At 35.4% G+C, this 144,179-nt stretch overlaps 1 protein-coding gene and 1 long non-coding RNA gene across 6 annotated transcripts; one reads left to right on the top strand and one right to left on the bottom strand.

Moving 5' to 3' along the window:
• The first annotated feature begins 29,450 nt into the window (after positions 1 to 29,450).
• On the top strand, positions 29,451 to 130,495 carry PCDH17 (protocadherin 17). Of its 4 annotated transcripts, XM_040487412.1 has the most exons (6): positions 29,451 to 30,028; positions 30,149 to 34,605; positions 66,481 to 66,539; positions 66,673 to 66,845; positions 109,546 to 109,629; positions 125,771 to 130,495. In XM_040487412.1, exons 2-6 carry the CDS (start codon positions 32,008 to 32,010, stop codon positions 126,451 to 126,453), a joined length of 3,597 nt encoding a protein of 1,198 aa, XP_040343346.1. In that variant the 5' UTR covers positions 29,451 to 30,028; positions 30,149 to 32,007; the 3' UTR covers positions 126,454 to 130,495. The 4 variants fall into 4 exon arrangements, with proteins under 4 accessions (XP_040343346.1, XP_040343347.1, XP_040343345.1 ...); XM_040487413.1 differs by having other exon boundaries at positions 29,451 to 34,605; positions 66,676 to 66,845; XM_040487411.1 differs by having other exon boundaries at positions 29,451 to 34,605.
• LOC121037884 (uncharacterized) lies at positions 46,047 to 65,569 on the bottom strand. 2 transcript variants are annotated; one of them, XR_005794047.1, is made up of 5 exons: positions 65,481 to 65,569; positions 60,344 to 60,393; positions 57,242 to 57,342; positions 46,898 to 46,961; positions 46,047 to 46,537 (listed from the first exon to the last, which is right to left on the bottom strand). It is a non-coding gene; the product is annotated as an uncharacterized LOC121037884 (long non-coding RNA). The 2 variants fall into 2 exon arrangements; XR_005794046.1 differs by lacking the exons at positions 60,344 to 60,393; positions 65,481 to 65,569 and adding an exon at positions 58,314 to 58,503.
• Positions 130,496 to 144,179: the final 13,684 nt, after the last annotated feature.

Below are 144,179 nucleotides of genomic sequence, written 5' to 3'. Positions count from 1 at the left end.
TCAAATGTTCTTTACCAGTGTTTAATTATTTATTTATTTTTTAAGTAGGCTCCAAGCCCATCATGGAGCTCAATGCGGGGCTTGAACTTGTGACCCTGAGACCAAGCCGTGAGCTAAGATCAAGAGGCAGATGCTTAATGGACTGAGCCACCCAAGCGCCCCAGGGGCTAATTGTCTTCACATTGACATGTTTTGTGTGACTTTGTGCTGGATTCCAGCCACTGCAATTCACTATCTTCCATTGCTTTCCAGGAAACCGTGCATCTTTCTTTGGCATTTCAATTGTTATTATTAAAAATATACATATCAGTTTACATTATGTTATGGGATATTTGAAATGTAGGACTGTGAAGGAGAAAATAGCTAACAAAATTTTGATGCAGGAAGACAAAGAACAGTTGGCATTAAATGGGACAAAATATTTGGCATCATATTATGAGCAGTTTTTTGGTTATGACAACTTTGCTTCCATACGCAGCCTCCCCGGGTCTCCGCCAATGAAGACTCTGGAAGAGCACCTGTGTGTATATTTCATCAATTCAATAGAATGAAAGAGCTTTTAAAAATTCTTTTGTTCCCTTTATTTTTAGTTTCAAAATTTGGGATATTTTCCTCTTTCTTACAAACCGTTTTCTGTGTTCCATAAAAATCAGTGATCTCAAATAGTTGCTAATTAAGTAGTTATTTAAATCTTGTTGAATATTTTTTCTTACAGTCCTTTTTATAATGCTATTTCAAGTTACACAAATGATAAGTTTTCAATATAAAAATTCAGAAATAAACTCTTAACAGTTGTCCCTAATTTTAATGTGTTAATTAATCATCAATATTCACCATCACTTCTTATAAATGCACATATTCTTTAATAACACTTAATTTAAAGCACCCTCACTTTTAGGAAGATACACGCTAAGATGTTGTTTTATTAAAAAGATTTCCCAAACATTTATTCATCATAAATTCTTTTTGATAAGACCAAATGATTGTTGCTTTCTTTGTAGAAGTCTCTTATCCATAAGACTTTCTAATTCTTGCCTACCTACGATTCACAAAAGGTCCCATACTTTGTTAGTCTGATACTTTATATATGTTAATTGCTTGGGCACTTTTGGAGGCCTGAGAGGTAACAGCACACCATCTCTTTTTGTCAAAATCTTCTTAGTTCTTACTTGATTAAAGTACATCTTGTCACTATCAACAAGTATTCTCTGCTTACGTATTTGCAAGAGTGAAGTAAAAATCTTGGTGTACCTTCCCTGTTTTCATAACCTACTCTGACACAGATGAATTTGTTCTATATTTTATCCAGGGTCTTTCCTTAGTATAAGACCATAATCGAGTGGTAACAAAGACTATTCTTTCTCCTTAGTATAAACCCATAATCAAGTGGTAACAAAGATTATTCTTTCATGGTGTGAAACACAGTAAAATTTCTCTGCTACTTACAATGTTTGTAAAAATCAGTAAGTTACTTGTTAGTCACCAGTGGAACCTGCCATGTTCATAAAATACATTAACAGTTTCAATCCTTATTACCAAAGACTGACTAAAGCTAAAATAATTTTTATAAGCTTGATCTTCATTAATCTATTTAATATTATTTCCAAGTAAGTCTAACCTATCATATGCATATGTAAATATGGAGTATAAATGTTAATTCACCTCATTTTCTACAAAATTCCAATTTGATTATGTTCATCCTTTCAGCAGAAAAGAAACAACTGAAGTAATAGTCTTATTCATTAACTAGGATGAGAGCATGATTGATTGATTGCTTAATATTTAAACTATTCTTCCATGTGCATTGAATTAACTCCTCTGTTGATAGGGTAGCTGTCATGCATAATGCTTAGATGGCTTAAATAACGAATTATTTCATTAAAAGAACTGCAGTATCATCATTGTTATTTGTTATTCATACAAATTATGCTAATGATTACCATGTCATATTTTAAGAAGCTTAAATGAAGTCCCTTAAAATTAAGCAATAATTTTAGGACAATAAAGTAATACACTAGGACATTCCACTTGCAAAATAGGGGTTATGTGAGCTATGACTTTAGAAAATGGATTTCAATGGTCACTGTATATCTTATTTGTTTATGTATCCTGGAGATTATATAGATATAAGAATATAAATAAATAAAATATTTATATAATTAAATAAATTTACTTATGCATCCTGGACATATTTATATTTATTCCATGCCATGTGTTTATGATGATTTATAAGTGATAAGTTTTGCATACACTTTTTCTTTCTTAATTCATAGGCTCAGATTTTACACACAACAGTTATTAAGCATTTCCTCTGATGTTAACTCAGCTGTATTAAGTGATGTTCAGACTTGGTATCAGACAAGCTGAAGCCAATTGAGAGCAGTAATTACATACTCTTCTCTTGTATTTATTATGTCCTAAGATAAGTGAAGTGCCATATTCCTGAAATTTCAGATATTCAACAAAGTATTCTATTCAAAGTAGCAAAACACAGATATAGGTACTACCAGGAAAGGATAACTTGATAAAGGATACAAGGATAAAACTTATTTCAATTTTTATTGAGGGGACGCTATCTGCAAAACGTATTAGACACTGTGTGGTACACAGAGATGGATAAACCATTTTTCGCCTCTAGGTGTTTACAATTTTCAGATGGAGAGGAACAATACAACAGTTTAACAGAAATGACAGTACAAGACAATATAGGGCACAGTGTAGGTCATAAAAATTATAAATAGTTACAATGGTCTAAAAAAAGAGAAATCACATCCAATTGCAAGGACTCAAAAGAGGATTTACATAGATGTGGGCTTTTTAAGTGGGTCTTAAAGGATATTAATGGATGACTTTATGGGATGTGAATATAAAGAACTGATATGATTTCAACAGGTAGAGATGAGGTGCTAAAGACCTTCTAATAAAGATGAAAATATTTAGGAAAACATAAGGCATGTTTAAGGAATGACAAATAGTTCAGAGTCAGAAATGCATGTAAGCACAATATGTATTATCCAATCACTGCCTTATTTCACCATTTGATTATTTATCACTGTTACTTTAAAAGAAGCAAAATTGCATCTGAGAAGCAAAACCTGCTGAAGATGGGCCACATATATAATCCTTTCTCAATTCTATGACTACAGTCCTCCAGGGTTTGTGTGTGTGTGTGTGTGTGTGTGTGTGTGTGTGTGTGCATGTGTGTAAGGAAACACTTCCCTTATGTTGCCAGCCCTAACTGCGAGATCCTCATCTCTGAGGTATATAAATATATACTCAGTATTCTGGTAAGGTTTTCATGCTCAATAGTAATGTGATACAGCTATTTGTCTACACTTCTCACAAATGCTCCAAAAAATAAACAATAAAATATATAAATGGAGGAGTAACAATTACTTGCCCATGACTGTTACCCTAGAACAACATGGGTTGGACTGCATGGGTCCACTTATATGCAGATTTTTTAAATATATAAATATAGTATATGTATATGCACATTATAGTGAATACTGTAAATGTATTTTCATTTCCTTAATGATTTTCTTAATACCTTTCCCCCCAGCTGTATTGTAAGAATACAGTATATTTTATATGATATACATATATATATTGGGGCACCTGGATAGCTCAGTTGGTTGAGTGTCCAACTTCGGCTCAGATCATGATCTCATGGCTCATCAGTTTGAGCCCTGCCTCGGGCTCTGTGCTGACAGCTTGGAGCTTGGATCCTGCTTTGGGTTCTGTGTCTCCTTCTCTCTCTCACTCTCTCTCTGCCCTTCCCCACTTGTGCTGTCTCTGTCTCTCTTTAAAAAAATAAACATTAAAATTTTCTTATATAATATACATATATATACATATATATGTACATGTATATATACGTATACTTCCATATGTAAAATATGTGTTTATGTTTTCAGTAAGGCTTCCAGTCAACAGTAGGCTTTTAGTAGTCACGTTTGGGGGGAGTCAAAAGTTATATATTTTTTTACCACCATGTGGGGAGTAGACACCCATAACCCCCTTGTCATTCAAAGGTCAACTGTACTTTCTAGAAACTTCCATGAGTGCCTACTGGATACAGTGAATGAGGGGAACAGTCCTTGCCACTCTATCACCCTGCTTGAGAGAGAAACTTGGCTGATAATTAAGGGAAGATACTTAGAACCCTACTATTATTCCTAGTCCTGATAAAGTAATGGCAGTGTTAAATGCAGAGTTATTCAGACATCATTAAGGTGTTCAAATTCTGAGGCTCTGCTATTTCTGCAGGTTCCAAAAATTTGGTCACATCAAAGAGGTTTTAAGTGGCCCCTGTACTTGCCTTTTGCATGCAGTCATATCCAGAAAGGACAGTGGCAAAGCATGGTGAGTGAAGGGAGAAAGCTTTGTCTGCTCTTACTTACTAACCATTTCATTTGTCCACTACTCAATTACTGAAGACCACTGAATTTTCAAAGTGGTCTTACTTTCAGTGATTTACTCTGAAAGACCTGAGAGAAATGTTTGAATCAAAATTAAATGTTACTCGAATATGAATACAATCCCTTGCTAAGCTAACGTTTATATACATGGAGGAAGAGATCCACTGAAGAATTTATACTCACTTGTAAAATGAATAAACACAATTCAGCAATAACAAAGAGGAAAAAAATCATTCTGTTTTCAAATCCTGGTTTTGCTACTTACTAATTACTAACCAGAAATTTACAATTTTGTACCAGTTATTTGATTTTAGCTAATCTGTGAATTTGCTATCAACTGTGTGAGATTTGGCTTCCTGCCTTATAAACTGGGTAACAAAAATTGCTATTTACATATTTTTAATATCCACATTTTACAGATGAGGATTCAAGCCATGGAGAGATTAAGTAACTTCTCCAAGATCACATAGCTAACAAGTGGGTAGAACCAGATTTTGACCCAGGTAGTATTCCCCCGGAGTCCATGTGCCTATCTCTATGCCAAGATAAATCAGCAAAGGAAACTGGGAAGCAGCATTGTCACCGCAGACTGTAAGTTGGAATATTGAAAATTTCTAATTCACTTTCATAGCCTAAAATTTACATCATCAAACTGTTAATAGAACAATAGCATGAATTAGTCTGTTATTACTATAGTAAGGTTATGGAAGTGATTTTGAAGAAGATATTAATATATTTAGCATAATTTTGTATCACTAAACATTAGAAACTATCAGATCATACAACTGAGGGATCATGACGCGAAGAGGTTGAAGATGTTTTCTCCTTATTCCTCAATGACAACCTCCTTAGATCGGAAGGAACTAGAAAAAGTCATGTTTCTATGTATATCATGTACCATGTTCCATGGGTCTACATACATGAGGTAACTATTCTGAGGCAACCATTTGAGTAGTGGTTCTTTCTATTAGATGAGTCAACATCTTCTAAGCAACATGTTTCAGCATCTGTCACTGTAAAGAGAGTCAAGGTGTTGTTCTTAAATTATAGCTTATTGTGCACATTTTCAGATAATTAACATTCAGACCATTGTGATTTAACTAATTATTTCTGAAAATAGCACATTTTGATGTATACCATAATCCTGCACTTACTTGAAGTCACAGAACACAGAAAAATCATATTTCTGACTTTTCTGAGTAGTTTTGAGAACAGTTAGTTTGAAAAGAAAAAAAAGCCTCAGAGTAAAAGAATATTTTATACAGGCCATTTTTGATCCATTAGTATTCTAGCTCTTTTTCCTACTATTCTTAGATGTCATGACCTTTTTATTTCCTATTCACCACATGCATTGTATTTAATATAATATATTATGACTTAATTTGAATTCATTAAACTATACAATTAGCTGCATATATTAATATTTTTTTGCCTGCCTTTTTTCCCAAAATGATTCTCAGAAATTTACACATTAAAAGCAAATGAAATGTCCTTGACGAAGGTTCAATAACTGGGCCTTAGTAAATATTATAAAAACAATAACTTCTTCATCAGTATGGGGAACCAGTTTCAAAAGCCTGAAGAATATGAATTAAATGTTCTCTGGGAGAAATGGAAAAGGTTAAAATTCATCATTTTAACTGATAGGCTTTCTATGGGAAAATAAGCAATGCAAAGAATACCAAATATAGTTTTAATTTTACAGTCTTCCCAAAAACATTTTCTAGGGGAAAAATAATTTTATTATTTCAATTGTAAATAAGCTTCTTATGATAATTATTGATTCTATATTTAGTTCTAATTAGATATATTTTTGAGTTTAAAAAACATTGAATGAAAAAAATAGCACCTTTCTTCTTCTAAATTCAGTGCAACCATGAATGGTAATTTTAACTCCTTCATGTTTGATGTGCTAAGTCTCATTGTTTAAGTTTGAGTCTGTCTTTCATGAGTACAAGGAATAGAATTAACTTCAGCTATAAATTTATAACATCAATATCTTCTTAGGAATATGAATCCGATTCTTTAAAAACTTCCATAATTCTTACATAATTTTTAGCTTTAGTAAATTTGTTGGGGAGTAAAGTAAGAAAAAGTTTAAGATCATTAACATTCTCCTGATTTCATCAGAATAAAAGGCAATTAGTAGTGTAAACTATGGAGACCAAGATAAAGAATTTTTCTTAAGTTCCAACCTTGGTCTGATTCATGCTAGGCCAAAGATTGTTCCTGTCATAGAGAGGTTCTGGTATCATTCATTCCCTTTACTTAGAACAGAAATGAGAAAGGTCCTCAACCCCAAGAGTAAATATCAAATTATAGATTAGCTATAGACAGCATGAGTTAGAGAATTGGCATATTGCATAGGCATTTTTGTTGAGATTACTCCTCTTGTCTCCTAGTTTCTTTCTTTCTTTCTTTCTTTCTTTCTTTCTTTCTTTCTTTCTTTCTTTCTTTCTTTTCTTTCTTTTTTTGTTTATTAATTTTGAGAGAAAGAGAGCATAAGTGGGGAAGAGGCAGAGAGGATCTGAAGTGGGCTCTGTGCTGACAGCAGGGCTCAAACTCAAGACCCCTGAGATCATGACCTGAGCTGAGGTCTGAAATCCAAGGCTCAACAGACTGAGTCATCCAGGTGCCCCATTGTCTCTTACTTTCTTCATCTAGGGCCAAAGAGCCTGTGGGGAGGCCCACAAACTGTGTTTCTTGCACAAAAGAAAAACACAAATTTCCTGAAAATAGTTATTGAAAGGCATGTGACCTTAAGTGTTATTAATACAACAGCTTTGGTTTTGTTTAAGGAAAGAGGAACTTGTGCAAATAATTGCAAAGGGAGCTTGTGAGACCTGGAAGAGTCTAGGAACAGGATAGAAATGAATCCCCAAGGACACAGAATTCCTTTCATATCAGGGTCTATATTGAACTAAATTAAGTTGTGGGGTTCTTTTGTTAAGGGTTAAAAAAGAATTGGCAGAGTGATTTTTCCAGAAGCATCTTTGTTTCTGTGAAAGAGAGAGAGAAAGAAAGATTTGAAAGAGTATATCCTTGATTCTATTACCAGACCAAAAACTAAAATGGAGTCCAAGGGCTAAGGTTGGCCAGGAAGTACTGAGGCACAGGTTAGAATGGACCGACTGTGATTAAATACAGAGAAAAATACTGAGGAGAGGTATTCTTGGTCAGTATTTGTAGAACTTCAATGTAAAAACACATTCCCAATGTCCATTTTCACTCATATGATTTTTCTTATTGCCCAACATCTAGTTTTCCATAGTTTCTGTGATACCTCAGCTTTTAAGAGAAATGGAATTTGCCTATTAAAATGGCATATGGAGCATTTAAGGTTAATCTTTTTGTAATCTTACTTTTTAACCTTAGATTTGTTTTCCAAATATGACCATGATTTAAATGTTATTAACCAGGTCATTACTAGCTCTGTCATCTTGAAAAGTTTTCTAACCTCTCTGAATCTCTCAATTGTAAAATGAAGATAATTATGCAACCACATGTTTTGGGAGGATTAAATAGCATGAGACATGTGATTTTCTGGTAGTCAGCAATAATACATATTTATTACCATTAAATGTACAGTTCTGTCTAGTTTCTTAATTTTATACTTCTTTAATTCTTCAACTTGCTAGGAAAACCCAAAGTGTAAGATTGGTTTTAGTGATATTTTGGGCATTTCATAATGACACAGCCCATTTTCCTAGTTGTCTTGGCAAATTTGGCATTGTACTATCCTCTACTGTGGGGCCAGTTTGCTTTATCCCAGTGCTGGCGAAGAGAAGGGTGAGGTCAATAAAGTCTCCTTAGCACCCTGAAGCAATTCACCATAATGAGCAATTAATTTTCACTCTTGATGTTTTCATAATAAGTCTCCACTGGACATAAAAAGAACATAAACTATAAATTTGACATGTTAGCTAATAAAAAGTCTAAATAAATATACATCTACAGACAAAATAGATTATCTTCTCTTATAAATCTGTGTTTATAATTTTTATTTTAATAGAGATTGAAGTAGCCTTAATTATTGATATTTTTAAGTAGTTTTTACTGTTGTGAGAGATTATTATCTTTACGATTCTTAAGTACAATTATTTCAACCACAATTTAGCTGACTAGATTTTACACATGGTCTAATAAAAGCAAAATTAATCATAACATGTTCCCTTCTCAGTTCTGTATCTCCTTTGTTCATACAACCATGTATTTTTAAAGTTCTGTTTTATTACTACCATTTCTATTTAACTCCGTTGGTTAGCTCATGCTGCTAATGAAGCCAAGGGCCTGGGTGATATCCGTTTTCAGGCCAATTAGTTTTACTCTGTCCACAGACTGTAACCCTAACCTAAGGCAAATTGTACAAAAATTGAACGCCCTCTATTATAAAGCAGCCAGCACAGGGAAATGTGTGATTCCTTTGTTCCATCTGAAAAAACAATTTAGCATCTATGTCTGTATAAGTCAAATCACTGTAGTCTTACATAAACACAGCGCATTATTATTTTTTTTTAATTACCTTTTCATGCACAAGTTTTTACTTTTTTTTTTCTCAGATTCTTTTGAAACAAATTCATTGATTTTCAAAACATTTTATTTTGATTAACCTTTGCACATAAACTCCAAATCACAAACAAGTAAATGGTAATTCTTACTATGGGTATTCTATCTGGATTTAGAGTCATCATCTTACAAAAATAGTTTAACTTTCATTTCTTTCTTCATGAGTCCACAAATAAAAATGTTATTTTAAATGTGAGGCCAGTTTCTGTTTTAGCGTTAAGTCGGAATGATGACTTCTCTTTGTAGTAGTGGTGCGAGTTAGGCTTACGATTCCTATGGAGGTGTTGGCTTTTAGAACTACACATATACTTCTTACCATTAGTAAGTCCTAAAAGTGTGGCTGAACATTTCAAAACACTTTATAAATCATTACAATTAACAACTTTTAAACTGCCCATCCAAAGCAACTGGCTTGACGTGCCATCTGTTATTTTTCCTTTAAAACCCTCTAGTCTGTTTATCTAAGGCAGCCATTTAACATTTAAAATGATGTTTCTTTTTAAGGTATGTGACGGGCTGATGAAGACAAGCTTTTGTTTTAATTATCAACAATTTCTGTGATGCGATATAATTTTTGCAGTGCTCAGGGCCCTTTACAAATCAAAAGGAATCCAACTAAAACAGTAATTAATGTCAAATGACTAGTCACAAAAGGCCCTATTTAATTAAAAAGTTCTAATCTTTGATTAAACCTCATCACACATTCTCCTGATTGCAAACTGTTGTCTCAAAAAGGGATGTAATTGGGTACATAGTATATTGTCTATCTAAAATGACACCTGCAAATTATATCAAATCACTATGGTTTGCTTAAAAGTTGAAAATCACTTGTAAGTTATATTTTTATATTGTTTTTCTCTTTCTGCTAATAAGGATATTTTGGACGAACTGTATATTCTGAAGTTGAAATAAAAGAGAGTAGGCTCATTTTTATAAAATCAAGCTCTGAGAAAAATGCCAATTTGGGTCAAATCATTATGACATATCATGTGCTTATATTCGGAAATATTTCAAAATATAATATTTTTTAAAATTCCCACATTATTTCTTATACTTCTTAGGTTTGAAGGCATATTGTCTTTTATTGTACATTGAAATCACTGATTATAAATTCAGTTTTCTTTTAGATATTGCTTTCCACTGCACTTATCTTATTTTGTGATCATAGTGTTAGACTTAGTTATAGTTCTCCTAAATTTGGATACAGATAATGGTTATTCTAACTGGGTCTTTAAAAAATAGGTATAATCCTAACTGGACACAAAGACAAAGACTTGTTGGCTTATTCGGGGAAGTTCTTATTGCCATGTTTTTCCTCCATTGTAATCATTAGTATCTAAACCATATGCAATCCAATAACACAATGCTCATTCAAGATTTGATATCACTGATTGACAAACTAATCTTTAATACAGTGTTTTATTATTATAGTTCAACCCATATTGTCATTGTTTTTATCCATATCCAACCAACTTTATGCTAATTTAATGTACCACTCCAACCTAACCTGTGTCATTCCAATCATTTCTATTCTTCTCAATGCTTGAATAAGGGAAAGATTTAAGAAAAGCTGAGATCAAAGTCATTCCCTCTGTGTCTACTGTTTACTAGACAGTATTACTGTGTCTACTAAATGCCTTATGTGTGGCATTTAATGTATATCCTTTCATTTAACCTATCAAATCATTCACCATACTGTAAATGAAAAAACTCATTTTATATATTTATCACATGGAATATATATAAAAGTAGAATATGTGCATATTTTTTCATTATATAAATTAAAACCATAGAAATGTAACAAACTTTAACAGCAAGCTGTTGTGTTTTTGACAATTAGTGTCTCATAATTTTTTTTTTTTTTTGGCTCTAAGATCAAGCTAATAACTAAAGAAATAGAAATGCTTTATTGAGTCTTTAGCTTAAGGTAGAATTAAGTCCTTGATTAATTATCATAACAGATCTTATACTATAACATCAAATCATTTATATGTATGACTTATATGAGTAAAGTAGTTTGCTAAAATTTGTGGATCTGACACTTCAGTAAAGAATGAAATTAATTTCATAAAGATAATTGAAACAATAAAGCAAGTTAAAAGACATATTGTAAAATGATTCCAAAATTAATCCTGTCATGTACTTAACATATGATGTCAAAATTGATAACTATCTACCTAAAATGAAAATATAAATAAAAATTCTTACTGAATTTTGATGAGTCTCTTCTTTGAAAATTTAACAGACCGCTATAATTTTTTTTACACACAAAACGGTAATAAATTCTCTACTTCTGGAGACAACTTCTGTGATCAGATGTATAAAAGAAAAATTCTACCATACTAGTTAAATAGGAAATGATAACTTCATAAAGATTATTACAATAGGGGAGAAACATTGAACTCAACCTCACTGGAACAAAAGACAGGAGAGTTTGTAAATGCCAATGTGATTTAGTGCAAAATTACTAGAGGACATTCATGGGGTAGTTTGGTCAATGTGATTTATCTGTATTTGTTAATTGTCACTTATGGAAGTTAGGCTCTACACTAGCACAGAAATTGGGAGATGGGGGTCCTTATCCCTCTAGACGGTTTCATTTCAAAGAGATGACTCAAAATTTTGAGAAAGATATTCTTTGGTCGTAGAAAATAAATATCTCATAGGAGCAGATAAAGAAATTACAACTTCAAGTTTTCTAAAGTTTTAAAAAGTTCTAAGAAAAAAGAGGTCAGGGGCCTGGAGTCAGTAAGAAGCCTGTTGAAGTCTAGTCAAGCTGAGGGGAATGTAAGGCCATCTTGGTCAGATGATCTGTTTCACCTTTACTTAAAATGAACTTTCTGTGAAGAGGTAGGGAATGACACTAATAATAGTTTGTCATTTTTTTTACTGTTCACTTCAAATTCCAATGAGTCTGTCTCAATTATGAAGCCATCTTGAATACCAGAATTTTAAAAAATATTAGGCTTCTTCCAGTTGTGATTCTTAGGACACCAGAACTGAACTAGACCATGTGTTATAATCACTTGACACAAACTCACTGAATCTTTATAACACCACCTTGAAGTAGATATTTCTGTTGTCTGCAATTAACAGTTGAGGAAATAGGAGTATAGAAACGTTTAAGTAACTTGCCCAAAGACACACATCTAGCATTTGCCTGAGCCTATGTACAAACCAGGGTAGTGCACAAAAAACAAACACATTTCTCGGCTTAATAGTAAAAGCATCATTCCAATGACAAAATTAACATCAACTATGAAAGGAATTGGGGTTTTGTTTTTTGTTTTTGTCTTGGAAAACAGAAAGCAGAAAAAAGATCTAAATAGCACTCTGTATGTATACATTTTTCCTTTGTATTGATTGGGCATATCATATACCTTTTCCTTAAAAGATTATAACAGATCATGATAAAGATGATGATGATGATGATGATGATGACAAAAACTGAACTTATTATGGGTTCTGAGCTAGGAGATTTACATTCAATAGCTGATGTAACATTGAAATATCATGAGCTACTTTTTCTTCCCAATGGTGTTGATTTGATTGATTTCATTAGATCAATGCCATTTATTCTAAATCATAGCAATAGTAATAATAAAAAACATTTATTTGGTACTTATTACTTCTCAAGACTTGGATCAAGGCTTTTACATCTATTAGCTCATTAACTGCATAAATAACACACAGGCACAGACGGAATTTTTTAACTGGTATAGAGTAACACAGCAAGTCGATGCTGGAACCAGGATTTGAACTGAGGAAATCTGACTTTGTAACCTTCACTCTGAAATGCAAAGCTCAGCTGTCTTGTCAGATAGTCCTGGTTTTACATTATTAATGCAGAGTAAGATAAAATAGATTCAAAAGACCATGGATCCTTTGGTGATATGAACTTAGTCGTACTTACTGAATAGGGTTTTAACTCTGCATTTAATAGCCCTGTAACCCTGAGAAAGTCATTTGATCTCTCTGATCCTCAGGTTCCTCTTTAAGAAATGAGAAAGATGACTTCTGGCATATCTATTTCAGAAGGGTATTGCATAATTAGAATAAAAGAACTATAAAAGTGTTTTATAAACTGCCAGGTAGAATAGAAGTTCTAGTTAGCATTGCTTTTGTCATTTTCTTGGCCTCTAAATATAAATATAAATAAAAATAAAAACTAGGCCACTAGACCCAGATAATTGCAACTTAACCCCAATTTCCTTCTTTTTTAAAAAAGTTTATTTTTTAGTAATCTCTACACTCGACCTGGGGCTCGAACTCACCACCCCAAGATCAAGAGTTGCATACTCTTCCTACTGAGCCAGCCAGGTGCCCCAACCCCAAATTTCTATTGGGGAAAAATAGTTCATTTTGGCTTTAAGAAGTAAGTAATTGTATTTAAACATATATTTAAGTCAAATTTAACAAACTATTTTTGAATGCTTTTAAAGTTTTCCTATTTCATGTCTTTAAACTCAATACATATATGTATTTAGTTCAATAAATGTATTGGTGTATAAGCAAAGCACTTGATTTAGGCTATGTTTTTCTGCTTTATCAAGGTATTGTGTCTTACATAGACAAACATTTGACTAAACAAAAACAAGCTTCCTAAAAATGAAGTGTATGCTTGATTTTTAGAAATGCATGCCATTTATATGTAAAAATATAATTTGCTAATAATCAAATTATAATTTTTCACTTGTCAGTTTGGCAACGAAGAAAAATATTTTGTAATATCTACCAATGGGAAAATATGCAGAAATAGACAGTCAATACCCAGTGAGGTTATAATTTGGCCCTGCTTTATTTCTCTTAATTTTTATTTTGACAGTCAAAGGTAAAGAGTCATTGCAAGAATAGCACAAAGAACCACCATGTACTTTTACCCAGTAAGCCCAGGTTTCTTGGTAAAGTTCTCTGTAGTCAAAGATCCAATCCAGAATTACCAATGCACCCCATGTGTTGCTGTCATTCAACTGGGAACAGTCTGTCAGTTTCTTTGATTTTTCCAAATTCAGCATGTTTGTGTATTATATGTCAGTCATTTTTTAGAATGCCCTTATGTAAGTTTCTTGCTGCTGTTGCAAATTACCACAGGCTTAGCGGCTTAAAGCAATATAAATTTTACAGTTCTGGAGGTCAGAACAAATGAGTCTCACTAGGTAAAACCAAAGTGCCAACCTGACTGTGGCTTCCTAGAGTCCCAAGGAAAGAGTCTGTTTCCTTTCTTTTTTGAGCTAGAAGCTACTCTCATTCTTTGGCTTGTGTTCCATACCTCCATCTTTGAAATCAGCAACCTTGCACTAAGCCTTCTCATACTGCCACCTTTCTGGTACTCTCTCTTCTGACTCCTTTCTTTCACTTATAAAGGACACATGATTATATTGGTACCACTGAAATAATCCGGGGTCATCTCTCCATGTGAGTTGATTAACAGGCTTAATTCCATTTGTTAATTTAATTTTCCTTTGCCATGTAACCATGCCTATCAACAGATTCTGGGATTAGGATGTGGTCATCTTTGGGGAGGCCATTATTCTGATGACTACAGCCTCTCATTTGGGGTTTCCCTGATGTTTCTTTAATTATTTTCGACAGGAATACTCTGACACTGTTTCTTTTTATTGCATACCAATGAGTAGCACCCAATATCTATTTGTCCCTTTATGGTGGCAATTTTAACATTTGATGATTATAAATCAGTCAGGTTTTTCCACTGTAGTGTAACTTCTTCCCATTTTGCATTTAATACTTATTTTTGTGGTGAGATTCTTGAAATTATGTAAATATTCCATCCTCTTCGCTTTCATTCACTCCTTTTAGTATCCATTTCTGGGTCTTGAATGAATGATCATTCAGACAATTGCCAAATGATGATCTTCAACACCATCACTTCCTCCACATTTATTATTTGGTTTTCTAAGTAGCACTTTTGCTCTCCCTTGTTTATATATTTGTATCAGTGAGCACTTGTAGTTTCCTATATCATCCGATTGGTTATAATCTACCAGTGCCATTTTGATAGTCTAATGTGTCAATTTGGCCAGTGGAAACCTTTTATAGGATGTCTTTTTTTAATAATATCCCTATTATTTCTTGAACATCTTTTAACTTTTTTACAAAACAAGATTTTTCAGGCTCGTTTTACTCATTTCTCTACCTTAGCCCTAGACGCAATGATTTCTTCAAGGATACCTGCTTCCTTAATTGGAGAGTGATATATGAAAAGCAAGTGGGCACGAGATGAGCTCACTGCTACTGGTTTGTCACTTGTCCTGGGCTCTTTCAGTGGAAACAGCCAGAAAATACATGTATGTGCATGTATACACACACATTCCCATGTATTTCTTTATCTATGCATGTATGTTGATAGCCAAGTATATATACCAGTACTTCCAATTCCACTGCTAAACTACAGAGTTCACACTGCCTCTACCAACTTCCAAGTTTGGGCCTCCCTTGGTGGAGTGTGAAATACTGCTCTCATCACCTCCACCCTCTTGATTGTAGCCAATTTCCCATCGCTGCCAGGCTGTGGCACTCCCACACAGGGGCCCCCTACACTGACTTACACCTCCCCTACCCTGGGGGCTGCTTCTCTCTTTTGAGTTTGCCAGATGGACTTTTGCCAGTAGAAGGAAGGAAAAAAAGGAGAGCAGAACATAGATGGAGAAAAGCTGTAAGCACTGTTAAAAGGGAAGGGTAAAAGAAAGAGGAACAAGAATAGTTAGGTCTGTTTTTGTGAGAGCAATTTGTGAATATCTATTGATTTTTGCAAGTTTTTACCTGGAAATAATTTCAGACTTGCCGAAAAGTTGCAACTATAACAGTAGTGCAAAGAACACCTATAAATCCTTTACTAGGCTTACCTTTTATAAACACTTTACCACTTTGCTTTCTCTTTCTCTCATCTTCTCTGTGTTCTCTATATGGCTTGTATCTGTATAAATATGCATCTATGTAAGCACATATGCATACACATACGGATCTGTGTATACACACGCTTTTTTCCAGAATCATTTGAAAGTAAGTTTCTTATGCCATGGTCATTTACTACTAAATAGTGTTGTGTATATTTCCTTAAGATAAGAGTATTGTCTTGAATAACACCAGTACAGTTACTGGCATTAAAAAGTAACATTGAGGGGCGCCTGGGTGGCTCAGTCGGTTGAGCCTCCGACTTCGGCTCAGGTCATGGTCTCACAGTCTGTGAGTTCAAGCCCCGCATCAGGCTCTGTGCTGACGGCTCAGAGCCTGGAGACTGCTTCGGATTCTGTGTCTCCCTCTCTCTCTCTGCCCCTTCCCCGCTCATGCTCTGTCTCTCTCTGTCTCAAAAATAAATAAAAAAACATTAAGAAAAAAAAACTAAAAAAACAAAGTAACATTGATACTTTTTTGTCTAATCACCTATATGTATTTCAATTTAGTCATTCTATCCAATAATGTCCTTTATAGCATTTTAAAAATTAGGTACAGAATTCTGTCCAGGATCAGGTATTACAATAAATTGTCATGCCTCGTCAGTCTCCTTTAATCTGAAATATTTTATTTCCAAAGCTTTCCTTTGTGACATTGACATTTATGAAGAATACAGTTCCTTTAACATTTTAGTAGAACACATCGATTTGTTATTAAAATATATATTTCTTTTGACATAGCTAATTACTTTCTCGTAAGTTAATTTCATGTGAAAGAGGTTTCCACACATATATAAAAATACGCTAATAATTGTGTCAATGTCAGTATTTTGTAAAAGCATCAGAAGTAATCTATATACCTATTGAGAGGAAATTAGTTACCTACATGATTATGTGTCTACACAATAAAATTCTACATATTTTTTCAAAAGCATAATGTTCTGGTGTAGAAAGATGTGCTTGATTTATCCTTACTGAGAAAAAAATAAATTATATAAAGGTGTGATTAGTACTTTTATCACATACATACTCTATTTAAGTGGCATGGAGTGTATTGTTACTTTTATAAATACTACAACTGATCCACATTTGAAAACATTATATTAATATTACTTTGTCCTAAATACTATTTCATATAAAACACAAATTTAGAATAATATCCAAATTATATTTCAATATGAATCTAAATAATTAAATGCTCTCCTATTCGAATATTTTAGTATTTTATAATATTTTATAAATGCTTTGTTGAATATCAGATTTCTGACGTTAGATATCTATTAGAATTTCAGTAACATCTAAAACTATTATCATAATTTCTAGAATTTTATTCAGGATAGGACTTCCAATAGCAAATTCTCTTTATATATTCAGAAAAACAATATCTAATAGTGTTTTGGAATATGTAAAAGTATTATTAATTAACTTAGCGGATAATATTTTATAATATACCTAGTATAAAGTCAAATTACACATTGAGGCTAAATGTATATGCATCAAATAATCTATCTAAACAAAGCGTATAAGTTATCTATTGAATAAACTTAAAGACATTTAACAGAAAAAGCCCCATGTAGAAATGCCTTCCATAAAATCAACAAGCATGTCAATTTCCCCCCTTCCCAGATCATGCAATAGGCAGCAGAATATTGCTGCTAATTGGTATATGTTTTTCTTCTGGACGTGAAAATTCTAACCTTTTACTTGACAGATGTTTGGGTAAAATGCCATGTAACATTTTGAGAGCTTATCTGTGCTCTTTACAGTTATGTTTATACTGCCACACATTCAGAAGCAAACAAATGAAATAGTAAACAAAAGTGAAAATATGACCTAGTTAGCTATTTACAGATAAACATATAAATCAAAAGCAAGTTAATTTCAAATATGTAAAATATTTGGTAGAGTAATCAAATAAGATATCAACCTTTTTGGAACATTTGAGAACAAATGACATATATGATGGTCAGGTGATGAGTAATTATAAATACAAAACTCACAATTCGTAAAATTTTCATTATACCCATTTTTGTCATATTTTAGCTGCAAAATGGACTAGTACCATAATAACAGTGAACTGGTTTTTAGAGTTAGCAAAATCTTTTCCAAATGTCCTCTGGTCCCTATAAATTTGGGAGAGAGGAACATCAAATACTTTATTAGTATTTTTGAGATGATAAAATGTAGTCTCTGGGAGGTTGACCAACTTGTCTACTGGATGAGATGAAACCAAATCTTCCGATAACATTTTCAGCATCATGAATGACATACGTTACCCTGAACAAACCACCCATGCCCCATGCCAAGACTGTCAGAAAATTTTAGGTGTAATTAAGACTGCCAATGATCCTATGCTCTGTATTTTGTAATATTTTATAAATGCTTCATAGAATAAATTTATTTATTAATACTTTTGTTGAAAATATTAAGTCCACATAAACCAATTAGCTTTGTTCTTCTGTCATACGTACTTTTTTTTAACATTTATTTATTTTTGAGAGACAGAGAGAGACAGAGCATGAGCAGGGGAGGGGCAGAGAGAGAGAGGGAGACACAGAATCCAAAGCAGGTTCCAGGCTCCCAGCTGTCAGCACAGAGCCCCACGCTGGGCTCGAACTCACAAACCGTGAGATCATGGCCTATGCCGAAGTCGGACGCTTTACTGACTGAGCCAGCCAGGCTCCCCATTGTGTCATAAGTATCTTAAACTCATCAGGATGAATGATAAATGTATTCAACGAGGCAGAAATGAAGGCAGATGTAAGTTTCAATACACTAATCCACACTTTTATAAGAAAAATAGCACTTTACTAAAATGGTATTAATCTCATTGAATCACTAAAGAAACCTATCAGATATTGGACCTCACATATATAACAACACTGAAACATAGCAATTTAGTATGCCTTATCTAAAGAGTTAAGTCACATAAATAAAAGTGGGAAGTACTAATAAATCTTTTTCTTTTGAAATGTTATGTTAAGGTGTACCAAGTCAAATGGGTTCTTATTTCATTTACCAATAAATTAATTCCCCTCTTTAGCATTGTTTGGTTTCCCAGCAATACACTAAAATAAAAAAGAACGTTAATCATGGACACACACCAAGGATGCTGTTATTCTACTTGGGGAATAAATTATTTATGATGAATGTAACAGTGAAAAACAAGAGAAAGTAGTTCTAAGCAATCAGTTGTTTCTTGTGGAACTTTGGCATTTTAGAAAACTGAGTGATCTCTGTGAGAAAAAGGACTTGCCTGGTGGGGAGAAGAACAAAAGCCAACATGGAAATTAATATTGCTTAAATGAGAGATAGTGAAGTGATTGAAATTAATGTGTTAGTGAGGGCAAATGGTACCGTTAGTTTACTTATGTATTTTTAACATAAATTATTATGTATTCATAATAGAAAATTTATAAAATTGAAGATAAGAAGTTACCCATCACCCTACCACCTAGAATTAAACGCAAAGGACATAGCCTTATAAATGCTTGGTGTTTGTATCCCCACTTATTTTTTACGTACAAATGTGTATACACAGGTTGTAAGAAAACTCTAATAGTGTATACACTGCTTCTATTAAATGCTGTTTAATTTAAAATTTTTAATGTTGTTCCATTTTATTAATGTTTCTTCTATTAACATTTGAATAGAATGCTAACAGATAGCTGTTGTATAATTTATATTTATCCACTCCTTCTGTGGTAGCAAAAATGCTCCCTCCAAAGATATCCACATCCTAATCCCCAGAAATCTGCAAATACGGTATAGTACATGGAAAAATGGACTTCACAGATGTAAATAAGGTTGCAGACTTTTATTTAGAGAGATCATCTGAGTTATCCGAATGGACCCAATCTAATAACATGAGCTCTTAAAGCCAGGAAACTTTCTCCAGCTGGACTCAAAATAGATGCAGCAGAAGGGGAAGTCAAAGAGATTCGAAGTTGGAAAAGCATCTGGCTTTTCTAGTTTGAAGATGGAGAGGGCAAATGACAAGGCATGCAGACAGCCTTCTGGAGCTGAGAAAATCTCCTGACTGACAACCAGCGAGGAAATGAGGACCTCATTCCTACAGTTACACACAACCGAATTTGACCAACAATCCTGGACCATGGACAAAGAGCTTTCCTTGTCTTCCTTGTTCATTATAATTCCAGAATCTACAATGTATCTCTCCTTTGCCAAATCAAGAATGAATGAATTGGGGCACCTGGGTGGCTCAATCGATTGAGTGTCCAACTCTTGATTTTGGCTCAGGTCGTGATCTCGAGGTTCGGGAGTTCAAGCCCTGCATCTGGCTCTGCGCTGACAGTGCAGAGCCTGCTTGGGATTCTCTCCCTCCTCTCTCCCCTGCACCTCCCCTGTGCACGCTCTCCCTCTCTTTCTCTCTCAAAATAAATAAATAAACAAACGTTAAAACAAAAAGAATGCGTGAGCTGTATTTCTGCTTTTGTAGATTGTTACTATCGCTTTAGTGTTGTAAGTTTAGCTTGATTTGGTCTCCTGAGAGATGATTCCATTTTTCTTGATTTGTAGGAGCTAGAAGCTCTGTATTAAATTTGTAGTGTTGTTAGGATGAGAAAGTTGGAAGAGGAATCTATTTTAAAGGAGGAAAGAAATGCACCAAAATAAGTTACTAAAAATAAAAATAATTCAATAAAATCAAGAAAATTCTATATTGTTCAGCTATCCTATGGCCAGAGAAACAAAATAAGGAGAAGAAACATGCAGAACTGTGGAAATTTCTTATATACACCAGCGTTCCCGGTTCCAGGGAGGAGCATAGAATGAAGTCATGAGGGGAGAAATGTATATTATTTATAGAAATCTTATATCGAGCCCCAGTGCTAGAGAGCTTCAGGGGTATGGTAGCCCTGTGGTTTCTTTCACAGTTTAGCTACAATGGTTTGCCTGCGAGGCAAGCTGTGTTGTTCATCTTCTCATCAGCTTGCTCCCTGAAAATGTCACTTGTCCTGGAGATGGTAGGAGCCCTACACTGCGTTGTCCTGTGTGTTTGGGGCATGAGGAAATGCAGCAGCCTGCTTCTGTCCATCCTGCTCTCTCTGCCCACAGGGCAGAGCCCAGATGAAGCAGCCCTGGAGAGGATAACTTGGAGTTAATAATTTATATATATATATATATACATATATATATTTCATTATCCTTGAAGTTCAAAAATCAAGGGACAATTTACGTGGTTTTTGTTTGTTTTTGTTTTTGTTTTTTTACATTTTGTCTGGTAGTCAATGACCTTTTTAAATTCACAAGTCTTGGTCTTTTTTTTTTTAACCCCAGGGCACCTTGCTCTCATATTTTCATGGTAATAGATTTTCCTCATTTTCTCCATTCTGTTTTATACTTTCTGTTATTTATTATTGTGTTCTGTTAATGGGTGCCCTGCACCTGTCATTGTGTTTATTTTTCTCTGATTTTATTTCTCCCCTCATTGGCCCCTTCCTCTGAGTTATAGGAAAATAGCTAAATTTTTTCATGTAATTTTCCACAGCTGACACTTTGGCTTCTCCTCCCTAGGGTACATGATATTTATGTTTTTCCAAGTTTCCTCTTTTTCCTAGAAAAGTGGCTCTAGGAAGTTGACAATTGAGAAGTTTCCTTAAATCTAGTCCAATCTCAACTGTATTTATAAAACACCGTCAATTATTCAAATGTCATTATTGCCCTTTCCAAAATGATGCAGGAATTTCTATATTTTCCTTTACTTTTCTAATGATATTTTCTTTTCTTTTCTTTTAACTTTACTCATTCATTTTGAGAGAAAGAGAGAGAGCCCTTGTGCGCAAGTGGAAAAATGGCAGAGAGAGAGAGAGAAAGAGAGAGAGAGAGAATCCCAAGCAGGCTCTGCACAGTCAGCATGGAGCCAGACGCGGGTTATCGAACCCACTGACCCCACAAAAGGTGAGATCATGACTTGAGCTGAAACCAAGAATTGATGCCTAACTCACTGAGCCACCCAGGTGCCCCTCCATGATGTTTTCAGTGGCAGTTTAGCAAGGTTAGAGGCAAGAGAGAAATAGTGGCATCTACATATCACCAATTCACTTTGAAGCTAGGATGAGATTTTAGACTATGATTAATTATCAATATTGCTTTCCTTTAATGTATGTAAATATTTAAAACCAAATATTTTGATTTGCTTTCCTTAAATGGTTTTATTCTTAAAATAGACTACTTGGAGAGATACCCTAAGCTACCCACAATTCTTGAGATTTCTCTAATCAGGAGTCCACAGACCACAAGGAATTCTATGGGTTGCTTCTTCACAAATATTCCCTTAAAAACTATGTAATGTTTTCAATCTATGTTTATATATGTGAATATATTAGAAATAAGTTCCAAAGCATTCAGCAGATTCTTGGAAAGATCTATGGCTTAAGAGCCTAGCTACCACTTTTAGAATATTGTTAATTTATACTTGTTGAAATGGATAAGCCATAAAATTTTTTTTTTAAATCCTCACCATTTTTATGTCTCTCTCTGATTACTCTTGCCTGCTCATATCAGCAGGGCCCTTTACCTCTAATTGGGTGGAATTATATGTCCATTGTTAACCGTCAGAGTGAAAAAAGCTCTCTAATCTCAATAAACCTGTTGCTACTAACCCCAAAAAGTAAAATGAAAGGACTGCCCCCTGAGCAATCTTTTCCTTTCCTAATGGTCATGAGATTTACTTGTATCACAATAGTTATAATCAATTAAGCTTCCACTGCAAATGAAGCTTCTGATTAGTGTACAGGAAGCTTTTTCTTTTAAAAAATGAATTTTTTAATTATTAAAATATATCTCATACAGTGTAGTGCATCTCATAAACTCATCTCACCTCTCTTAAAAATTTAGTATCTGGGTGCCTGGGTAGCTCAGTCGGTTGAGCGTCCAATTTTGACCCAATTTTGGTCTCGCGTTCCCAGGTTCAAGACCATATCAGGCTCTGTGCTGACAGCTCAGAGCCTGGAGCCTGCTTTGCATTCTGTGTCTCCCTCACTCTCTGCCCCTCCCTTGCTCCTGCTCTGTCTCGTTCATTCTGTCTCCCAAAAAATAAAACATGAAAAAAAAATTATTATCAGCAGAGCAAAACTACTTTTTGATAATTTTCCAAAACAGAGTTACTTCAGTGTTTGTACATGAGTACAAAATCAAGTATATACAATTCCTGCAAGTGTTCATGAACATATTTATACAAACTGAATTTATAGGTCACCATCAAATTTATTGGAAAGGCGTTCTGTAGCATTCAGCAGATTCTTGAAAGGATCCTGCCACAAAAGATTTTAATTACCACTGTTTATTATTGATATACCTTCAAAATAGTGTTAATTTATATTTGTATAAATGGCTGAGCAGTACAATAAACTTTAAATACTTTCTTTCTGAGGCTCTTCTCTGATTCTTGTGCCCCAATCAAATCATTTAGAAGGGGCAAATAAATCATCCTGACTCATCTAATTATTATAGCCAATATATTTCAGATTTATTTGTGGTTTTCTAAGGTGAGCTGGCCAACATTCAAATAAGCATGTAAATATCTAAATTATTTTTGCTTTCATACTACAATAACTAGTTTTGTTGATAAAGATACCTCACTCACTACCAAAGTTGGACTTACGTTCTTCAATGTTTCAACTTAAAATATTATAAATCATTATATGTCTTTTAGTATTGGCAACGTGTAAATGACCATGTCCTTTTTTTCTGTATATTTTGTTCTCCTCTTTTCTGGAAACAGGTGACACTGACTCAGAAACCTGTGGACTCTCTAAGAATCTGAGGTTAGAAATGAAGTTTCATAGGTAGCTACGTAAATCAATTGAGCCATGGTAATTTTAAGGATAATTCAATCCAGTGATTCCTTTTATTTAACATTTAGCATGACTTTAAAACCATTTCTTGACTAACAACAGAAATAATTTTAGTGAGTATGTTATGCACCTGTTTATGTATGTTTTGGGGTAGGGGAGACTAAACAAAGGTGCTTTACCTAAAACAAAACTGTGCTACTTCTCGGGACATGGGCGATAGCTGTTTAATAGCGCTTGGTTTTCAATTGAACTGCTCCAAATTTGTAAAAGATAAGAGGAAATAATATGCTTAGCTCACTGAAAAGAGGAATTTACATAAGTAGCACATAATTATCCAAGGTAGACCTTGTCGCTGAGACTTGGGAGGGTTAATGATTATGATGATAATTAAAATGCAGAGGATTTGTAGAGCACTTATTTGCTTTCTGAAGAGCTCAGTGTACTTCCCATATATTCTTCTCATAGTTCTCTATGTGATAGCTATATAACAGGACATTTAAATATCTCAGAATAATAGACAGAAAGGTGTGACCTGTTATAACAATAAGTGATTATAAGCTTTTGGGTTTTGCCTCACCTGAAAGGCAAGACCTCCAGTGACAAAGCTTTTTGAAACATTTCAGGTCATCATAGCAGAACTGACTCTGAGGAAAGAGTGCCACCTACTGAATCAAACTGCCCAGGTTCCCACCAAGGGCTGGCCTTGCAGCTTTAGAATTGTCCTGACTTGCTTAACTGTAAGAAACAATGGGATGGCTGCACCATGCATGAAATACTTACTATCTTTGTTTCTCACCTTAGCCATTTTATTTTAACCATCCAGCATTCACATATATAAATTAACTATTTCATTCATAAACTTTTCATTTGTTTTAAAAAGTTGTATACAAAGATTGAATAAGCCTAACTCTCCTACGAAGGAAATTTTGAAAACAAATGCCTGAATGTCTTTATTGTCGAAGTGACCACAAGGGGGAGCTAGCATGTAACGTCTCATGGGGCAGGAGAGTTGAGGTTTCACAATTAATTGAACCATTCATTGTATTTCTGGTTAAGTCGTGAGAGGACATAAATATGACATCTGGATTTTATGAAACTGAAGATAAGCTTTCTCGGAATCTCATTTTGCACAATATAATCCAACTTCCCTCTCTTAACTATACGTTACTTAATACATTAGATGTAACATATTTTTTCACGTGACAATTCTTGTTTCTGTGTGGTCTCTTTCATGTACTCTACACACAAGTACACACACAATTTGTTTACACCATACCAAATAACCTTAAACTGTCAAATTTAAACGCAGAATTGTTAAATTAACTTTTAAATTTGTCTTAGTACTTAAAAAGCAACATCCTGAAATATGTATCATGATTCAAAAATTGATCATTGATGACTAATTTATGAATATATTCTTCGGACTAACATACTTAAAAATGTATGTAAAATACATGAACACCAGTTGGAAATTGAGTTCATTTCTTGTGTGAATTTCAAATTAATAAATCTTTTATGTTTTTGTAGGGTTAGTAACTTTATTTTTGATGTTCAATAATAGGAACACACTTTGTAGGTATGGAGGGAGGGCACATGTATATGTATATATTATTATATCATAACATAAAATATAATAGAGAATAAGAGTAAAATATATTATTTCCTAACAAATATTTTTCTAATAGCAAGATTTCATAATTTTAATAAAAATTCAAAAAAATAGCATTCAATTTAAAATACTGTTTATTTATGAAGATATTTTATATTTTTTCTCATTTTGTTGTGTGGGAGAGGTTGAGGTCTCATAAACGTTTTAAATTATAAAACATTTCCCCTGAAGCTTAACAATTATAGTTACTTTGCATTTTCATTATTATTCACATTTATCATAACAGAGAAAGATATGTTTTAGTGATTATCCGATTAGTGGCATCAATGTGTCATTCCTTAAAAGAGAAAGCTTTGGTTAAAAGTCAGCAATTGGCCAATTGTTGTGTGTTAGAGGGAAGCCACAAACATCTCTAAAAGGCAATGGGAATTAGGAGAAGTAGCCGTTAATGAAATACTGTTATTCATTTTAGGGTTTAAATGTGATATTGAAACTTTTGAAACTTATTAGATGTACAACAGTTTAATCATTAAAATTACTTTTGAAGATTTTCTATAAACAAATAAAAATGAGATCATGATAAAAGTGATGGAAAAGGAAATAGTAGAGAGGATATTTTTCATTCATATAAACAGTGGTTGTGTTGAAAACATCAGCATTAAAATTTCTTTTCAGAACTGTATTTTCTTGAACTCAAGAATACAGCAAACAGGACAAGTTTTTGAAAATGTTAAGTGCTGCCTTTATGGCTGCCTGCACAAATTCTCAGAACTATAGCTACAACTAGTAAGTAATGAAATACAAAGAGTCAGAGACAAAATTAAATAACTTAAATAACATGAGATTTACTTAAAAAGTATCCTTAAGATTATTTATTAACAATATTAAATTATTGATTTAATATAAAAGCATTAATCAGCCTTTATTCATCTATAAAATAGACCATAATGCCTCTGTTCGAAGCTATTCTAACATAACAATCCATTTATTTTAAAACTCACTAAGACCAGCATATCTTGTTAATTAAATGATTTTATATTTATAGTATAAGTATTTTTCCAAGTACTTTTTCTCAGTAAGTGTGCACACACATCGTATGTTGATTAAATCCATGAAATCTTTGGATGTTCAATATATGTTTAGTAAAGAAAGAGTAATACAGTTTTGGTTTAAGGTTGAGACTACCATCTGTAATTATAAATTATGATTTTCAACCAATCTCTTCTTGAGAAATCTGAGATTGTAGGTACTGTTCGTTATGCATAATACTACATTCTTCTAGATTCTTCAACCCCAGTACGTATGTTCATAGCCTACTATGGTATAAAATCCAACAGAATCTTTGAACTATTTAAACATATGTATATTGATTTTTAAAATGAGCTTAATATAAGCATAGTTAAAAGTAAATACTTAATAACTATATGCCAAGCAAAAATATTGGGGATTAAAAATAAAACTTATGAGATGGCAAAAGCAAATAGTAGTGATTATAGTTTAAAAATTGTGTCTGGTTAAGAGGAAGCAAAAGAATTGAAAATATCAGTTGATTCAATTTCCTTTAAAAATAAAGTAGGGATGAGACATAAGGATAAACATTAATTAGTTTGGGTACATGTCAGTATTTAATAACTGAACTCAATACTACAACTTAAATAAAATGTAAGTAAGATATCTGATAAATTTTCATTTTACTCCCTTTCACAGATGCCCTGTGGCATGGTAGTTCTCTTTCTATACACTAGGGGGAAGTGTGACATAGTTACTCTGGGAGGGTGGTAGGCAAACTGTCTGTGGGGATGTATTTCCTATCACTGGTTTCTCCTTAGACACTGTGTTTTCTTCCTTCATTTGTGTAGCAGCATTTCTAATGAATTAAGGCTAATCAATAAGCCATATTACTCTTTCCCTGAAATGTTTTCATTCTCTTGTTTTTGCCTTATCGTGAACCTCAAATAAAGATATTTTATGAATTTCCTTGAATTAGTATATGATGCAAAATAGCCATAGATTTGTCATATTAAAAAAAAGTAATGATTAATAAGTGAGTGTGTAATTACTACTCTTTATTTAAGTTAACTGCTGCTTTTAAAGCATCAAAGCCTTAGCTGCCAAGATACATGTTTGGGACAGAGGTACAAAGCCCAAAGAGATGTAAAGGTTCAGTTCCACAAAGCAGCATGGTTAGATACCCACTCAGCAAAACAACCCAGATTTCTACAAAGCTTTAGCTTCCCTAACAAAAGCACATGCACAAGCTACCTATTTAGAAAATACAAAGACACTTTAGGATTTGAAGGTCTGGCTGTAAATAGCTCCTCTTCAAATTATTAAACTGTTAAAGATCATCTCTTTAAGGGAGTGATGAATTTTGGATTCAGATTAGATTATAAACTCAGACTATAGGTTATTTCATTGAATCCTCCAGGAAATAAATAGCTCCTTTACTTGAATCTTGAAGCAATTATCCCAACAACAATCATCAGAACTTTCTGTAATTGTCTGGATTTGATTTTCTTTGAATCCTGAATGATTCATGTAACAGACTTGTACGTTAGTCATTCACAATTTATAAATGGCAACTTAACTTTAGTATTTATGAATTGCGATCAATACTCTAGCAATCAAAACACTCACCTTTTCTATTTCAATACTTCAATTTTCTTTTTCCTTCTTAACTCTTTCCCAGAACCACAGGATCGCGAGCAAACCAGTCTTCACTTGTGGATATTTATGTTAATAGTTTGGGAAGAAAGAACCTCTGAGATTGGAAACTGAAGTTGATGAAGTAAATGAATCAGGAGCCTCTGTGTATGGGTGGGTGTGTGTGTGTGTGTGTGTGCGCGCGCGCGCGATGGTGATAGTGGTGGTAGTAGTGTTACTAAACATGAATCTTAACGGATCTCCCACTGATCTGTCTTATGGTTCAGCTTTCATGCATTGGAGCTTTAGCAAATGTGGTTATCAACATGTATTTTGTATTGAGATGAAATTCAGATTGCCATATAGAACTTCAATAACAAGATGGAGTAGAGTAACAAAACAGGGAAAGTATGGGGGGGGGGGAGAGGGAAATGTCCCCTTTACTTTAAATCTGGACTGAGCTGCAGGAGACAGAAAAAGGTAGAGTCCTAAGTGTTATTTAGTCAGACTTAAGCTTTAACAAACTACAAAGCTTGAATTGACAGTGAGCTTTTCTCCTTAAAGGAGAGGAGTTTTTTCCTCTGGGGAGACACGGCCTCTCTTTCACTGGGCTTTTGCTTTTCTTCTGAAACACTTTCATAATCAAGTGACTTTCCTTGCATGGGTGCCTGGGGACAGCTGATTTTTTCTCTGAGGATAAAGAAAGTTACATATTGATTGCTGTTGCTCCCCGTGTGTTTGCACCAGCTCCTGCAGAAGCGGGAGCGCGAGCGCCCTCGCATTCACACACACTCGCTTAAGTACACCTCACACACCCCAGAAACACGCATACACACACACACACACACACACTTACACCACACACACACACACACACACACACACACACACACACTCACACCCCTCTGCACTTGCAATCAGAAGGATCCACACGCAGTCAGATCTGCACCTCCTGGCATAGGTGTGTGTTTGGTACCGGGGTGTGTGTGTGTGTGTGTGTGTGTGTGTGTGTGTGTGAGTGTGTGTACAGAAACCCATCAGGAAGACCGCAGCTACCTTATTCTGCAAGCACGCTGCGATTCCGGTTCCTGTGTACATGGAACAAAAAACAAAAACAAAAAAAAAACCCAAAAAACAAAAAATAAATAAATAAATCGCTGTCAAACTTTTTTTCTTTTAATTCGCCTTTTCCTAAAGGAAGACGGTGGAAGAGCTTCTCTCAGTAGTTAAGGACTCGGGAGACCCGGCGGCGAGGCCCTGGGCGCCGCTGCCCAGACCGAGCGCTGGGCTCGGGTAGCCCAGTTGGTCTCCCATCTAACTGATCTAATCAATGACTCTGAAGAGCTGGGGCTCCTGGCTCCGCCCCCGCCTGTCCCTTCTCCGCCTTCTATTGGGCGTGGGCCGAGGAGGCAGGGCCTTGTTCCTCACGCTGATTGGCTGGCAGGGAATCAGTATCAATGTTTAAGCGGCGGCGTGAGGTGAATAGAGTCAGTCAGCAAGAGGCGCTGGGGAGAGAGCTGGGACTGCGAGCCCGGCGGATGCGGCAGCGGCGGAGGGCGGCTGGGGAGACGCTACTCCAACTGTTGAATTTTCACCTTTCATTTCCTCCGATGCCTTGCTTGCGGAAATGGATTTATTTGCTTTGAAACCCGCACGTCTTTCGCAGGCTATGAGCTGATCCTGACAGGCACCAGATTAAACGAGACCACCCGTGACAGAAAAGGAGGAAAAAAAAAAAAAAAAAAAAAAAAAGAAAGCCCTCCACAACGGACTGCACAATTAACTATGCACACCGGTGCTGGACTTTGTGAATAGAGAACATTGAGAGGAAAACCGTGAACTATGATGCGGGGCTAAGCTGTGAACAGTCCCTGGAATCCTGATTTTTTTTCTTTTTTTTTCCCCCCCCAAGACTCTGAAAGATTTGGGGGTTCCTCACGCCTAACCAAAAGGAAAGTTTTTTTTTTTTGTTTTTTGTTTTTTTTTTTTAAATAAATAAGTAAATACACCTAGCAAAACAGACGTCTTGTTTTCCAGAGCCTCGGACCCCGGCAGAAAGAGGTAGAGTAAAAGTGCTGCTGGATTCAGCTACACCTTCCTCCTTCCCTCCCTCCCTTCTCTCTCGCTTTTTTTTTTTTTTTCTTTTCCTCCAAAACGTGGATCTGGCTTTTCTTTCCATAGAGTGAGTCAGAGAAAGCGGGAGGAAGAAGCCGCAACTAATGTCTGTGAAGGGAGGACCATGAGGCGAGAGTGAATACGATTCGTTCCACTGCTTGTGACTCATCGGGCAGATCGCAACACCTGCATTTCTGGATGTGTCATTCCCGTGCGTCGAGGCGCCTCGAGAACCCGAGATGATGTGTAGACAGACCCGTGCCTAACATCCCCTCGGAGAGAGGGAGCTCTCGGGGGAGGCGGTGGGCGCCCCTGGCTGGACCGCGGCGGCCGCAGCGCCTCGCCCCCTCCCTGCCCTCCTCGAGCCGCCCAGAGAGACTGTGAGAGCGAGACTGCAGAACGCATCACGCCAAACCTTGATGTGGCTCTTTCATCCAGCCCACTCCTACTATTAAAGAAAAAAAAAAAAAAAAAAATTGACGGGAAGGAAAAAAAAAAAAAAAACCCGCACTTTATTCGCTTCGAATATCCACCACTTTTATTCCTCGCCAAGGTTTTCCTTTCTAGATGAAGAGGACTGGGAGGCAGGGCCATTGGAAGGAGATGCTGAATAGAAAGAAAAGAGAGGCACTTGACAGCCCAGCCCTGTGAATGCAGAGACTGTTTCCCTTCTAGCGAGAGAGACAGGGAGAGTGTGTGTGCGAGCCCTGGGAGGGTGGCTCCCCCTTCCTTTTTATTCCGCCTCCCCCTCCCCCTCCAGATCGGCACATCCAACCATGAGTTGCCTGTTGATTTCCTCTCGCCTGGGAAGAAAAGCAAACTGGAATTAAACTGCATCGAGACAAGTCCTCGCTCTCGGGGAGAGAATGGGATGGTAGCGGCGGCTCCTGGCTCGGCGTAGAGAAACCACAGAGTGTGTGTGTTCCACAAACAGAGGCGGAGATAGAGCTATATATCCGCCCCCCACCCCCCTCCCAACAGACTCACACCGCAAACGCCGATCAGGCTGTGGCTTTCCGGGGAGAGCCTTTTCCGAGGAAGAGAGGGAGGAGCGTGGTGGAGGGAGGAAACTACAAATCGGGACACTAGTTCCTTGCGCTGCATTTCCTCCCCTCCCTTTGGCTGCTCGGAAAGGAGACAGAGAGAGAGAGAGAGAGAGAGAGAGAGAGAGAGAGAGAGGAGAGAAAATACGCTTGGCTGGGAGATGCAGTCCGCCGCCGCCTCTGCCTCCGCCAGCAATGCAAGATTAGATCTCTAAATGCAGCAAAACACTGCCTGAAAACCCAACAGCCCGCGAAGCCAGCAGACATTTCACAGGGCTCCGGCGAAGCTTCAAAATCTATCTGACTCTGTCTCCGTGGCTCCGCGTCCCCACCAGTCTCATCACAGGAGACGAGAAACAAGTAAGGATTTCACTTTCCCATCTGCCTGAAGACACACCTCCCCGCTTCCTCCCCCACCCGAGGTGAAGAGTATTCCGGCGGCTGCCGCGGGAGTGGATTTGCAGCGCCCTAGCGGGAGCCAGCAAAAGCTAGGGGTTCTCGACCACCCCTTCTAAACGCGATTTCCGTCTTATCGCCGACCTCATCGCTCAACTTCGAGTGGCCCCAAGTCCCGGCGGAACAGACAAAGCCCCGGGCTCGCCCCCCAGCCGCAGGGAGCCGCCGCCTTGCTCCGCGCCCCTGCAGCTTGGCTGCGCCGCCGCTTCTCGCCCGGTGCGGATGCTGTAGATCAACAGGTTCGGGGAACTTGAACGGAATAAGGAGACCGCCCGGTGCCGCAGCCCCGGAGCAGAGGGAAGGAAGGACCCACAGACTTGTGGCTCGTGTCGCGCGCGCACGCCGCGCCGGAGCCCCAGGCTGGCGCGCACCCACTCGCTCGCCCCTCCAGTTCGGCTGCTCCTGCCCCCACCCCACCGGTCTGGGATGTACCTTTCCATCTGTTGCTGTTTCCTCCTGTGGGCCCCTGCCCTGACGCTCAAAAACCTCAACTACTCGGTGCCGGAGGAGCAAGGGGCCGGCACGGTGATCGGCAACATCGGCAAGGATGCTCGACTGCAGCCAGGGCTTCCGCCCGCAGAGCGCGGCGGCGGCGGCGGCGGCGGCGGCGGCGGCGGCGGCGGCGGCGGGCGAAGCAAGTCGGGTAGCTACCGGGTGCTGGAGAACTCAGCGCCGCACCTGCTGGACGTGGACGCTGACAGCGGGCTCCTCTACACCAAGCAGCGCATCGACCGTGAGTCCCTGTGCCGCCACAATGCCAAGTGCCAGCTGTCCCTCGAGGTGTTCGCCAACGACAAGGAGATCTGCATGATCAAGGTGGAGATCCAGGACATCAACGACAATGCCCCCTCCTTCCCCTCGGACCAGATCGAGATGGACATCTCGGAGAACGCTGCCCCCGGCACCCGCTTCCCTCTCACCAGTGCACATGACCCCGACGCCGGCGAGAACGGGCTCCGCACCTATCTGCTCACGCGCGACGACCACGGGCTCTTCGCGCTGGACGTCAAGTCCCGCGGCGACGGTACCAAGTTCCCTGAGCTGGTAATCCAGAAGGCGCTGGACCGCGAGCAGCAGAACCACCACACGCTTGTGCTGACCGCCCTGGACGGCGGCGAGCCGCCGAGATCCGCCACCGTGCAAATCAACGTGAAGGTGATCGACTCTAACGACAACAGCCCGGTCTTCGAGGCGCCTTCCTACCTGGTGGAGCTGCCAGAGAATGCCCCGCTGGGCACCGTGGTCATTGATCTGAACGCCACCGACGCCGACGAGGGTCCCAATGGCGAAGTGCTCTACTCCTTCAGCAGCTATGTGCCTGACCGCGTGAGAGAGCTTTTCTCCATCGATCCTAAGACCGGCCTGATCCGTGTCAAGGGCAACCTGGACTATGAGGAGAATGGGATGCTGGAGATCGACGTGCAGGCCCGAGACTTGGGGCCCAACCCCATCCCAGCCCACTGCAAGGTCACTGTCAAGCTCATCGACCGCAACGACAACGCGCCGTCCATCGGTTTCGTCTCCGTGCGCCAGGGGGCGCTGAGCGAGGCCGCCCCGCCCGGCACCGTCATCGCCCTAGTGCGGGTCACTGACCGGGACTCGGGCAAGAACGGGCAGCTGCAGTGCAGGGTACTGGGCGGAGGCGGGACGGGCGGCGGCGGCGGCCTGGGCGGGCCCGGAGGTTCGGTGCCCTTCAAGCTTGAGGAGAACTACGACAACTTCTACACGGTGGTGACCGACCGCCCGCTGGACCGCGAGACACAGGACGAGTACAACGTGACAATCGTGGCGCGGGACGGGGGCTCGCCTCCACTCAACTCCACCAAGTCGTTTGCTGTCAAGATTCTGGACGAGAACGACAACCCTCCTCGTTTCACCAAGGGACTGTATGTGCTGCAGGTGCACGAAAACAATATCCCAGGAGAGTACCTGGGCTCAGTGCTCGCGCAGGACCCCGACCTGGGCCAAAACGGCACAGTGTCCTACTCCATCCTGCCCTCGCACATCGGCGACGTGTCCATCTACACCTATGTGTCTGTGAACCCCACCAACGGGGCCATCTACGCCCTGCGCTCTTTTAACTACGAGCAGACCAAGGCTTTTGAGTTCAAGGTGCTGGCGAAGGACTCGGGGGCGCCCGCGCACTTGGAGAGCAACGCAACGGTGAGGGTGACCGTGCTAGACGTGAACGACAACGCGCCGGTGATCGTGCTGCCCACGCTGCAGAACGACACCGCTGAGCTGCAGGTGCCGCGCAACGCCGGCCTGGGCTACCTGGTGAGCACCGTGCGCGCCCTTGACAGCGACTTCGGCGAGAGTGGGCGCCTCACCTACGAGATCGTAGATGGTAACGACGACCACCTGTTTGAAATCGATCCCTCCAGCGGCGAGATCCGCACGCTGCACCCCTTCTGGGAGGACGTGACGCCAGTGGTGGAGCTGGTAGTGAAGGTGACGGACCACGGGAAGCCCACCCTGTCCGCGGTGGCCAAGCTTATCATCCGCTCGGTGAGCGGCTCCTTGCCCGAAGGGGTTCCTCGGGTCAACGGCGAGCAGCACCACTGGGACATGTCGCTGCCGCTCATCGTGACTCTGAGCACTATCTCCATCATTCTCCTAGCGGCCATGATCACCATTGCCGTCAAGTGCAAGCGCGAGAACAAGGAGATTCGCACTTATAACTGCCGTATCGCCGAGTACAGCCACCCGCAGCTGGGCGGGGGCAAGGGCAAGAAGAAGAAGATCAACAAAAATGATATCATGCTGGTGCAGAGCGAGGTGGAAGAGAGGAACGCCATGAACGTCATGAACGTGGTGAGCAGCCCCTCCCTGGCCACCTCCCCTATGTACTTCGACTACCAGACCCGCCTGCCCCTCAGCTCGCCCCGGTCGGAGGTGATGTATCTCAAACCGGCCTCCAACAACCTGACTGTTCCTCAGGGGCACGCGGGCTGCCACACCAGCTTCACGGGACAAGGAACTAATGCAAGCGAGACCCCTGCCACTCGGATGTCCATAATTCAGGTAAGAGGCTGTTAGCATAACTCGGACTTGACTTTATTGCTGATTTTGGAGCTGTCCTGAAACCTTTGGAACAGGACAAGCCGCACTGCCAGCAGCAGTGAGGGGGAAATTTTTAAATGAAGATGCTTCCCGCTTTTGCCACTCCGTGCACGACATACCCTATACATAGCCCCTCCCATGTTCATAGTCTGAAATCTCAAAGATGTGAATGTCTTACTTCGGTTGTATTTTAAAGATTATTTTTATAGGTTTAAAAATGTTAGCAGTGTTCAGGATTTAGAGTTTATTTTTTATTCGCTGCTCTACATTTCTCTCAGTAACAAAGGATTCCTAGAGTAAAAAAACATGTTTTAGTTAAATTTGCTTTTGAATTTTATTTAAAAATCGGACACCAACAATGAGAGAAATGTACGCTCCAGTATTCAGAAGTTAACTTCTTCTTCAAGTACAAAATAGCAACCGCTCAGAATTCCAGAGCCTGAATCTGAGCTAAGTTTTCACTCCTCCCCCCAAAGAGTCAGTTTTACATATTAAAAAGTGTTTTAAAGAACATGAGTCATACTTTTTTCTTCAGCGGAAACTGCAGCATAACGCCTTAGTGTGCTTTAAACTTTTAATATGCCAATTTTGCTCTGAAGCTCTTTCAGAAATTTGAGTTGAGGTAGGCTCTGGATCATGACCAGTAACTGTCGATGAAAAGTTTATAATTATTTTGTCCTGGAGTTTTCCCGATCTATTTCATTGAGAAAGCAACAGAGTATACCCAAGAGTCACAGACTCATTTTACACGGTTGAAAACAGGAGGCAAAGTTGGCATTAAAGGCACTTGATGCACCAAAAATGCATGTAGTCTGCATACTGTGTATTTTCAGTATTTTTAAGTGATCTTTAATATATTTTAGATTGTATAATCCAAAGTTACTGATGTATTTTTTAAAAACCCTAAATGACGGACCCATCATAGATTCTAACAATAGCAGGTAACTGTACTTTGCCTAACTTCTTTTATCAACTATTAAGTTGTGTCACAGGAAAAACTTAATTCTTGCTTATTATAAATGCATGTTGCCACAAATTACTCTGGATGGGCACTACTTGAAATTCAAAATTGAGTTTAACTAAAAGTGACACTTTGGGAGGAAGATTAGTTTGGGGCAAATGAAGTTAATTTGTTCATAATTTTATGCTTTGAAAAGCAAATACCCTTTAATGACACTTGACTCAGTAATGTTTTTATTACTAAAATGAATAGTAAAATATCACAACCTTATCCTTTCTAACATGATAAGTGTGACAAATGCTAAAAGTTGGCAAAACATATTTTCTTATGATAGTTAATGTCCTTGTAAAGCAGACTCTTGTAATTGATGCTACTGAATACTAAAGTATTGATTGTAGTATTAAATCCCACTTTTTACAGTGTCTACTATATTACCATTTATTATGACTTTTGATGTCTATATAAGACTGAACGAAAAATATCCCCCTTGAAAAATATTGTGGTTTCTATGAAAGTCTCCCGTGACTGTGTAAAACTTATTTATGATAATCTCCTTAGGGAGGTATGTTAAAATATATATTCATACATCCTCTGCAATCATTTTATGTATACACACGTTATATACCTTTCTTATATTCTTATCATTGACAATTATAAAGTTATCACAGAGGGTTAATGCTTAATCTTCCATTCCAAGTGCTGGTAGTTGAATTCTTATTTAGGTTCCAGTAACAATGAAGTTGGTACAGTAGAATTATCAGCAAGCCTGATTCCTTGGTCAGATTAGTGAGAAATGAATTTGGATGGAAGTATCCAGAAGGTTTTGAAGAACAGGGGTGCCTATACTGTATTTACACCATGCTGTTCTTTAAGATGTTCATTGCTTGAGGAATGGATGATGGTGATGATTCCTCCTAGCAGTAAAACTTAAGCCAAAGAAAATCTCATACATGCAGGGAAAGAGACAGATAATTTAAAAGTAAAACAAAGGGCACACTTCTTGCCATTCCTTTTTTCTAGAATTTTAATCCATGCCATGAAAACACAGAAAAAGTTTCAGTTTTAAGTTCTTGGCATTTTTTTCCAAGGTGACTCGATTTCCCATATTGTTTCCGCCCTAGAAATATCCTTGCTATAAACTGTTAAAACAGGCAGTCTCTCTTTCTCTTTTTTTCTGCTGAGTTTTTACAGTCTTATAAAGAACGCTTTGTAAGTTCCTAATATGTTAACTTCCTCCTAAATATATCAGGCTTTCCTCAATGCCTATTATAGAGAACAGAGTAAATTAACTATAGTGACCCTCCTTTTTTTCTTTCTTTTTAAACTAGTGCACTGCAAACACTTTGTGCTGAAGTGACATGCTTAAATTGAAGTGTTCAGGTATCCATAATCTTGTTTCAGAGTGTATTTATTAGTGTGTGCATTTAACACAGCCTGCTAAGGAAGCACACTGCTAATCTCACGCGTATTTCTGAAGGTAGTATTTTAATCCACAGAGTGCACTTGGACGAACAGCTGCTAGGTCTCCTTTACCTTTACGTCCCAGAAATTTCGTGCTCTTTAGAAGGCACGCCGGGTATTTTCATTGATGGAATGAAAGTATTTTGTAATTGTTTTGCAATACACTGGTAAAGATGGGCCTTATGAAATTTAAAAATTTCAAGATGTAAAAGACTCATATTACAGCTTAAATTAAGATTCATTTAAGTATCGAATGATATTGTGTGAGTCTCAGGGTCTAAAATTTTAAGGATGAGATCTGTAGGTTCTTGAGCATGAGAGTATTTTTATTAAAAATGAATGCAAAACAATCCAGTAAGCTGGTTACACATGTAACCATATGTAGAAACAGTGGTTTGTGAAAAGGGGTTTTATTTCAGGTTTTCTCCAAGTTTTTCAGGTGAAGTAAAGTCAGCCTATGAAGTTTTAAATAACAGACTAGAGATTAAAATAGCCTCAATAATGTGAATCATAATACAACATTCTTGTAATGAAATATTTTACTCATTTTAAAGCTATAACACAGATTTCGAAAAATAGCACAGATTTTGTGGGAGGTAAGGCAAATAGATTGTTATACAAATTTATAAATGTGCTTTTCATAGGAGTAATTTCCATGTGAATTATTTCATATGTTAATATGAAAATCTAAAATCAAGTAGAGATCATTGCTAATTGTCACGAGTAACTACATATGGAGGCTTATCAAGAATTATTTGTTCAGTCTCAGGGTAACTTCTCAACAGGTGTTTTCAAAGAAGGCCTGGCTGAGAAGAGACTGGGGATTTCTTCACTATTGGGAGAATTTCCAGTTTTGTTTGAACATCTGTGTTTTCAGATTTTTCTATGGCACTACTGAAAGCATTTCAATATGATCTCAAAGAAAATATATTGAGCCAGCAGAATAAGATCTACTAAAATGCATTTTAAAAAATAATACATTCTACATTCTCACGTGGTGTTTTACAGTTCAATTTCAAAAGATTCACATTAGGATTGACCTTAGGCTCTTTGTGCTAGAAAGAGAAAATCGTTTTGATATATACATGGCCTTTTCAATAAAAAGGAATTAAACACATGGTGAATATAGTCAATCCAAATATATAAAAATGAGATTGCAGCATCCAGGACGAAAGTAGCAAAGCATAGACAATAAACTCAGTATTTTAGAATGAAAAGGTGAAAGAAAAAGTATATCTTTACTAGCAACATTATCCGTTGTCTGCCTTTAGTCCCACTTATCTAATACAAGAGATTCTTGACTATAGGAACTCCAATGAGCTCCCAAGACCATGATCCTAAAATTTCATATTCTAGTATGTCAGTGATTTCAATAACAAACATGAAAAGTGTGAGCAATTTCTTTCTTCATTTAAAATTCTGAGGATATTTGTCCACAGTGTTGTTCTAAGAGGACACAGTTTGATTAGTTACATGCATTCATTTCCATAAACATTATATACATCTCTATAAGGGTAATGGTGGGCTGGATAGGAAGGGGATGTCTCTTTCCTACTGCATGTCTCCAAGAGTATCTTGTCCACTTGTCTTTCTTTTTGTAATTTATAGATAATAGCTTTAAATTTCTACTTTAAATTAACATGAGTACACAATCATAAAACATTTTTTCTATGCTACCATATATTAAAATAGTATAAAGTACAAAAATACTTGATTAAGAAAATCAGCCATCAAGGTGATTTGAGTTTCTTTGCAGAAGAGTTTAGAATTCAAATTATTTTTATCATTTTTAATATATTGTTAGTTTTCATGTAAGTTTTGTGTGCACCCATGAAAATCTCAGCTCCATTGTAAATTTGAGTACATTTCTTTATTTTATAATAAATGAAAACACAAAAGTTTTTTAACTATATGAGCTAGGAACCTGATCATCTTAGTTTTACTATTGGTTGATATAACTACTCATGGGTAATAACTTCTTCATCCATTAGTTTTTAGTTTTCAATAAAATTTCCAAAATTCCAGCCAGGTAAAATACTTCATCATTTTTACACTGAGATGATTATTCATCAGTCTTTTTAAAATGTAGGAGTAAGATAATTGAGTGTATGAGTGAGTTTATAATTTTACTTAAGTTCTGTGAGTGAGTTTTATAATTTCAATAAATATTATCATATTCAAGCCTACATGGAAGATTTTGGAATTTTATTCTTGGCATCTTAATATTATTTAAGGCTGTGTGTGATCATGCAAGTTATCAGAGCATAAGAGAGTATGTCCTAAAATTCCAATCTCAATTGCTTGATCATATTTTTTAGTCACACACAAAAAAATTTCCAGTTTTTAAAACATTGTCACCTATGACTACACTGTTCAAGCCACATAAAAAAAATTAAAATAAATAAATGCAAAGGTAATTTCTAGAAACTTTTCTTAATAAAGTTGAAGTTATACATTATTTGCTTTTTACAGTGCATATAGATGTATATATGTGGTTAAAATAAATTGGTTACCCTTTAAATAATCTCAAATATCTCTCCTAAGGGACTTAAGAAATATACATATTTTAAAATAAAAAAAAACTTTGAAAATCTCTAGATAATTATTTAATACTATTTACAAATATAATATTTATATTTTCTTATGTTTCACTACCACTGTCAGGTTTCAAGTTTTTTACTTATTAAGCAGCACTTAGTTAGTGCTGCTTATGTAATACAATGCAATAGAAATATATCTATAAAAATAAAAGGTATAAGTTAGGAAACTATTTTATGTTAAGATTAATAAAGGTTTACATGTACTTATTACAGTGAAGGTTGGCTCTGGCTATATTTATGAAAATGTGAACAATAAAACTTCTTGGCAAAATTTATGTGTATCCATGTATATATGTCTTTATATTTCCCAGATAATATATATAAATACTCAAGCACAAATATTAGCCCATTTTATATATTTTTTTAATTCAAAGGCAGCTCTCCTCTTTTTAAGGATGAGCACAAACCTTTATTTTTTCTTTGAAAATATATGTAAACTTGATTGTACCGTTTTCAAACTTAAACATTTTGAAGTTCATTAGAGCCAGGCATTCTAGAACAGAGGAGAAGTTGAGGAACTACTGGTCTTCCATGGACAATAGGTTGGAGTTTATGTAGATTAAGAGAAAAAAAATTCATCTAGGTTCTGAGTCTTCCAGGAGGATAGTGGGATGGCTGGAGGCATTGTGAGAATATACACCTTGAGCTCTGATAATGAAACAACCACAGGAGGAAGATGAAGCCACTTAAATGGGTTCATGCCAGTTAGGAAGTAAAACTTAACTCCCTTATGTTGAGGTGTCTTGCAATACACTCAATAATGGGTAAATTCTTACAAATGCACCTGCTAATTATGATATTAGTCATTGCTCCAGAATGTATTCCCCTCAGTGATACTTCTGTTTAATAAATCCCACAGGGCATTATCTTAAAGTCATATTTTAGCAAAGTCATTAGGGAAGGTTTTAGTTATTTATTTTTTTGTACCGAATTCCTTTAACCAATGACTGCATACTTGCTAGAGAATGGCGTGAAGTTCATTTTACCCATCAATTTGAAGACACTGTGACTTCTGCCACCCACCTACAAAACACTTTCAAAGTTCATCAGACCTACACTAATCTATTGTCAACCTATTTTAGTAAAGGAGACGTTGACAAGAATTTCCTTCAGTGGCACACGGTATTTTACAGTTAGTCATAGCTTTCACCACTAGCTTTGACAGTGATATATTGCTATCCTTTGGTCTCCTGAAATAAATTATCTATAATAAAGAAGTCCTTAATGACATCAACTTTCCCTGCTGTGACTAAGCAGAAGTTTGCTGTGCTTCCTTGCTACTGCAGAAGTACAAGTTCAATATTTTTAAGGTAAAGGAAAAAAAAAGGACAAAAATACAGATGCAAAACTGTGACTGTGTGGGTGGCCTCTTTCACTTGTGTGCACAAAGTTCTTCCAGTGATAGACTGTAAAATTGGTTTCAGATAGTGTTTGAGAGAATCTATTGATATACATGTGACACACTTCTATCTGTTCTGGTCCTACTGACATTCTGATTACTAGTATTTGTCGGCCTTCCCCTGGATCTATTCCAGGCAGTTTTATTGTAGTGAAATGGCTCTTACAGTTCATTGAACATCTAGCATAACTGTGCTGAATATGATTGGCGCGTTTGCATATATTTATTCAAAAAATAAGGCAGTTAAACAGCATAATTATGGGAAAATGAATCATAACAATAAAAGACCATTTAAGTTAACAAGCTTTGTGATCAAAGGATAAATACAGGTTGGATAAATGAGACTTTAGATGTAACTAATCTACATAAATAGACTTTGGTTTGATTAGAGGAATAGAATATATTAAAATAATTTAATGGTATTAAAATGCATTTTTAAGCCATTTTTGAAATATTTAAACACTTGTGTTCTTTTCTTTATGTTTCTGTTCAATAATATAGTCAAGAACCTTAGTTATGTTAGATGCAAAATGAGCAAGATGCAGATAAAAGTAATCATGTAAGCCTGTATGAACAATATTTAATATTTTTTAAACATGTAATGTTTCTGATTGATTTTTAATTAGTGGAACACATTAAAGGGACTATATAAAGGACAATTTCTTATTTACTCTCTTTATCAGCTAAAAGCAGCCTTTGTAGAATTTGATAGTGAGAGCATTAAAACTCTATTTAAAGTTTTCAAAGCTATGCCTTCGTGTTTTGTATATATATACTGTTTTTAAGAGACATTGGTTACATGTTTGTAAATTATATTAATACATACTGTAGATAATGAGTTTATAGTCAGAAAAGCTCATATATATATTAAATAACAGATTAAACTTACAATGTGACTTTTTAAAAAGTTTTTATTTATTTATTTTGAGAGAGAGAGAGAGAGAGAACGAATGGGGGAGGGGTAGAAAGAGAGGGAGAGAGAGAGAATCTCAAGCAGGCCCTGTGCTGTCAGCATGGAGCCCAATGCAGGGTTCAGTATCATGAACCCAACCATAAGATCATGACCTGAGCCAAAGTCAAGAGTCAGATGCTTAACCAACTGAGCCACCCAAGTATCCTTAAATAAGTTCTTTCTAACATGTATGGTTCTTTAGATATATTTTCTTCAGAAAGATATATTCTTTCTTCTTGGTGATGACTTTTAAAAAATGTGATTTACACATAAGTCATGAATTGGTATACCTCTTTCCAGTATTTCTTCCTGAATCTTTAATAATCATTGCTGAGCAATGATTAGATTACAATTATACCTAGACTTTCCATGCCCTCACATTCAATAAAACCCAAGTTGAAATGTACACATATTTCCTAAATGCCAATGGCTTACTTTTATAAAGCAGAAATGCAACAGGTATTTTATTGTAGGCAGAAATGGTCACAGTGGTTTAAATGTCTTTCTTATTTCTATAGCCCAATTTTACACTATCAATGTCTTAGATAAATTCTTAAATATATATTTGCAGTATGAACACTTGCATCAGTTTTGAAATGATAGTTTTTGCCCTCAAGATATGTTACTTTTCAATTCACCAACCCCAGTATAAATGCCTTGCTTAAAGCTGTTTATTTTATTTTTCACACAGCATATTTTATCAGAGTATACTGAGATTGTTTTGTGATTGAACATTCAATAGATTTTTTTGCTATTTCACCAGAGCAATTCCATATGCAAAACTGATACTTATACAAGAAATTCACCTGTGATTACCATGCGAAGCATTATGTTACCAGAGTGTAAAGTGGCCAGCATGTGCTTTTTGCCAATATCTCCATTTCAGTAGATGAGATCACGATAAGGAAATAGAATGTTTGAGACATAACATACTTAAAATCTCAGCAAAATTTACTAAGAAAAAAACATTTTTTCTTTTAGTATTTGCAGAAAAAAGGGAGTTAGCTCCAAAAGGGGATATTTTCCAGCTCAAGCCTGATTATTACTTAATGATACATCTTTATAGAAATATTTGTCGTAGAAACTTTCCAAACAACCTTAAAAATAATTTGATTTCCATGGTTCCTCAGCAAAATCCAGGATATCGTCTAAATATTGGTGAATTCTATTGTGGTGTCTTCTTGGGGCACAAAGTCTTGCTTTCTATTTCACTTTTGCAGTTTTGCATCTATTTTAAAGTAGTTTATCCCAAATCAACTTATTGCATTAAGAAGGTGAATAAGAGGATCTATAAGTCATGAAAAATAAACAAGAAATCAATCATTTATCTTTATTATCATCATTAAAATAGAATTAAAGGTTACACAGAATTTATATAATATCTATGAAATCTATAATTTATATAATTTCAAGGCAAGATACTTGATTGCTTTATTTTTATTATTATTTTAAGCTTTGTGTGACCTGCTGTCACATTAATGAATTTGTGTTTTGTTTTAAGCCAGTGCCTAATCTCTTATTTTAATCTTAGTTGATTTAATAAGAATTTTCTGATTAAGAAAGTTTGGCGATACACTTGACAGTTGACTCTTCCTTGGCACGGTATGCCTGGTTTGCAATCAAAAAAAAAAAAAAAAACAATGATAATATGTTGGTACTAATGCATGAATTGTAGAGTAAGAAGATTATCGAGTGTGTGTGTGTGTGTGTGTGTGTGTGTGTGTGTGCGTGTGTGCCTGTGTGTATGAAAAATAGCATTTTAATACAACACATAGATTGAAATAAAAAGTCTATAACTTTGCACTTTTAGTATTGGCAGATGCATTGATAATTGTAATTATTAGCTACATTTCCAGATCCTGACCTTCTAGGAAAGCTAGTATTTATCTCTAGATGATAATAAGACAGGAAATAAGTGAACTATCCTATTAAATCCCAGTCGGAGGAATTTGTAAGGGTTATTGGCAAAAGCCTATTCTACAGTGTGGCCCTGATCAGATGTGCCAGTAACAACAAATGAGGCTATATGCCTAAGTGGAGAGAAACTAAAAGAACTAAAAGACAGTGAATGCATTTAAGAATTTTTTTTTTCTGATTTTGAGCAATAGACTTTTTACGATTTTTTTTTTTTATAATCAAGACAATTACATAGTAATTTGGGTTAGAATGCATGCCTAGTTCCCCATCTCAAAACCCAATTTGTTACCACCTGTGGCTATTTCTATTAAAAAAAAAGAAAGAAACATAATTACTATGAGTCTCAGCAGTCTTAGAGTAAATTTTTGCAATTACAATACCTCCCTCGGGCAGATGTGTGAAAATGGCAGATTAATTCCTGCCAGGATCTTTCTGTTCCTCCTGCATTTTTAGGTTTGGTGTTACCTGCTTATTAGAGCAGCTCTGTTTGCTCTGGTTAAAGGTTATGTCAGTGTTTCCATAGTAAATCTCTAGAAATAAAGATCCACAAGTCAGCCATTAAATTTTGCCTTAGGTGAAAAGTTGACATGTAACGTTTCAGCGAAGGGGTAGAAAATATTTCCCATCACACTCCTCTGTTGGCTGGTTAAGTTTGAAGTAAATGGTAGTAAGACCATTTGGCAGTGTTGGAGAAAGCAGCACAGGTCGGGAGGTAAAAAGAAAAGCACCTTCTTTGAACTATAAAATACTATGTAATCAGCAGAAGTCAACGAAAATATTTTTCTTCTATGCTTGATCCTAAAGCTACTTAATGCATAAGAGAAACTGGAAGACTAACAGATTTAACACCCTATTTTCATTCATTCCTTCTTTGGTTTTTTATGTAAACTTTGTTTCTATAAAGATCTAACTGATCTGCACACAAAATGATGAATATTAGTAAGTCTAAACAGTTTTAAAACTCTGGTTCAGTGTTATAACTCTTTCTTAGCAAAGCTAATTTATCACGAAGCAACTTAAATAGCAGAATATTGGAAGACAGAGACCATATACGTTTGCTTGTTTCTGTAGTTGGGAGAACCTAAGATGGTTTCTAATACATAGAAAGCACTTAAAAAATACGGATTCTTGGTAATCCTATAATCATTAATCAGTCATGAGCTGGAGTTTAGATTCAAACCTAGAAATGAGGGAGGCCAAAGTTGAAGATATTATTCATATAAACATGCTGGTAAACAATTTATTTGAAGGTGGCATGTTTTGATAATTTTATGTATAATTTTTACCTTTGTAATAACTACAATGAAAATTCCTATACAATTCTATTGATAGTGACATAAGTTCTGAATTTGTTTGTATCTCTCTCTCTCTCTCTCTCTAGAAATATATATATAACACACACATATATATGTATATATAAGTGCATTAATATATTTGTTCTTGATATACAGTATATGATATACATATATACAGTATATAGATATACAGTATATAGATATATAGTATATAAATGTATATCAAGAACAAATGCTGTTGGTAAGAGCATATCTTTTATCTTTTGTCCTATTCCTTGAAGTGCTTTATACAGTATTAAAACCACACAATTCAAATATTATGTCTCTTTGTTAAGGCTTTAAGAATCACACACCTCTAGCAAATTATTAAGTAACTAATGTGATCCTTTTTTCTATATGACATTTTTAATGAAATGAAATTATAAGCCATAAATAGTAATGTGGGGATTACATTTATTTGTATTTGTTAATATATAATTTCATGATTTAATCACTTTGGTACCAACCAGTTGCCATCTGATATTGCAAAAAGAAAATCACCATGGGCAATTATCAATGTGTATAATAATAATAATAATAATAACCCAACTACAAAATTTTTCTCAAAATCTCAGAATCTATTTCATGTAGGTGGTATGAAATTTCTATGCATATACTGAGGAAGCATAAGCTAAGCATTCATGTAAACAGTATGCTACCCATTTCATTATTGTTATTTAAAATATGTAACCTGCAGAGCTGTTCAATATATAATTATCAATTCAATTAATAAATAAAAAATAATTAAAAAGCTCTTAATTAAAATAATTTACTACTTTTAAGCTGTTTTAGGACTTATTTACTATTTTATCTGAATTTTAAACTTTAACTGCAAAATCTTTATCAAACAATAAGAAGCTTTGATAGAATAAAGCCTTCAAGCAGAATGAGCTTTCAAACCATATTAAAAATTTAATTATCTCCACTAGCCAGATAGTTGGGATACAAAATTAAAGAAAAAAATAATAGGAAGGAGCAGAGAAATGACATTTAAAGTTTAGGATTCATTGTCAATTACCATTCGAAAAGAGGAGAAAACTTTCTGAGAGATTATAGTGTTAAATATCATATAAGATACACCAACGAATAATAAGTTTTCAAAGGGGACATTTATATCTACAATTACCCAAACATTATAGTTTGAGCCCATCTGTAAATTTACTCTGGAATATTTGGCATGTTGGGGAAAGAAGGCGTAGCGACAATGGGTGCTGCTTTCTCCCTACAGGATGCCAGTCTGGGTCTTGCTGTCCTGTTACTAAGAGAAGTCTGAGAACCAGGAGCAGATCAGTAAATGGGAAACTGAGCCTGTAATGTTCCATAATCTCTCTGAATTTTACTCATTTCTTTGTATTTTTTCTTGAACTATCACACATGCTTTCTTTTAAGGAATACAGTTTAGAAATCTACTAGAAATGTGACTTCTAAACAATACTGGTAAAATGGGAACGTCCTACAGGTTCACCAGGTTTCATGCATTTTTGTTAGTCTTCACATGAAACCATATGATCTGAAAACACATATCATTTGTTTAAAAATTCCAAAAAGTTGTTTGAATATTTGGAAAGTATCATCAAAACATATAATTTGAAACAAAAGAAAAGGAATTGTTACATATGCCTTACTCACATGACTTGTTCTGATTCTTTTCTTCTTATTCTTGCCATCTGGTCTCTTTTCTGTGATATCCATTCTGAAAATATATTTTTACAGGGCTACCTTAAGAACCTTGTATATTTACATCGAATGTAATTATTTTTAAAGAAGTCAGATATATATATTCAGACCTGAGGTGCCTAGAGTTGATTCCTATAGTGGAGCAATATAGGAATGGGTTGGATTAAAATGGGTTGGATTCAACAATATTATGTTTAACATTATTAAAATGCATTTAATAAATGAGAAACTTTTGTTGGTTAGTTAAAATAAAAAGCTTCTTGGATTCCCTTTCTTCTAGATTTCTTTTTTATAAATGTTTTTATTTATTTTTGAGAGATAGAGCATGAGTTGCGGAGGCACAGAGAGAGAGGGAGGCACAGAATCTGAAGCAGGCTCCAGGATCTGAGTGGTCAGCACAGAGCTCAATGCTGGGCTCGAAATTGTGAACTGCGAGATTGTGACCTGGGCCGAAGTCGGACACCCAACCAACTGAGCCACTCAGGCCCCCCTCCTTTGTTCTAGATTTAAAAACATAAAATATTGGGGGCACCTGGATGGCTCAGTGGGTGGAGCACTGGTCTCTTGATTTCAGCTCAGGTCATGATCTCATGGTTTGTGGATTCGAGCCCCATGTTGATCTTTGCTGGAAGCACAGAGCCTGCTTGGAATTCTCTCTCTCCCTTTCTCTCTCTCCTCCCCGTTCACTCTCTATCTCTCTCTCTCTCTCACAAACAAAATAAATAAATAAACATGAAAAAATATTTTAAAAAGATGAAATATTGGTTTTCTTTTTTATAAAAGTAATTAAATAAACCTTTCCATAATTCCTTCTTTTTGTTCTTCATGCAAAAATGTGCTCTATTGAGATATAGTAGAGATAAAATCCTCCATCTACAATTCCTGAAAACAGAACATTTAATTTTTTTTTTTTAAGTAAACTCTCTGCCTGACTTAGGACTTGAACTCATGACCCCAATATCAAGAGTTGAATGCTTTACCGACTGAGCCAGGCAGGTACCCCTAGACCATTTCATTTTTTGTCCTCTTGATAAAACTTCCCTCTATATTTATTTATGCTTATGCAGGTCAGAGAAATAGACTAATGTATCTGTTTATAGCATAAGGAAAAGAAATTTATAGTTAATCTTATCCAACAAATACCTTATAATTATTTTCATTACAAATTTCCCGTTGAGCCTCAGTGGACTTGGGCTTCATTTTAAGTACTTATCATTTAACTGGAGAAATCAAATCTCCAGGACACATCTGTTATTTAATGATATTAGAGTTTGGATTTTGTTTGGTGTAAGTGTAGGATTTTGATGGAAAGGCACTAGGGGTGGGAGAGGAAAGGAGCTCTGATTCAATATCCCCAGGTAATATGATATGAATAATTGGAAAATGGAGATATCATTTCAGTTGGTTAATTGTAATAAACCTATTATCTTGTTAGAGCATTAAGGTAGAATCAACATGTTGGGAAACAGATAAAAGGTGCAAGAAAGCATTTAAAATTCAATCATTAGGTTTCATTGCACCCATCTGCTCCCAGGAAATATAATTGGAAATTCGATTCATTGACCTTTAGCTGCCATTTTGGACCACAGTTTCAAAATCTATGTTTTCAAGTTGGACATTTGAAGTTAATTTGATAAGAGCCATATTCGGTACATTTTTAACCAATTATGTTTTTGAGCAAAATTTAGAAAAAATAAAATCAGGCTTAATATAATGTGCTGGTGTATATATGACAAAGAGTCAGCATAGTTATTTAATCCTGGATCTAGTTAAAATAACTGATGTTCAAATTAAGGTTTCAATTAACTAGAGGGACTGCTGAACTTTTTACTGTTATTTTATGCACGAACTCCTGCTTCTCATTAATTATTCTCTGGGTCCATATTATATTACATTTATACTTACAACATCCAATTATGCTAAAATTACATACCATGGTATTAAAAAAAAGCAATATATAGTATTTCAGGTGGTTATCCTGAATTTAAAAAAAATTTTCCTCCCCCTCACTCCCTCTTGGCAACATAAGTATGACAGCACAGAATCTTCCCCGAATATTGCCTACGTCCTCATTCAGAAGAGTTACATGATAAAATTATATGCATAACACGAGAGATACATTATGTAAATTGACCATCATTTCTTGTCAGCATTTGTGTACTGCTCTGCTCGCTGAAGTTCATGTAACTTGGAAAAGAGTCATGATTAGACAGGTGTTTCTTCAGCCTATGAGATCAAGTTTCTGAAATATTTATATGGTGGCGAGCCAGATGTACACAGATTAACCTTATAATCCCATTTCACAGCTTTTCCAAATACTTGGAAACTTGTTAAGTATGAAGCTGATTATTCTGGCAGCGTATCTCCATTAATAGGATTCAGATCTTCCTTGTTTACAAGCCAATGCTGCTAATATGATCTAGTATATTAAATCAACAGAGAAACAGAAAAAGTAGAATCCATCCAAGGGCTAATTGACAGGGAAGTCTTTTCTAAAGCTTTTTAATGTGCTTTTTTATTGACTTCATAATAACAGAACACACGTAGAGCAGGCGAATGATGTAACTGGGCTACTATGCTGCTATCATTTGGGATGAAGTAGTTATTTATCAGATTCTTCATGCTTCTATTGTAATGTTGATATAAGCCACATAAGACCGTGCATCTGCCCTTTACAAATATTCCCTTCAACATCATCTCGATTGGAAGGCTTACTGTCATTCGACGTGTGAAATTATTTTAAATGCGCTCATCTTTTTTTTTTTTAATGAATAGAGGCAACACGGAGTAATGTAATAGTATGTCATGATTTTCACTATGCTTATTTATTGGTTCTGCAATAATAGACGGAGACCTTACTGTTACACATTCAGCTTGAGCCATTTATGCACAGTGCTAGTAGGTGCACCATTTCATATTGTTATGTTCTGTCCTCTCACGAAAAGAGGTATCAGGAACCTTAAATCAAATTAGACTACAGGAAGAGTTTTCTACTTTGTCTTTTTTATATTAAGTGTATAGCTTTTATAAACTACCTCACTCTGCTTGAATAAGCTCATGCTCCTTCAGAGACAGGAAAAACCTATTTTTCAAACTATGTATGACAGCCTGATTCCATTTTCAGAAGAAGGAAGGAGAATGCAGGCCCTCAGCAAAGAGAAGAATTCTTCCACTTTTTTACTTCTTTGGGGGACAAATTATCTACTTTGTGTTTCATATTTATACGTAATATGTCTAGTGCATGTAAAAGAAGAAGACATAATATTTCTTTAAACCTAGGATTAAGTGACCCTTAAAGAATAGTTTTTCAAGGACAATTGAAATGTAAATATATGAGATTTGGGGGCCCTTGAATTTTTGACTCCGTGACAGATATCCTAAAGATGAAGCTACTCCATTGAGACTATGCCTCTGGACCTGTGTAGTTGAGAGTCAGGCACTGCTAGTGTATTGCCTTTTGGATTTCAACTACTCTAACATTGAACTGGGAGTTTGTAGTCAGCCTCCAGGGATGAATTGGCTACATTTGACTGCAGGGCCACTTACTCCTTTCCTATTTGATTTTTACCAAGTCAATAGTTTCCCTAGAAGAGATTTTACTCTCAGGAATAACAGCAACTATTCCAAAACTCTTCTATGCAAGAAGATCCACGTTTTTGCATTTAAAATAACTTCAGGTTTTCGGTCCAGTATGTGTGTCTTTGAGTTTCTCTCTTTCTTGTTTTTCCCAAAGTTAAATGACTATATTTTTCTCCTAATTTTAAGAGGAATTTTTACTGCAAAACTTCCACTAGAAAACCATACCTAAAACAGCACCTGGTGTATAGTAAGAACTCATTACATGTTTGTGGACTGAAAATAGAGAAAGTTGCATTTAAAAAGTTATAATTGCTTATAATTTAGTACTCAGAGGTAATTATTGCTAATCTTTTGTTGTTCAGACCCACAATCCCTTCTCTAAATAAAAATCCAAAGAACTTAGATCTGAACTGATTTAAGATTATTTTTAATCTTTACTTGTCCCACTTAGTGTTAAAATCAACACTTTTTTTTTTTTTTTTTTTTTTTTTTTTTTTACTGAAGAAATACTAATATGTTTAAATTTGAGGTATTGTATCAGTCTCTGCTGGGATAGGCCATACATGACATGTACAACAAAATGTCATTCTGAGATATGGAAGACTTAAGGATTACAAAACATGTCTGAGTGCAAGGATTTTGAATAAGGGATTATAAACCTGTCTATCTTCCCATGCTGTAATGTGCAAACACATGCAGGACACACGACTAGACTTTTGTCTAAAAATATAAATGTCTCATACATAGACACTATTCCATGTCAACAATGTGGTTTCGTATTATCTGAACAATAATGGAATTCTGGGCCAATTAATGGATAATTCATTTAGTCAGTTCCTCCCTGATTGATGGTTTGATTCTTTACACTGAGATTCAATTCCCAAGGTTCTTGGTCTAAAAAAAAAAAAAAAAAATTAGCTTTTCTGTCCAGAGTAAGATGCTTAACCTTATTTTTTTTTTTTCTGGTTTCTTATTAGGTGTAATAATATTTGTTCCTCATAAAATTGTCATAAGAATTAAAGATGAAATATGATTATGCATATAAAGGATATGATCAATACTAAATTTTGAATGAATATTAACACATACGATTATTATTGTTAGCAGTAAATGATGTAACACATGGAAGCAGGTAACTGATATGCAGACATATTCTCCATAAAAATAATATTTTATGTTAGCAATTATGCAAGAGTACAATTTTAAACCAGAATACTTACGATTATAAAAAAGTAATTTTATTAGAATGCTAATTTATTTATTTTTATTTTTTAAATATTTAATATTAAATATTTATTTAATATTTATTTTTATTTTTTTAACATTTTTTATTTATTTTGAGACAGAGAGAGACAGAGCATGAACGGGGGAGGGTCAGACACAGAATCCGAAGCAGGCTTCAGGCTCCCAAAGGTCAGCACAGAGCCTCACGCGGGGCTCAAATTCATGGACCGTGAGAACGTGACCTGAGCCGAAGTCGGACTCTTAACAGACTGAGCCACCCAGGCGCCCTGAATGCTAATTTATTTTATTCCAAATTTCAGTTTATACCTCTTTAAACCAGGATTGGTTACTTTGTTCTAAATGCTTTTTTTCTTAAAGGTTATTTATTTATTTTGAGACAGAAAGAGAGCAGGGGAGAGGCAGAAGGAGAGGGAGAGAGAGCGAATCCCAACCAGGCTCCGCACTAATAGCGTGGAGTCTGATTTGGGGCTCGAACTCACCAACTGTGAGATCATGATCTGAGCTGAAATCAAGAGTCAGACACCTAACTGACTGAGCCACCGAGGCACCCTTGTTTTAAATGCTAAATAGACATTTAAAAAAGTGATCAATTTTTGATAGACTGTCTTGCAAAAAAAAATAATTTGCAGATATTTTAAACTTCTTAAACCACCAAAGTGAACTCTGAAGTGGAAAGATGTTAAGTCTTCCTTCAGAACAGTGCTTTTTATGCAGAAAGAACTTGTGGTAAGTGGTAAGTAAAGCTCACCCCAGGTAGAAACTGAAGAGAAGTTTCCACAAAAGAACTGTTGTAGAGCAATGAATACCAGAGAGTTAGAGACATATGATAACATCTGATTTCATTTACACTTCTTTTCATGTGAGAAAATTGAAGCAGAGAAATATTACTCACATATATACAGCTAGCTAGAAATAGAAAATTAATGTCATGTGACTCAGAGTTTAGGGCTTTTGTTTCTATACCAGTTGGGATATCATGTTTGGCCTGCATTCCTATGGAGGTATTGATGGAGTATGAAAACATCCTACAGCATGAATAATTGCTACTTTGAGTAGTGAAACTTAGTTCCTAGAAGGCAGGTCAATTTGGAAAAGAATTCTTTAAGGCCTTCACTTATTAAGCTTCACATCTCTGCTGGGACCTGTGTACGTACGACACATTGCCACAAGATCTTTCAAATTGATAGCCAGCAAGTAGTTTCAAGAAGTTCTGTAAGTTGGTCCTATAGAGTGAAAATATTTCCAGATTTTGGAGACTCCGGAAGCAGATTCTCAGATTCTCAGATTTGATCATAGAACTGGCTTTGATTCTTGTATTTGAACCAAAGCTATCCAGTAGACCTCATTGCTTTCCTCTGTGTTTATTATGATTCAGAGCTGAACAATTGCAGGAACAAAGCCATTCAGGGGGGTGGTGTGTGACCTGGTATCAGAACTCTGTAGGGAGCATTGATTAACAAGCATTATTAGAATGAAAGTAATAAATCTGTAAAATACATCAGACAGTGATAAATAGTCTAGAAAGCAAAGCACAATACTCACAAAAGGGAGATGGGTCATACAGGACTTGCAGGATTTTATTTGAAAGAGTGTGAGATTTTGAGTCAAAAGAAATTTATTCCTATTACTTACTCATAAAGGGACCTCCAGCTAGCCTTTCATGAATTCCATAGGCCTCAGTTTCTCCACCCATAAAATAGAAATAATTATAATGGTTCCACTTGGTGAAGTTGAAAGGAAGTTTAGATTTGGAGAGGTTGAGAAACACTGACAAAATCACCCTGTAAAATATGTAAGGAAGCACAGGAGACAAAGGACCAAGAACGGAAGAGTTCTTTTCTCTGGGAAAGAACAGGTTACTTACTCTTATTCTAAGTACACTCTAGAGGAACTTGTAATACACTTCAGGAAACTTAATGTGCCTAAGTACATTTTGTTTTCAGGTGTTCCCATGATGGTACTGTTTGCACAGTTTTAAGTAGTTTGGAATTGAATATAAACATGCTACAAATCACCTAACACTGAAATCCACTTAAAAAATATGAACAATTTTTCAATCAGGCAGCTTCCAAATGCATACTCTGGGAGAGAAGTCTGTGTCCCACAGAAGATGAAAGTAACTTGTGTGTTTTCTTGTTTTTTTAAACTATGACCTAATTAAACGTAGTGTATATGTGAAAATGCCTCATTAGTATTTTATCTACAGGAGTGAGTAGACTAAAAATTTTAATTATAACGTTAAGAACTGAGACTTAGTTTTTCTAAGCCAAGAGCCTGCAACTTTTCCTATTAAGGATCAGATAGTAAATATTTAGGGTTTGTGGGCCATATAGTTTCCATCAAAACTATTCATCTCTGCCATTGAAGCATGAAAACAGCCATCGACAACATGTAAATGAAAGGGCATGGCCGAGTTCCAATAAAACTTGATTTTCAAAAACAGAGAGTGGGCCTTACACCATTTTTGTAAGGTATGATTAACTGTTAACATTTCTTAATTTCTTTCCGTTTGTGTATTTATAAAAAAAAAACAAAAAAACACCAAAAAACCTGTACCATGTAAATTACAAATAACCTCTAACAAGATCAAGATATTTGTCTGTTGTTTCAAACTAGATATGGAAGAATGCAGGCCTATTATCTCATGAAATGATTGTCTGGGTAAGCCTGCTGCTTTTTCCAGAAGAGAAAAATTCTTAGCACTGAAGTGTCCAAGCAAAGAAAGCTGGGGATACTTGAATTAGGTATTAAGTGTCAGTCTGATAAAGACTAGAGATATTTCATTTCATTTTGTGCTAATGTTTAATTAAAAATCTGTTAGCATTAGTAAAGACACTTAGCTTTATTTTAATTTCAGGTATGAATACCAACCTAAAATAGACTCTTTCCATTGAATCATACATTTTGAATGTGATACTTATTCCTGTATTTCAGAGGGAAAAATGATAAATATTCTAGTAATCTAATACTCATAAATTTGATTAATAATTAATTTCTTCTTCAAACTTAGGAATGCCTTTACTTTGTTAAAGTCATATCTCAGGGCAGATCTTCCAAATTCCCTGTATATTATCTCCTAAGTTTTTGTAATTGTATTCTTACATTACTCATTTTGTTTTCAAATACAATGGATAATTTTTTCTGGAAAATTTAAAGTTTATTTATTTATTTTGAGAGAGAGAAGGAGAGAGAGAGAGAGAGAGAGACTGAGAGAATCCCAAGCAGGCTCCTGTAGACACAGGTCTCAGTCTCCCAAATCGTGAGATCATGACCTGAGTCGAAATCAAGAGTCAGACACTTAACTGAGACACCCAGGTGCCCCTGAAAATTTAAATTTGTATATATTTTTTGTTGTTTTGGAAGGGGTTAGTAACTTATCTTTGAAACCCATGCAAAAGACCAGGACCACAAAATTCCCCCAAAGTAATTATTTAAAATAAATAAATTATTTACTAATTATTGTAAAATAAATTGATTGGTTGGCTGTTTGCATGAATTGTTGCTTATAAAGTTAAAAATTCTCAGGGTACCTGGGTGGCTCAGTTGATTGTATCAGACTTTGGCTCAGGTCATGATCTCACAGTTTGTGAATTAGAGCCCTGCGTTGGGCTCTGTGCTGACAGTTCAGGTCCTGGAGCCTGTTTTGGATTCTGTGTCTCCCTCTCTCTCTGCCCCTCCCCTGCTCATGTTCTGTCTCTCTTTTTGCCCCTCTGCTTGTGCACGCTCTCTCTCTCTCTCAAAAGTAAATAAATAATTTTGAAAAAAAGAAAAACAACTTCCTTTTATAAAGAGTTAAAAATTCTTTATTTATGTGCTAGAGGAGGGCCACCTGGGTGGCTCAGTCAGTTGAGCGTCCGACTTCGGCTCAGGGCATGATCTCACAGTTCATGAGTTTGAGCCCCGCGTTGGGCTCTGTGCTGACAGCACAGAGCCTGGAGCCTGCTTCGGATTCTGTGTCTCCCTCTCTCTCTCTACCCCTAATCCACTCGCATCCTGTCTCTGTCTCTCTCAAAAATAAACATTAAAAAAAAAATTTAAATTTTAGAGGAAGGAAAAAGTAAGAAAGGTATTTCATCCTTCAATTCCACCTTGAATTCCTTCTATTTATTTTTACTATTAGGAACTGGAATGTACCTATACAGGTGATGAGTTGAAAGGCAGATGCAAAATCAGACAGGAACCTGATCTTGCTGATATTTTTTTTTTCTTTCATTTGCAAAATTTAACCGATTATTTAAATAATAATAGACTTTATCTTCTGATCAACAATGTTATTTGGAGGAGGAAGACTGGTGAACTGTGTGTACCAAAATCATTGTATCTGTAATGTTTTAAATTTTAGTGTATTTTGGAAAAAAAACAAACTGATGATATGTGACAGACAGTTTGGTTTTTAAATTAGTTACTTACATTATTTATATCTTTTAAATTAGTTATTTTTGGGGAATTTTCTGTAATGATTGGCTAAATGTAATACTTTGAATTTCTTTTGCACTTTAAAAGGTAAGTGTTCAGAAGTGCCTATTTTGACAATTTATATGACTGTCATGATGGTAAGTAATCATACAGTTAAGCCCACTGCTTGCATTAGACTGTTTGATAATACACGGCCATTATTACCTTTTTATGTTATTGGCCAAAGGAAGAAAATCTAGTTATTGGAGTTATATGCAATGCTCAGCATATTCAAATAATTTAATGTGCAAGCATGGAAAGGTAAAAGCGCATACTCTTTCAGTGAGTTGTCTTATTAGTACGGGGGATGGCAGTACTATTTTTGCTTGGTGTGTAACGTAATTTTTAAAAGCATTTCAAGGCAAGTTACATTCATTTCTCATTAACTTAGTTCTGAAAATGTTGGGACGGATCCTGATTTTTCTCTATTTGCCAGAGAGGTAGCACAGATACTGACTGGTCCTGGTGGTTCCCGGCAAGTACGTTGTTCTGCAGTGAATTGGGTATATGAAGGGTAACTTTGTGAAAGTTAGTCAGCTGTCATTTCTCTTAAATGTCATTTCTCTGTTAAAAAAAAATGTAGACAGTAACATTACTATGTGTCCTAGGGCAATTGAGGAGAATGAGTAATAAATATCAATAATACTGTTGTGTGGATACTAAAATGGAACAGCATACTCCAAGCCTCCTAACATAGAAAGTACACAATGACTCTGTTTCCATAAATTTAGATTCAGTACAGTATAGTTTCAAAACATGTCCATATTAGCTAAATAAATTAGACTGAAAACTGGCTTGAATCCAAAAATAAATTAATTTATCAAAATTTTCTTTCACTTATTAGCAAGTTTTTAACATTAATGAAATAAGAGTTGAAGAACTGTATCTTGCATTCACAGTGACAATAAATAAAATGGTGAGTCACCAATTTGTCTCCCTCCCTTTTCTCTCTTTCTCTTCATATGTCGGAGCTCTAGAAGTTCAGACTTCTAATGAATTTTCACTGGCTACATTTACCTTTGGGTTCTTAGTTTGGAGGCCTGATTTCAGAGAATCCAGTTGTAGGTATTCCCTCTGGTGGGATAAATCTTCCATATTCTTGATAGAGAAAAAGAGCACTATAGGGGGAAAGCAGAGAAGAATCTTCTAAGACAATATATCTGGCTGAGAGATAGCCAAAACCAACCAACCGACCAACCAACCAACCAAACAAGCAAACAAACAACCAAACAGAAAAGAATAGAACTCCCAACTCTCCCCCCCCCACTACCACCAACTTATGGCATAACTCTATGCCATTGCCAGAGAGAAAGCACATCCAGCATTCAGGGGCACCTTGGGGGCCTATGGACTCCAAACTTCAGCAAAAATAAAAAAGAATGCACAGCATTCTCTACTTTGTGTGCTTTTCTAGATAACAAACAGCACTCCTCTTACCTTTTGATTATTTCAACATTCTTCTTTCTTCTCAAAGCTGATTTTCTTTACGATTCATAAATTAAATGATTAAACTCCAGCATACAAGTTATTATTAAAATTATCAGTGTTGGGGCGCCTGGGTGGCGCAGTCGGTTAAGCGTCCGACTTCAGCCAGGTCACGATCTCGCGGTCCGTGGGTTCGAGCCCCGCGTCAGGCTCTGGGCTGATGGCTCAGAGCCTGGAGCCTGTTTCCGATTCTGTGTCTCCCTCTCTCTCTGCCCCTCCCCCGTTCATGCTCTGTCTCTCTCTGTCCCAAAAATAAATAAACGTTGAAAAAAAAAACAAATAAAAAAATAAAATAAAATTATCAGTGTTGTTTATGAAAGAGTTAACATTTGCAAAAGGTTTTAATATACAGACTCATTACTTTCAGAACAAAATCATCTAAGTCATCCTAATTGAGCTGTAGACTTAAAATGCTTGCTTACAGGATGTGGCTGTTCTTGCTCTCTCATTTCTAATTTAAAGTAATGCTAGCTTTGCTAAATGTGGTAAGAATTTCTCATGTTTTTATTATGCCTTTAGTAGCAAAACACAAATGTCGACCACACTATACTTGTATAAAATGTATTATTTTGAAAATCATTGATAAATACAGTTATTGCCATACCTCATGCACTTTGAAAATTCCAGAGCCATAGGTGCTGTCAGAGAACTTTATAAGTGGTGGCTTAAAGTGCTGTTGCCTACTTCAGCAATGTAGAAAGAACCACACCATATATTCTGTTGAAGGCAAAGCTATCAGAAGCGATGTCGGTATGAAAAGGCTTAAAGTGAATTATTCACCTCTTAACACTCCCTTGTGTTCAGTCTGCTGCAAAGAGAATGCTTACTATCAATGTGAAAAGCAGTGCCTTTGAATTAAGGGAAAAGTTCAACTTGTTTGGCTTTGTTTTCACCCCAATGGCATCAATATGTGCAGTCAACCTTATGTCCGTAATTCAAAAGAATTTTCAAAATTCCACTCCCCTGTGCCCCTGGATGAGGAAAACACTGATCATCTTAGTATAGCTGAAGCTGTAATGATATGATTTAACACCATAACTACACATCCAATCCCAAATTCGTGTGTGAGAAGCCAGTTTTCTCATAATAATGACTTTAAAGAGTCGAAGTATGTCAAAGACATACTTTCATTTCTCTTTAATAATTCCTATGCTAAATAAATACCTCTAGAATGAAACCTTTCTTCATATTTGTATCGCAACCTTTGGGAGAGTCTTCTTGTATTAGACATAAATATATTACAAGTTTATCAAGACACTGAGGCAAATACGCTTTTAGAACCTGGTACAAAATGCTGCGTCTTTTCCTTCTCAGTGTCTAATCTGCTGTCGGTCCTATTCAGTGTATTTTTAATTTCAAATGTTGTAGTTTTCATTTTTATAAGTTCCATTTGGGTCTTTTCTATATCATCTACTTCTCTCCTTCGGGCCCAAGATGAAAATGATACAAGGGAGGTACTTAGGGCTCAAATTTTAAGAAGGCACTTGCTCTCAAAGCCAGGCTTTTACGTTCTTGACCATATTTTTAATATTCTAATATTTAAGATTCTTGTTGGTTAATTCCATCATCTCTTTCATGCCAGGATCTGTTTTCATCGATTGATTTTTCTCCCAGCCATGGGTTATATTTTCTTAACTTGTTGCAGACCTTATAATTCTTGATTGGGTCTCAGCTATTGTGAATTTTATATTGTTGAATGCTGGAATTTTTATATTGCCTCAGGTCTGAGCTAAACGTATGTTTGTGGAATGAATTTACCCACGGAGCCTCTGTCTCAAAGGTCTCCTTTCTGGTAAAGAAACAGACATAGAAAGGTAAAAGGATAGCAAGGATGCCAGCAGTTTATAAAGCACTGCCTCCTACATTTCCACACCAATGATTCTGGAAATGCGAGAGCTGTTTGTTTTGTCAAAAACTGTTCTCGCCATAGGAAACTTCCTGACTGCCCCATGAGTCTGTAATGGGAAATATAAGAGAACACTGGCAAATTAGCACCAAAGTGTTGTGGACATATTTATCACATAGTGATTGGATTAATCACAGATTGAATTCCAGAATTTACTGAAATAGCATCTGTGATGAGAAAGACTAAACCATACAATCCACTTTCTTAATGATTGAATTATTTTTTTTCTCTTCCTTTTGCAGGGATACCTTTGAAAATAGTTTTCTGATGTTTTCTTTCTTAGAAATTAATTAGAAATGGGATTCAAAATGATGATGTCTTTAATTTTCTTATCCATAATTGTCTCATTTCCTAGAAATCCACATATTGTTTTAAAATTGCTCAGACTTTCCTCCAGTTATCATTATTTCATGATTATTACAGTGCTGCATGCAGGACTTAAAAAATGTAAAAGTTATAATGGAATTGTATTAGATAACTAAGAAATTTTCATATATTGTGTCATATAAAGTATAAAACAACATCTTTTAAATAGTATATCCTAATTTTACCACCAAAGTTGTAAAATTATTTTGAAGGTATTTTAATACACTTTGGTATATCTTAGATGCTAATCATTTCATATTCAATGTGTTTACACTCTTTACAAATATATTCTGTTCACTCTCAAATGTAGAATCAATATACAAGGTATTTTCTTTAAAAAAAAAAAAAAAAAAACAACTCACCGTTTCTGAGGATGGATCCCCGTTCTTCACAATCTAGCCATGTTTGTTTCCTGCATTGAAATAAAAAGCCATTCCTTTGTTGGGGAGTCTATCTGGCTTATTCGGTAAAGCATGCAACTCTTGACCTCAAGGTCATGAGTTCAAGCTCCAGGATGGGTGTGGGACTTATTTTTACAGAAAGAAAAGCCATCCCTTTGCAATAAATTCTGTCTGCAAACTTCATTTGAAGTATTTATGTTATGGTTGGGTAAACAGGAACTGCACACAAGGAAAACATCTTTGAAAGAAATGAAAATTTAGCTAAATAATTCATATTAAGGTGACTGTCTTATAGAGCTGTTGCTTGGGTTTGCTAGTGTGGCTGAATAGATCTCTATATCCTGAATCCATTTGTAGTCTGTCCAAATGAATACAGAATTTCTACATAGGTTTTATAAGTTGGGTTTGTATAATTTTTTAAAAGTTCAGAAACACTCCTTATTGAAGAAACTTAATAAAAGAGCTTATAGATTTATAATTCTCTGTGAGGCAGAAGGATCTTCAGCATATATGACAGGCAAATAGCGCCTTAGATTTAATTTTCGAATTACCTTTTTGAGCATATAGTAATGAACTTGTTTTGAGTGTAGAGTTCCATGTATTTTTAATCATGTACATATAAAAGCTTCATGAAACCACCACCACAATCAGGATAGTAAACAGTTCAGGAGTTGAAAATCTTCATGCTGTATCTCCTTTAGGCAGTTTTAAAACTTGCCATCCACTGATCTGTTCTATGTCATCATAGTTTTTGGTTTTTTGAAAAGTTTTATAAATGGAATTATACAGTGTGAAATTTTCTGTGAGTGGCTTCCTTCAATCACCAAAATGCTTTCGAGGTGCATCTAAGTTGTTGCGTCACTAGTTTTTTTTTTTTTTTTTTTTTTTTTTTTTTTTATTGCTAAATAGTTGTCCAATGTATGCATGTACCACAGTCTGTTTATCTATTCACCTATTGAAAGATATATGGGCTGATTCCAGTTTTGACAAAGAGGGCTTCTGTAAATATTTATGTACAAATCTTTCAAATCTTTGTGTGAACATAGTTTACATTGCTTTAAAGTAAATCCCAAATGTCTGCATCAGTCTGGATGTTTTTTATTTTTTTTTTTATTTTATTTTTTTTTTTTTGGCTATGGATTATGCTTTTGGTATCATGTCTAAGAACTCTGCATATTGCCAATCACAAAGGTTTTCTGCTAGGTTTTCTTAAATGTACAGGTTTACATTTATATTTAGAGGTGTGGTCCATTTTGATACATATATTTGATACATACATACATTATATATATGTATACATCCATACATATGTATAAAACACACACACACACACACACACACACACACACACACAGAAAGAGATGGAGAGAGGTGTAGTTTAAGGTTCATTTTTATTGAATTATCTATCAAATTGCCTTTTGAAACTGTGTCAAAAATCAATTGGCCGTATTTCTGTGGGCAACTTATGGACAGTCTTCTCTGTTCTATTGATCTATGTGTCTTTTTTGTCTACAGTACTACACTGTCTTGATTAGTGCAGCTTCATAATAACTCTTAAAATAGTGTGATTCCCTCAACTTTATTCTTCTTTTTCAAAAATTTTTTGGCTATTATAGTCACTTTGCTTTCCATTATGAATTTTAGAATCCTTGTCTGTATTTACAGTGAATCATGCTGTAAATCTGAATGTTGTTATATTACATGTATAGATTATTTGAGGAACATTGACAGCTTTACCTTGCTGAGTCTTCCACTCCATAAATGCAATATATTTCTTCATTTATTTAGATCTTCTTTGATTTATTTCATCAACTTTTGTAATTTTCAGGGCACAGATTCTGTACTTGTTATTGAAAATATTTTTTTCTAAGCATTTGATTGGTAGGCAACTATGATAAATGGATTGCTTTTGAAAGTTCGGTTTTCAATAGTTCGTTGCTAGAATATTGAAATATAATTGATTTTTGTGTGATGACCTTGAATACGGCAACCTTATTTATTGGTTCTAAGAAGTTTTGTTTCCAATTTGTTTTTTTTTAATTCCTTTTTATTTCCTGCCTAAACAGTAATATTATCTGCGAGTATAGTAACTGAGAAATTTCCCCTTCCTTTTTAATTTATCTTTTATTTATTTTTCTTGCCTTGTTGAACTTAATGGGTCTTTTAGCACAATGGTGAATAAAAGTGGTGAAAGCAAGGGTGAAAACTTTCAGTCTTTCACTGGTAAATATAATATTAGTTATACATGTTTTTTGTTTGTTTGTTTTTTGGTAGATGCTCTTTATACAGTTGAAGAAGTTTCCCTCTCTTTCTGCCTTTGCTGAGAATTTTTATCATTCATAGATGTTGACTTGTGTCAAATGCTTGATACATTTTAAGAATTGCTATTTTTACTATTTACTAGTAAAAAATAATCTATTTGACTCCTTTTACTATCCACTTTCAATTGAACTTCTTTAGGCATATGTAAGTGGTCATATCAAATTAATCTACTTCAACAAATAAAGAAGTTACCCAATTTGAGCCAACGTGGTTTAGTTTCAGTAGGTGCCTTCTTTTGGTCTTTCTCATAGATGCTTTTTTAAATCATGATTTGTTTTCTAGAGTTATAACAGAAGAAGCAAATCGTAGAGTATGTAAATATATCTTCGGATATACCTGAGAAATAGCTTATTATTGAGTACTCCTGATAAAAATTCTGATTTTGAATGTCATTTATAAATTGACTACAATTTGCTGAGTACTCCTGGAGAAATGCATGAAGGCAAGTAATCAAAGAAACTCTTCATATCATGCAGACTTATCCACTTTGTATGTTAGTTTAATTGATTACTTGTTTATTTGTGTTTTCAGTACAAAGGAAAGTAATGAATACTAAGTTTTCATGTTCATCAAACAAAAAAACAAGAAATGAACAAAAAAATGAAACTAGGAGAATGGACTCAGTTTATAAGATAGTTCAGATCTGTGTTCTTACGAGTAAATAATCAGTAAAAAATGGCCAAACTTCTGTCTTTTATTCCAGACTGAACTAGATTAAAAAGATGATCACATTCTAAAGTTTTTAACGTGTCTATCTTGGAAGTTTTCTGTAACTACCCACCAATTCTGAGTACTTTTACAAAATAATAAACAAATTATATGTTTAAAAGTAATAGTTAAAAGTCACTGTGTTCCAGTTGAATTTGAAGGGAAAACATTAGTGTATATGATTAGTTTGTATGGAAGAGGATAAAATTTTCAAAGATATAAATATTCATGTTTAATAACTCTGATGAGTCCTAAAAAACTACAAGTGTCTGACCTCAAGTTTTACCTTCTTCTTAGACTTAAAAGTTAAGATTTATAGATATGCAAGGTAAAACGAATTTTTTAGAGTACATTATCGGGAAATATCTTAAAACCCTTCCATTTCTAAATTAAATGATGCTGTGGTACATATGGCTTTTGTTTTGGGTCTATTTTCATTTTCCTATGCAAATACAGTTATTTTATATTCAGATTATTTTAAATGAGTTTTCTGACACCCTTGGAGCCTGGATAATGAAAATGTTATTTTCTATATTAAAAACAGTGTGGTTTTTATAGTGAGTTAGTTATATGTTTGTTAAAGGCCAAATGGCTATTTCATTATGGTAATCATAAACACACACACAATCTTTCAGGCTTCTACGTATTTAATGGATAAATGCAGGCACTATTAGTAAACTTCTGATACTCTGCTACTGATTAAGCTGCAGATTTTTAACAACTGTATTTTGTGAAATTCTATAACGATAAACCAATCTTTCTTTCTTTCTTTCTTTCTTTCTTTCTTTCTTTCTTTCTTTCTTTTTCTTTCTTTTTTACATTCCTTTTTACCTCTCTCGTCATTCCTCCTTCTGCGTATACGTATCTTTTTGTTTCTCTCTTTCTCCTCTCTACTTTTCTCTTGCCTTTCTCTGAAATTATATTTTTCTCCTCTTTCTTCCCCTTCTAAAATCCCTTCTCTTATGACTTCCTCTCGTTTTTTCAATTTTCATCAAAATAACATTTGGTAGCAACACCATCGCTCAGTGGTCATCAAACACCCTGATGCATCCATGCAAACAGACATCGTACAAACATACATATGCACATGTGCACATGCACACACACATAATTTAAAAATAGCTCTTCATTCGATGGGAAAACGTATTCTATTTCTTAGTTCAAGTCTTTTAATTTATTAGAGCTGTTTAGAACTTTAACAATAGGCAAACATTTTTAGATACTCTCCCTAGTAGAACAGGGGAAGGAAAGTTTCCTTATCTGTTTCCCTGTGTTTAACTGAATAGGGATCCTATCCTGTGATGCTTCACCTAACTAAAGCCATTACAATCACAAAGTTACTTATAATAGCACTTATGTTTTCTAACTAGAGTTTCTACTTTGATTTATATTTTATTCTCTCTGTAATACTCAGGATTCTGTTTTTCTGAAGTGTTCTAAGATACTCATGGCCTAGTCTGTAACCGACAACAATAATAGGTTGCATACATGTTTTTGACTAATTCAAAAGAGGATCTTGATTTTATTAAGCTAAAATGTGGAGTTTCTAAATAATTATAGTTTTAAAATTTAGCAAAATTCTGTTGCAAACATTTTTGCCCCAGTGTTGTTTTCCGCTATTATTTTTACTAGAAGATTGTCACCCTTAAAAACTGATAGTTTGCCATTATGGAAACAAAAATTAATGTGCTTCACAGAACCTAAACACTAATAAAACATGTTAATGAAAAGTGTCTGCTACCAAATGCTAGTTAAAGCAGATTAGAAGTGAGAAATGCATTGACCTTGTTTACCTTCATCTTTGCATTTTGATAAAGGTCATTTGAGCACCGACAAAAGATTATAGATTCAGAAATTTATGAGGCTATTTCTTGTCCCCAAGCTTTTAGCAGACAGTGAAACTTAGTATTTTAAGCTATTACTCTTAACATGTCATTTTCCCCCCAATAATAAATAGTTCCCAAAAGCCACATAATTAAAATTATTTCATGGGAAGAAAAAAGAGTACTGTTAGTTTAATTTAGCTTTATTTATACGGAAACACATATTGCACTACGTTAAGCCTTACCTTGGGCCCTCTTCTTCATGAATCGCATGCTCCTGTGTCACTGATACTTACATGCTGGATGATCTTGTATGAATCCATAGCTGCTTCAGGGCACAATGGTGTGATATGAAGTGATGCTGAAAACAGGAGAACCTTTGTCTCTGAGTCAGCTGCAAGAAGAAGTGATGTGTATGAATGTACAGTATAGGGAGATCTATGAAAGATCTAGTCTCTTTCTCCCAAAAGACTCTGTTCCATGATACAAGGAGAATTCAGTTCTTTTTGGCAGACCTCCACATCAGTTTGGAAGCAGTAAAAACAACCACAAAAACAAGCCTGGTTTCTCAACGTCTTTACTCTCAATATTTTAAGTGACATTTTATTTCTTATTTTTATTTCACTTTGTTTTCGATAACCAGCGGTAATACCCCTTTCCACTGTATCGTTTGAGTTCAATGCCATAATAGGAATGTAGATGAGAATGAATTATAGAGAGGAGTTCAACCATATGTTCCATGCTTGTAATTGTTATTGGCAAAATTTGAAGGAAAGGCCCTGCATCTCTTAATTGAGGAGTGGATGACTTTAAGTGATGCTACATGGAGGGCGTAGAATCCCAGCAGATGATGCAATTATGTTTAAAAATGAGTATTATTAAATAATTCACACTTTTAATATGGAGAAATTAGGTCATTTTTTTCACTCCTCCCACAAATGTTCAATCTTAATATCTAGGTAATGAAACAACGCAGACAGTGTTATCCATCCTGGTAGGAACAGAGAATGCCAGTTATGACAGGCTCATTGTTTACTTTAACAGGTAATTTGTGGACCGGAATCATTTAATTGTTCTGAGTACATAATTACATGTCAGCAATTTCCAATTAAATTAAAATTTACAAATCTGAAGATTAAGGGAATTTTTGAATTATTAATCATTTTTCCACTAGGAAATCTTGTTGCTCTGCAGGAGATTTGTCCAGTGTACAACTATACGTATTTTTTTCCTTCTCTTTCGCAGACAGACAATTTTCCCGCAGAGCCCAATTACATGGGCAGCAGGCAGCAGTTTGTTCAAAGGTAAGGCCTATTAAATAACTTTCTCGGCTTCCCCATTTGCATTCGTGTCAAAATTGCTTTGCAAGAGACTACACTTCAGATTCAAACTCGTAGAGACAACACTTTCTCTTCTTTTTCTTTATATGTATTTCAGTAGCTCCACGTTTAAGGACCCAGAAAGAGCCAGCCTGAGAGACAGTGGGCACGGGGACAGTGATCAGGCTGACAGTGACCAAGACACTAACAAAGGCTCCTGCTGTGACATGTCTGTTAGGGAGGCACTCAAGATGAAAACTACTTCAACTAAAAGCCAACCACTTGAACAAGGTGAGTGAAGCCTTCCAATGCTTACGACGTGTAAAGCTTAAGCAATCATTATAAACCTATTAGTACTAGAGTCGCAGTTTATCACGGTGGAACGGACCATTGATAATATATCAAAGAAACAGCAGATCCCGAGCTTGTCCCAGACAGAAAGCAACTATTCAACACCTCAGGAACAACAGAAAAAGGAAGGCCATGGATATTAGTCTGTAACCATCTTAAAATGACAACTTGACCAAAGTCACCAGATTGTTCGTAGCTTTACAGACATTCCCCAACCTGTCCCATTTTGTGTTTCATTAGCAAGGAAAGCAGGGCATATGTTGGCTAGATATGCACATTCTAATATACTAACTTACAAGATCAAATTTAGTAAATTCACCACGTTTAGGTAAAATGAAAACCTGGTTGGAATTTTATAGCTTTTAGCAGAGTTTGTTTATTTTTAATGTGCATTTTAGCCTCAAAGTAGTTTTTCAAGAGTTAAATGACAGCAAGCCAGAATTTTGGCTCCTTTTTTGATTTACATCTAAATGTGCATGGGTGTCAAATAAATATGTACTTGTTTACCCTGATAGAGATAAAAAAGAAATACTTCCTAATAATACAAATGTTTTCTAAAAGTCTACCTTCAATTTATCCATTTGATATGCCTTTTTATTAGTTTTGATGCTTTTATTGTTTCAAGCACAATGAAATATTTGCTAATGATTCACCCAGAGAATTAAGCTACTCTGACATATAAGACTTAGGCACTGTGAATAGGTTTTTATGTCTAATTATAAAAAATGAAAAACACTCTTGTATAAATCGGGTTTCAGAATTGCAAGTACGTATTACATTAGTTAATACTAGTTTTCAAAGTATAATAGTATTTAAATATATCTAATATTATTTCAGTTTTTTAGGGAGAAACTACATTTAAACTTTGTGAACATAGTCATTTATTCTTCTAATTCACTTATTGATTGTCAATTCATAGAAAGTAACCTTTTGCCTGTAGTGAAGCCTGACATATTACATATGTGTCAATAGATATTATTAATTTCTCTAATCTAAAATTAAAATTCATTTTAATAAAAACACATTCACACATATGTGAATTCAATACAGAAATAAATACATAGGTTCATAATAATATATATGCAATACAGAAATAAATACATATGTTCAATAAAATATAATTTATATTTCTGCACTGAATACAACATCCTGAATTTATTTTAAGATTGGCCTCCAAAAAAGCCTTTTTTGATAAGTCATAACTGCCATATACACCATAGCAACTTTTTGTCCAACAATGCAATATTGTGTTTTATAGTAATTGAATTGTGATTCAATTGAATTACAATTGAATATTGAATTGAATATTTATAGAATATTCATAGTTCCTACAAATTTGAATGTTTACTTAAAGTGACTTAAATGATCTTGATGGGTTTTAACTATGTCATATTATAATATGTGAATTTTTTAGACAAATTTTAAGTAGTGGGTTGTTGCATCTTGATATGTGAATACAGAACCTAACATAGACTCATCTTTGTGTGTAATAAAGTGATTGATGGATAATACATTGGCTACTTTTTGCAAAGCTGCATAGAGTAAGTAAAGAGTTTGCATTTATTATCATATTTCATGAGAAACTTTGTTAATCAAAGAAAAGTTTATATGCTGTTCACATTAACTCTTTATTTTCATCCAACTGAGCAATATATTTGACGGGAAAGAGCAAAGGCCCCTATAGAAAATGGAAGTGGTTTTATTTATGCCTAAAGATGTAATTTATACTGAAAATCTGTTTTTTCAATTTTGATATTAGAAGATAATACCTTAAAAAAGTAGGCCATTCTTAGAAGAGCATATATTTGGTATATATTGTAAATAACATTCTACATAAAATAATTGCTAGTGTAAGAGTGAGAATGCTAATACAAATGTGTCCTGGAAAACAACTAGTTTCCACACATCTTTCTTAATAAATATGGGAAAGTTATTATGAATCTATGAATTATAGAAGAAATACGGACCTCTACTTTAAAACATGATTTTGGAGGATTAGATAAAATAGTATTTCATTGACTGATTGATTAATGTATTAGTTCATGTATTTAATAAATATCTATTAAATCATTTCAATACTTGAGGAAAGTTAGTTTCTTCAGGAACCTCAAAAATAAATTTGACTTGGAGCCTGCCTTCAAGAAACTGTATGTAACTAGTAGAGATGGGGAAGCTCTCCCTCTCTGTCTCTCTCATCTGTCTCCATTTTTCATCTTCAGTCTCCCTATTTCTTTCCATCATCTATATCATCTTTTTTTGTTTTCTTCTTTCCTTCCTTTTTGCCTTCCTTCCTCCCTCCTTTCATTCTTTCCTTCCTTCTTTCCTTCCTTCCTTCCTTCCATTCTTCTTTTCTTTCTTTCTTTCTTTCTTTCTTTCTTTCTTTCTTTCTTCCATCTATCCATGTTTATACTTATCTATCTACCCATATAGATTCAGAGGAGACTAGCATTTACTGAGTTCTTACCATTTATTATAAACTGTGTTAGCTCCATTTCATTGTTAGCTTATTTAACCTGAAAACTCTAAAATGCTTAATCATTTTTGTCTCACTCACAAGAAAACTGAATGTATAGAAAATATATTAATCTGCTCAGCAGGTTGGAATTTTATGCTACATCTAGATATAGCTAAAACTTGTGTCTTTTCTACACAACTTTGTCTCCAAATGTGAGAATTTGCTCAGACATTCTGATTCACTGCTATGACTAGATATCAAATAAACATTGAAGAATAAGTTAAAACCTGAGTCATGTATGCAAACCTTACGGGAGAATATAAGAATAGCTCATATGCATTGAATGAATTATGCAGTACTTAAAACTTATTATCCTATTTAGTTTTCATTGCATTTATAGACAAGGAAGTACTGCTACTCTCACATTTAACAGATATTAAGAAATGTTCTCAGTGTTCTGCAGTTATAAGCAGTGAAGTCAACATTAGAAATAAAATGACATGCCTTCAGAGCCCGCCCTCTTACCCAATGCTTTATACTATTCACATAATGAACAGTTTACTCAGAAATAATTTTAAAATGTTTGAAGAAGCCATCAGCCATTGTCTTGGTCAATGTACTCTGTTAATTTATTTGAAAAGCGTCAAGAGAGGCAATGCCAAATTAATTCAATGCACACCCATAAAGAATAATTTTCTTTACAGATGAAAGATGATGACAGCTGTATTTAAGCAATTATCTCATGTCAGATTTCAAATATTAAACCCTAATCTTTAATACCTTCAAAAATCTCCTAAGAATCAAAAGTAAATTTTCTCTTAGGAGAAAGAAACCAAACACTAAACAGAAAGAAATCCATTTATGAGTCTTTTTTTCTTTCTAAAAATTTGTAGTAGTGCCTTAACACATTTCAGTTAAAACAATCAATAGCATATTATATTTTATAGTTTTTGTATTAGCTTATTTGATTTCTTTCCTTGTTTAAATTTTCTCTATTAAGAAAAATGATGTTCTATTTCTAACTCAAAATATTTCTTTAGCTTAGAAATTAGAATTAATTCCAAAAATAATCTTCACATTTTCAATGGAACTTTCTACTAATAATGGTTTTCCTTTGCAAATGATTTAGGCCTTTGAGATCTTCTATTATTAGTTCAAATATTACTTTTTCTTCTCTTTTGTGCAGACTTTTTCCATTTGTTCTATTCCTGATAATTATGTTTATTGCTACCATCAGTTTAGTCGTCCCAAATACACAGCAGTAGTATGTGTTGCTCATTATTTTAGCAAAAATATTTGAAAGAGTTCAGTAGTTAATTGAAGGTGTGATGGATAGCATGACAGCTGGGGAATAGCCTTAAGGATTTTATGTTAAATCCTCTAATAGAAAGAAGTGGTTTTAGTTTCTCTAGTGGGACTAAAAAAAATTCTCAAAGAATGTACTTAGTTTCTTTATATTTGATTGCATCTTTGTGCCCTGCCAGTCTATTTGTCACTTAGATTTTCTCCATACTCCCTTTGTCCAATATTATAGGTAGGTAGGTAGGTAGGTATCTACCTAGGTAGATAGGTAGGTAGATAAAGCAATCCACTTTGACTTCTTTCAGAAAACATCTGTACTTTGGAGTTTCTGTCCATTACAGAAGTCTGGTAAAGTATTTTGATTGTGAGCAATAACTTTTTCTTCTTTAACAACATTTAGTAAACTTTCCCTAAAATTCAGTAGTCTCTCTTGATTCCCAAATAATAAATGTGCAGTTTTCATAAATGCTGTCTGGTGATTTCTTTGAGCTCTTTATTGATAACTCAGTGACTGTTCTCAAGTTTTCAAGGGTAATCAGTCTTCTGCTATCTTTATAGTTGACTGAAACCAAGTTCGTGAATTTAAGCCAGAAGCTAGTGGAATAGCATTGCACCCTGTAAGTGTTGACAACCTTTGCTAGGGACAGCAGTAGAAGCATCACCGTGAGGGAAGCTAATGCCCTGTTAGGTGGCCAACTGTCCATCCCTTCCTCTGTAACTGGATTCCAGGACTTTTCTGATCCTTAGAAGTTGCTTCATTCAAGTTCTTTCTCATTTCTCCTTTTATTTAATTGCCTTATAATTTCTTTCTTTCTTTTTTTTTTTTTCCTATTCAATCCTGTGCCTCCTCTGTCCTCTCTCTTCTGCTAGAAAATCTGACTTCTTTTTTTTTTTTTTAATTTTTTTTTTCAACGTTTATTTATTTTTGGGACAGAGAGAGACAGAGCATGAACGGGGAGGGGCAGAGAGAGAGGGAGACACAGAATCAGAAACAGGATCCAGGCTCTGAGCCATCAGCCCAGAGCCCGACGCGGGGCTTGAACTCATGGACCGCGAGATCGTGACCTGGCTGAAGTCGGACGCTTAACCGACTGAGCCACCCAGGCGCCCCAAATCTGACTTCTTAAATTACATTCTGGGTTCAAAACATTTCAGAATAGAATCCCTGATTAAAATCTAATAAAAATAAAATCAATAGAAAGTTGAGAATAATAGACAAAATAAGGTAGGTTTGCTCCAGTGAATTCAGTTTTAAAACTAAATTACATTCTTAAGGGTTGCCTTCCCTCTTCCCAGAGGACATTCTGGAAAACTACAAAAACTAAAGCTAATGGATTTTTTTGTTTGTTTGTTTTGTTTTTTACAAGTCACTGTTTGAGTTTTGCTTGTGGGCCCCATATTTAAAACAGGATTAGGCTAGTTTAAAGACTGCAGTATTTTTTATGTGATTTCAGAGTTTGGCGAGGCTCTGAACCCTACTCTTTCAACATCGCCCTCCCTAATTTACTGCATAATGACTGCAATTTCACCATATTTCTAATTATGTCTGGAAAGGAAACAGTTTAAGGTTTCTACAACCTATACTTTACCATGGAGGAACAACTTAAGGAAGAAATAATAGGGAAATGGGAGAACATAAGGTGAAGCTCTTGTCCACCAGAGCAGGGGTGAAGCCATACATACAGGGTTTGGAAAGGAGTTATTGAGAAAGGATTAGGACACTGAACGCAAACTTGACCTACTTTGCAATTGCCCCTAGAACTGACTAGCGATAGGACCGTACTTGGATAGTACTGTAATATTCTCAAGTTTCCGTTCTGCTTTCTATTCTGCACCTATGGTTACTGCAGCTGTGACCCTTCCAATCAGTCGATGTCTCTTCCCAGACCTTCCCATAACACGCATCAGCAAATTGCTTCTACACAAGTAAGGACACAGAGGTGATGACGACGTCCATCCTCGCAATCTCTGAAAATACTTTTAAAAAGAAATGCTGCTGTAAACTTATTAATATCAATTTGTCTTATGAAGGAAATGGAAAATCACTGCCATATAGAGGGATGGGGAGTGGGGAAAGCAAAAGGAACAGTTGACTATTTAATACCAGGAAGAAATCACTTACGGATTTTTAAAGGCACTGCTGCTTTTATGATTCCAATGTGTGGCATTTAAGAAATTGTATTATTTGTCAAGAATTCTTATTATATCAAGCCATCTAAGTTTGTATTCGGCTGCATTTAAGAGCACCTTAATGTCAACTTTTTCCCCCTCTTGTGCTTTCTTAGGACTTTCAGAATTCATCTGGCTTTAGATTTTACTGGATAAAATATTCCCCAAACTATGAGCAGCTTAAGTTCATTTTTGATTACCAAACTTTGCAAATGTCCCATAGTGCACCTAACTTTAAAAGTTTCAATGACATCTCTTTCTCATGTGCAAACATCTGTTTCTAGAATCCAGCAGCTGGTATCATGAAAATAGAGAGATTTTATCACCCTCACATTTGTTCTCATCGTAAAGTCTCCCTAACAAGTGTTGCATGATTTACTATAGATTCAATGTGATTTTTAGGTTATCTTGCTTTTAGTAATGACTTTTGCTAAAACACTCCAAATGGGGAATGTTGGGACAGTAGTTCCCAAACTTTTAGAATGTCATTTTGCCTTGGGGCAGGGGAACCCTTCCCAGACTTAGAATTATTGTTTCTTTCAAACACTGGGATACAACTAGAGGATTTTGGTTTTTGTGTGGTTTTTTAATAAGGACTTTTTTTTCATTTTTACAAATAAAATTGTATATTAATATTATGTACATTTCTATGAAAATAAGAGTATGACATAAACGATAAACTATGACAATCAAGCATGGTTATTAGTTCATCTGTTAATTAAGAATTGTGAAAAATTAATGTTGATAGGTCTTAAGCTTCTTCAAGAAATTTTCCATTATTTCACTTTAAACCCATGTTCTAGTATTGCAGGTTCTCCGTTCTTTTGAAAACCATATGAGGAAACGTTAGGGTAGGAAGATTCCTTGAATCCTTGAAGCATAATTCCCCTGTTTTATAAGTAAGAAAACAGATTCAATGAGTCTTAAAGTTAGAGGCAGAGATAGTGCTAGTTCTAGGTTTATCGTTTGCTGGTCTTGAGTTCTTTGTATCCTTCATGCCATACCTGTAATTCATGATAGAGAGACTTCAGCGTCTCCAAGCAGGTACTTCAGATTTGTCAAAACTTCATTTTTTTATAAATCTGAAGATGTAGGCAGTTATGCCTGAGAGCTTAATTTTCGATTCTTTCATGTATATTGAATAAATATTTAACATATAAGTATATAAATATATATTATATATACATTGAATAAATGTATTGAATAGAAGCTCCAAAAAGTCAAAAAGATGTATCATACCAGATGTAGACAGTGACACTATTGTGTTATTTGTCACCAAGCATAAGGGTGTATATATTTCTCATCTAGGCACAATATCTACACTTGTAATTGTGAGTCCCTGATATTGTCTCAGTGCACCGAGGGATGATGGTTCCAAGGAGAGATTTATTTAATCACTTTTTTTTTTTCTTTTAATGAACAACTGTGCCAGGGATGCAAAGACAAAATAATGCACAGGCTGGGTTCTGCAGGAGCTCATACTCTAGTAAGAGAATTGGACGTATAAGCTCTGAGGTTGGTGTAGTGAGAGCCATGCCCTGAGTATGCATGGAGTCGTGAGAAAGAAAACCCAGCTGAGATTTAAGGGAATCAAAGAAAACTCCTGGGGAAGGAGACATTTGAGTTGACTGGTTCATTCAGAAAATGTTTACCTGTTTGGGGAGGGAGGATAAGAGGGCACTCTAAGAAACACAGATGAAGTAATGTATGGCAAGCTGCTGTTGGATGCATGTGAGTAGGAAGGTGTGAGATGAAAAATGGGGCAAATGAGACCGAGAGGTTGTGAGAAGCCCAGTGATGAGACAACTGACAAGGAGCCATTGGAGGTTCAGGTGGCAACAGTGCAAAGTCTCATTTTATTTTTATATTATTTTTTATTTCTTTAGAAAGAGAGAGAGCACGAGCAGGGAACAGGGGCAGAGGAAGAGAGAGAAAGAAGCAGCCTCCATCCTTGGCACAGAGCTGGACGTGGGGCTCAATCCACGACCCTGAGATTATGACCTGAGCCAAAATCAAAAGTCAGAGGCCCAACCGACTGAGCCACCCAAGCCCTCCCAAAGTCTCATTTTAAAGAGATTATTTTCTGTCAATGCCTGGGGAGACAGGGATACACTTAGGAAGCTGAGGAAGTAATGTAAGACAAGGCAAATGAGACCCAGAGTAGTAAACAGGTAGCAGGAATGGAATTAAGTGAAAGATTAAAAACTTTTTAGAATATGACAGTACTTTTATGATTATAAAAAAATTGCTTATTATTCACTTGAAATTGATTTTGAGATAATGGTTTCTAAAGGAAAAAAATCATTTAATACCCAAATAAATGGACTATACCTTGAATTATTTAAGTCTCTTTTTGTGTAATTTATACCATATATATTAAATAACACACAAATATTTGAAAGTTTCAGCATTTTCTCTAAATTGACAATACTGATTTGTATGCTGAAATCAACTTACTAAAAAAACTTCACCATTTAAAGATGATAGAAAAAAAATAAAAAATAAAGATGCTAGGACCAAACAGAAATGAAACAAAAAAACTTCAGCTAACCAGAGAATTTTTAGAAAATGGAGAGGCAGTGTGGAACGTGGTATCATAATGAGTCTGAGAATCATGACTTGGGTGACTAAGTTCAGTTTACTAAAGTGGAAAAGACAGGGTGAGGTCACCATGGGGAAAATATTTGGGAAGTAAAAAAGAGTTTAAGGTGAATATCAGAACAGGCAACTGGAAAATATAATTTGGCAATCCGAATAGAAGTTTGGAGGTATAAACTTGGACAATCCTATGGACATAGGATCATGCGTGAAGTATGTACATTGATGAAATACGTCATTGGGAGAAAAGAATCCAGGAGACTAGAATCCAGGATTATTGGGAAAAAAGGATCCAGGACAGAATCCTGCAGCATTTAGAAGTTGGGAAGGGAGAAAGTTCAATAATGGTTCCACCTGCCAAGAAACATGTTCAGTAGGTTTGTGACAATCCAAAATCTGGAGACGTCATGGATGAGTTTTATGACCAAACCCTAGAGTTTTTAGACTTCATTTCCAACCAAATATCATTGAGAGCCAAATTAAATCAATACATTAAGTAAAGTTAGATAATACTGTTTTTGTTAAAAACAGGATGATACTGAGAAAGTTGTTTTATGAGTCAACAAACAAGCTCAGAGTAAAGTCCCAAACAGGTGACCTGGCACTACTGGGATAAATGTATAACTTCTGGAGCTCACTTGCTTTGAAAGAAGGAACATTCACTTGGAATCAAACGTTCTGAATTTTTCATGTAATTCAGTAACACTTTCTATAGTATCATTGTGTATATGGCACTATCTTAATTGCTATGTTGTATATTTACTCAACAAATATTCCTTGGGTTTCTGGTATGTGCCAAGCGCTCCCCCAGGTGTTGAAGACTGAATAGTAAGCAAACCAAACATTCCTTCACACTGAGCTTACATTCAAATGATGATGAAATAGTCAGGTGAACTCTCTCAAGACTCACAAAATCCATTTTCACAGAACTGGTAGTCTAGTAAAGGAAGTGAAACATGTACAAAATATAATAAAATGTATAAAATAATGTGCTATTGATTAGGGGTAAATGAAAGGGTCTGAGAGTTTCAAAAAGAGGATAGAATATTGATAATTATTCAATGAAGACTTCATACTAGAGATGAAATTTTAGCTAAGACTTAACGGATGAACAAGGTTTTTACTTTGAGAGATAGAAGAAGCACAACAAATACATAAATACAATCATGGGATATGGAAAGTGGATTTAATATCTGGGGGATAATGAATAGTTCAATGTGTCCAGAGAAGGGACAGAAGGAAAAAATGCTGAAGAAAACAGAAAAACGTGATCAGTAAGGAAGGGAGGAAGTAGGAAAGCCATAGAGTCATGGTAGCCAGAGATGGATAAGAACAAACATTTTGATTCTTTAGAGAAATCCAAGAAAATGAGGCTCAAGGAACAGCTATACAATCTGATAACTGACAAACCACTCTTGATTTTAATGAGAGGAGTTATAATGGAGTAATGAAAAAAGAAAAGGGATTTCGGAAAGATAGACTATGAAGTAAGGTCAGGAATTGGAGATAGCAATTTCTCTTATTTCAAGACTGGCGAATAATGGAATAAGGGAAAGACAGGGAAAATAGTAACTAAGGAAGATGGTATTATGAATGGAAAATGCTTTAATCATTTAAGATAACTAATTATTAATATACTGAGGCAGAGGATCCAATTAGAAGGAAATATTGAAGGACAGGACTGGATAGAGGATATGCATGGGAGTGTAATGGAGATGCTAGCCTTAAAGTAAAGATCAACTCATTTTCTGTAAAGGAAAGAAAGGAGAAATAAATTAAAAAGATCAATGTATAGGTGAAATGAAAATACTTATAGGGAGTTCATTATAGGTGGGTCCAATCTTCTCTATAAAGTGCAAGGCAAAAGACATCAATCTCATTATTTCACATAAGCCTTTAGAGTATATAAATGACCTCAGATTTGTGGAAAACCAGGGACATCATGAAATTACCAAAATATTCTACTCCAAAGTGCACATCTGTCAAAAACAAATATGGATGGCAGTTATTTTATATTTATATTAAAAAAAAAAAAAGAAATAGGAACATGTTATATAGCGAACTAAATATATATATATTTATATTTAACCAAATATATTAACATTCAAATTTGCTCCCCTGGTACTTTCCAATTTCATAGCTTGAATAAATTTTTGAAAGTTGATGTTTTGATATGTATGCTTATAATTCTTAGAACAAGATGTTTTCCAGAATTAAGGATTTTTAAGATTTTACAAAGGTGATATAATACGTATATCATATATTATATAAAATCCTCACTGGAATCTGGCAATACACACAATCAAACACATTAAATTTTGTAGAAAAAAACCTGAATATTTGCAGTAAATGGAGTAAATGAATACTATAAATAGCTTATGTTAGTTCAAGTCATTTTTTACCACTAGATGAGTAATAAAACAATTTCCAGATCTGAAATATTTTTGGGTTTCAAAATTATGGGCAAGGAATTATATAGACTTGTACTTAATTTGCATGTTGGGGCTTTGCTTCCTTAAATTCTTGACAACCAGTTATACTGATTGTCAAGTGGTAACATAATGATGATTCAAGTGGTAACATAATGAAAAAATTATTATGTACCACCATAAGAAATTATTTAATCCTCTCTTCTATTAAATCATTATAGAAATATGTAGTTGGGGTCTTGCTTCAAATGTAGAAAAAAATAGTCTATCATCCCTGTAATAGTTTTAATGTGATAAATATTTACTTTAGGAAGCTAAAGAGTAATCTTGGAGCATTTAAATGTTGGACTTGAAAGTGGACTAAGACTGTAAGATACAGGGTGAATTAAGTATTTGAAACTGGGACAATACATGATCAAAGATTTAGAGATGTGGCAACTGAACAGTATAATACAAGAATGGCAAAAAAAAGTAGAAATATTTGTATTTGAATATGGGATATAAAATTATAATGGAGACAAATTGAACCAGATGAATGGGTTAGGGTCAGATTATGAAAAACCTCGAATTCCATACCAACGACTTGGAACCATATTCTACAGGCAATTGAAAACTCTTTTGAGTGGTGTTACCTGGTCACATTTTTCTTTTAGAGTGATCAATTAGTAATAGAACAGGGGAAAGTTGGGAATGAAAAAAAAACAATGGCCAAACCAATCCATCACCAAAATTCAAAAAGGGAGAAGTATGTTTAATATTTCTTTCATTTTTATATAACATGTCATGCACTTTAATTGCATATACCCAAGAAATTTTATTGAAATTATTCTGAGCATTAAATACGATTAATTCAAAAGACACATTACTCAATTAAAAGTACTGCTATTTATATTTGTTAATAAGCAAAGTTGATTTTTTTCCTTTCCCTTTTATTTTACAGCAGAGCTAACAACCCTATCTTAAATATAAATCATAGTGAAGCCATTAAAAGATCATAGATACTTGACAAACTGTGGAATTTATTCAGATAACAAAAGATCAGCTACTAGTAATAAGGAATTTAAAAAAAAACACACACATTTACTGAACATCTCTTACGTGACAAGCACTGCCCCAAACACTTTTGTGTTTTTACTTTATGTATTTATTTTGAAAGAGAGGAAAAGAGAGAGAATCCCAAGCAGGCTCTGCACCTTCAGCACAGAGCCTGATGCGGGGCTTGAACTCATGATCTGTGAGATTATGACCTGAGATGAAACCAAGCTTAACAAACTGAGCCACCCAGAGGACCCTGCACCAAGCACTTTTAAATAAATTTGTCCTAATGGCAAGCCAGTGAGATACTGTTATCTCCTGTAATAAATGAAAACCCTGTGCATCAGAAAACGGAAGGATCTTGCCCACAGATGAGACCCTTAACTGTGTAGCAGTTGTCTGTCTGATGTCATGTCTGTGCTCTTTGCACTCTTGTCCCTTCTGCTTATTTACAGTCTTCAATAATCATGTGCAAAGAATAAATCCCAATCCAGTTATGTTGTATGAATTAAGCGCTAGTATCAGTGTCACTTTTAGAACTATGATAGACTGCTCAGAGATATTGAAGTGATATAAACAAATTTAATCCCACTTTACTGATGATCTACAATTTGTAAGACATTGTAGTCCATATGTATTCTTAAGACATTTCACAGTTCTCTAGGTATTTGATCAAAGGTTTTGAACAATTAAAACACAGCAAAATAGCTTGAAAATTTCATTTACCTCGGTTCCCCCTCCATCCCAACCCTGCCAATATTTTCTGTCTACTTTCACAAGCTCTTCCCAGCCAGCTCTATTCTCATCCCAGTAAGTGGCATCACCATCTACTAGTCACTCTAATCAGAAACCAGCAAAGGAACTCCTTTTCTATCTCTTCAGCATCACAGTATGTGTTATTAAGTCCTGTTGTTACAGGACCCAATTCGTCTTGAAATGTCTTCATTTCACTTAGTTAGAGTTTATTTCCCCTGTCCAGGCTGCCTCCCTTTCTCAGAACACCTCCTAGGCAGGGGCCCACCTGCTTCCCTCAATGCCCTGTTAGTTAACTACCATCCATTAGCAGGACAGTGATCCCCTTGAGAGATAAATTTGATCATTTCACTCCTCCAAGTATAAACATTCAGTGATTTTCACAGAGTTCTGGGAGGAGGGGGGGGTGATCTGCACTTTTAACCTTGGTCTATAAGCCTTGCCCTTGTGCCAGTCTCCTGCTAGTTACTGTACCCCAGCCAGGGAGGTATTCTTTCAGTGTCTTCTTCCCTATTTCAAGAAAAAGGCTCCTGGTGAATAGAACTTTTTTGCACTAATTTGTCTCCCCCAGTAGTCTGCAAGCGACATGTTGTGAAGGAGATACTTCCCTTACACTCCCTGTATTCTCAATATATTCCCAGTATTTATTTACCAAAAAAAAAAAAAAAAAAAAAAAAAAAAAAAGAAAGGGAGACAAAAAGAAAGAAAAGAAAGAAAAAAGAAAAAGAAAACAAGTTATCAAAGATTAAAAATACAGATCACTAAGAAGATCTTAAAGAACTTGAAGTCACAGGATAAATATTAAAAGATCTTGATCTGGTAAATGATATGATATTGAATTAATCTTTAAAAGAGCCAGTTTTGTTACAGTTAGAAACAGATCAAACAAACATTTAATGACTTCAAAGAACAGAATTATGTACATTTACTTAAATTATCTCATCTACCAGACACAATTTTGAATAATTTTATAAGGTAGTTATAATTTAATAAGATATAATTGCCATTTCCATTTTGAATAGAGGAGATAACCAACCTAAGGTCCTCAAGCTTTCATATGGCTGAACCAAAATTTTGGTTATCATGGGTCTGTTCATCATCTCATGGTGGCAATTGCCCATGTGAGAATTAATGAAGTTCTCACTAGTCTAGGTGATATTGAAAATAAGAGCGAGTCTTGGGGGTGCCAATATTTGGAGACTAAAAGCCTTAATATCTTGGTAGAGAGTAAGAAAGGGCCATCAAGTTTTCAAAATTAGAAACTTCCATCAGGTTGTAACAATATTGTTGGGTTATTGAATAGTATTGGCTGGCTAAAACGATGTGCAGAGAAAGCAAATGGTGCAATAGGAATGAGTAAAAGAAACACAGGATAGTGCAAAAAGTAAGTACAATTTATTTGAAATATGTGATATTCTACTTGAAATATCTGACTGCAGATTTTCAGATCATTCTATAATATTGAGGGAAAGATGGATACATTTGGGTTATCTTTTGAGTGTCCATTACTAATATTGGATTATAAAGTATATATAAAAATTTGAGTGAGTGGATAAACTGACATATTCAGGAAAAAAGTAAAGCAAATTGCCACTATGAAACACAGGAGACAATTTAGGAAAATGAAAGCTTATCTTGAACATTAGATGAGGCAGGTAAAGATTCCACAAAGCTCAGAAGTGATCCTTCTTACTACTAGGCTGAGAAGCTATATTTGCAATGAAATCATTTTATTTGAATACACAGAAAAGTGGTGTTCATTTCTTTGTATGAAATACTGATAAAGTTGGCCATATCCATGTAACTGATTTAAAAAGCCATCAATAATTAGATAAGTCTATTTAGAGTGAAAGCAGAGTGGTGAAAATGAAAGATTTGTCAGAAGGAATAACAGACAACACTAGGAAAAAGAAGAGTAGTAAGGTACTCAAATGTAGAAGAGTTTTGAAAGAGAAGGGTAAGTGTACCTCTTCAGAGCATGATGTGAAATCCTCTTGAGTTCATACTTTAAAAAGAATATATATTTCAAATATTAAAAATTAGAGAAACAACCCTCTAGAGGCCAGGGTTTTCCAGATTTCTTCCTTGCATTTTACTGAGGATACCAATACTGTTTCTACTCCTTCTTTCCTTCTATAAAACACTGAAAATGTTAAAAGCCTAGGCTACATCAAACTCCAGAATTTATAAAATACATTTCCTTCTAGATTTGTTTTAATTAAATTTAATTTTGATTTTCTTTAAAAAATTGTTTTATTTGAGAGAAAGAGAAGGGGTGCACGTGTGAGTGCGCATGCATGCGTGGGGGATGGGCAGAGGGAGAGAGAGAGAGAGAGACAGAGACAGAGACAGAGAATCTTAAGCAGGCTCCATGCTCAGCACAGAGACTGATGTGGGGCTTGATCCCACAAACCTGGGATCATGACCTGAGCCAAAATCAAGAGTTGGTTGCTCAACCAACTGAGCCACCAAGGTACCCCAACTTTGACTTTCTATGTGATTACTGAACTTATTTTCTGTTTTATGCCCATACATATATGTATGAAAACATATATGAGTTTACATATATACATACATTTATCTCCAAAATTTGAATGGCAAAAGCATTAAAAATATATATTTAATTACACTTAGAGTACATCCATCAGAATATCACTAACTTCTGATGTGTATTGTAACGTTGCCTGGAAATTCTACCAGGTTACTAGACACTTGTCCTTGAAATTACAAAATGTTTAAATAATACATAATAATGCATTTTCACACAGATTTATTAGCATAAGATTATTCAATACCCATTAACAGTTTAATTATTTCCATGTTCACATGACAGTATTTTATTAAATGTCATTTAAAATTTTTTTGAATGTTGGGGCGCCTGGGTGGCTCCGTTGGTTAGGCGTCTGACTTTGGCTCAGGTCATGATCTAGCGGTTTGTGAGTTCGAGCCCCGCGTCGGGCTCTGCGCTGACAGCTCAGAGCCTGGAGCCTGCTTCAGATTCTGTGTCTCCCTCTCTTTCTGCCCCTCCCCTGCTCATGTTCTGTCTCTCTCTCTCAAAAATAAATAAAACATTAAAAAAAACTTTTTTTTTAATTTTTTGAATGTTGAAAACGAAACAGTTGAACAGTTGTTCAGAAGTGAAAGAAACAGCTTTGTAAAAGCTATGAGGAAAATTAGTTGTTTTAGGTTATAAGTAATAATGTTTTATCAGTAGAGGTTACACATTTTGTCTAACCTGTTTTTTGGAACCATGGTGTTATAAATATAAATACGTACATTCATTTCAGTATATGTATTACTTACATGCCATCAGCTCATTTAAACACTCTGATACATTTATTAACACCATCAATGTTTGAGTGATATTCTATCATTTTCTTCAGATGTAAATAGTCTTTCTCTGATATCAGTTCAATGATGTTAAACTGCTCACATTCACCTTAATAATACAACATAGTCATTAATTCTCTCTGGGGGAACCTATCTGCATCATAAATTACTTTATTTTATTTTTTTTTCAACGTTTATTTATTTTTGGGACAGAGAGAGACAGAGAATGAACGGGGGAGGGGCAGAGAGAGAGGGAGACACAGAATCGGAAACAGGCTCCAGGCTCCGAGCCATCAGCCCAGAGCCTGACACGGGGCTCGAACTCACGGACCGCGAGATCGTGACCTGGCTGAAGTCGGACGCTTAACCGACTGCGCCACCCAGGCGCCCCATAAATTACTTTAAAAAGAAGTCAGATTTCTATTTTCGTTTGATTCAGAGACAACTAAAATTCAAATTGAGCCTATAGTATATCGCCATAAAAATCCTTATTGAAACCTTCAATGATGAATAGATATGATAGATAGAAATTAGTATGTTATCTATAATTTGCTTCTAATTTATTTGAGGGAGACTAAAAGTAGTTTGTTCCCTTGATACTATAAGCATCCCCTTATAATTATGTTTGTGCTCTTAATGTGCAATATCTGTTAAAAATATTGCAAAAGGTAAAAAATCTGCTTAATAATAATTATACTGATGTATAAAGCATTACTGATGTTTCACAGTGACACACATTCTCTTTTATCTTCTCAAATATAGTTGCAATAGATGACTCATCATTTACTTGTGCCAGACACTGTATAAGGCACTAAGCAGTAAAATTATGCACAAAATAAATGTAAGTCCTGATCTCTAGTAGTTTACCCCAGTAAGTATTTGTATCATTCAAAACTCTTGGAACATCCATTTTGATTTTTTGTTATTGAAGCATATTAGTCTGAAAAACACACCTTAGATCTACCATGTGAAATCAGCATACACATAAGAGTTGACTTTAAAAATTGGGTAGAGGGAGCGCCTGGGTGGCGCAGTCGGTTAAGCGTCTGACTTCAGCCAGGTCACGATCTCGCGCTCCGTGAGTTCGAGCCCCGCGTCAGGCTCTGGGCTGATGGCTCAGAGCCTGGAGCCTGCCTCCGATTCTGTGTCTTCCTCTCTGCCCCTCCCCCGTTCATGCTCTGTCTCTCTCTGTCCCAAAAATAAATAAACGTTGAAAAAAAAAATTAAAAATTGGGTAGAGTAAAATTTATCTTATCTGCAGCTGTGAAAGTTGTAGGATGGAATTTTCATCCCTCTCCTATAGATAAAATTATTGACGAACTATATCCTGCATGGAATTCTTGAACAGAATAAGGACATACAGTGAAAACTAAGGAGATTTGAATATAGTATGAACTTTAGTTAACAATAATGTATAAGTAATGGTTCATTAATTGTGACAAATGTACTATATGAATATTAGATGTTAACGATAGGGCCAGTTGGGTGTGAGATTCATGGAGCTCTCTGTAGTATCAATTTTTCTGTAAATTTAAAATTATTCTCAGGCACCTGAATGGCTCAGATAGTTAAGTGTCCAACTCTCGATTTCAGCTCAGGTCATGAACTCATGGTTCGTGAGTTCAAGCTCTGCCTCGGGCTCTACTCTGACAGCACGGAGCCTGCTTGGGATTCTGTCTGTCTGTCTGTCTCTCTCTCTCTCTCCCCCCCTCCCCCACTTGCACATGCATACCGTGCATGCTCTTTCTAAATAAACAAACATTAAAAAAACAAAACTATTCTAAAATTTAAAAGTTTATCTAAAACATTATTAAATGTAGAAAAAAATGAGACAAAATTGTGCAGAACATTTGATGTTAACATAAGAATTGGGCATTTTTAACGATCAGTAGAAACCATTAAAAATGTATGGGTAGGAGAATAACCAAAGTAATACAGCTACTTAGGGAAACTTTCCGTGTGACAGCACAGATTGTAGAGAGGTAAAGTTGGCTTCAAGGAGACCAATCTGGTTCACTAACTTTCATACAAAGTGGTAAAGACCAGTCGGTGTGAATGGAAACATACAGGTTTGACACAGTACAAATAAAGTAACAGTATTTGGCAATTTATTGGATATGAAGTCTATCAGAGAAATGCAATGTGGGTGATTCAGAAAAGAGGTTTATAGCATAATAAACTGGATATAGGATAGGAAAGTAACATAATTTTAGACTTAGAAACTGGTTGCTGATGGTATTAGGCAGGGTAAAAGAAGGTACATTTGAGTTTGAAAGCTTAATGAAAGTTTAATCATTTCTTCCAGGAATGTCCTGTGTTTAAATAATTTGAAGCCTCTTTGAATAGTGAACAAGGAATGTTTGGAATTTTTGAGCCTAGAATGTCACTGTGGTCTGTTTCACAATTTTTGTTATGATGATTGTATTCTTATTTGAAATTAAGTGCCCAGTGAGTCATAGTCTGAATGCACAAACTAAGAATCAGGAGTAAAATGGGAAAATTTCTAGCTGCCAGGCTATCACTTAATCAGTAATCTCTAATATGTATTCAGAATATTAATTAATGGTTTTAATAGAAGTCTAAAAATGGCACATGGCTACAATTCCAAATTCACTTGATAAAATGAAATTTTAGGTAGTTAACTTTTATTTTATTCTCATTTACATTTCTACTCTTGATTATTAAAAGTAATTTTATGTTCCATATCTCACAAGTGCAAAATAAATTACTTCTGAAACTTTTAAAGAAGGGTAAATGATTGAAATTATCAAATTTGAAAGTGACCCACAAAACACTAGTAATGAGAGAAAGAGACCTGAATTTGTTCCCATTGTGTGGAACAGTTACCCTGGAAGTCAATGGAGGTTCCTAAGAATGTTTTTATAGGCAATTTGAAGTGTTCAAATTAGAAATAACTATTAGATTAAACACAATCTCAATTGGACTCAAATTTTCATTTTATACTTGTGACCGGCTCTTTAGGGTTATTCTTATTAAAGAAAACATTTTTTTCATTAAAAAAAAATCTAACATTGCATCATCAAAAGAATAGTTTGAAATAGTTCTCTGGGTCAGGGAGAGGGAATTCACATTTATTGTTGATCTGTACAGTGCTTTCATTGGATTCAGTAAAGTGTGGTCTATATTTTTGTGATTAAAATGAAGATGTATATATATTTGACCACCAAGTTGACCGTGGATACCAGAAAATGATATTGGAATTTTTGTCAGACTCCAGGACAGATACCACAAACTCTCTTTTGATGAACTCTTCTCTCATATTCCACTGTCATTGTTGTCTAAGGCTGACAGGAGGAGGAAGCTTCCTTAGGGGAGTGAAGTCCTGGAACATGATAGATTTATTTTTTCCCAGGAGGTACAATATTTTCAGCATGGTTAGAATCCTGTGAGAGTATTTTGGTCAGGATAAGGCGTGGAGAGGGTGACCGTTCATTGAGATTACCCTTACTGCAATGAGGTACAAACATCTTTGGAAATTTTTTCTCTGCTGAAAAAAGCTGAATACAATAATCCCTGTATCTCCAATCCATTTTCTCTGAAGTCTTTAGAGGTCATAGGCTTTTCTCTTTGGATCGTTAGACACTGCATTTAAACATTCTTTAGGAAAAATTGGGCTTCTGTATAGCAAGTATAACACAATTTCTATTTTATACTAATCAGCACATACTAATACAGTTTGTATTGTGTTTTATTTTTTGGTCAGAAAAAAGCAAGGTTAGTGATTATTATATCTGAAGCTGATCTCTCCCTTTAATACAAGATTTGTTTTTGTTTTTGATTTTTCACAAACGCCTACTGACATTTAAGTTTCAGCCATGGTTGCATGAATATTTGTAGAAATGCTATATATTATATACAGTTGATTTAATGTAGCATCAAATACACAGAAGACTTGAAATTTTTTATATCATTGTAATGAATGTTAGATCTGGAATTAGTACATTCATTTGTGGTATTGGCTCAGTAATAATACCAGTTGCATACTTTGTCTTTTACTATGACTTTAACTTGGTGGGTGTTTTTAATGCCTTACCTGTATATGAAAGGACCAAACTAGATTATCTCTAACATGCCTTAGCACTTTATAATGCTGTAGAGATAAGATATATAGATGATAAATAGATAGATGATAGATAGATAGATAGATAGACTGAAAACTTTTGACATTGTAAGATTGATTTTGTAGCCTCTATTCAAATTCCATCAATTATTTTCTCAGTATAGAAATATGATTCATTCTATATATGTAATATCAATAACTAAGATTTCATTGAAAGATAATTCATTTGTGAAGTCCCAAATTATCAGCAGTCCTGTTGTGGCTAATAATAAGGATGATGATGATGATCTATTAATAATGAATAATATTTCTGGGCAATAACGTTCATTCACTTAATAATTTTTCATGAAATATCTACACTAAGCCAGATATATTGTAGAAAGGGAAGACAGGAGCATTCATCAAGAACACACATTCTAGTCAACATATAAATGTCATGAGGGAGGAGAGCCATGAAGGTAGTGAGGAAGTACAGACTGATTGTTCTATGGGGAAGAGAGTTGTAAGCAGTGAAACACCAGTACAGTCCCTGCTTATCTGGCATATTGAATAAAAAGCACAAAGTCAAGATTGGAAGTGAGTTTGAGGTAGAAGGAGGCGTTAAAGAAGAGAGAAGGGGTAGATAAATAGTATAGCACCATATAGTCATAGAAGATGGAAAGGACACAATTTCTAGTTAATTATCTTACTGATGATGCTTATGGTCTGTTTACTCAAAGAATCATTTAAATTGGGATCTCTTACATTAAAATATCCAACTCTGTGGGAATTCTAAATTATAATCAAACTTCCCTGAAGACAACCTTTGTAAACATATTTGTGTTTCTTTAGTGTCTTTGAATGTATTGTGTGTGTATGTGTGTGTGCACCTACATGTGTGTATACACACATATGTATCTCAATTGGATTCATCCCAAATATATAATTTGTGCATTTCCCTTGACACTTAGCATTATATCTTGAGCAAATCCCTGATCCCTAAATCTTCAAAACCATTAGTTGCATTCAACTCAATATTCAAAACTGTGGTTGAGCAATTCTTTATTGAAGCAAGCCTCTACTTGGGTAAAATTAATTATAATACACATATACATACACTTCAAAATTACTTTTCTAAATAATAGGCTATTTTAATTACTCTTACAAATAATGTACTTTTAAATTTACAATAATATATCTTATTATTTCTCTAAGAATTTATCCTAGAAGCAGAATTACTAATGTTTCAAAGAGCATTTTTTAAAAGTTCCTCATAAAAACTAAACTTCCATAAGAATTTTATTTTTTGAAGCTTTTATTTAAATTCCAGTTAGTTAACATACAGTGTAATGTTAGTTTCAGGTGTACAATATAGTGATTCAATTCTTCATACAATAGCCGGTGCTCATCACAAGTGCACTCCTTAATCCCCATCACCTATTTAGCTCATCCCCATACCCTCCTCCCCTCTGGTAACCATCAGTTTGTTCTCTGTGGTTAAAAGTCTGTTTCTTGGGGGGTGCCTTGTTAGCTCAGTTGGTAGAACTTGCGACTCTTGATCTCAGGGTCATGAGTTCAAGCCCCATACTGGGTGTAGAGCTTACTTAAAAAGAGTCTATTTCTTGGTTTCTCTCTTTTTTCCAATTTGCTCATTTGTTTTATTTTCTTAATTCCACATATGAGTGAAATCATATGGTATTTGTCTTTCTCTGACTTACTTCGCTTAGCATAATACTCTCTAGCTCCATCCACGTTGTTGCAAATAGACATTTTTTTTTTCAAAGAAGACATACAGATCCCATAGGAATTTTAAAAAATTGACAGGCTATGTATTCCTTAAATTTTTCACATAGAAAACTAGCCATAAACTATCCATAAAGGGAATATTCTTAAAAAGGAAATATAATTAGTTTTGCATGTTTCATACTTAATTAGGTTTCAGAAATCATATATGAAAAATAATTCTAATCTTCAGACCAGCACCCTAACCATATTCATTCTTGGTTTTTATTATATTATTGCCATTATTTGTGCAAAAATGTTTTCACAAATAGTTTTAAGAAATACTATAATTATCAGTTTAATGCAATAAAGTGTTTACAAGATTGTGCTCAAAGATTTTTTATTCAATTAGAATGTAAAGATATCATGTAACAAAGTAAGAGAGTTCAGGTTTTAGATACAGTGGTTTAGAAAACCTAAAATTATTACCACAATAACTCACTCAGAAATATACCTTGTTTTATCAAATTATGCAACATAAACTGAATGGAAAAGACAGAAATGAGCAAAATCTTGAATTTTTAGTAGGTGAAATAATATATTTTGTATGTAGCTAGGATCAGAGAATATGACTTCTGAATAAAACTGAAAATTCTCATGGGTAAAAAAGAAACAATTCAATGCATGAGCCATATTACAAATCCTTTATAGTATCATTTATGTTTGATGATGTGTGATGTGTAAATTGTGTAGTCTTTACTTTGTGCCAGGTACAATTTTCAAAATAATCTAACCACAGCATGTTCACTAATTGCATTACTCTAACTAGCTATATTGTATGCCCTTCATTTGACAGTATAACTGTATAACCTTTGAAAATGGTATCCCTTGTGATTTTTAAATGCAGCATCAACATTTTGGCAGAATCACTTTGCAGCCTTTTAAGTTACATGCATTTGAGTTAAAAATTATATCTTCTGAAAAATGTCTGCAATATAGTTTTTTTTTTTTTATTTGCACTTGTTCAAATAATAATTGCACTTGTTCAATAATAAGTTACTAATTCTTTGGTAACTGTTTACCAATTCATTAGTCAAAAGTGTTTCCCAAAATTGATTATGAAGAAATTATAGATAAACATTTAATTATGTTAGCCAAAATTCTATTAAATAAAAAAATAGAGAACCGAAACAAGCATTTTGCTTATTTTAACTTCATTCACTCATTGACTCATAACCACCTTAACACCACTTACAGAATTTAGTAGGATGACCATATGATTTATTATACAAAATGGCTCATATTTTAGAGTGAAAGGGACACTTTTAATATTTTCTTTGAGGCAAATCAGCCTGTGGTTCTCTTACTATATAGGAGTTTTTAATATAATAAGATAAACAGTGATTGTGCAGGAAAACTGAAATATAAGAACAATGGAGAGATTCAAAAGTGAAACATAAAAATTAATATTGGTGTACTTGGCTCCTGTGTGATTATTTTTTAATGTTAAAGGTTTTATTTTTGCATTTTAATTTTTAAAAAGAATGCTGGGGCGCCTGGGTGGCGCAGTCGGTTAAGCGTCAGACTTCAGCCAGGTCACGATATCGCGGTCCGGGAGTTCGAGCCCCGCGTCGGGCTCTGGGCTGATGGCTCGGAGCCTGGAGCCTGTTTCCGATTCTGTGTCTCCCTCTCTCTCTCTGCCCCTCCCCTGTTCATGCTCTGTGTCTCTCTGTCCCAAAAATAAATAAACGTTGAAAAAAAAATAAAAAAAAAAATAAAAAGAATGCAAGCTATTTTTGTTTCTCATAGAGGTAGTGTGTACATGTATCAGTTAAAAGTTTAATAACTTTACAAATCACTTTACTCATCTCCCTTATGTATTTACAAGTGGAAATGTTTAGTTTGAAAGAGAATCCATGAGAAAGAAAATCATTTAAAATTTAATTCATAGGTAAAACAGCTTATCTAAAATAATTTTAGTTGCTACCAAAGGGAAAGTGTATTGTCCTTACATATTTTACCTTCCCCTAAATCAATGAACATATTAATATTATGCCAACCAACAAAGGTATTTATTTTGAAATTAAAGGCATATCAGACTATGGCTTTCTATTTTGAATGTATACTGAAGCTTATTAAATTTTAATACAAGTAAACCAATTTAAGGTGACTTATGGTTTAATAAATGCCAGTGAGAACAGGAAGTTAAAAGGCTTATAAAATTCAGGAAGATAATTTCAACTTGATAATATTTCATGGTGCAGACTGATAAAAATTTCTGTTACTATTTCTTTTCATCCTCTATTTTCTGGTATCCAGACATTGATATTTAGCATTTTCATGCTTTGAATAACAGTTCTATGCTTATTATTAAATTGTCTGCAATTTTATGGATAAATAAATGAGAAATTCTCCATTTCTCAGCCATGCCCAGGAAGCATACTGCCAGCTTTCATTTCTATACAAGGATTGACTGTTACTTTAACTAGCTACTTTCTTCATTTATCAATTTTAATTTTATCTGGATTAGTTTACTTTTACTTTTGTAATAGGTTTTGAAGTTAACCCGGCTGATATTTGGCAATCTTATTTACAATGAAATAAAACTTTGAAAGCCTTTTATTAAAATGAGTTAAGATGTGCTATAAACTAGTTCAGCTGGTTTCTTCTATAGGAATTTAAATATTTTATTTAATATAAAAGAGTTACATCTGGGAATTCTAAAATGCTGTATGCATTTCATATCCACTTATAAGAATGCAGCTCTAAAAGTGGCAATGCTCGATGAACTAATATAATCTGGAGCAGAAGGGAAGAACACAAATTAACTTGTATTTTCACATTCACTTATTCTAGGTTAGTACTTTTCTCGTTTCTTTGTTTCTCTTTATCTCCTGTTCATGCTGCCCCTTTCAAAGGAGAGGAAAAAAGTGCTTGTTTAATTTTTCCAGCTCATTTTATAAAAGTAAATCTCATTTTCCAAATTACCATTCCAATTAAGAAAAACAAACATGTATGTAGGAATGTTCATGCTCAGCAGTAAGATGATTTATATGATATAATATCTGATTTTATATTTACTTGAACTTGTTTATAATCAAAGCATTCCATGTCCATTTCTCTAATAAATAAACTCTTAAGAGGTTTAAAGATTTTTTCAGTTAAAGAAATAGAGGCAATGGAATTTCTCAGCTTTCCCGTAGCCAAAAAGAAACCCATGACATAGCTTGGATTGGAGGTCATCACTCCTAACTCTTCATTTCAAGGGATGTGACTGTTGTCCGTACTTCCTCTTTAAGGTATTTCCACAATTTTCAAATTCCAGGGAAGCTCCTGCTGTTAAGTAAGGAGCAAGTGAACACTCGAACACAGATCGACACTTTTTTCTGCTTCAATGTGATAAACTCATTGTGAATTAAAATAGCACTTAAGGAAAAAAAAAATTTTTTCTGGAACCTAATATATTCACTTTCATTAAGCCTATCTATCATTTAGGACACAGAATATATTTTCTCAAATAATACTCTAAGTTTCAAATTCAGGCCTACTAAAAAATTTGCATTGTTCTTTCGTATATTAAGTTTGACCTTATTAGAGGAATTGTGGTTTGATCAGAGGAGAGGTAGACCCTATATATTTTATTTGGCAGTGGTGAATTAAATTTTGCAAAATCATTTGGATCTTATTATTTCAAATAGTATGGTGGTGATAAAGTAATTTAACATTGATTATTGTTTAATTTTTAATTTTGAACTACTCAGAAATATCTTTTATAAGAAGGATTAAATTATTACACAGCACTTCACATATGTTAAATAATTGTTTTCTTAATTTTATAAGGCTTTTTATGCTACTTTTCTTTCATTTTATGATCTTCTATTGTCTCTGGATGGTATACATATTGCAAAATAAAGAAGAACATGGTTTTATAAATCCCTGATTTAAGAAGGAATTCTAAAAACCTATTAAAATTGTTTTTACAGTTTCATATTCTATATTCTTTTATATCAATTTAAGCTCTGTCTTCAGAGACCAATTAAAGTCAAAGTAGTTTGTAAGAATCTTCCAATTTATAAACTGTAGCTTCATAAAGTGAAGTATATTTTTAGTCGATCTACATAAAGAATGGCATATCAGGTCCAAATAATTGATAACAACACATCTTGGATATTTCATTGTCAAGTTTTATGTATTTATTTTCTGGGTCAAGTTAGGTGAAAGTGAAATCAATCCTGCCTTGATGTTTCAAATCTTGACTCAGTTATTAACTTTGTAAAAGCTAGAATTAGGTAAACCAGTCAAAGTGTATGACTCTTTATGTTATAATTTTCTCAGCCAAAGGTGTTCATTGTTAACAATGCCTGCTGGAGGGGCTCCTGGGTGGCTCAGTCGGTTAAGAGTCCGATTTAAGCTCAGGTCATGATCTCCTGGTTTGTGGGTTTGAGCCCCGTGTCAGGCTCTGTGCTGACAGCTCAGAGCCTGGAGCCTGCTTTGGATTCTGTGTCTCCTTATCTTTCTGCCCCTCCCCCACTCGCACTCTGTCTCTGTCTCTCAAAAATAAATAACCGTTAAAAAAAAATAAAAAAAGAAAAAAGAAAAATGCCTGTTGGAGAAGGGTTCTCTCCACAATATTTGTGGAGCACAATGTAACTCCTACAGTATAATAGCTACTATTTTTTTTATCTGTAAAATTATGTCAGCAAGCCTTACATACTTACCATCATAGAAAGCAATTGTTAGAGTCCAAAAAGTGATGAATATGACAAGGTTTCTAGGAGAATGAAGGACTATCCTGGTGTCAGTCTTCGTCTTACATGCAGGGACGTCCTGTGGAACTGAATATGCTGTATTAAGAAAAGTGTCATGAAGCATTAGCTAATTCAGAAGTTAGAAGCAAATTTTTAACCTTCAGAATGAAGTCTGTGTGAATTTATTTATTGTTGAATAAACACGCTAAGCAGTAGTTTTAGTCTCTAAAATAAACCATACAGAGGTAAAATTTATCTTCTTTTTACGTTATCCTAAAGTCTCCTGAGATCATCATTTGATTATTTAAAAATTTTTAACCTTTTTGTTTTCATTTTGTTTTGCTGTGAACTGAAACACAGTCACAGTATAGGGTAGTATAATTGTTCCATTTTAATAGAGTCTATTTTTTCCCTAGTCCTCAGAGAGATCCTATGTAGGCCATTGCCAGATGTATCATTCTAGAGTATATTAATCAAGGATCTGAATCAGGATGGCAACTCCTGTGTGTCCAGAGAGCTGGGTCAGGATGTTTCTATAATTCCCTGATGAGGAGTAGAAAGATATTGGCCTTTGTGCTATATAGACTTTAGCGTTTTGTATGTTATTAACCAGTTGATTGCTGCTCAGCATACCTGCTAAGTAGGACACACTTTTGTTCCAGGAAGTGAAAGCCTCAATTATCCAATTGAATATAATTTTTAAGGCAGTCTCTTAATGCCTGCAAGAAATGAAATTAACTATGTTTTTCTCTTCTAAATAAGTTAAAATTGCATATATGGAAAAGAGAACGTTGAGTTGCCTTTTCTGTGTTGTGGGGTATCTGGTATAAAACGATGGCTCCAAGCATGTTGATAATTTCATCTTAAAAAGTCAAGTAATTCTCAAAAAGAAGGGGCATGATCATGTTTCGTTTGTAAGTTTTTGCGTCTTACTATCAGTGCTAGCTTAACGACTTGTTTTGGGGATGATGCTAGAAACAAGTTTGTCATATAACGAACATACAAGATAAAGGTAAGATTACAAATGAGAAAGAAAAAGAAAGAAAGAAAGAAAGAAAGAAAGAAAGAAAGAAAGAAAGAGAAAGAGAAGGAGGAAGGGAAAGAAAAGAAAGAAAGGGTGAAGCGGAAGGAAGGAAGGAAGCAAGGAAGCAAGGAAGGAAGGAAAAGGGAAGGAAGGAAGGAGGGAGGAATGAGGGAGAGCAAGAAGGAAGGGAAATGACTGGTTTCTAAAGATAAATTATGTCTTTAAGGGGGAGTTGTATTTACTCCAAACATTGTACTAAAAAACAGCCCATTTTTAAGTTATGGCCTGCTGATTATCATTCCTTTCCCTCAAACTATGCTTTTCTGAAGTAAAGTTAATTTTGGATAGGAAAATTGGGCAAAATTTAAGAATTATGGACCGATACAGTAGAATACCTCTTTGCCAGTTATCACATCTCTGCTGTGTATTGAACTCTTTACATATATCATCGATGTCCTCACAGATAAAAACAAACAGGGGCGCCTGGGTGGCTCAGTTGGTTGAACGTCCGACTTCAGCTCAGGTCATGATCTCTCGATCCGTGAGTTTGAGCCCCGCGTCGGGCTCTGTGCTGACAGCTCAGAGCCTGGAGCCTGTTTCAGATTCTGTGTCTCCCTCTCTCTCACCCTCCCCCGCTTGTGCTCTGTCTCTCTCTGTCTCAAAAATAAATAAACGTTAAAAAAAATTAAAAAAAAAACAACCTGTAATTTTGTAATTTAGATGTTATTTCCACATTACTAAAAAAGAGATTATAGCTCTGCAATTATTCTTATACTTTAAGTCTCCTCAGGATATGTTGTTTCATGTAGCAGTAAATAGGAGGGAAGAAAACCTAGATTCTGATTTAGTTTTGCCACTTGTTCTTTTAACTGTGAAATTCGGGACCCTTTTGAAAAAATAACAATGACCTATCTTCTTTAGAGATGAAACTCAAATGTATTGATATATGTGAATAGAGTTTGTAAACTCTATACATATATGATATTGTAACAGTTCTATTAGCAATAAGAAGAGATGGTTGATAAAATTATATTTATTTGTAACTATTACCTGGGTTTTCTAAACCCGTATTTTTAACTTTCAACAGACAACATTTTATGAAAATATTATTTCATTCTAGAATACAAAAAGGAAACTGCACTTGGTATAAAATTATTTAAATCCTCAGTTTTAGACAGCTAAATCCTTCTTATTTTGTTAATTTTTATGAGTGGATTTAAAATTTCACATAAACTAATTTATTTAGCCCTGACACTTTAAGAAAGAATATCATATTATATGAATAGAAGAACATGTTAAAATAGAATATCATTAGAAAATGTCAATGTTGCTTCAAATAGATTATTTTAACAAAATAAATAATTTTTTGCAAACAAAAAAATAAGGAAAATAATTGGACTGTTTTAAATGTCTTAGAATCAGTTCTTTGCACTGTCTTAAACTGTATCCAGTAAGATATATTACATTTTTCAAAGCATTAATAGTGAGATTTAAATTTATTTTTGTCATTTCCATTGGGTAAAAGCAGTTAGTGGTTCTTTTTTTTTTTTAAGCAAGGTATAAGATTTTACACATTTTAAGCATTAACAATAGAGATTAGAAAAGAATTATAAATTGAAATTCACAATGAGGAAAAAACCATTTTCCTTCTAAATGGCAGTGAAACTGCTGAAGTTTTTATGTGTGTTAGTAGAAGAAAGGAGTCAAATATGAAGGGTGGCAGTGCTCTCATCTGCTTAAATTCCTCCCACGTCCATAATTGATTGACATACTCTCAACAAACTGATAATTGCCCCCTTGATTTGTTTTAAATAATTCTCATTTTTTTTAAAGTAGACTTAAATCGTTAGGAAATACTTACATCAAGTGGAATCATTTGTGGGATTTTTTTTTTTTTGGTCTTTTATCCTTTATTTATTTATTCATTATTAAAACTTTACTTTTTTAGAGCAATCATCTGCTTTTTTTTGTTTTTTGTTTTTTTTACAGTGGAAGATCCATTTTTTATGAAGGCAATCTTCTGTTCATTTAGGCACCTGCTCATATTTTCAAATACCCCTCTCTCCATTGAGCTTGTTTTCATTAAGCTGAAAACCTGTGAATTCAGGTTGTTTTCCCACTCTTTCTAGACTTTCATGGCTATGCAGAGTATTTCCTATTTATTCATAAAATACAATTCTTTTTATACAGAGTAGCCATGTTGGAGAAAAGCAATTTAGCAAATTTTTGCATGAGTATTTCATGCTAGAAATCTAAGATGACTTTCTTTATTCCTGATGAGATAATTAGTTTTGTAAGCTATCTTCTGATTTATGTTAATATAACATATACTATATACAACTCATATAGAAAAAAATGCAAAGATTTTGCCAAAAAAAGCAAAATGTGGAAAATGTTGTTAAGAAGCCAAGTGTCTCCTGTATCTAACATGAATAGCTCTGTTACCATATTATCTGCTATTTATTATAAACACATTTCTACCAAAAGTGAACTGTGAAGCACTTGTTACCAAATCACACCTCTTGAATAAAAATGACTGTCTTTATATATTCTCTATATTCTATCTAGAATATTCTAGAATGTTTTTTCAAGATCATATAATACTAATAATGAAATAAAACACAGTCTATGTGTTTAGCATCCTTATCCTACAGCTCAAAACAAAAGTGGCTTTTTTTAAGGCTACCAAGAAAGTTGGAAACAAAATGGAACCAAGACTATAAGTCTGGCATATTGCACATTAAATGAATTTATCTTTGTTACATGAAAACAAATAAATCATAATTCTACTTACCTCACCATCAATCTTTCAAATATATTAAAACACATTAGCATTTCAGATATGCTTCAGTTTCTTCCATGGATAATCAAGTCATAACAGTGGAGCATATAAATTCTAGGACAGTGAATATCCATAATCTTGATTAAGAAGTAAAATGTATATATAGGTATATATTTAAAGCTGATTTTGTTTTTGAAAGAGAGAGAGAGAGGGCACTGAGGAAGGGCAGGGAGGGAGGTAGAGACAGAGGGAGGAGAGAGAATCCCAAGCAGGCACCACACTGTCAGCACAGAGCCTGACGTGGGACTTGAACTCACAAACTGCTAGATCATGACCTGAGCCAAAATCAGGAGTCAGTCACTTAACTGACTGAGCCTCTCAGGAACCCCAGTAAAATGTATATTTTGATGTTAACAGTGTACACAGAGATTTCAGCAGGTGGATTTTTATCTTGATCTGATGTATTTTGTGACATCATTGACCTATAAAATGTTCTGAATTGATTGCACTTGTGTGTGTGTGTGTATATGTATTATATATATATATATATAGTATATATAATATATATATTGCACTTTTGTGTGTGTGTGTATATATATATGTATGTATATATATGTGTGTGTGTATATATATATGTGTATATATATATATATATGGAAAGAATATATAAAAGGATACATATAGAAGGAGGAGAGGGATTTTGGAGTTATTTGTTTGTTTGTTGTGCTTATTTTTTAAATAGCATATGATCATTCATGTGCTTATTTTAATTACCATTACTGGGAGATACTCTTAGGGACAAACTTTTCTTAGTGACCTCATAGATAAATTGACGTTACAGAACATTTACATGCACAGTCACAGTTTTGAAGGAAAATCGGAGTCCTAACATTGATCTTTGGTGTTTTATAAATATCATACTGCTTTCTCTTAATCTTCCAGAGAAACAGCAAGCTGAAAACACCAAAGAGCACCATGTTGTGTTTTGAACAATTTACTGCAATTCCTAATTTTGAGTACTATGTGGTGAAATGAATTCACCTGTTTTACAGATATCATTAAACAGTGTGACCCTTTAGAAAAATATTCCAACATATTGTCTCTCACTCTGAAGCTGATTCATTCAGGTCACAGAGATATAATAATCAGAAATGTTGCCTTGTAGAATGGCCTTAAACACTTAAACACTGCCAAAGCCAGTTTTCTGAGGTGAAGGACTCAAATGAGCAGTCACCTTCACGTTATGTAGCATATATTTATAAGGGGGAAAACTGACCTTTGACACCTTGAGGAAAGTCAGAATAAAATGTACCAGCTAATCATTTCCTGTCAACAACTGAAAGGAAAAAAAATAGAAAATCCTTGACATCTTTATTTTCCCACTCGGATTCAGTTCTATGTAAACAGAGCTCCGTTTTGACAACTGTTTAGCTCAAGGCACAGATTTGAAGTATTAAAGATAATGACAGATTTATTAGATTAACTTTTGCCAGGATCTTTTAGTGTCCTAGATAATTACTAGCCATGGTACATCTGAATGGTTTCGGCGTGTATTATTGGAACGTGTGCATTCCCTTGTAGGCATTGATGTTGTGTCAAAAGAGATATTAGAGAGTCTATATTTAGTTATGTTACATTGATTTCTGTTTTTAAAGTTTGTGTGTGTGTGTCTGTGTGTGTGTGAAATAATTCATATCTCTGACTTATTTCTTCCCCAAATTAAAAAAAGAGGTCAAAGTTCCTTTCTATCCATTTCCTGAATTTTAAAGAAACTACTCTTTCAGTTATCTTTCTAATTTTAATTATTGATCTGTCATTCTTTGATTACTCAAGTGAGCACCACCAGACTTGCTTCATCAAATTTGCACATTATATTTCTCCCTTCTGTTTTGTATGATTAATTCATACAGTCTCTTGGCATACTTGCATTTTCATGCTGGGTAGAATGAAAGTATATACAAGACAATGTATATACTTGTAGAATGCAATTATATAAAAAGGATCTAATGCCTTTTTATTCTTCTTTTATTTTTGTATGTTACTTTTTTACCAGCTGCTGTATTTATTAGGCTTTTTTACAAAGCATATTTTTATTACTACTTTTTATAGCTCTTAATTTGGTTTAAAGGTTTTTGATTAGCTTAATATTCTGTACGGATTTCCCTAACATTCCCTTAGTTTTGTTTGTGGTGGTGCCGATTTTTGTCACAAAAGCAGTAAATATTTCCTACTGCATTCTTCTACGTATATAGACGAAACATCTTTTAATCCAGTCAATAAATATATCATTGTTTTCCAGTTTTAAAGGATTAAAATTCATATTAGTTTCTAGAAAAATAATGTTAAGATTGTTGATCTTAAATAAAATTTGTATGTCTTTTATTTCTTAAATGACCTTTTCAGAAACAAATCCTAGGATGCTAACCTTGACCTTTCTGGGTAGACTATCATTTGTCATGGTTTCCTCAGGAAAATCTCTGTCTACACCTGTTGTCCAGATATAATCATTAATAGTGGTCCCTAGCAGTTTCAAAAATACCCTTGCTTGGGCAATATGTTATGTGGTCATCTTTTATTTATGGGTGACTACTACAGAAAAGCAACATAAAAAGAAAAATATATAGATACATAGAATGTGGGAAAAGAACTGTACTCAGGATCATTAGAGTTATTTATTTATTTATTTATTTATTTATTTTTTTGCTACTAGCTCTTCTGAACTTCAGTTTTCTTACCTGGAAAATAAAGACATTTTATTGCATGGTCTCTAAACCTCTCATCCCTAAAACTTAAATTACCACACATAATTACATTTCCTTTGAGATTTAAACTACACAAAGACTGTGTACGCATATAAACAATAGTTACAAGGAAAGAAGTTTGGAGTGTATGCTTGATTTAAGAGAAGGCCTGATTGTGGGACTGTGGGAGTAAATACTGCTTTCTTTTGTTTCCAGTTATGTTGATATTTTCTAACTACCTTTGGAAAAAATATAAAATAACTGTATCAATGTAGCTATTATTCTATATGTAAGTAGACAGTCATATACATGGAAACCTGAAACTGACTTAGAAAAGTTCAGACCAAGTAATTCTGAAAATGAGGTTCTTTCCACAATGTTTAATTAAGAATAAAAGAAGATGTATTTTTTTGAGTCACCATGTCTTTGAATGTTAGTAAACCACATGTAAATAACGAATAGAAGGCCAAATGGGGTGCCTGGCTGGCTCAGCTGGTAGAGCATTAGAGCATGTGACTAATGATCTTGGGGTTGTGAGTTCAAGCCTCATGATGGATGTAGAGAACACTTAAAAATAAAATATTAAAAAAAAGAATAAAAAATAAATCTTCCTCATTATTTTCTCCCACCATTAAGATATGGCAGAAAAAGGGGCGCCTGGGTGGCTCAGTCGGTTAAGCGTCCGACTTCAGCCAGGTCACGATCTCACGGTCCGTGAGTTCGAGCCCCGTGTCGGGCTCTGGGCTGATGGCTCAGAGCCTGGAGCCTGTTTCTGATTCTGTGTCTCCCTCTCTCTCTGCCCCTCCCCCATTCATGCTCTGTCTCTCTCTGTCCCAAAAAAATAAATAAACGTTAAAAAAAAAAAAAAAGATATGGCAGAAAAAAAGAATTTTTAATTTAAAAAAATCAAAGGAAAAAAAAGCACAACACTTTTCCCAGTTTACCAAATTACCTGTCACTGTATTTATCTCTTTTGACTCCCTGATTTTTTTGAAGAAATTCTAGAAGTAGAGTGTGGAAAAAGACCTGTATGGTAGATGTGGGACATGAGTTCTAACCTTCAATATGCTTCTAGTTTGTGGGCGGCCCAAGTGAAGTCCTTTACCTTTCTGGCATTTCTAGATTTTTCCACCAAAGTATCCCTAAAGGCAGAGGACAGTAAATGCATACATAGGAGTCTTCTCACAACTGCTCGAGTTATTGGATTCTCATGTTCTAATTGTAAAATACCCATAATTTTGCTTTCTGTTTTATAATATTTGTTTTAACATGGAAGTAATGATTTAAATTGTTTTCCATCTAGTCATTTTATCCTTCAGGAAAATGTGCCTCGTCTATTTTTGTGAATCTTGAATACCCAAGCATAGAGATAGAACCTCAGTGTTTCTGGAGTTCTGATTTCATTCATTCCAAAAATGCCCTGGAGGAAAAGAAACATATATTTATGACTTTTTCACTGCAACTGTGTGTTATTTATACTGCCCCTAAAAGATACGTATGTTACTCATTTTATGCTTGAATTTGGGGTGAGAAGTATTCTACTGAGCATATTGAAAATAAAAGCAACAGCAATAATGGCATGTTTTGTTGGGGAATGCTAAACCACTGAGTCCCAAGATGAGTGGCTTTCTCTTCCAACAGGCTCCACATTCACACTCAGTCTGTGAACAAGTTGTATTGTACTTTCTTGGACTTGCCGGCACTGCCCTGGCATTGCAACTTAATGGCAGCATTCCGAGTGGCTTCTGTGAACTGTTCTAAGTGCTTTGCATGCATGTGCTCATTTAACCTTCACAACAGCCCCATGAGGATAGCCCCATTTTGCAGATGAGGAAGTGACGGAACGCGGAAGTTCAGCGGTTTGACCCAGAACAGACAGCGTGAGACGTCAGACCCAGCTATGGGGTTTGCCAAATTCCATCGCTGGCCTTCTTCATTGTTATTGTTTGTAGGCCAAATATTATTTACATTTGTAGGAATACAGTTTTAAAGACTGAAATTTTCAACTGCCCACCCAGAGCGGACAGCCAGAGTCAAAGACTCTAGGACACGGCTGCCCTCTCATTGCCTGCACCGCGCCCTTGGAGTACTGAAAGAACTCTGCAGTGTGATATGCAGCTGCGTGTCGCAAGACAAGCGGTGTCTGATTTATAAATGACCCACATACACAGCAGAACACTCTCCCTTCCTCATTGTCTTTGCCACATTCTGAACCCCTGCTGCTGGCTGTGCCTTCAGAAAGCGGGAAAAGGAAATAGCTATTAGAAGCAGGGCCGGCTAGGGATGCTGGCAGGCTCCATGTGACACTGGCCTTTCTGTCTCTCTGCACGAGTGTGCATGCATCTGTGGGTACACAGGTGCCCGTGCGCATTTGTGTGTGCCGCCCCAATTGTGTTTATATGTCACCGGTTGACTTTGATCAGTTTTCACAGATGAGACCGTTACCTAGTTTTGTAAATGTTACCAGTTTTGCAAGGACATGGACTCTTTGGCCAAGAAATCCATTAAAAAGTTCAAAAGACGTGCAGTGTTTTCCTCTAAATTTTGAGAGAATTAGGGGTTTATTCAGTCTCATGAATTTGGATAAACTTAATCAGCTCGCTTTCATGTTTGTATGCACAACGTACACCAGATATGAACTGCTTGGCGTGAAAGAGCGTTTTCTTGAGGGAAGAAAAGCCTTTAGGTAATTTGGGAGCATAGCAAACTTATTGAGGGAGTCAGTCAGACAATGTGATATTTCTCAATTGGGAAAAGAAGGGACGTCTAATAAATTGAGGGGTGGAAGAAAGAGTGTTAAATGGAGGAAAGACACAGAAGCGAGAACAAAGGAGATTGGAAGAAAACAAACTCTTACTCATATATCCTCATGGACTCCCTCCGGTGTCTGGGCTGAAGGGAACCAGCTCCTTCCTCCTCCACTTCCTCTTATGTTTTATTGTTCCTTGTTGCTAGGACTTCAAAATAAAGCCAGAATTAGTATTCTTAGTACTATAGTTGGCCACCCTGCGAGTTAAGCAGGTTTTTGTAAACTGAACTAAGAATCTATTTTACTATGGCCTTTTAATGCAATAAAATACATGTTGAATTCCAAAGTAAGAACAAGGAGTAAACTTTCAGAATATAACTCATTTGTACTTGTGGAATATATATAAGCTCAGTATTTTTGCCTGCATAGCCCTCTAGTGATATTTGCTTTCTGTCGCAATAAGAATGTTGACTTATCTTTTTCTTTTTACTGCCATTGTTATTGTTGAATGAAGGAAATTCACAGAGAAATTTTTCAGATAAGATTTTCTTCTGACATAGTTGGATGTTTTAATATTCTTAGATACCTGTCCTCTGATATCAAAACTAAAATGAATGAGAATTCAGCTACATAGGTTTGTAATCTCTGAAATTGAATCATAACCCGGCCTGTACCTGTCAGTGTGCCATTTTGTTTTGACATCAAAGTAACATGGATTAAATGATTTCCCTCTTCTCTTTAGCTATCGTCAAAGATAATGATGATTACATGGCCTATAATGCCTTCGTGGCTTTTTGGGAAGCATTACAGATTATAAAATCTGCTCACTAAAGCAGCCTAATAATAGCTGAACTTTTGTAGAAAACCCAAAGTATATCAAGTATTGTTTCCTTTTGATTACAGTTCTGATAATATAAATCAGTTTTTAAAATTTAATTTTGCATTCTTTTTCTGGGTCAGCATAATGATTGAGAGCCAAATAGCAAGGAAAAATTAATTTAATAGCTCTTTGCTATTGTAAAGCATAGCTCGGTGGCTCAAATCCCTACCAAGAACCCACTGAAACTTAAGAGGGAGGCACGGTACTTAGAAGACATTATTTGGAACAGAGTGACAGGGAGCAATTTTCTATGCTGCAATAAAGCATGCATTGATTTTTCATTTAAAGAAACTGAAATAACATGGAAGAAATATTCTACTGTGAACAGTATAACAAAACAGCAAGAGATACATTTCTTGCATTTATGTGTAAGATACTAATGTCAGTTTTTACACACCATTAGATGCAATCACTTCGAGAGATGCGTAACTCGGATCGATTCTTAGGCTTTGCACTTGCAAAGAGCACATGAATACTCAATAACTAACATATACTGATATATATCACTTTTTTTTTTTTTTTTCATTTTTAGGTCGTTCCAAAACAGACCAGTTGTGAGATCTGGTTGCATTTCTTTCGTAGAGTTACTTGACGTGTAGTCTTCTCTCCTCCTACAGCATTTGTTTCCTTCATGCAGTGGAGTGCTGCTATGGACTGAATGTTTGTTTCCTCTCAAAATTCATAGACTGAAACCTATTCTTCAGTATGATGATTTTGGGAGAAGACTAGGGCATAAGGCTAGATAGAGCTCTTTAGACTGGGATTCGTGAGGGCGCCTGGTTGGCTCAGTCAGTTAAGCATCTTGACTGTTGGTTTCAGCTCAGGTCATGATTTCACAGTTTGTGGGATCAAATCCAGCATTGGGCTCTGCACTGACAGTGCAGAACCTGCTTGGGATTCTCTGTCTCCTTGTCTTTCTGCACCTCCCTGTTCATGCTCTCCCAGTCTATCTCAAAAATAAATTAACATTAAAAAACATGATGTGATACTAAATTTCACCAAAATATACTGTATATTACAATAGTTATATGCATCATTAGCAAAAGTATTTCTTTTTAAGTTAATTTAGTACACACACACACACACACACACACATTGTGTTTCTTTTGTACTTTATGTCCCAGTATATTAATATTAAATGATCTTTTCTCTGTAAATACTTACCTTAGTCCTTTTGGGCTATTTTAACAAGCTTTGATAGACTGGATGTTTATAAACAGAAATTTATTTTTTACAGTTCTGGAGGCTGAGAAAAAGTCCAAAATCCAGCAACCTGCAGATTTAGTGTTTGAAGAGAGAGAGAGAGAGAGAGAGAGAGAGAGAATCCTAAGCAATGTCTACACTCAGCACAGAACCCGATTTAGGGCTGGATCCCACAACCCTGGGATCATGACCTGAGCCAAAATCAGGAGTCAGACGTTCAACTGACTGAGCCACCCAGGCACCCTTAGTATCATGTTTCTTAAGGGAAATATATTTCTGCCATACTTTTTCCACTTAAATTAAAAATCAAGTAAAATAAAACAAGTATAAAAATTGACTATTTTAATGTTTATGCATTCACTTCCCATAAAAATGGAAACATTTATTAATACATGCCTTCAGGTAATGATGAGTAAGTTTCTAACTGAAAACATGCATATATTTGAAGCCATATTTATATATATGGAGATGTTTTCTCCTTATATGAGACTATCTTGTTTTTGTTAATCCAACACTTATGCATGTATATGTACATATGTGCATTTTGCTTAAGTTATAAGTCACATTTTGTTCAAGAGCTCACTAGTATAGATGGAAATTTTAAGCAAAGTTTGCATTACATATGGTACTGAAGATGTGATTAGTAGACATAAAAATCAAAGTAATGGAGACTGAGGAGAGTAGTTAAGCAAACTTAGAAAATTAGAAAATAAGCACAAGGAGCTATTAATTTGCAGGCATTTAAAGAAAATACTCTATTTCAAAGTATTTGCTACTATTGAATTATCTTACACACACACATGCATACATATATTTTTTCTTGGATGATTTCAGTTAGGTCTTATACTCAATCTTACTGGCATATGACCCCATCTCTTACACCAAATTTAGTTTATTTATGAACCATAATACAGAACACAACATTTTAATTCATTCATATCTATCTTGTTTTACTCTTCTAGAATCTGCTTTTTATTTGCCCCATGTCATTCACCATAGCAATTTTTTGCCATCTGGGTATTTTATATTTTGAAGTTTTTTGGGTTTTGGGGGGTTTTGTTGTTGTTTTGTTTTGTTTTGTTTTGTTTGTTTGTTTGTTTTGACAATCTGTATTTGTTTCCTAGGTCTGCTGTAACAAAACACTACTAATTGGGTGGCTTCAAAAAACACAGGGATTTATTCTGTCACAGTTCTAGAGGCTAGAAGTCCAAAATTAAAGTATTAGCCGGGCCATGCTGTCCTAGCTCTAGGTGAGGATTCTTCTTTGCCTGTTCCTAGCTTTTGGTGGTTGCCAGCAGTTCTAGACATGTCACTCCCATTTCTGCTTCCATGGCCATATGGTATTCTCCCTTGTATGACCATCTCTGTGTCTTGTTTCTCTTCTTATGAAGAGAGCAGTCATGGGATTTAGAACACCCTAATATTACTTACCTGACTTCATCTTAAGTAACTATGTCTGCAAAGACCCTGTTTCCAAATAAGGTCACATTCTGATTTTCCATGAGGACATGAATTGTGGAGGAGCAGTATTCAACCCAGTCTATCCTTTGAACCCCCAAATTTACATGCATCCCATTTACAAAATCCATCCACCTCCTCTCGCTATCATCCACGCATCTCAAACCTTGATAGCAGGACTCTAAGTCCCAAATCAAATCTAAATATCAACTAAGAAAGTCTCACATCTCAGCAGCTAAATCAGGTGTAGGGGAGAATCTGGGTATGGTCCCTCCTGGGCAACCTTCCTCTTCTTTCACAGACCTATCACACTAGAAAAGAAATTACCTGTTTCCAAAATACAATGATGGAACAAGCACAGGGTAGACATTCTTATTCTTAGAGGGTGAAAATGGAAGGAACAAAGGGGTTAGTAGTCAAGGAAGTTGGCAACGCATAGGGGCAAATTCCATTAGGTTTTAAGGCCTGAAAGTAATTGTGTGCTCACTCCTTTAAGCTTTCTTGACTCTCTGGGGCAGTAACCCACCCTTCCTGGTCCCTGTATCTGTGGCTGTACTTTAGAGTAATTTTTCCTTCATTTTGTCTCATCTCTGTCTCTTTCAGTCCACGTTAGCAGCGTGATGTAAAATTCTCAAAAACTTTGACTTCTGGATGTTGAGGGGATCCACACCATTAGACAAGAGTGTTCTCCACAGACCTTTCCTCAGTAACCTTATCTCTACTCCTGACTTCTCTTATGATGGTTGATTGGAGTCATAGATAACACCCTAATCACTACAGCAAAAGACTGTCCAGCCACACCTTTGTCCTTGTTTCCAGAAAATGCGATTTGATAGTGAATTTTCCAAATCAATTGTTGGTTTCTTTTTGCTTAAAAGTTCATTCCTTAGTTGATCTCTTTGCTCTCACATTTTACTATAGTCAGAAAGGAGAAACCAGCTCACACTTACTACACTTTGCTGGAAAGCATTTCAGCTAAATATCCAAATTCATCAAGGACAAGTTCTACTTTTCACCCAACAATTTGGCCAAGTTTCCTGCCATTTCATAACAAACATTGCCTTCCAGTGTCCAATAACATTTCCACCTGAAACCTTATGAGAAGCACCTTTAACATTCATATTTCTGTCTACATTCTGCTATTGAGGATAAAGCCGCACATATATCCTCAAACATGATAGAAACTTCCTCTATAGTTAGCCTTACTTCTTACTGAGCTTGGAGGAGAATCATTAAATTAAGTTTTTTAATGTCTGTATTTCTTCCAATAGTCTCTTCAAGGCAATCCAGGCTTTTAAAAACCATGCATATTAAAACCCTTCCAGCTTATTCCCATTACCCAGTTCCACAGTCACTTCCACATATTTACATATTTGTTCCAACAGCATATCACTTCTGGATACTAAAATCAGTATCAGAGGGCTGACATAACTAGAGCCATACTAGGTGGCCTAAAATGACAGGAATTTATTCTCTCCCAGTTCTGAAGGCCAGAAGTCCAAAATCAAGGTATAAGCAGGAATGGGCTCTCTAATGGCTCTCGAGGAGGATCTTTCCTTGCCTCTAGCTACTTTACTTCTGGTCATTGCCAGCAATCCTAGACAAAACACTCCAATCTCTACTTCCACCTTCGCATGGCATTTTCTCTACACGACTGTCTCTGTGTCAGTTTTCTTACAAGAACATCATACATTGGATCAGGGCCCACTCTAATCCAGTATGACTTCATCTAAAGTAATTAGATTTGCAAGGACCCTCTTTCCAAATAAGGTCATATTCTGATGTTCCCGGTGGACATATGGGGGTCAATACCCAACCCAATGCACAGCCTATACCTGTCTTTTTTTTTTTCCTCCAATTTCAATTAAATATATTTTTCTGAACAAAAGGATTCTATACCTTATATGACTCTGGTAATATTATTTAAAAAATATATGGTATACTTTGAATATATCTAAAATATGTTAGATAGTGATTGCTGAGTTTGAATTATTATCAAGGGAATGTAGAGTGCCTTTTACATAGTAAAATGGTCAGTGGGTAGAAAAAAGTGCAATTTCTGCTAGGACTGAAAATTTAAGAGAATTGTGCCAAATGCAAAAAAGACAAATGAACTTGGTAACAAAATAAGAACAAATGAAGGTGGTTGTAGACTATAAACTTTGGCAAATGTCTTTGGCAAAAAACTAGATCATCTCTTCAGAATTTTAAATTGAACATAGTAACAAGGTGACTTACAGATTATTTTTTTCTGTAAACCAATATTCTCTATTCTCTTTTCTGTGCTAATATCACAATAGGCATCATTTAAACATGTGCATGAGGCAGACTTATTTTCAGGTGTTTCCATCTGTTGTGGGAATATACTTGAAGAATAGAAGAGAAACATACACAAATTAAACACAAAGCCAGGGGAGAAAAGGAAAAAAAAAAATGAGAGAAAACATCTGCAGGGGGAAACAGTGTGGAAAAATGTTTGAGCTGCCTGTTATTAACTACTCAACCTGTTTTACATTGGAATCCTGCATAATTACATTCCAGGGGAGGGGCAAACAACAGATGTTGAATAAAGGTTGGAAATAAGAAAATGAGACTATTTGAAAAATAAAGCTACTTTGCTCACCAACAGGCCTTTTTTTTTTTTTTTTGGCATGACTTTTAGATAGCAATTGATTTCATATATTCACTATGCATTTAGATGCACACAAAGCATTCTTTTTTTGTCTAAGAAACTGATCAATTATACACATCCATATATGCCCAAGTTAGAGGTGCTTAAAAAGAAAAACAAAAATAAAAACAAAATGCAGCATTGCTTTATAACAATAACATTTATGGTTATGTGTTGGATAAAAAAAAGAGTTGAAATTGTTTCAGAAATATATATATTTCTTATTACTAAAATCAATACGCTTCATCATCGCAGGAGTATTTTTCCCATTGACCTAGGCATTCTTATAGTTACTTTGCATTGTTTCTATCTCCTCTAAACGGAAATACGCCCCCAAAGTAATTTTCTTCCAGTCACACTAAGTTTTATGCACCTGGGGAAATACAAATGACCGTATCTGTTAGGGAATGATCAATCTAAAGGATTTTAATATAAAAATTTCAATCAATAGAGAAGGATTCATGATTCAATTGGCCCTTTTTTCCCATTTGGTTTTTCTATTTGTTAACTAAAAATATTTTATTTTTCAAGCATTCCCGACTTTGCTTTCCTTTGCTATCCTCACCCTACACACCATCACAACTAGACTTCAGTCTGTTGACCTACTTCCTCCAGGTGAGCAATTTCTTCATCTGCTGGCTTTCTTCTCTGTGATCCGAATTTTACTTGTTACATGATGACACTCATAAGACTATCCACACATAAATTCAGAATGTGTAGACTTTATTCCTTTAAAGGAAAATAGAATAGTAAATAAGTAATTTATTCTATTTTATTTGCATCGCTACTTTCAATATTTCAGGAAAAGCTGTGTAAGGTTAAGGGTTGAAAAGAGAATCTACATATTCATTTATATCAGGGTTTGTTTTTTTCACATTTATAGTTCTTAAATGAGTGTAAGTGGTCCAGTTCTTAATTGCTTAATGTAAAAAATCACCACTTGTACAAATTTCACTTCAGAGTTAGTGCTAGGGAAATGCTCAGGAAGAAATTGGTGGAATAGAGGGCTGATATAGGGGAAGGGGATTGGTTTTCCTTGAATGTTAGTTGTTGGTATAGAGCAAAGTACATCACTGTTGAGTTCTGAAGAAGAAACTGTTTCACCTGAGAAATTGGGTCCACAAATTCTTCTTTCACTTTGGACAGGCAATTACATTCCAAATTAGATGTGTTATTTTATGGAAATATATTAAAGGCTTCTTTACACATTACTTTGTAAAAGCGGTACACATCACCCTAATACATATTCCTAAAGGCAGGGCAGAACCAAGTTCATGTCAATTGCAACAGCTAGTGAAGCTCAAAATTAAAACCCCCTGAACTCGATAAAATTTTGTCAATATATTTTAATTTGGAAGTATGCTCTACATGTGACTCACATAATCTAGGAAAACACATTGAAATTTGAAATAACTGGATGGATTAAGTGAAAGTAGAAAGAAGTACATATCTCAGGTGAAATTTTAACTCATTTCATGATATTCTTCTAACTCTGGGTTGTATATAGTCCAAGTCTGAGTCATTTGAATGCTTTTGAGAGATTTCATTGGTTTCTCAGTAGTTTAATCTCTACACGAGGGAAACAAGCCAGTGGAGAAAATTAATATATTAAGTTGTCGCTGTGGTTGAAAAATACACATGTATGTTACAGTAATCTATTACTGTTATATTTATTTGTGTTGCTTTACTCAAGCCAAGAAAAGAGAATAGGTTGCATTATTTCTAGATGGAAATGAATGGAAATTGGAGAGAAAATACAAGAAAAGGCCTCAAACAGTGTTGCAGTGAGGAAATTTTTACTTATTTCCAATGTGGGGGAGTAAGGTGGAAAGTTTGACAGCATGAGTGCATGTACATACACATATACTGACACATCTATATAAAATCATCCTTGTCATCCTTAAATAGTTGTTATTTCACACTTACTAAATTATAATCGATTGGGAAAAAGAGTTTTATTTATCAATTCTTATTTTCAACTTCAATGGAAGAATTAAATTTAAGGGTAAAATTTATAGCAAAAAAAAAGCATTTTGGCCTTTAGAATGTAAATGTCTGCACATTATTTTATGTGTCCCTAAAAATCTCTCTCTTAATCTGACACTGACACTCTGCTCATGTGCACATGCATGCTTCTGGTGAATGTACATGTGTGTGCATGTGCACACCTGTGCTTCACCATGACTGTCTATTAACTTGAAACACTGGGTCCTCTGGGAGCTATCACTGAGCATCAGGAAACCCAAAAGCTGTTGTAAGGCGGGTTAGGTCTTTATTTTATTCCCATTAAATAGTTCCAGAGGATTTTTGTCCTTAGGCAAGGCTCCTTCCATTCATTTCCATTTGGTATGGGAATGTATTTTTTCATCATGTGTACAAAGGGTGCTTATATAAGGAAATGAGTGCATGCCTTTTTAGTTGTATTCCTTTGTTGATAGTTACCTGATGTATTGGAAGCTGTCATTTTAAAACGTATATTGCCTTCACTTAAAATATTAAGATAGTGAAGCTTATGAATATTTTCCATCAACATATATGCTACAATAAAAGTCTTCAATTTAAAACTCTGTTACTGGAGCTCATTGAATATAATATTTTCTTATTGTTGTACATATATATTTCTTTGATTTTTAAAATACTAGAATGATTATATGTAATATAATAATTTCATGCATGTGTGTGTTGTAAAATAATCATAATAACTTTAGCTTTTTGTTGAAATCACTGTTATCTCTCAACTATATGGTTCGTATAGATACAACCTTTATGTTTATGGATAATAAGTAGATCAATGAGTTATATATGTTAGACTATGACTTTTTAAAATAAATGGTTAATCTTACAATGAATCATTTATATTGGAATTTATGCAGAATTATGTGCAGATATATATGTTTTTAATCGTAAAAGCATCATTCCCAATAGATAAGAAGTTACATTTGCCAAGTACTTCTAACCTAATAATTTTTCTATTTTGCAATAATACTTACCACAGTGACCTTATTTACAATAATAATTAACTAGGTAATTTTCTGTTGTGATCATGCATGTTTTTTATCAATTCAATGAAGAAACACAAATACATATTTTATTAGAAATTTGTCAGATCAAATAGTTATATTTCATTCCATTTTGCATTGCACCTTGGGTTTTAATACTAGATAATTTTAGATCAAGGAACATAACCATCAAGTCACCTAAAAATTTAAGGTTAAAGTGACACTTTCTCAAATTCAAGTTGTTCTCTCTTTTGAGCAGACACATGGTGATCCCAAGTATATGTCCACTAGCATGTTCCACATCCTCCAATTGACCTAGGTAATAATTACAGCCTTCTAAAGGAATTTTAGGGTTCAGTTAGATGATTGCTACCATTTTCCTGAAGATTACGGAAATATTTGCTGGAACAGAAAGTATACAAATTCTACTTGTTAGAATCTAAGTTTATTGTTTTTGTTTTTTGTTTTTTTAATGACAGAATTGCCTAAATAATTTATTTGGGGCAGATTACAGAGGGTTTTGAACACGAGGCTGAGTAGTTCAGATTATAGCAGTCCCCCTTATCCACAGTTTTATTTTCCATGGTTTCAGTTACCTGAAGTGAACCTCATGGTCCAGAAACAGATGACCCTCCTCTGACATCTCATCAGATGGTCAATAGTAGCCTATGTCACGTCATAGTGCCTACATCATTCACCTCACTTCATCTAATCATATAGGTATTCTATCACTTCACATTATTGCAAGAAGGGTACATTCAATACAATTTTTATTACAGTATATTGTTATAATTGCATTATATTACTATTAGATATTGTTAATCTCTTAGTGTACCTAATTTATAAAATAAACCTTTTAAAAATAAACTTTATTGTAGGTATGAATGTATAGGAAATAACATCGTGTATATAGGACTTGGTGCTATTCGTGGCATCCACTGGGGGTCTCGGATCATATCTGTATGGGAAAGGGAGGACGACTGTATAACCTTTCTCAGGAATGACCATGGAAATTGTTAGGCAGCTCCTCAAAAATAGCTTTGGCAACACAAAGGATCACTTCTTCTGAAATTGAGCATACATATTCTTAGGGGGGGAATCAAATATAGCATGCCTGAATTTAAAAAAGACTGTCTCAATGAATTCAATGAATTCTCCTTGTGATATCAATATGAATTTCCAGTTAGATTAGATTTAGATTGCAAGTCTGAAAATAAAATAAGTTTTCATATATTTATAATTATTTCCCCGTTAATATTACTCATGGGGACTACACTTCACTTTTTTTTTTTTCAACGTTTATTTATTTTTGGGACAGAGAGAGACAGAGCATGACGGGGGAGGGGCAGAGAGAGAGAGGGAGACACAGAATCGGAAACAGGCTCCAGGCTCTGAGCCATCAGCCCAGAGCCTGACGCGGGGCTCGAACTCACGGAACGCGAGATGGTGACCTGGCTGAAGTCGGACGCTTAACCGACTGCGCCACCCAGGCGCCCCTACACTTCACTTTTATCATCTGTTCTTTGCTCCAGGTATGACTGATTATCAATTAAATCATAGAAAGTACTCTCCAAGATAAGAAAGTATTTAAAACATCACTGTAGACACCTTTTGATGTTAATACTGCATTATGGATGGATAAGCCTTCATATCCTTTAAAAATACATTTTTATCTTTGCTGTGATTCAAGGATAGCCTTCTCCAATAGCTTTTGACTCTCGGTTTGATTACATAGCAGGGTGATATAGAGGGACACATCTCCTATCTTACAATATATGAATTTCCAGACCTCTTTTCCCAATTTCTCCATTGCTTCAGTGTGCTTTAATGATTACAAAATATTAAAGCTGTTACAGAAAAATGGCTTGTCATTGCCAGTAAAATCCATTACAAGAAACACTTTTGTATATTTACTCTAGAACATAGTATTGAGTGTATTGATTTTGCTTAAATTTTCATTCTTGGGATGACCCAATCATACAGGATAAAAAAACATCAGCTTCCAATAAACTTACAGCACACTAAAGGTAATAAGAACAGAATGGTTTCAGAGAAGTAATTCCAAGAACAGGCTTTATTTAAATTGTTAGTTCTCTTTCCTTTCCTACTCTTTATGTATTTTAAAACTATCTATAATATAGTAGCAATAATTGTGGTAACATGAGCAGCTTGGTAGTAGGAGTTGTTTTAATAAAATCAAGGCCAAATTGTTTCGGTTCAAACTATTGTTATATTACTCTTTTTTTTAAATTTTTAAATTTTATTTATTTTTGAGAAAGAGCATGAGCAGGGGCGGGGCAGACAGAGAGAGAGAGAGAGAGAGAGAGAGAATCCCAAGCAGGCTCTGCACTGTCAGCACGGAGCATGAGGGACTTGAGTTCACTAACCACAAGATCATGACCTGAGCTGAAACCAAGAGTCGGATTCTAATCCAACTGAGCCACCCAGGCGCCCCTCGGTGTATTAATCTAAAGTTACCTTTGGGACACTATCAATCTGAATAGTACCTTCAGACAAACTTCATTTCACAGAAGGCATTTTTGGTGAAAAATACATATTTATTATCATTTGTGTGTGTGTATGCATGCACATCAAGAACATTTACCTTTGGTTCACTTTTAAGTTGTAATATAAGCAATATTTGTAGGAATCATTTATAGAGAAGTATAGTTTCACATATATTTCCCATTCATATATGTCCATAAATACATTTTGTATTGCGTCTTTCTTTAAAAACATTATGTTTTTAAAAAGTCCTGAACTGATCTGCTCTTTTGGAACCGTGTCCAACTAATTTAAGGTAAGTGAATCGAAACTTTGGATCTATCTCTAGAGTAGAGCCCTATGAATTTTATGAAAAGCTTTCAGAGACTAGAATGTTATTGGAAATATGAAAACACAAAAATCTTTCTTAAAAAATTTATCTTTTGGGACTCCCAAATCCTGTTGGCAGGTGTTGATCACTAAATAATAAGCTAGAGAGGATTAGTTGCATCTGAATTAACTCTGTTTTCTGAGAATGTTAAAAATGACACCCAGCTCTGTGTACTTGTCTCTAGCAGTTGAAAACAAGTGCTAGAAATGAGATGAACAACGGGATTTGAACTGGTACACGGATATATATCCCAATAGAAATCAGATAGCAAGCCTGAGAGAAAAATGCTCATGAGACTATCTTCCTTGCTTCTTGCAAGGAGTTCAGCTTAACAGGCATGTTTTCATTGACCTTCCTTACAGGATTAGCACTTTGCTGGGAGGATGCCTTGAATTTTGGATGTATTCATCCATGTCATCAAAAATGGTGTCATTATCTGAGATGGGGTTAGCTAACAGAGGCAATAAAAGCATAAGAAAACATCGTCTTTAAAGATGAAGAATAGTAGCATATTTAAATAGTCTTGGGCCTGAAATTCAGAGTAGTGTTTAAGTTGTTATAATTTTAAATTTGTCCTTGTAAACCAAACGTCTTTCACTAACTATTTCATGCCAGAGCTAGGTTTATCGCCGTATATAAATCAGGTTCTTTTTGGAAGTTGCATTAACCCTTTCAAGACTCTAAAATTACAGGGACTTATTAATGAATTCACATGTGATGAGCTATCAGATAAAGTACAAGATGTAGACGCAGCTAACTTAAACTAAAACAGAGAAACTGGCACGTTTGACACAACAATGAAGTAGAATCAAAAAAGGACAAAAGGAGAAACCCAGGAGTGAAGGAAAAAAAAAAAAAAACCTATAGATGCTGAGGTGTGGGTTTTCAGGATACTTGCTGTTTTCTTTAATTTAAAAGTATAAAGAGGTGATTATTTAAATCTAGACTTTAATTTCAATAAAGGTGTCACTGATCTAAAAAAAAACCCTAAGGGGAAATACTCTGACCTCTGTGTTTACATATATATCCCAGGCAGATTTATTTATCTTATTTTAAATTATAATAAATAAATAATAATATGGAACTCTATAGGTTATCAATAATAAATAGAGAACTTTAGATTTTTATATACGCATGGTATCTAACAGACAGATATGATGTTACTTCATTTTTTTTTTTAAGTAAGCTCTAGGGCCAAAGTGAGGCTTGAAGTCATGACCCTGAGATCAAGAGTCGCATTCTCCACTGACTGAGCCAGCCAGGTGCCCCAGATCTCATGGAACTTTAAATCCTGTATAATTCACAGTGAAAGAGAGCCATTTTCCATAACATTGTTTAGGTCCTGGGATTATTCTGAAAGCTAACCTCACAACCTCATAAAAGAATGAGGAGGTTTTTTGTTTGTTTGTTTGTTTCAATTTTTTAATTTAAATTCTAGTTTGAATGATTTTAAAATAAGTAAATTATAAGGAATAGTCTCTTCTATTGTAGATTACCAATAGTATTAGATGCCTTTTTAATTTACTCTTCTTTTACATCAATGGCAGCTTTCAGGTGTAAATATTGAATGTGTTCTGTGTACTCAAGGAATAGAGCATGAAAGAATGAAAGAACGGAACACAGTATCGGTACCTTGATCCTCAAGGTGTGTAAGGATCTCATTGAGGCAAATGGATTAAAAAATAATGAGTTACGAAGCAATGCTGGTATATATAATTCAGTGGAAAAATGTGGCATTATCTTCATCCTAAACGGAATGCTTATTTTGGACATTTTCAGGAATTTCCTGTAGAAATTTATTCTTCATATCCGGAACCAACTTTGAGAAGTTTCTGAGATTCCTCATCTACCTTATTTGTGGCCATTCTCCTTACCTTGTAAAATTATTTATTACCTCTCTCCTAGACACCAAACAGATCTTCTTTCTTCCAAACCTTTCCTCTTCTGGCGTTCTCAAAGAATCCTTTAATCTTTCAGATGTGCTCATATGCAATCTTATGGTTGGGTAATAATAATAGTAAATTAGAGAAAGAGTGAAGACAGATAATCTAGATTTAAGAAGAAGAAATATTTTCCTAATGCAGAATTATAAAATACAGGATTTATCCTATTAATATAAAATACCAGTTGAGTCAACATTCATTAAGACTTTCTCTAGTTTATAAGGAGTAGGATGAGATGTTAGCAGAATGGGGTCACAATGGGGTCTGAATGACTATGCCAGTGAATCATGTCATGTCCTATTGTGCTCTGCTGGAGATATCCTGGTGGGGACCAAAACTCTATATATCTGTTTCCAGAAATAATGCTGATTTGAATGCTGCTTGCCCTGTGGCTCATCTCAGTTTTGTATGTTAATAAGTGCTGTCTAATACCTTTTTGATCAAGCACATATTTTAAAAATCTTCTGAGACATAGGACATTCAAATACCTATAATTTGAGGGCTCATTGTCTGCTTCATTATTTATTATTATTATTATTATTCAGAGCCTTTCTATTCTCTTTTAAATCCTACTCAATGTTCTGTACATTAATAATTTATTTTTTGGTATTGCCACATATGTCCTTTGACTTCTAAAGTGGTCTTTTACTATCTTGTGAAATGCACAGTCCTGTGTGGTTACTGTTTCACTTTCTAACCCTTTCACCTGGATCATCCTCTTCCTGCTCTCTACTTTTTGTTGAAACTCATCATCCTTTGAATTTTAGATCATGCACTATGACTAGTACAAAACCTTTCACAATATTGTAGTCAACACTTTTCTCTGTATTTCTGTTGCTTGACACTCATGTAACATAGTTCAAAATGTAATTGATCAGGAGTTATTTGCCCTAGCTGATTTTAAACCTAGTTTCTAGTTTCCAGTCAGAGTGGAAATGCCTTAGTGAAGAGATAAATTCTTACAGACTGGAGAATTTTAGAAGTGGATACACATAGGTTTGTTTATGACAAACTTTTACTTGATACATTACTGTTCTACAACATTCTATTCAAGATGACTTTGCTTGAAAACCTCCAATGCCTAAGCACAAAGTTTGTGTTTGATTCGTTCTTACCTTGTGAATTCTTGAGTATAGCTTCTTCAAACTAACCACCGAACTGTACATATCTAATGCTGTCACTGAATTTGAGCCGTTATTACTCTCGTGGTGCATTTGAGTTGTATTGTTTTTCTTTGAGTAGCTCTGTCAGCGTCCCTCACTCACAAAAAAAAAAAAAAAAAAAAAAAATGCAAACTTTGTTTCATTAGTATAGTATCAAGTTTCAGAGCCAGTTCTTATCAACATACCAGTTAAGAAAGAGATGGCCTGGGGTGTCTGAGTGGCTCAGTGGGTTCAGCGTGCAAACTTTTGGGACTTCGGCTCAGGTCATGACCTCACAGTTCGTGAGTTCATGCCCCATGTTGGGCTCTTGGCTGTCAGTGCAGAGGTTGCTTGGGATCCTCTGTCTCCCTCTCTCTCTGTCCCTCCCTCATTTGTGCTCTCTGTCTCTCTTTCTCTCTCAAAAATAAATAAACATTAAGAAAAGGAGCAAAGAAAGAAAGAGATGGCCCCATTTATCTGTGCCTTCACTTTAAGCATCTGCTGCTGCCCCAGGTGATGATGGCTGCACCTACAGATTGGGGAAGGGGAGGGACAGCTAAAATATGACCGTTAATCTCAGGGCAGTGCACTATGGGACACAGTTATATTTGTGCTATAGATTCCCAATGCATGGTTTAGATTCTCACTGATAAGATATTCTTGATACTTCCATATCAAATTTCCTTATATCCTTTGGCTTTCATTCTTTAAGTTTCCGTTTAACTTAAGTTTTCTACATCTTAGAGCATTACCTATATGTGGTCAATATATATGCCAGAAAATTCACTCTGGTAGACATGTTGTTCTGTCCAAAGGGTCACAAACACTTAAAACCACCCTGAAGGCATGCAGGTGCACTGAATAGTATGTGCAAATGCTCCCAGTGCCCCACATACCCAGCTGCAATTGGATTCGGTTGACTATGATATAGGCCAGTGGTTTCTGGTGTCTGAATGCAGCCGTGGCAATACATTCGGAAGCATTGTGCAATGCAGGTGCACGCTGGAGGATTGCTGCTTCAAAGCTGCCATGGTTTGACTATTTGATAGTATTATAATAACTTCCACTTCAAAATGTGCTTTCCACCTATCAAAAGCAGCTAGAATGGCATTTCACAACTGAAGTAAAACCTGGAAGCCTGATTGGCAGTGGATCAACCTAAAAATATATGCGTTTCTCTCTCAGTGTTTTTATTACGTGAACTGTGTGTCCAAATTCTGCTTCCTGATGGCCAGTTGTTAGGACAAAATGCAAGTTTCTGGACTTGTAACCTGCAGTTTATTCGTGGTGTCACTGCCAACGTGTAAACAGACATCCTCACAAAATGAGCATGTCAGCGTACGTAACACGATTCATGGTCCTGTTGACATTAACAAAACAAAAGAAGCTGCCTCTCTCTGTCTCAAAATAATACATAGATGTTAAAAAAATAAAAACAAAACAAAACAAAAAAAGAAGCAACAGCACATCCCACAGGTGTATTTGTGTGTTAGTTCCTTGATCAGTAAAACATTAGATCCCCATGCACAAGAAACACAGCAAATACAATGCGGTAGATGAAAGATCACTTAGTGATCTTAGTGGTTGGTTCTCTGATGCCACATTTTCCCTAACTCCTTCCTTGTCTTCCCTGCACAAGGGATGTACCAACCTTATTAAAAAATTGTGCTAAAATTAAGCCTGGCAGTCATGTGAACACTGGCAGAAAAAAAAAAAAGCGTGTGATAAAATTGTAATATATTCTTTTTCTTTCTTATCTGACACAGAAAAAAAAGTTTTGAGACAAGTTTCCAACACTGTCTCTAGAAATAATATCGAGAGTGAAATTTTACCCCTCTCGTAGTCAGATAGACTGAAATCAGAAGGTTTATTTTTAATTAATGGGCTAGTAAATGAGACATAGAAATCATAAATGGAAATAATTTGAATGAACATAGATAAGGTGCCATTTATACAGAATGATTCACCCCATCATGATAACAAGTGTAAGGGGTTTATAGGATGGTAAAGGAAAGTAAGTGAATAATCATCAACCGCCCAAAAAAGAAAGAATTGTTTATGTTAGCAAAGTGTCAGTTCACAGGATCTTGTGAATTATGTCAACTCACTGGAAGGAAAATTTAATCACAGATTTGTTGGACTGTATTCTGATGAGGTTTCTATTTTAGCATTGATACTTTTTATCTGATACGTTAGAATATATTTGGATTAAATCGGAATTTGTTGCGCTCGTAAGGAAGTGTGTGTGCATGTGCGAAATTGAGTGTGTGTGCTGAAGAACAGAAAAAGACAGCGAAAACAAGCTGTTCTCATACCAGCAAAACCTTTCAGTAGGAAACTGATACACAGAAACTGCCAGTCAAAAGTCTTGGTTTGTCATTGTTTCCTGGTAGATAATCTGTGATGGCTTCCTAGTTTAGATTCCGTAGAGTTAATCTCCCAAACACCAGTGCCAGCCAAAAATAGAGATGGATCCCTGCTCTCTGCTTTTCCAGACAGCTAATTAGGTGTTATGAAAGCTTACGTTGGCGAAAGAAGGTAAATTAGAAATAAAAAAGAAAAACGAGAACAAATAAAAAATGGACTTCCATTTATAGAGTTGTCTACTTGGAAACAACTCTAATTTTAAGATGCTGCTAGAAACCACCACTCTAAGGGAAGAAAGCTATTCCTATTTAAAGCTGTTTACAAAGCAGAAATAAAGCCATTTTATTGACAGTCAAAAAGCAAAGAAAACTCTCTCTCACATGCCCTTCCCCCGTGGCCACAGCATTTTAGAACTTCCTCATTGACTCCCTGACTTGTGGAGTTTGGTTTTCGGATTTCTGTGACACCTTTATTTCTTCATTATAAAAAATTAAATCTAAAAAAAAAAAATTAAATCTGAAGCATATCTGAAATTCTTATGCTAGAAATTATATGCATGTTTTCATACAAGTATCTGGGCTCTGGAGGCAGCAGTCACATGGAAACTGAGGGGAGGAAATCCTTTTATGTTTTCTAATATTTCCCTAAGTAGTTACAAATCAGTTGCCAGGCATCTCTCTTTGGGTAGTGTGCTATAGTGCTTTGAAGACAGGGAAGGTATGCTTGATTCTGGTTTGTGATAAATTCCGGCCTGAGAGTGAGCGAGACTAGAATAAAGGGGTAGATGTACTCCAGAGTAGGAAATTTTATGGGGGCTGGCTTCTTGACACGTTCCCTTAGTAATGAACACCACCGAGTCATGCATGATACGCAAGGGTTGTTTCCCCTGACTCTTCCCAAAATAATCATGTTTAGCGAATGCGCCCTTAATCTTTATTAGTTCCTACTGGTTTAAATAGTGATTTGGCTTCAAATTATAATCTTATACATAGTAATGTTTGGTACCTTTTACCTATCCTTGAGATGGCTCTGCACCCCTATTGATAAAGTGACATCACAATGTTTAAATCGCATTGTAAACATGAAGTTATGGAAAGCTTTATGGAAGACAGCTAAAACCCAAGAATTTAAGGGCAGGTAGTTTGATGTTTTACCTAAATATTTTTTTTTCCTTGCAGGATGTAACTTCCACAATGACAGCTCCTTTGAAGGTGTATTTTCGCACCAAACGGTTGCTTGCCTACTATCACTAAGATTAAGTTATTAAACTGCTTAGTCTAGGTTAAAAAGAAAGCTTTCAGACATGTCAGCCAATATGAATATGCAGATTTCAGACATCTTTATGTCTAAATCAATTTGAATTATATAAAGTTCTAAAATCAGAGGTAGTCAAGTTGTTGATCCAATCACGGATTTTGCACCAATAGTTGTAGGGCCAAGGGAAAGATTAAAATGTTATTGGAGATTGATTTATACCTACCTATGTACATTATACATGTCATGCTTTATATAAAAATGTGTACATATATATGTGCGTTTTATATGTATGTATGTTATCTCCTAAATTATAAATATGGAACATTTCTGTGCATTTCATTTTTTCATCTGTATTTCTCTTATGGCAATAACTGCTAGTAAATTTTCAGGAATACATTGGCTATACATTTCAGTTTTAAAATTTTGTTTGGACTATATCCTGGAGAAAGGTCAAATTTAACACACACACACACAGATAAAGATCTCTACGTGTGTGTGTGTGTGTGTGTGTGTGTGTGGCTTGTTGTGCAGCTGCATTGCAAGTACTATAATCATTTGTGTGACTTTATATCTTTTGCAAAAATATATAAATTAAGATGGAAAATTAAAATAATTAAGATGACTATGTTTAGATTCCTCTTTTTGAGAGCTTGTGTAATACTCAGATGTGTCTATAAGAGCATAGAAAATAATTCTTAATACTAAACAAGTGCTTAAATTTATCAGGTTGTCACATGATCCTTCAAGGAATCATACATTTTAAAAATGTGACACTGTAAACCTTCCCTGCAGGCAGAATTGCCCAGAGTTCCAGCTGTTGGACTTCAGAATAGTTTTCTGTTTGTAATATAATCATGCTTATCTGTCAGTTTCTCATCTGCACACCATTTGGATTATGATATCTTTCTTGGCCAAGGGTGCATTTGTGAAAGGGTAATCATGTTATATTGAGGAAATCATTAAATGAGGGTAAATAATTTCTTGGTAATCTCACATTAGTCCAAAAGAAAAAAAGTGAATCTTGGACTAGGATCAATTACTTTTACTTCTACCCAGGGTCTCTGAGTTTGGTTTCTGATACAAATATCTAATCTATGCAAATAGTGGCTGTCTATATAATTTGCTTCTTTTTCAGTTCTGTTGTATAGAATTTGACATATCTATTCTGGGTTCCATTTTCCCTACGGTACAGGCAGAAGTTTCATTATTTACCTTTGTAGCTCTAGATCTTGAGAAAGTGCCCCACACTATTATTTTATAATAAGAATACTTAGTGTACTGAGGGGATCTTAAAAATACATAGGAGAAGGTATACATGACAGGAATCCTTCCGTACAGCTCCTCTTCCCTCCCATCTCTCTCCCTCCACTTAGCTTTCTTTCCTTCTTCTCTCCTTTTTTCTTCTTTGTTTTTCATTTTGTCTACTTTCTTTTTTTAAAAATTTTTTTTTTCTAACGTTTATTTATTTTTTTGGGACAGAGAGAGACAGAGCATGAACGGGGGAGGGGCAGAGAGAGAGGGAGACACAGAATCGGAAACAGGCTCCAGGCTCCGAGCCATCAGCCCAGAGCCCGACGCGGGGCTCGAACTCACGGACCGTGAGATCGTGACCTGGTTGAAGTCGGACGCTTAACCGACTGCGCCACCCAGGCGCCCCTCATTTTGTCTACTTTCTATGTCTATGTGGTCATTCGTTATATACTACCTGTGTCTCTTTCTTTGTACCTACCTATTCATCTATTTATTTATGTTCCTTCAGAAATAATTTCACTTTCTCATAAATTCTTTCTTATTTGACCCTCGGCAATTATAGTTCACTTTTTGCTCATGGTTTCTGTTGCTTGTACAAAAGTGTCCATTAGATTTTCTTCACTGTCTGGGAACCGCTGTGATCAAAATTACAGTCTAATCAGAAGGTGAACAGCTTGTAATGTATCATGATCAATACTTAGAATTTGCTCCTTAGGTTGGGACATGAAGGAGTGAAGTAAAAAGCTGCAGATTTTTCAGCTGTGAAGCGCAAACAATCATTTCATGTTGATGGTTTCAAATTCAAGGTCGATTTATACTTTCATACATCTGCATTATTCTATCTCTTTTACTCCCCTTTTAAATTCATATTGAATTTATTCAGTGCTAGGCCATCCAAATTGCTGATATTGAAGGCCAGTCAATATTGGAATATAAAACTATGTTAGCATATTTCGAAGAGAGTGCATTGGTTGTAAATGAATTTTTTAGAAGTCATGGCTCTAAAAGCTACAAAAATATTATCTAATGAAATAGACAGTATTCTATATTTGTGGAGGACAAAATTGGTTGAATGAAATCATACGTATTTTCTTTCTAACACAAACAGACACAGATGTAAAGGTGACTTTTATGATTCCCATGCAGAATAGGTAAAGAAAACAGATACCTGATATGAAAATTTTCTAATATCCATTTGTTTTCAAATTTCTGTTTGACTTTAATTCCATACAGGAAGGCTTCCTAGAAAATGTATAATGCTGGATTTTTCTGCTGCTGTTTGTGTCCGTCTAACAATCTTCCAAGAAACAGATAGTATTTGAGTCTCTAGGTATGAGTACTTGAGTTCACTATTCTTGCCTGCATTACATAATAAAATTAATATATTTCATCCATTCATATGGAAATATATTTTTGAAAACATGACAAAATTAAAATACAGGCAAGCTACCTGAATACATTTTTAACATTTCACCAATATGAATGACACGTGTTATGAAAAACCACAATATTTTTATTCTGTCAAGACACTATTCTAACTTCTTTCGAGAAAAAAATTAATCTCATAAGAAATTCTTTTATCCTAAAACCTTTTGAGATAAATCAACTTGTAGTTTATGTTTTCTTTTTTGGATAAGGAATTATTTATATGTTTTAAATATGAACTCAGATTTTACATATGACTTTGAACAGTAACTGTATAATGTATCAGGGCTATTAAATATGGTGCTTTCTATTTTAAGTATTTTCCATGTGGCCTTTTTTCCCTTGCACAGGACACTATGAATTTGTAGAGATCCTCTCACATCAATTAAATGGCTGCCCCAAGGGTTGCTAAATGTGTGGGGAATTCTAGTCCCATCACACAGAGGTGAAGTGTAAATATCCTCTCCTGGAAAAAAAAAAGGTCCTTGATTTAAAAAGAACCATTAAATATAAGGGGAAACAATCATTTGTAGATGAAAGTGACAACTGGGAAGAGGTATTTCAGTTATAGTTCAAAATATTGGGGCAGTGGAATTATGCAGCTATCGTCATTATGAAGGAATTTTCTTTCATATTTTCTGTTCAGCATCTTTGAAAGAGAGATCATTAAAGACTGCTTTACTTAGATTCTCTGTATGCCTATTGGCAAAAGAGAGAAGCAAACATTTTCACAGAAGACATTATCGTGGAAAACAGGAAATCATGAGTTGTCATTCATCTGAACTCTGTTGACTAAACCCATTTTCACCTACTTACACAAAAAAAAAAAAAAAAAAAAAAAAACTGAAGTGAAGAAAACTGATTGCATGATCCATACCCATATCTAATAAAATAGGAATGTGCACTTTTTGACAAGTTTATTCATAACATATTCTGATAGAAAATTCCATTTGCTCCTCTCAGTAGGAAAGGTAGGCTTTTAAAGGAAACCTTTTATTTCATGACTGTCACCAAAATAACAATTACAAGCAAAATAGGGATAAAACATGAAAAAAAAAGCAGCTTAGGGCTTGTTATGGAAGTATGTGATCTAGTTTTTGCCCCATTATTTGATTTGAAAAATTAATCCTGGTAATCCTTTTTGAAGTTCACTGTTTCCAGGATGGGTTATACAGAACAAAGACTAACTGATATCTCCAGGAGGTTAGTTTACAGTGATGTTCTATTCCACTGAGAATAATTCTCCAATGGCCACTTTTTACTTCTTCCCAGGCTATGGGAATTCATTAATATCTAGAGAATAGACTTAAATAAAACCATTGTCTCAACCAGCAGGTTTATGCAACCATCCTGAAATGTTTTAATTATTGTTTTCTTTTCCTTTTTAATTAAGAGACCAGAGGTCAAACAAGCCCACTGAGAGCTGATCGCAGCCTCAGTAGAAATTTAAAAGCAACCCTAATGATTGGATTTGCTGTTTTCTCTTTTGTTTTGCAGAACCAGAAGAGTGCGTTAATTGCACAGATGAATGCCGAGTGCTTGGTCATTCTGACAGGTGTTGGATGCCACAGTTCCCTGCAGCCAATCAGGCTGAAAATGCAGATTACCGCACAAATCTCTTTGTACCCACAGTTGAAGCTAATGTTGAGACTGAGACTTACGAAACTGTGAATCCCACTGGGAAAAAGACTTTTTGTACATTTGGAAAAGACAAGCGAGAGCACACTATTCTCATTGCCAATGTTAAACCTTATTTAAAAGCCAAACGTGCCCTGAGCCCTCTCCTCCAAGAGGTCCCCTCAGCATCAAGCAGCCCAACGAAGGCATGCATCGAGCCTTGCACCTCAACAAAAGGCTCTCTGGATGGTTGCGAAGCGAAACCAGGAGGCCTGGCCGAAGCAAGCAGCCAGTACTTGCCCACTGACAGTCAGTATCTGTCACCCAGTAAGCAACCGAGAGACCCTCCATTCATGGCTCCCGATCAGATGGCAAGGGTCTTTGCAGATGTGCATTCTAGAGCCAGCCGGGATTCCAGCGAGATGGGTGCTGTTCTTGAACAGCTTGACCACCCCAGCAGGGATCTGGGCAGAGAATCGGTGGATGCAGAGGAAGTCGTGAGAGAGATTGATAAGCTTTTGCAGGACTGCCGGGGAAATGACCCTGTGGCTGTGAGAAAGTGAGGGGGAAAAAAAAAAAAAAAAAGCATTGGCATTTTCTTGTGTCTTCTGTTAATTTAAAAATGATCCCTCCTGGTGACAACCCATTTCACAGGGACGAAGAAAGACCAATGCTGCTTTAAGGCTTTTAGTGAACATCTGAAGTGCCCACAAGTATGTTCTTTTCACTGCTGTTTCTTTTTCAGAGATAACAATGGTTTTGTTTTGACCAAACTTATATTAGGACAGAATTAATGATGCCGAAAGAGAAAAGAAAATGAGAGAAGAAAAAGGAAAGAAGACAAAGGAGGATGAGGAGGCGAGTTACCTTTTGACAATCTGTTAGGAAGGTATGCAGCGTGAGAGTTGAAGTATTTCTGATCACTCTGAGACTGTCCTCCGTGATTTATGCTGACTTAACTGTTTACCTATAAACCCCATACAAAGCAGGGTCATAATTTGTGATCTGTGGTGGATTTCTAGCCGTCATCACAGGCTTCTACTTAAAGTCCCGAAAAGACCTTGCAGTAGTCCAAGCTACCCCAAACATTAACACATATTTGTGGTAAACATTTCTGTACAAAGTTACCTGCCACACATATAAACACAAAGGACATTCCATATCATCAGTCAAAAAAAAAAAATTAAAAAAAAAAAAAACTTGGTCATTTGTAAGACACTTCATGTCGTACAAAAGTTAAATGTAAAAAGATATAGTCCATTTTGTCCTGCACACACATAGACTAATTCACGTCATTAAAGGAGAAGAAATTTTTTTAAAAGCTTAAAATGCCTCTTCAGCATTTTAGTGTCCAACAAACATACAAATAATGATGGATATGTTTTAAATTTGACCTGAAGAATAGTTACTATTGAATGATAATATTCGGAGGAAATGAACACGATCAATATATTTCATTCGTTTCTGGACACTAAAATAGCTCAGGAAAGTGAAAATGTCTTAGACATCACAAATCACATGACCATTTAAATGTGCAAATGTAAGAAGATTCAATGTGTTTACATCAAATGACATATTTTTATTGATTTATTGCAGATTCAGTGCATATGAGCCAAATTGTTGAGTGTATAAGAGCTATATTGTGTATTTTATTAAATTAATATATAGTTGTGTTGCAAAAATATTTGGGCTTATATTGTAAATGGCAAGTGTTGCCTCGGTAGCTGTCGAACTCTATGAGTTTTGTTTTTTCCTGCTTCCTTTTCCCCATGGAATGTGGGAAGCAGTGCCTCAGAGCAAAGTCTCTTGTTTAATGTATAGTCTACCAAGTACTACAGTACATAATCTGTTCAAAATGTGTTTGAGTGAGCTGATGGAGCTAACTGAAAGGTCAAAAGATACATCCGTCAGTCATGGTTACGTGCAAGTCCTTGTAGAAGCTTTTATTAAAGTCACGCTAAGTCACAAGAATTACATGTGTACCAATACCTGAAACTTGTTCACGTTTTTCCAATAACATACAGCTTCTGCCTATGTAGATATCATAACGTTGATTGGCTCTCAAAAGTATCTTACGTGGTTCAAGATGTGTGTTCCCATTATATTTCAAAACCATGAAAAATGCTTTAATGCATGTGTGGTACCAGCAAAGGTTACTTGCATTGTGTAGTGTTTTTCAAGAGGTCTGGGTCTTAGCAAAATGTTTTTTTTTTTTCCTTTTTCTCAGTACTTTTCTGCCTCCTTTTATTGGCGTCCTTCGAGAACAATACACCTTCTATTCCTTCCTTTGGTTACACCTTTTCTTGTGACATTTAGCAAGTTTCAAACTTACTTCCATATGAGGCTAGGAAACCTCAAATTTCAGGAATTGGGAAAAACAAAATTAGCACTTGCAGAAGTAGCAGCAGATGGGAAAATGCCTTGATTGACATTTTCCTTCAGCGTCGAAAATTTTTGGCATTTTACAGCTTCATGACAAACAGTTTCCAGCCCATACCTTACAAAATGTGGTGCTGAGTTAAATAAAGGCTGTTTGTGCACTGGAGCAGAAAAATGCATTATTTGCAAACTGGTGGAGAATTCTGTGCCTTCTTTTCTGGCCACCAAGCCAGTGTAGAAACAGCATAAATGTCATAAAACCATTATATTAAAAGCAAAAACAAAAGCAAAAACAAACAATGAACTGAATTAAGTTTTGTAATTTTAAACCTCAAAAAATTCAACTGAAAATATTTCCGTCAAATGCCGTCAAGATTTTAGACTGTACCTCGTTTGCAAAGCCGCTGTGAAAGGGAAGAGTGGACAACTCCCATCAGCCTTATTCTCTCGAGAACTGGATTTGGTTCCTAGTAACAGCCTTTCCAAAGCTCTACTCTTGGTTTTTATTATTCATAAATGTTTAAATTAGCAAAGAAGGGATCTTGTACATGTGAAACCTAATCGACTCTCTATATTTTGGACAATTTATGTATCTGAAATGTGTTGTCTCTGTTATATGATGTTATTTTTTGCCAGGAGACTACAGGTTGATTTAGCTTGATAGCTGAAATTTGATGGAAAACGAATTTCCATTTAGTCTTACCAAGTGTCGCTTCTCTCTTACTAGGCAGATAGCCGCGTAGTTCAATCTAAGGCAGTATGTAAATGAGATCAACAAAGAGAGTAGGGTTTATTTTTAAAACATTCTTAACGCTGAGTAACCAGTTGTTCAATTTATTATATGTCTGAAGACATTAAAACACTATAAGATTTTAAGAATTGGTTGTGCCAATGTGTGAGGGATTTACCGTTAGGCTCTCTGTCACCAGTGATTTACTAGTGTTAGCTGTTTAACACATTATCTGTATTTAGTAGTGATTATTTATTTACAAGTTGGTGGTAATTTCAGCAGTCAGGACTCTAAGCTCTTATAGTTGAGTTGAGGGAATCTCACCTTTATTCATTTGGCTGGCGGCTGCCTTTATCACAGACCTCTGGTGCTCGGCTTCCAAGGAAGTCAATGAGATGCCAAAATCACCCCACTACAGAGCAACTTGCTTTAAGGGGTGATGCATGATCCAACAGTGATGTTTCAAGGGGTTTCAGCATAATTCAGAATGTGGAAAAATTGTCTTAATTCACATCCTCCAAATACCAACCCCTCAAAAAAACCCCACACATTCAAAAAGAATAATTTGATAATACTTTGTCTTTTAGGTCCTTAAATAACTGAAGTGAAGCACAGACTAAGAATTTATAGAAATTTTTGTAAGAAAGTCAAAAAGTTCTAAAAATTGTTTACCGATGAACTAAAAAAAAAAAATCAGTAACGAAACAACCTTTTCATTAAATGTTAATGATAAAAGATCTTTTCATCAAAGTTCAAAGTAGTGAGAATCAGTGTTAGTTATACCTATACCAAAGTAAACATTAAAGAGACATATCATGCAATTTTAAAGAATGCTTTCATATTACTTCTTAACCTTACATACGTATCCTTATTGCAGTCAATATACAAAGATTGGCTCACTACTCCATGAATTAAGTGAATTCCTAGTTGGGAAATTGACTCTGTTTCCTTTTCCTGAGATTTTGTAAAACATGACTTCCCTTTAAAGGATTTAGGCAGTGCTCAATTTTAAAAATGACACCAGAAAAAAAGTCATGTAGCAGTAGGGCAGTATGCTTTATTAGAACTAGGTTAAAAGCTGTTTGTTGCCTAATGGAGTAGAAGTTGCTGAGGTCAACAAGTAGACTGAGGTCTGGCATAATATATGCCCACTCATTATTGTCTAATTATATTCTTTTGACAACAGACAGCATCTATCACAGCATTAATTCAAATGAGAGTTTTGGCTATCAAGATGTGTTGATTTGAAACATAATTGAATGAGACCTGATTAAAGTCTGACTCTCCTGGCCCCAGTGTTTTGCAGGTTGGCTATTCTCATTCATCAGCCCCATCACTCCATAAGGTTCTTAGCTGCACCAAGCGATTGGTGAACAAGGACAACAACAAAAGCAGCATACATTGTATGGATTTATCTCAATGCTATTGTTTAATGGCTGTGTTTAATGTGACCTATCTGGAAAATGAGGACTCCGAATAAAAAGCTATTACTAATAGCGGTGTTGCCTTCCCTTGAATTCATTAACATGGAGGTGATGTGCTATACACTGTGTACCACAGGGACACCGATCGTGATTATTTTGGAAAGCAACTGTGGTATCACAACTGTTTTGACAGTTATTTGTTTGCTGGTAAAATAAGATTTTTGAAAAATCTCTTTGACAGTAATCTCACTGGGTTCTCGACAGGAATGGGTTAACCGTCTTTCAGATAACTGTGCTACTTTGGCTAGTCAGATGGTTACCACAGAGTCATAGCCTAGATGCTTGTGGCTTCTAATTTTTACAGTTGGTTTGAAATTAATTTGGGGCAAGAACAAAAAGGATTTCGGAAAAAGTCCCTTTTAAAAACCATCTCATAATCTCACATGATGGGTGAAAACACATATTTATAAATAGCATTTTAAAGTCAATATATACTTACCATGGCATTGTAAAATAAGAAGCCTCTCTTTCTACTCATTCAACAAACATCCACTGAGTTCCTACAGTGTGTCTGCCCTGGGCTACTATGCCCCAGAAGCAGACAGTAAACGAAGGAGTGGCCCCTGGGTCACAGTCTTGTGAGTTAAAACAGATGGGTAAGTTCTAATGCACCTTGCTCTTTATAACTTGGATGTAGTTGTTTGCATTTCTCCCTAGTTTCTCCACATATCCCTTATTTCTACCGTCTCATTCTCCGTGAATGACATCTCCTAAATTAAAAAGAAAAACACAATAATCTGCCCAATTGGATTTTTCTTTTAATTTTCTTCTGACAGCATAATACATATCAAGAAGGGTGCACAGCTTGTCCACATCTCAGAAGATCTTTATGGTTTTAGGCTTATTGGGATAGACTGAATGGCTTACCTATTCTTTCTTTTGCTCATTTATTTGTTGAATTCTCTGTTTCTTTCATTGAGCACCACTGAAGTGTTATACAAGGACCCTAAGTTACAAAGAACGAAGCCAATTACAATATGTTGCCTTCAGGGTACTTGTACTTTGTGCCTAGGTGGCATAGACTACCATAGGAATTTGACCTTATGTTGCCTTGACATTACCTTTTCATAATGACAATCTTTTAACGAGTAACAGAGTCCCTACGCCTACCATGCCGTTCATTGCTTTCAAGTGTGAGCGGAAAGCAACCTGTCAGTTGACTCACCAGTCTAACCAGGGTTGAGGGACCAGAGTCATTCAGATGAAGAATCCTGTCTGGCTATATGCCGCCATTAGAAGAGAGTCAGGAGTGGGGCACATATTATAGGCTTCTTCCACGCCGCTAAAGTATCAAGTCTTCAAACTGTTATGCTTTTTAAAGTAAATTTGCCCACAAAATACAATTATTTGACAATTGTTGAGAACAATGCTTTGTAGGATATAAAGAGAATGAATTCTTAAAGGTCACTATAGCATCAATATAGCACACAGAAATTGATCAGTGAGTTAATGGACCATCCTCAAACTCTTTATTACATGCTTTGGGAGATGCTTGCACATGGTTCACCAATGCTTTTTCTGTTAATTTTAGACACGAATAGTACTGAATATCCCATTGGACATTAGGGATTATATTCTCAGTATTCTCAAAAGAGGGTGCAGCTTCTTTTACTGTTTCAGAGAGAATAATCAAATACTTCAGAGAGTTATCAAAAAGTAACTTTAGGGGCGCCTGGGTGGCTCAGACAGTTAAGCATCCTACTCTTGGTTTTGGCTCTGGTCATGATCTCGCAGTTTGTGGGTTCAAGCCCCACATTGGGCTCTGTGCTGAGTACAGAGGCTGCTTGGGATTCTCTCTCACTCTCTCCCTGCCCCTTCTACTCTCTCTCTCTCTCTCTCTCTCTCAAAATAAATAAATAAAATTTGAAAAAAACTTCATTTATTAAAACTACTTTAAGTGGTAATGAGTATCTTACAAGGACTAATTAAAAAAGGGAAGATTTCAGTGATGTTTTACAAATTTTGTATCATAGAAGTTGACTTCTCACTCATTCGGTCAAGATATGTATTCCCCTTTTTGTCTTACAAGTAAAAGATTTCACTTTGAGAGAAACGTTTCCTTCAAACTTTCCTCCCTCAAACATTCACTCCCTTTTTTTCTTATACATATTACATTACCTATAGCATTTTTATCAACTAAATTGTGATTATGACTTATATTTTAAAATCCACTTCCTGAAGTTATGTTACTCAGTCAAATTATTTCATAATATTTTCAAGGATTGCTGAAAACAAACAAAACCAAGTTTGGAACTCTCATTGTTTACCTTATACAGATTATCATTATATTTTGTTTAAAATATTGGTATTCAGCACTACTTATGTGAAAATCACGCTTGCTTTCCTAAGGGTTTACAGGATCGGGCAAGGCAAATAAAAGAATAATTACACAAGCCTAAATTAATACTGATAAATTCTGTTTCCAATTCACAGAGCACTTTCGCAAATCTATAGGACATTAAGGAATTAAGGATTCTGTAACTCAGAATGGTAAAAGGACTTATCCAATGGCAATTCGCTCAGAGGCTTAAACCCACACTGAAACCAAAAGTACAGTTCTGCTGTTCCAGATTTTGTGCATGCTGCAATCCTGCCCTATCTAACATCTTTCCTTTTTAGTATCTTAAGGTTATGGTCTGAAAAAATTAAATTATGCCGGCAATATGCCTTCTCCTTTAAATTGGCAGTCATATAATTTAGATAGTGTCTATGTTAATAGTTCATAATAGTATTAAATAATTTGAAAAGTAGGGAATAGGGATTACAGTCTCCAAAAAAACAAAAAGATATCATAGAAATCATGCCTCTCTTAATATTGCTCTCAAGTTTTTGTTACTGTCTGTAAAAAGGTTTCATAACATTGGTGGTATGTTCTCCAAAATATTCTGGAGAAATATGCAATATTAATTTTTCTCGAACTTGGTAGTCTCACCTAGAAACAATCATAGAGGCTTTACTGCATTCCTTTGTATCATGAAGTTTTGTATATGCTAAGCCAATAAGACTACTTATTGGTTTCTTATAAATAATTCCATAAACTAGTAATCTTGACATGACATTTTAATACAACACCCACGAATATGGATTAATATGCATATATAAAGGTATCAGAGTCAACTAACTTCAAAAGCCAGTATCACAAAACAAAGGTGAGAAGGAATTTAAGCGGTAACAATATGGCAAAGTGATGAACACATATTTTTTTTTTTTATTTATGACTTGCCACATCCACATTCCATAGAATATTGTATCATTGGTTTCTTCAATGACCAGATGAAAAAGTGAGATTGCAATTGCTAAAAGAGTCATTTTCAGGCTGGTTAATCGAAAGTGAAGTTGTCCTGATTCTGCCTGGATTATTTTATCAAAATGTTTCATATCTCTCTTCACAATTTACAGAAAACCAACTTCATTCTCAAGAGGTCCAGAAATAAATTTTTATTTTATTTATTTTTTAATGTTTATTATTTGGGAGAGAGAAAGAGAGAGAGAAAGCAGGGGAAGGGCAGAGGAAGAGAGGGACAGAAGATCCCAAACAGACTGTTGAGAGCAGAGAGCTCGATGTGGGGCTCAAACTCAGGAGCCATGAGATCATGACCTGAGCTGAAGTCAGATGCTCACCCGACTGAGCCACCCACATGCCTAGAGAAATAAATTTTAACTTCCCTTTATCACTAATGAGCTATTTTACGTTTTGAAAATCTAAATTCAAATACATGGGATGTAATATTCATTGGTTTTATTGATCTGCTGAATATCTCGGTATTACCTCTTTAGCATTATTAAAACACATTTTCATACTATTCTTTCTTGCATTGCAGTTGAGAGACTACATCTTTAAGGTAATAATTTGCTTTGAGATAAGATTGTTAAGCTTTCATCCTCTCCTTTTTAACATTAGATTTTTGTCTATGTAGTATCAAACATTCAATATTAATCTGCTGTCTTACATGTGATTGTTCACTTATTTTCATCATAATTTTGTAATTTTCTCTCAATCTATTATTTAGTCTTTTTCATCTATTTTCCATTAAATGTATATATATACATCTCCATGGCTATGGACCAATTATGGAGGTAGTGATGTCTTCCCCAATAACTACTTCAAGTAGAATGTGTCCAAGCTGCTTTTATTAACCTATAAGAAAACTGATAATATTTTTTAGATGTAACCTACATGGAGTGTTAAAATTGACAAAATGCAAAATGCATACTAAAATATAACAGAAGTATGAACAGGATGCAGAATCTTACTTAAAAATCTTTATGCAAGACTGCCAAGCTATTTCATTGAAAGGTTGGAAAAGAGATAGAAAGTGAATAATCTTATGCTATTATTATTAATTCCTATACGTTATGAAATCCTCATTTTAACATCGCATGTGAAACGTTTGGCTTTGACTGAAGATAAGAAAAGACCGTTACCTCTGAGATTATATGCCTATGATTTCTCAATCTGCATTTATTTCCCACTTACCTCTGATATTTAACTATTATACATATTTCATCATTTCTTTCATTTTGGATAAGTACTAGAATTTACTTTCTGTTCAATGTCCAAGAGGAGAAAGGAAATAAATGAATTGGTCAAATGTGGCTTCTCTGGTGATTTTCCGCCTTAGAATGTGACATCCCAATTCAATTCAACACTGATTTGCGGAGCATGTATTGTGTTTTCGAATACAATCGAGCATACAGATATTAACAAAGGATAGTCTCTGTCTCTATGGAATTTAAGATATACTAGGAAATGAAGATATTTACACAAATACAGATTTTAGTTGGTAAACGAGTGAGGTCAGGGGAAGGAATCGGAGAAGCTTCTTGGAGAGAACATCATTTGAATTGAGCATTTAAGGGGCACCTGGGTGGTTCAGTTGGTTGCACATCCGACTTCAGCTCAGGTTATGATCTCGTGAGTTCAAGCCCCATGATGGGCTCTCTGCTGACAGCTCAAAGCCTGGGGTTTGCTTCAGATTCTGTAACTCTGTCTCTCTCTGCTGCTCCGCTCTCTCTCTCTCTCTCTCTCTCTCAAAAATAAACATTAAAAAATTTTTTTAAAAAATGCAAACTCTGAATTGAGCATTTAAGGTGGGAACGGCTTTTGGCAGTGGAGGTGTACAGGAAAATCCATTCGTTGCAGTGTGTGCAAAAACACACATAAATAAAGTCTGGATTTTCTGATTAGAAAGTTAGAAGTGTTGGGAAGGTGGGTTAGGTCGCACTGAGAATTGTAGTGAATGCTGAGTTTAGGAGATGCCACGTGAATGCCTAGTCCAAGGAAGAAGAGGCTCGAAGCCACCTGAATTAGGTTCACCAGCTGGGAGAGTTCTGTGAAAGGCCTGCCAAGTAGAAAGCGAATTTAGGAAAATAACACTGGGACAGCTTGCTGCTGCCTGGTGATCCATTCTTTATAAGATGCTGCCTAATAGCACCTTGTTCTTGGGGCACATCCAACTATTTAGCGGCAATGCCAACTTTGCTGAATCTTGCAATTCTCAGCTTCAAGCCCTCAGCAGAGTATTTATGTGTATATTTCCAACTTCCCAGAAATAATTCTTCCTTTGAAATCTGTAATCATGTTTGAAGGTTTGGGAGGCAAAAAGAGTCAGAAGAGAAAGACGAAGATTAAGAGCATGGGTGATATCATCCCCCGGAAAAGTGTTTTTTTCACATGTCCAAATTCTCCAGGCATCTCCTGGTTATCTGCAGTATGAATGCTGTGAGGCAGAATAATTCTATTCCTAAGAATTTTTGTCTACGTCTGTTGTCCCAGGAACCCCCAGGGCTGATCTAAGTATCCTATCTTATTGCTTCCATAATGCTCTATGCATATCAGTAGAGGAGTTTATAATTATTGATTATTTAGACACTGAAATAGGAAATCATGACTTAGATCAGTGCTTCCCAACTGGGGGCAGTTTTGTCTCCCATGGACATTTGGCAATATCTAGATACGGTTTGGGTTGTCAGGAGGTAAGGGAGTAGGGTTGCTATGGTTGCTTACCAGCCACCAATATCCTGTTTTGCACATTACAGACTTCCACAACAAAGATTTACCCCATGAAAAATGACAGTAATGCCCAGGTTGAGAACTCCTGCCTTAGAAAGGATGCAGTTAAGAAAAGAGGAGTGAACAACATTAGGCTTTGGATAATGGGTACTGAAAACTAAATGGATTAACAAGTCTTCTCCCATAGTTTTATGGAAAATCCTGGAAAGTCTTCTGAATTACTTAGCATAAGGACTTACGTTCAACTTTTTGTGGGTCTAGTCTGCTCTCGAGGGTGGCAGCGGTGGTGTCTTTTTGCAGATGAAAGAATGATCTCAGATTCTAATCAATACCAATAACACATATATTGGGAGAATTTCCATGGAATGAAAGGAAAGGTGTTTCTTGGGATAGCTGTTTACTTTACTCCTCCTGAAGCAGCCTGAAGCTGATTTCCTAAGAAGGACAGGCAAAACAAAATCCCCTAGCTCGGAAGGGAGAGAAAGAGTCTGCCTCTGGGACCATCTTGAGGGTCTAGTCTACTGTTGCCTTACAGGTCCATTGGCATGATCAACGTATCCTCTAGCCTCAAGTCACCTGTCCTTAATGTGTATGTAGAATCTTCTATCACGGCACTTGGAGTTTGGGGGAGCCTGGTACTGGAAAAGGTGATGATGGTAGGGGGTGGCAGATCAAGGGATGGCAGGGTTCTAGAAGCTGGGTGACCATAAATATGCTTGGGTGCTGTAGAATGAATGTCTCTATTGATCTCTTAGGCATCTTTCTACCATAAATACTGATTTTAATTCTTTCAAAGTAATATGCGGAATGCCAAAAAATGTCAGACTGACTTTCTAAATGAGGTGAGGGGAAGGTTAGAGCAAATGGTTCCTTAAAAGTTTTATTTCTCTTGACACATTCTGTTTTACCCATCTGTAATGCAAGGTGGGCGGTTCCAATGCACATTTTATGAATTTGAACTTGAAATGACTCTGGTTTAAAAATAATAATGATAATGTGTTGAAAGGGTGACAGGAACTCCAGTGGCAAAGTTGAAAGTCTGCACATTGACAGGCCAATTAATGTAAATAGTAATTACCATAGCCAATCCACATTTGAGATATTATTTGGTATAACTTGCCTAGATGTGCCTTACGTGTGTTGAAAGATAAGGTTATTGGGGCGTCTGGGTGTCTCAGTCGGTTAAGCGTCCAACTCTTGATTTCAGCTCAGGTCATGATCTCAAGGTTTGTGAGATCGAGCCCTGCATCCAGCTCTGCTCTGACAGCCCAAAGCCTACTTAGGATTCTCTCTCTCTCTCTCTCTCTCTCTGCCTCTCCCACACTCTCTCTCTCCCTCAATATAAATAAATAAACATTAAAAATAAAAAAAAATACAGTTATTATACACTGTAGTGAATGCTGGCGCTACCAACGGACCAGGAACGTGCTGGTAACCACTCGAAAGACAGAACAGAAAACCACAACCACACCCCCCGCCCCCCACCAGCCAGGAGACTTCCTTCCAGTGGAGACTCAGTCACCGACTCAGCTCATATACAAACTTGCTCTGTTTTATTTATGCTGGAATCTCTCCATATTAAAAAGCAATATAATTGCTGAAATACCACTACTGTTCAAGCTAATTTACTTCCTAATGGTCTATTTGCATAGTGGAATTTACATTTTATTTCACAGCAAATGTTATAACTCCACCTGCCCTATTTTAGATAAAACACCAAAACCAAGAGATAAAATAGAAACAGTTAAAGGAGAGAATGAATATAAGAACCGTCTCACTCATCCATCCTTACGTGGCAACACTGAACCCAGCAGCCAGAGAGGACTTGAGAAATCCTGATATTTTCTAACCTTACAGCTAGTGTACTGGCTTTCTGTTTCAATCTTCTCTCTCTGTGTCTTTGCTGCTGCAGTTCAATAAAGGTAATTTCCACAGGTGACACTGAACCATACAGAGTTCATTTTGAGGCTATATTCATTTTGAGAAATGTTAAAGACAAGTGAGGAGTTACATGCAGACGTGGAATGTCTTTCCAAACTTCGACAATGCTCCTGGTTGTTTGACTTATATTGGCCTCAGACACACAGGGGATGCAAACTTACACCACAGCCTAATATAACAAAGCACTGCCTTCTGACCCCCTTCTGTGATCCAGAGCCTGAAATTTGGGAATATATTTTCCTTTCCTCATTGAAGCACACGCATCTTTATGTATATAAATATATTCTTTTTTTCATGCTTCAAGGTTCATATCCTAGGGTGACAGCTGCCATTTTAAAGGTGACTCATTACAGTCATTTAGAGAGTCCCCTAACAGATGGATAGGACTTTGTTTCCCAGGGAACACTGACAGGTTACAATTCTCAACAGCTTTTAATCATTTCAGCAAACTATACACATCTGTCAATTACCCTATTTGGTAACGTTAATAATACAGCAATCTGAGGGTGACAAAGTGCTGGGTTTAAAAAAGAAATTATTCCATAACATTTTTACATAAAGAGAAAAATGTAGGCCAAAATATATTCAATAGCTTATTTTTTTAATCTGTAGGAAAAGACTCCTTTTGTTTTCCATAATAAATTTCATATTGATGTTATTATTCAGAAGAATCCTTAAGAGCTTCATAAATAAAAGCGTTAGGGAGAAAACAATGAACATATGAAGAATAAAACAGAAAAAAAAAAAGATTTTAAAGCACTAATTAAGCAAAGTCGTTTTTCTCTTTGAAAACTTTAATCATTGCATAATAAAGGTTCCCAGATGAGTGAAAATGGAACTCTTTCCAGTTACAAATGTACAGAAAGGAATAGAGGATGGTAGTTAAAGTCAAAGGCTGAGCAGGTGAACTGCCTCAATTAGAGCCATAACTCTCTTCCATGACTCTAGCTACGTGACCTTATATCAGGAGTGGGCAAACAATAGCCTTTGAGCCAAATCCATCCCTCCAGCTTAGTTTTGTAAATAAAGATCTATTGGAAGCCAGGCACACTAACTCATTTCCGTATCGTCTATGGCTGTTTTGCAGTACAACAGCCGAGTTGTGTGGTTAGGAATACACTGTATGTCCCACAAAACAGAAAATCTTTACTCTCTGGCCCTTTACAGAAGGTATTTGCCAGTGCCTGAATTATGTAACCACTATATATTTCAGTTTCTCCATCTGTAAAATGGGAATCAATGAGACAATTGTAAAGAAATAAATGAGATGTTACATAAAAAGCTTAGAAGCACTTTGGACACATAGTAAACTCTCATTGAATGCCACCCATTGTTGCAATGGACTCTTCCTGGTACTATAAATCCACCCACGCATAACCACAATAGAGTCTGAAAATCTTCCTGAACGTCTTTGTCAGACGAATTATTCTAAAACAAAACACAACAACAACAATAACAAAGCAGTTCGAGGGTTTCCTGTTTATTGTAGTTTCCCCGCCATTACAGGCGACCATACTTCTCGCACATGAATAGCAAACAAGCCACTTAACCACTCACCACTACTCCACCAGAACCCTGGACTCCTTTACCTTGTTTGCTATGAGCTTTCAGAAGTATGTAGTCCATGGTCAAATGCTTCTCAGTAAAGTTAAACAAGTGGCAGCTGGCACCATACAGCTCTCTTATAATGAAAACATGAGGTGGCTGCCATTACACAGTCCTGCACTAATGAGAACAGTGGGAGGCTAGCATTACAATGGTCTAATGAAAACAGGAAATGGCTGGCATTAAATTGGTATAATAAAAACAGGAGGTGGCTAGCATTACACTGGTAGAATAAATAAATTAAGACATGTCAGGACGCCCCAATCTCATCTGCATTATATATGACCATGGTACCCACAATTTAGACCAGATCCACTCCCAGTCAAACCAGTGTGGGATGAAAATAAGATTTGTTTTTTTCATACTGTGCTTCAAAAGTTTCTTTGTTTCAATTTGTGTTTCCCTTAGGCTAATGCAAGCGTGTTGTAAAATAACGATATAATTTACATTGAGATCTTTTTTTTCCCTCTTAATTCCAAAAAAAAAAAAGTAACATTCTTTCTGACTCAGAAGATGGCTAGAATAAAAGCCAACAATTCAAAAGGAGTTTCTAATTTAGTCCTTGCCTTTTCCTCTCCTTTCTCTTCTAAGTATCCAATGGTGACTAAAGACGGCAGAGTTGCATAAAACACACTAAAAAGGAGCACAGAAACAAAATCAAACGCAGTAGAGAAAAAAAAAAAAGAACACAATCCATCATTTAACTAATGGATACCTCCCCCCCACAACTCCAGAACAAAAGGTAGGGATTTCATATATTGAGTGACATAAAATATATTTATATATTAGTATAGATGTGTACATCTTGTGTACATCTCTCACACAATAGATTTACAAGAACTTTACGTTTTATTCTACGTCACAGAGCCAGCTGTATCTGATTCATCCTGGTCTTTTTAATCTGGGCTGAAAACAGAGCAAGTTGGCACAGTTCAAGGTCAGCACATTAAGACAGCACATCTATCCTCCAACACCCATGTGCTCCAACACCCATGAAAAAAACACCTACGTTAGTAACTGTAAAAAAAAAAAAAAAATGTTTGGGATGCCTGGGTGGCTCAGTCGGTGAAGCATCTGACTTGGCTCAGGTCATGATCTCCGGGTTTGTGAGTTCCAGCGCCTCACCAGGCTCTGTGCTAACAGCATGGATGTGGACAGGAGCCCACTTCGGTGTCTCTATCCTTCTCTCTCTCAGCCCCTTCCCACCTGTCTCTTTAAAATAAATAAAGATTAGGGGCGCCTGGGTGGCTTGTTCCGTTGTGCGTCCGACTTCAGCCCAGGTCATGATTTCAAGGTCCGTGAGTTCGAGCCCCGCGTCAGGCTCTGTGCTGACAGCTCAGAGCCTGGAGCCTGTTTCAGATTCTGTGTCTCCCTCTCTCTCTGCCCCTCCCCGTTCATGTTCTGTCTTTCTCTGTCTCAAAAATAAATAAACGTGGGGCGCCTGGGTGGCGCAGTCGGTTAAGCGTCCAACTTCAGCCAGGTCACGATCTCGCGGTCTGTGAGTTCGAGCCCCCCGTCAGGCTCTGGGCTGATGGCTCAGAGCCTGGAGCCTGTTTCCGATTCTGTGTCTCCCTCTCTCTCTGCCCCTCCCCCGTTCAGGCTCTGTCTCTCTCTGTCCCAAAAATAAATAAACGTTGAAAAAAAAATTTTAAAAAAAATAAATAAAATAAATAAACGTTAAAAAAATGTTTTTAATAAATAAAGATTGAAAAATTAAAAAAAGAAAATGTTTGATTTTAAAAACATATATATGAATGTTGTACATATAACATATATGTTCATATATACATATGTATATATGTTATACATACAGCATTCATATATATTTACACACACTTACAATGATTTCAGAGGAGAACAATACCAGACGAACTTTTATGCAAAGGATGGTGTTTCTGCAGGTTCACCTACACTGAAAGTTTTAGCTTCCCTGTGTAGAAAACAAAGGGAAACATTCTGGTCAGGTAGCCAGGTGATAAAATAGCGGTGTGATTCAAATAAAGTAAAAATATTGATAATAAAATAAAAGCTTTGAATCTAGTTTTATACATTGACATTTAGTTTTCTTTGCGCCATAATTTTTATTAGTCTTCTCTAAGACTTGTGAATTAGCTTAATGAACAAATCCAAATTCATGATCTAATATATACTGAAGAAGCAAGTAAGTGGCGAGAGAAGATAATCCTATGCTATTGCTACCATATTTTTGTATTTATGTATGATTCGCTTTTTCTTCCTGAACACGCCCTTATAAGAAATGACCAAAACTGATATTATTAAATTTAAAATAATCATGGACAAAAAAGTCAATTAACATTCTTTATTAATTGTTTTCAAAGAGGTGGAATTTATAATGTAAAAGAAGTCATTTCTGCCACATGTTTAAAGCCAGAATTAAATCTAAGATGTGCTGAACGTTAATACATGCGTTGCGTAAAATCTGTTGCTGGGCTTGCATGGGATTCACAGACATGGCTTAATCGAGACACAAAGTGATGTGTGCCATGCATTCAAAATTAGCACCTGGCCCAGGGCCACTAAATTTGGCATCCCAAGAACTGATTCTATCCTCTGCCAAGTTTCTGCAGAGACTAGACTCACTGAATTCTGAATCACAGCCTCTAATTTCCCCTTCAACAGACTCTCTTTGAATTGTGGGATGGGAGAAACTTGCAAGTGAACATAAAAATTGAATGTGAAATATAGAACTCTCCAATGAAGAACATTCTAGATAAAAGATGGATACAGAACATGAAATATTTCCAATTAATCAACTGTAATGTGGACAGCTTACTAGCCAGCTCACCCTGCGTTGAATTTGTTTGTTTCCTACACAAACAGAGAGCACACTACAGACTGCCCGCACTGCCAAACTCCAAAGAAATACTTGAGAGCTTATGAATTTTGCATACCATAAATTTCCTTGACAGGTCTCATCACATTGTAAGCAATATTTTTTATTAGACAACTTTGTGGAAGAAATGGCATTTTGCCCTAATATCAAACTAACCAATTCTGTCATGGTTGGCATCTTTATTACATTATTAAATACATCAGTCAATACCACCTGGTGTGATTGAGGCTTGTTATGTAACTCAGATGGTTGTTAAAAACTCTGCAGTGGTGGTGGTGGTTGTCGTGTTGTTAAATCAACAGGCAGAAAATATTTGATTGAAATTTCAGAAAAAATATGTATCACCACTGCAGCTATTTCTGATTCAAAATAATGAATTGACCTTTTCTCAGATTATGCCCCAAATCATTTTATGGGTGTGTTCCAGTGAAAGTACGATGTGAAGCATTTGATTCTACGGGATTTCAGCTTTGCGTAGCATACTGCGACCCAGGAAACCTAGCACCTGAGAATTCCAAGGGGATCACAACTGAATGAGGTGTTAAATGTGTGAGGAACTTGAAAAGGCTTGCTTTGAATTGAAAAGGGGGAGGGTAAAAACACTTAAGGAAGAGGCGATTTAATAGAAGAAAAAGGAATCATTCTTTAGTTTTTTTTTTAATAGCTCTAAAGAAAGAGCTTCATAACTTTTCTCAGAGGTCAATACGGTAATTTTTAAATAGGTAGAAATAATGCTAAGGGAGAGAAAACTCAAAGAAACAAATTGCAAGTGTTTAGCTTCCTCTTCTCTCAAAGCTCATTAAGAGAGTTTGAAATGCCTAATAAGGGGCGCCTGGGTGGCTCAGCCAGTGGAGCCTCCTACTTGGGCTTGTGTCGTGATCTGGCAGTTCCCGGGTTCAAGCTCGGTGTTGAGCTCTGTGCTCACAGCTCAGAGCCTGGAGCCTGCTTCGGATTCTGTGTCTCCCTCTCTCTCTGCCTCTCCCCAGCTTGCACTCTGTCTCTCTCTCTCAAAAATAAATAAACATTAATTTTTTTTAAAAAAATAAATGCCTAATAAAGCAACGGCATAGGATCAAGTTAAATTTCCACTGGCAAAGTCAGCATTATTTAAAAAAAAAATGTATCAGTATCTAATCTGGAAAAAGCAATTTAATTTCTGATTTTCCCCAAATCCTGAAACCTAATGCCTTATCCCATTGTTTTTCAAAGAAAAGTCAAATATTCTTACAGTCTTATCCAGAAACAGCAAAACTGCCATGAGAAATTTCTTATTTTTGATATAC

Source organism: Herpailurus yagouaroundi, unplaced genomic scaffold, assembly GCF_014898765.1.
Source record: "Herpailurus yagouaroundi ecotype Mexico unplaced genomic scaffold, PumYag 164, whole genome shotgun sequence".
Lineage (NCBI taxonomy): Eukaryota > Metazoa > Chordata > Mammalia > Carnivora > Felidae > Herpailurus > Herpailurus yagouaroundi.
This window is presented reverse-complemented; position numbering and strand designations above follow the sequence as displayed.

What these genes read in the sequence shown, in the direction of transcription:
- PCDH17 (XM_040487412.1), top strand. Translation starts at nt 32,008, where the DNA reads ATGTACCTTTCCATCTGTTGCTGTTTCCTCCTGTGGGCCCCTGCCCTG. An exon ending in CTCGGATGTCCATAATTCAG is followed by an intron (nt 34,606 to 66,480) that starts GTAAGAGGCTGT and finishes TCTCTTTCGCAG; the next exon opens with ACAGACAATTTTCCCGCAGA. An exon ending in TGTTGACCTACTTCCTCCAG is followed by an intron (nt 109,630 to 125,770) that starts GTGAGCAATTTC and finishes TTTGTTTTGCAG; the next exon opens with AACCAGAAGAGTGCGTTAAT.